The following is a 143462-nucleotide window of genomic DNA, read 5'->3' as shown; positions in this document are numbered from 1 at the left end:
ATACAAAGCTGTTTCATAGTGTGAAAAAGGTAAAGAACAGTTTCTAAGTAAAGATTCTTCTTATAATGCATTCCCTTTTAGTCTAAAACACAATCTCTTGCCCTGCAACAGTGTTTAAGGTGAATACAAAGCTGTTCCATAGTGTGAAAAAGGTAAAGAACAGAGTTTCAAAGAAAAGATTCTTCTTATAATGCATTCCCTTTTAGTCTAAAACACAATCTCTTGCCCTGAAACAGTGTTTAAGGTGAATACAAAGCTGTTTCATAGTGTGAAAAAGGTAAAGAACAGAGTTTCTAAGAAAAGATTCTTCTTATAATGCATTCCCTTTTAGTCTAAACACGATCTCTTGCCCTGCAACAGTGTTTAAGGTGAATACAAAGCTGTTTCATAGTGTGAAAAAGGTAAAGAACAAAGTTTCTAAGTAAATAGTCTTCTTATAATGCATTCCCTTTTAGTCTAAAACACAATCTCTTGCCCTGAAACAGTGTTTAAGGTGAATACAAAGCTGTTTCATAGTGTGAAAAAGGTAAAGAACAGAGTTTCTAAATAAAGATTCTTCTTATAATGCATCCCCTTTTAGTCTAAAACACAATATCTTGCCCTGAAACAGTGTTTAAGGTGTATACAAAGCTGTTTCATAGTGTGAAAAAGGTAAAGAACAGAGTTTCTAATTAAAGATTCTTCTTATAATGCATTCCCTTTTAGTCTAAAACACAATTTCTTGCCCTGCAACAGTGTTTAAGGTCAATACAAAGCTGTTTCATAGTGTGAAAAAGGTAAAGAACAAAGTTTCTAAGTAAAGAGTCTTCTTATAATGCATTCCCTTTTAGTCTAAAACACAATCTCTTGCCCTGAAACAGTGTTTAAGGTGAATACAAAGCTGTTTCATAGTGTGAAAAAGGTAAAGAACAGAGTTTCAAAGTAAAGATTCTTCTTATAATACATTCCCTTTTAGTCTAAACACAATCTCTTGCCCTGCAACAGTGTTTAAGGTGAATACAAAGCTGTTTCATAGTGTGAAAATGGTAAAGAACAGAGTTTCTAAGTAAAGATTCTTCTTATAATGCATTCCCTTTTCATGTAAAACGCAATCTCTTGCCCTGAAACGGTGTTTAAGGTGAATACAAAGCTGTTTCATAGTGTGAAAAAGGTAAAGAACAGAGTTTCTAAGTAAAGATTCTTCTTATAATGCATTGCCTATTAGTCTAAAACACAATCTCTTACCCTGAAACGGTGTTTAAGGTGAATACAAAGCTGTTTCATAGTGTGAAAAAGGTAAAGAACAGAGTTTCAAAGTAAAGATTCTTCTTATAATGCATTCCCTTTTAGTCTAAAACACAATCTCTTGCTCTGAAAAAGTGTTTAATTTGAAAATAAAGCTGTTTCATAGTGTGAAAAAGGTAAAGAACAGAGTTTCTAAGTAAAGATTCTTCTTATAATGCATTCCCTTTTAGTCTAAAACACAATTTCTTGCCCTGCAACAGTGTTTACGGTGAATACAAAGCTGTTTCATAGTGTGAAAAAGGTAAAGAACAGAGTTTCTAAGTAAAGAGTCTTCTTATAATGCATTCCCTTTTAGTCTAAACACGATCTCTTGCCCTGCAACAGTGTTTAAGGTGAATACAAAGCTGTTTCATAGTGTGAGAAAGGTAAAGAACAGAGTTTCAAAGTAGATTCTTCTTATAATACATTCCCTTTTAGTCTAAACACAATCTCTTGCCCTGCAACAGTGTTTAAGGTGAATACAAAGCTGTTTCATAGTGTGAAAAAGGTAAAGAACAAAGTTTCTAAGTAAAGAGTCTTCTTATAATGCATTCCCTTTTAGTCTAAAACACAATCTCTTGCCCTGAAACAGTGTTTAAGGTGAATACAAAGCTGTTTCATAGTGTGAAAAAGGTAAAGAACAGAGTTTCAAAGTAAAGATTCTTCTTATAATACATTCCCTTTTAGTCTAAACACAATCTCTTGCCCTGCAACAGTGTTTAAGGTGAATACAAAGCTGTTTCATAGTGTGAAAATGGTAAAGAACAGAGTTTCTAAGTAAAGATTCTTCTTATAATGCATTCCCTTTTCGTGTAAAACGCAATCTCTTGCCCTGAAACGGTGTTTAAGGTGAATACAAAGCTGTTTCATAGTGTGAAAAAGGTAAAGAACAGTTTCAAAGTAAAGATTCTTCTTATAATACATTCCCTTTTAGTCTAAAACACAATCTCTTGCTCTGAAAAAGTGTTTAATTTGAAAATAAAGCTGTTTCATAGTGTGAAAAAGGTAAAGAACAGAGTTTCTAAGTAAAGATTCTTCTTATAATGCATTCCCTTTTAGTCTAAAACACAATTTCTTGCCCTGCAACAGTGTTTAATGTGAATACAAAGCTGTTTCATAGTGTGAAAAAGGTAAAGAACAGAGTTTCTAAGTAAAGAGTCTTCTTATAATACATTCCCTTTTAGTCTAAACACGATCTCTTGCCCTGCAACAGTGTTTAAGGTGAATACAAAGCTGTTTCATAGTGTGAAAAAGGTAAAGAACAGAGTTTCAAAGTAAAGATTCTTCTTATAATTCATTCCCTTTTAGTCGAAAACACAATCTCTTGCCCTGAAACAGTGTTTAAGGTGAATACAAAGCTGTTTCATAGTGTGAAAAAGGTAAAGAACAGTTTCTAAGTAAAGATTCTTCTTATAATGCATTCCCTTTTAGTCTAAAACACAATCTCTTGCCCTGCAACAGTGTTTAAGGTGAATACAAAGCTGTTCCATAGTGTGAAAAAGGTAAAGAACAGAGTTTCAAAGAAAAGATTCTTCTTATAATGCATTCCCTTTTAGTCTAAAACACAATCTCTTGCCCTGAAACAGTGTTTAAGGTGAATACAAAGCTGTTTCATAGTGTGAAAAAGGTAAAGAATAGAGTTTCTAAGAAAAGATTCTTCTTATAATGCATTCCCTTTTAGTCTAAACACGATCTCTTGCCCTGCAACAGTGTTTAAGGTGAATACAAAGCTGTTTCATAGTGTGAAAAAGGTAAAGAACAAAGTTTCTAAGTAAAGAGTCTTCTTATAATGCATTCCCTTTTAGTCTAAAACACAATCTCTTGCCCTGAAACAGTGTTTAAGGTGAATACAAAGCTGTTTCATAGTGTGAAAAAGGTAAAGAACAGAGTTTCTAAATAAAGATTCTTCTTATAATGCATCCCCTTTTAGTCTAAAACACAATATCTTGCCCTGAAACAGTGTTTAAGGTGAATACAAAGCTGTTTCATAGTGTGAAAAAGGTAAAGAACAGAGTTTCTAAGTAAAGATTCTTCTTATAATGCATTCCCTTTTAGTCTAAAACACAATTTCTTGCCCTGCAACAGTGTTTAAGGTCAATACAAAGCTGTTTCATAGTGTGAAAAAGGTAAAGAACAAAGTTTCTAAGTAAAGAGTCTTCTTATAATGCATTCCCTTTTAGTCTAAAACACAATCTCTTGCTCTGAAAAAGTGTTTAATTTGAAAATAAAGCTGTTTCATAGTGTGAAAAAGGTAAAGAACAAAGTTTCTAAGTAAAGAGTCTTCTTATAATGCATTCCCTTTTAGTCTAAAACACAATCTCTTGCCCTGAAACAGTGTTTAAGGTGAATACAAAGCTGTTTCATAGTGTGAAAAAGGTAAAGAACAGAGTTTCAAAGTAAAGATTCTTCTTATAATACATTCCCTTTTAGTCTAAACACAATCTCTTGCCCTGCAACAGTGTTTAAGGTGAATACAAAGCTGTTTCATAGTGTGAAAATGGTAAAGAACAGAGTTTCTAAGTAAAGATTCTTCTTATAATGCATTCCCTTTTCGTGTAAAACGCAATCTCTTGCCCTGAAACGGTGTTTAAGGTGAATACAAAGCTGTTTCATAGTGTGAAAAAGGTAAAGAACAGTTTCAAAGTAAAGATTCTTCTTATAATACATTCCCTTTTAGTCTAAAACACAATCTCTTGCTCTGAAAAAGTGTTTAATTTGAAAATAAAGCTGTTTCATAGTGTGAAAAAGGTAAAGAACAGAGTTTCTAAGTAAAGATTCTTCTTATAATGCATTCCCTTTTAGTCTAAAACACAATTTCTTGCCCTGCAACAGTGTTTAATGTGAATACAAAGCTGTTTCATAGTGTGAAAAAGGTAAAGAACAGAGTTTCTAAGTAAAGAGTCTTCTTATAATGCATTCCCTTTTAGTCTAAACACGATCTCTTGCCCTGCAACAGTGTTTAAGGTGAATACAAAGCTGTTTCATAGTGTGAAAAAGGTAAAGAACAGAGTTTCTAAGTAAAGATTCTTCTTATAATTCATTCCCTTTTAGTCGAAAACACAATCTCTTGCCCTGAAACAGTGTTTAAGGTGAATACAAAGCTGTTTCATAGTGTGAAAAAGGTAAAGAACAGTTTCTAAGTAAAGATTCTTCTTATAATGCATTCCCTTTTAGTCTAAAACACAATCTCTTGCCCTGCAACAGTGTTTAAGGTGAATACAAAGCTGTTCCATAGTGTGAAAAAGGTAAAGAACAGAGTTTCAAAGAAAAGATTCTTCTTATAATGCATTCCCTTTTAGTCTAAAACACAATCTCTTGCCCCGAAACAGTGTTTAAGGTGAATACAAAGCTGTTTCATAGTGTGAAAAAGGTAAAGAATAGAGTTTCTAAGAAAAGATTCTTCTTATAATGCATTCCCTTTTAGTCTAAACACGATCTCTTGCCCTGCAACAGTGTTTAAGGTGAATACAAAGCTGTTTCATAGTGTGAAAAAGGTAAAGAACAAAGTTTCTAAGTAAAGAGTCTTCTTATAATGCATTCCCTTTTAGTCTAAAACACAATCTCTTGCCCTGAAACAGTGTTTAAGGTGAATACAAAGCTGTTTCATAGTGTGAAAAAGGTAAAGAACAGAGTTTCAAAGTAAAGATTCTTCTTATAATACATTCCCTTTTAGTCTAAACACAATCTCTTGCCCTGCAACAGTGTTTAAGGTGAATACAAAGCTGTTTCATAGTGTGAAAAAGGTAAAGAACAGAGTTTCTAAGTAAAGATTCTTCTTATAATGCATTGCCTATTAGTCTAAAACACAATCTCTTACCCTGACACGGTGTTTAAGGTGAATACAAAGCTGTTTCATAGTGTGAAAAAGGTAAAGAACAGAGTTTCAAAGTAAAGATTCTTCTTATAATGCATTCCCTTTTAGTCTAAAACACAATCTCTTGCTCTGAAAAAGTGTTTAATTTGAAAATAAAGCTGTTTCATAGTGTGAAAAAGGTAAAGAACAGAGTTTCTAAGTAAAGATTCTTCTTATAATGCATTCCCTTTTAGTCTAAAACACAATTTCTTGCCCTGCAACAGTGTTTACGGTGAATTCAAAGCTGTTTCATAGTGTGAAAAAGGTAAAGAACAGAGTTTCTAAGTAAAGAGTCTTCTTATAATGCATTCCCTTTTAGTCTAAACACGATCTCTTGCCCTGCAACAGTGTTTAAGGTGAATACAAAGCTGTTTCATAGTGTGAAAAAGGTAAAGAACAGAGTTTCTAAGTAAAGATTCTTCTTATAATTCATTCCCTTTTAGTCGAAAACACAATCTCTTGCCCTGAAACAGTGTTTAAGGTGAATACAAAGCTGTTTCATAGTGTGAAAAAGGTAAAGAACAGTTTCTAAGTAAAGATTCTTCTTATAATGCATTCCCTTTTAGTCTAAAACACAATCTCTTGCCCTGCAACAGTGTTTAAGGTGAATACAAAGCTGTTTCATAGTGTGAAAAAGGTAAAGAACAGAGTTTCAAAGAAAAGATTCTTCTTATAATGCATTCCCTTTTAGTCTAAAACACAATCTCTTGCCCTGAAACAGTGTTTAAGGTGAATACAAAGCTGTTTCATAGTGTGAAAAAGGTAAAGAACAGAGTTTCAAAGTAAAGATTCTTCTTATAATACATTCCCTTTTAGTCTAAACACAATCTCTTGCCCTGCAACAGTGTTTAAGGTGAATACAAAGCTGTTTCATAGTGTGAAAATGGTAAAGAACAGAGTTTCTAAGTAAAGATTCTTCTTATAATGCATTCCCTTTTCGTGTAAAACGCAATCTCTTGCCCTGAAACGGTGTTTAAGGTGAATACAAAGCTGTTTCATAGTGTGAAAAAGGTAAAGAACAGTTTCAAAGTAAAGATTCTTCTTATAATACATTCCCTTTTAGTCTAAAACACAATCTCTTGCTCTGAAAAAGTGTTTAATTTGAAAATAAAGCTGTTTCATAGTGTGAAAAAGGTAAAGAACAGAGTTTCTAAGTAAAGATTCTTCTTATAATGCATTCCCTTTTAGTCTAAAACACAATTTCTTGCCCTGCAACAGTGTTTAATGTGAATACAAAGCTGTTTCATAGTGTGAAAAAGGTAAAGAACAGAGTTTCTAAGTAAAGAGTCTTCTTATAATGCATTCCCTTTTAGTCTAAACACGATCTCTTGCCCTGCAACAGTGTTTAAGGTGAATACAAAGCTGTTTCATAGTGTGAAAAAGGTAAAGAACAGAGTTTCTAAGTAAAGATTCTTCTTATAATTCATTCCCTTTTAGTCGAAAACACAATCTCTTGCCCTGAAACAGTGTTTAAGGTGAATACAAAGCTGTTTCATAGTGTGAAAAAGGTAAAGAACAGTTTCTAAGTAAAGATTCTTCTTATAATGCATTCCCTTTTAGTCTAAAACACAATCTCTTGCCCTGCAACAGTGTTTAAGGTGAATACAAAGCTGTTCCATAGTGTGAAAAAGGTAAAGAACAGAGTTTCAAAGAAAAGATTCTTCTTATAATGCATTCCCTTTTAGTCTAAAACACAATCTCTTGCCCCGAAACAGTGTTTAAGGTGAATACAAAGCTGTTTCATAGTGTGAAAAAGGTAAAGAATAGAGTTTCTAAGAAAAGATTCTTCTTATAATGCATTCCCTTTTAGTCTAAACACGATCTCTTGCCCTGCAACAGTGTTTAAGGTGAATACAAAGCTGTTTCATAGTGTGAAAAAGGTAAAGAACAAAGTTTCTAAGTAAAGAGTCTTCTTATAATGCATTCCCTTTTAGTCTAAAACACAATCTCTTGCCCTGAAACAGTGTTTAAGGTGAATACAAAGCTGTTTCATAGTGTGAAAAAGGTAAAGAACAGAGTTTCAAAGTAAAGATTCTTCTTATAATACATTCCCTTTTAGTCTAAACACAATCTCTTGCCCTGCAACAGTGTTTAAGGTGAATACAAAGCTGTTTCATAGTGTGAAAAAGGTAAAGAACAGAGTTTCTAAGTAAAGATTCTTCTTATAATGCATTGCCTATTAGTCTAAAACACAATCTCTTACCCTGACACGGTGTTTAAGGTGAATACAAAGCTGTTTCATAGTGTGAAAAAGGTAAAGAACAGAGTTTCAAAGTAAAGATTCTTCTTATAATGCATTCCCTTTTAGTCTAAAACACAATCTCTTGCTCTGAAAAAGTGTTTAATTTGAAAATAAAGCTGTTTCATAGTGTGAAAAAGGTAAAGAACAGAGTTTCTAAGTAAAGATTCTTCTTATAATGCATTCCCTTTTAGTCTAAAACACAATTTCTTGCCCTGCAACAGTGTTTACGGTGAATTCAAAGCTGTTTCATAGTGTGAAAAAGGTAAAGAACAGAGTTTCTAAGTAAAGAGTCTTCTTATAATGCATTCCCTTTTAGTCTAAACACGATCTCTTGCCCTGCAACAGTGTTTAAGGTGAATACAAAGCTGTTTCATAGTGTGAAAAAGGTAAAGAACAGAGTTTCTAAGTAAAGATTCTTCTTATAATTCATTCCCTTTTAGTCGAAAACACAATCTCTTGCCCTGAAACAGTGTTTAAGGTGAATACAAAGCTGTTTCATAGTGTGAAAAAGGTAAAGAACAGTTTCTAAGTAAAGATTCTTCTTATAATGCATTCCCTTTTAGTCTAAAACACAATCTCTTGCCCTGCAACAGTGTTTAAGGTGAATACAAAGCTGTTTCATAGTGTGAAAAAGGTAAAGAACAGAGTTTCAAAGAAAAGATTCTTCTTATAATGCATTCCCTTTTAGTCTAAAACACAATCTCTTGCCCTGAAACAGTGTTTAAGGTGAATACAAAGCTGTTTCATAGTGTGAAAAAGGTAAAGAACAGAGTTTCAAAGTAAAGATTCTTCTTATAATACATTCCCTTTTAGTCTAAACACAATCTCTTGCCCTGCAACAGTGTTTAAGGTGAATACAAAGCTGTTTCATAGTGTGAAAAAGGTAAAGAACAGAGTTTCTAAGTAAAGATTCTTCTTATAATGCATTGCCTATTAGTCTAAAACACAATCTCTTACCCTGAAACGGTGTTTAAGGTGAATACAAAGCTGTTTCATAGTGTGAAAAAGGTAAAGAACAGAGTTTCAAAGTAAAGATTCTTCTTATAATGCATTCCCTTTTAGTCTAAAACACAATCTCTTGCTCTGAAAAAGTGTTTAATTTGAAAATAAAGCTGTTTCATAGTGTGAAAAAGGTAAAGAACAGAGTTTCTAAGTAAAGATTCTTCTTATAATGCATTCCCTTTTAGTCTAAAACACAATTTCTTGCCCTGCAACAGTGTTTACGGTGAATTCAAAGCTGTTTCATAGTGTGAAAAAGGTAAAGAACAGAGTTTCTAAGTAAAGAGTCTTCTTATAATGCATTCCCTTTTAGTCTAAACACGATCTCTTGCCCTGCAACAGTGTTTAAGGTGAATACAAAGCTGTTTCATAGTGTGAAAAAGGTAAAGAACAGAGTTTCTAAGTAAAGATTCTTCTTATAATTCATTCCCTTTTAGTCGAAAACACAATCTCTTGCCCTGAAACAGTGTTTAAGGTGAATACAAAGCTGTTTCATAGTGTGAAAAAGGTAAAGAACAGTTTCTAAGTAAAGATTCTTCTTATAATGCATTCCCTTTTAGTCTAAAACACAATCTCTTGCCCTGCAACAGTGTTTAAGGTGAATACAAAGCTGTTTCATAGTGTGAAAAAGGTAAAGAACAGAGTTTCAAAGAAAAGATTCTTCTTATAATGCATTCCCTTTTAGTCTAAAACACAATCTCTTGCCCTGAAACAGTGTTTAAGGTGAATACAAAGCTGTTTCATAGTGTGAAAAAGGTAAAGAACAGAGTTTCAAAGTAAAGATTCTTCTTATAATGCATTCCCTTTTAGTCTAAAACACAATCTCTTGCCCTGAAACAGTGTTTAAGGTGAATACAAAGCTGTTTCATAGTGTGAAAAAGGTAAAGAACAGAGTTTCTAAGAAAAGATTCTTCTTATAATGCATTCCCTTTTAGTCTAAACATGATCTCTTGCCCTGCAACAGTGTTTAAGGTGAATACAAAGCTGTTTCATTGTGTGAAAAAGGTAAAGAACAGTTTCTAAGTAAAGATACTTCTTATAATGCATTCCCTGTTAGTCTAAAACACAAACTCTTGCCCTGCAACAGTGTTTAAGGTGAATACAAAGCTGTTTCATAGTGTGAAAAAAGGTAAAGAACAGAGTTTCTAAGTAAAGATTCTTCAAATAATGCATTCCCTTTTAGTCTAAAATACAATCTCTTGCCCTGAAACAGTGTTTAAGGTGAATACAAAGCTGTTTCATAGTGTGAAAAAGGTAAAGAACAGAGTTTCTAAGTAAAGATTCTTCTAATAATGCATTCCCTTTTAGTCTAAACACGATCTCTTGCCCTGCAACAGTGTTTAAGGTGAATACAAAGCTGTTTCATTGTGTGAAAAAGGTAAAGAACAGAGTTTCAAAGTAAAGATTCTTCTTATAATGCATTCCCTTTTAGTCTAAATCACAATCTCTTGCCCTGAAACAGTGTTTAAGGTGAATACAAAGCTGTTTCATAGTGTGAAAAAGGTAAAGAACAGTTTCAAAGTAAAGATTCTTCTTATAATGCATTCCCTTTTAGTCTAAAACACAATCTCTTGCCCTGCAACAGTGTTTAAGGTGATTACAAAGCTGTTTCATAGTGTGAAAAAGGTAAAGAACAGAGTTTCAAAGTAAAGATTCTTCTTATAATGCATTCCCTTTTAGTCTAAACACGATCTCTTGCCCTGAAACAGTGTTTAAGGTGAATACAAAGCTGTTTCATAGTGTGAAAATGGTAAATAACAGTTTCTAAGTAAAGATTATTCCTATAATGCATTCCCTTTTAGTCTAAAATACAATCTCTTGCCCTGAAACAGTGTTTAAGGTGAATACAAAGCTGTTTCATAGTGTGAAAAAGGTAAAGAAAAGAGTTTCTAAGAAAAGATTCTTCTTATAATGCATTCCCTTTTAGTGTAAACACGATCTCTTGCCCTGCAACAGTGTTTAAGGTGAATACAAAGTTTTTCATTGTGTAAAAAAGGTAAAGAACAGAGTTTCTAAGAAAAAATTCTTCTTATAATGCATTCCCTTTTAGTCTAAAACACAATCTCTTGCCCTGCAACAGTGTTTAAGTTGAATACAAAGCTGTTTCATAGTGTGAAAAAGGTAAAGAACAGTTTCTAAGTAAAGATTCTTCTTATAATGCATTCCCTTTTAGTCTAAAACACAATCTCTTGCCCTGAAACAGTGTTTAAGGTGAATAAAAAGCTGTTTCATAGTGTGAAAAAGGTAAAGAACAGAGTTTCAAAGTAAAGATTCTTCTTATAATGTATTCCCTTTTAGTCTAAAACACAATCTCTTGCCCTGAAACAGTGTTTAAGGTGAATACAAAGCTGTTTCATAGTGAGAAAAAGGTAAAGAACAGAGTTTCTAAGTAAAGATTCTTCTAATAATGCATTCCCTTTTAGTCTAAACACGATATCTTGCACTGCAACAGTGTTTAAGGTGAATACAAAGCTGTTTCATAGTGTGAAAAAGGTAAAGAACAGAGTTTCTAAGTAAAGATTCTTCTTATAATGCATTCCCTTTTAGTCTAAAACACAATCTCTTGCTCTGAAACAGTGTTTAAGGTGAATACAAAGCTGTTTCATAGTGTGAAAAAGGTAAAGAACAGAGTTTCAAAGTAAAGATTCTTCTTATAATGCATTCCCTTTTAGTCTAAAACACAATCTCTTGCCCTGAAACAGTGTTTAAGGTGAATACAAAGCTGTTTCATAGTGTGAAAAAGGTAAAGAACAGAGTTTCTAAGTAAAGATTCTTCTAATAATGCATTCCCTTTTAGTCTAAACACGATATCTTGCCCTGCAACAGTGTTTAAGGTGAATACAAAGCTGTTTCATTGTGTGAAAAAGGTAAAGAACAGAGTTTCAAAGTAAAGATTCTTCTTATAATGCATTCCCTTTTAGTCTAAAACACAATCTCTTGCCCTGAAACAGTGTTTAAGGTGAATACAAAGCTGTTTCATAGTGTGAAAAAGGTAAAGAACAGAGTTTCAAAGTAAAGATTCTTCTTATAATGCATTCCCTTTTAGTCTAAAACACAATCTCTTGCCATGAAACAGTGTTTAAGGTGAATACAAAGCTGTTTCATAGTGTGAAAAAGGTAAAGAACAGAGTTTCAAAGTAAAGATTCTTCTTATAATGCATTCCCTTTTAGTCTAAACACGATCTCTTGCCCTGAAACAGTGTTTAAGGTGAATACAAAGCTGTTTCATAGTGTGAAAAAGGTAAATAACAGTTTCTAAGTAAAGATTATTCCTATAATGCATTCCCTTTTAGTCTAAAATACAATCTCTTGCCCTGAAACAGTGTTTAAGGTGAATACAAAGCTGTTTCATAGTGTGAAAAAGGTAAAGAAAAGAGTTTCTAAGTAAAGATTCTTCTTATAATGCATTCCCTTTTAGTCTAAAACACAATCTCTTGCCCTGAAACAGTGTTTAAGTTGAATATAAAGCTGTTTCATTGTTTGAAAAAGGTAAAGAACAGAGTTTCTAAGAAAAGATTCTTCTTATAATGCATTCCCTTTTAGTGTAAACACGATCTCTTGCCCTGCAACAGTGTTTAAGGTGAATACAAAGTTTTTCATTGTGTAAAAAAGGTAAAGAACAGAGTTTCTAAGAAAAAATTCTTCTTATAATGCATTCCCTTTTAGTCTAAAACACAATCTCTTGCCCTGCAACAGTGTTTAAGTTGAATACAAAGCTGTTTCATAGTGTGAAAAAGGTAAAGAACAGTTTCTAAGTAAAGATTCTTCTTATAATGCATTCCCTTTTAGTCTAAAACACAATCTCTTGCCCTGAAACAGTGTTTAAGGTGAATAAAAAGCTGTTTCATAGTGTGAAAAAGGTAAAGAACAGAGTTTGAAAGTAAAGATTCTTCTTATAATGCATTCCCTTTTAGTCTAAACACGATCTCTTGCCCTGAAACAGTGTTTAAGGTGAATACAAAGCTGTTTCATAGTGTGAAAAAGGTAAAGAACAGTTTCTAAGTAAAGATTCTTCTTATAATGCATTCCCTTTTAGTCTAAAACACAATCTCTTGCCCTGAAAAAGTGTTTAAGGTGAATACAAAGCTGTTTCATAGTCTGAAAAAGGTAAAGAACAGTTTCTAAGTAAAGATTATTCCTATAATGCATTCCCTTTTAGTCTAAAATACAATCTCTTGCCCTGAAACAGTGTTTAAGGTGAATACAAAGCTGTTTCATAGTGTGAAAAAGGTAAAGAAAAGAGTTTCTAAGTAAAGATTCTTCTTATAATGCATTCCCTTTTAGTCTAAAACACAATCTCTTGCCCTGAAACAGTGTTTAAGTTGAATATAAAGCTGTTTCATTGTTTGAAAAAGGTAAAGAACAGAGTTTCTAAGAAAAGATTCTTCTTATAATGCATTCCCTTTTAGTGTAAACACGATCTCTTGCCCTGCAACAGTGTTTAAGGTGAATACAAAGTTTTTCATTGTGTAAAAAAGGTAAAGAACAGAGTTTCTATGAAAAAATTCTTCTTATAATGCATTCCCTTTTAGTCTAAAACACAATCTCTTGCCCTGCAACAGTGTTTAAGTTGAATACAAAGCTGTTTCATAGTGTGAAAAAGGTAAAGAACAGAGTTTCAAAGTAAAGATTCTTCTTATAATGCATTCCCTTTTAGTCTAAACATGATCTCTAGCCCTGAAACAGTGTTTAAGGTGAATACAAAGCTGTTTCATAGTGTGAAAAAGGTAAAGAACAGAGTTTCAAAGTAAAGATTCTTCTTATAATGCATTCCCTTTTAGTCTAAACATGATCTCTTGCCCTGAAACAGTGTTTAAGGTGAATACAAAGCTGTTTCATAGTGTGAAAAAGGTAAAGAACAGAGTTTCAAAGTAAAGATTCTTCTTATAATGCATTCCCTTTTAGTCTAAAACACAATCTCTTGCCATGAAACAGTGTTTAAGGTGAATACAAAGCTGTTTCATAGTGTGAAAAAGGTAAAGAACAGAGTTTCTAAGTAAAGATTCTTCTAATAATGCATTCCCTTTTAGTCTAAACACGATATCTTGCTCTGCAACAGTGTTTAAGGTGAATACATAGCTGTTTCATTGTGTGAAAAAGGTAAAGAACAGAGTTTCAAAGTAAAGATTCTTCTTATAATGCATTCCCTTTTAGTCTAAATCACAATCTCTTGCCCTGAAACAGTGTTTAAGGTGAATACAAAGCTGTTTCATAGTGTGAAAAAGGTAAAGAACAGTTTCAAAGTAAAGATTCTTCTTATAATGCATTCCCTTTTAGTCTAAAACACAATCTCTTGCCCTGCAACAGTGTTTAAGGTGATTACAAAGCTGTTTCATAGTGTGAAAAAGGTAAAGAACAGAGTTTCAAAGTAAAGATTCTTCTTATAATGCATTCCCTTTTAGTCTAAACACGATCTCTTGCCCTGAAACAGTGTTTAAGGTGAATACAAAGCTGTTTCATAGTGTGAAAAAGGTAAAGAACAGTTTCTAAGTAAAGATTCTTCTTATAATGCATTCCCTTTTAGTCTAAAACACAATCTCTTGCCCTGAAAAAGTGTTTAAGGTGAATACAAAGCTGTTTCATAGTCTGAAAAAGGTAAAGAACAGTTTCTAAGTAAAGATTATTCCTATAATGCATTCCCTTTTAGTCTAAAATACAATCTCTTGCCCTGAAACAGTGTTTAAGGTGAATACAAAGCTGTTTCATAGTGTGAAAAAGGTAAAGAAAAGAGTTTCTAAGTAAAGATTCTTCTTATAATGCATTCCCTTTTAGTCTAAAACACAATCTCTTGCCATGAAACAGTGTTTAAGTTGAATATAAAGCTGTTTCATTGTTTGAAAAAGGTAAAGAACAGAGTTTCTAAGAAAAGATTCTTCTTATAATGCATTCCCTTTTAGTGTAAACACGATCTCTTGCCCTGCAACAGTGTTTAAGGTGAATACAAAGTTTTTCATTGTGTAAAAAAGGTAAAGAACAGAGTTTCTAAGAAAAAATTCTTCTTATAATGCATTCCCTTTTAGTCTAAAACACAATCTCTTGCCCTGCAACAGTGTTTAAGTTGAATACAAAGCTGTTTCATAGTGTGAAAAAGGTAAAGAACAGTTTCTAAGTAAAGATTCTTCTTATAATGCATTCCCTGTTAGTCTAAAACACAAACTCTTGCCCTGCAACAGTGTTTAAGGTGAATACAAAGCTGTTTCATAGTGTGAAAAAAGGTAAAGAACAGAGTTTCTAAGTAAAGATTCTTCAAATAATGCATTCCCTTTTAGTCTAAAATACAATCTCTTGCCCTGAAACAGTGTTTAAGGTGAATACAAAGCTGTTTCATAGTGTGAAAAAGGTAAAGAACAGTTTCAAAGTAAAGATTCTTCTTATAATGCATTCCCTTTTAGGCTAAAACACAATCTCTTGCCCTGCAACAGTGTTTAAGGTGATTACAAAGCTGTTTCATAGTGTGAAAAAGGTAAAGAACAGAGTTTCAAAGTAAAGATTCTTCTTATAATGCATTCCCTTTTAGTCTAAACACGATCTCTTGCCCTGAAACAGTGTTTAAGGTGAATACAAAGCTGTTTCATAGTGTGAAAAAGGTAAATAACAGTTTCTAAGTAAAGATTATTCCTATAATGCATTCCCTTTTAGTCTAAAATACAATCTCTTGCCCTGAAACAGTGTTTAAGGTGAATACAAAGCTGTTTCATAGTGTGAAAAAGGTAAAGAAAAGTGTTTCTAAGTAAAGATTCTTCTTATAATGCATTCCCTTTTAGTCTAAAACACAATCTCTTGCCCTGAAACAGTGTTTAAGTTGAATATAAAGCTGTTTCATTGTTTGAAAAAGGTAAAGAACAGAGTTTCTAAGAAAAGATTCTTCTTATAATGCATTCCCTTTTAGTGTAAACACGATCTCTTGCCCTGCAACAGTGTTTAAGGTGAATACAAAGTTTTTCATTGTGTAAAAAAGGTAAAGAACAGAGTTTCTAAGAAAAAATTCTTCTTATAATGCATTCCCTTTTAGTCTAAAACACAATCTCTTGCCCTGCAACAGTGTTTAAGTTGAATACAAAGCTGTTTCATAGTGTGAAAAAGGTAAAGAACAGTTTCTAAGTAAAGATTCTTCTTATAATGCATTCCCTTTTAGTCTAAAACACAATCTCTTGCCCTGAAACAGTGTTTAAGGTGAATAAAAAGCTGTTTCATAGTGTGAAAAAGGTAAAGAACAGAGTTTCAAAGTAAAGATTCTTCTTATAATGTATTCCCTTTTAGTCTAAAACACAATCTCTTGCCCTGAAACAGTGTTTAAGGTGAATACAAAGCTGTTTCATAGTGAGAAAAAGGTAAAGAACAGAGTTTCTAAGTAAAGATTCTTCTAATAATGCATTGCCTTTTAGTCTAAACACGATATCTTGCACTGCAACAGTGTTTAAGGTGAATACAAAGCTGTTTCATAGTGTGAAAAAGGTAAAGAACAGAGTTTCTAAGTAAAGATTCTTCTTATAATGCATTCCCTTTTAGTCTAAAACACAATCTCTTGCCCTGAAACAGTGTTTAAGGTGAATACAAAGCTGTTTCATAGTCTGAAAAAGGTAAAGAACAGAGTTTCAAAGTAAAGATTCTTCTTATAATGCATTCCCTTTTAGTCTAAAACACAATCTCTTGCCCTGAAACAGTGTTTAAGGTGAATACAAAGCTGTTTCATAGTGTGAAAAAGGTAAAGAACAGAGTTTCTAAGTAAAGATTCTTCTAATAATGCATTCCCTTTTAGTCTAAACACGATATCTTGCCCTGCAACAGTGTTTAAGGTGAATACAAAGCTGTTTCATTGTGTGAAAAAGGTAAAGAACAGAGTTTCAAAGTAAAGATTCTTCTTATAATGCATTCCCTTTTAGTCTAAATCACAATCTCTTGCCCTGAAACAGTGTTTAAGGTGAATACAAAGCTGTTTCATAGTGTGAAAAAGGTAAAGAACAGTTTCAAAGTAAAGATTCTTCTTATAATGCATTCCCTTTTAGTCTAAAACACAATCTCTTGCCCTGCAACAGTGTTTAAGGTGATTACAAAGCTGTTTCATAGTGTGAAAAAGGTAAAGAACAGAGTTTCAAAGTAAAGATTCTTCTTATAATGCATTCCCTTTTAGTCTAAACACGATCTCTTGCCCTGAAACAGTGTTTAAGGTGAATACAAAGCTGTTTCATAGTGTGAAAAAGGTAAAGAACAGTTTCTAAGTAAAGATTCTTCTTATAATGCATTCCCTTTTAGTCTAAAACACAATCTCTTGCCCTGAAAAAGTGTTTAAGGTGAATACAAAGCTGTTTCATAGTCTGAAAAAGGTAAAGAACAGTTTCTAAGTAAAGATTATTCCTATAATGCATTCCCTTTTAGTCTAAAATACAATCTCTTGCCCTGAAACAGTGTTTAAGGTGAATACAAAGCTGTTTCATAGTGTGAAAAAGGTAAAGAAAAGAGTTTCTAAGTAAAGATTCTTCTTATAATGCATTCCCTTTTAGTCTAAAACACAATCTCTTGCCCTGAAACAGTGTTTAAGTTGAATATAAAGCTGTTTCATTGTTTGAAAAAGGTAAAGAACAGAGTTTCTAAGAAAAGATTCTTCTTATAATGCATTCCCTTTTAGTGTAAACACGATCTCTTGCCCTGCAACAGTGTTTAAGGTGAATACAAAGTTTTTCATTGTGTAAAAAAGGTAAAGAACAGAGTTTCTATGAAAAAATTCTTCTTATAATGCATTCCCTTTTAGTCTAAAACACAATCTCTTGCCCTGCAACAGTGTTTAAGTTGAATACAAAGCTGTTTCATAGTGTGAAAAAGGTAAAGAACAGAGTTTCAAAGTAAAGATTCTTCTTATAATGCATTCCCTTTTAGTCTAAACATGATCTCTAGCCCTGAAACAGTGTTTAAGGTGAATACAAAGCTGTTTCATAGTGTGAAAAAGATAAAGAACAGAATTTCTAAGTAAAGATTCTTCTTATAATGCATTCCCTTTTAGTCTAAAACACAATCTCTTGCCCTGAAACAGTGTTTAAGGTGAATACAAAGCTGTTTCATAGTGTGAAAAAGGTAAAGAACAGAGTGTCAAAGTAAAGATTCTTCTTATAATGCATTCCCTTTTAGTCTAAAACACAATCTCTTGCCATGAAACAGTGTTTAAGGTGAATACAAAGCTGTTTCATAGTGTGAAAAAGGTAAAGAACAGAGTTTCTAAGTAAAGATTCTTCTAATAATGCATTCCCTTTTAGTCTAAACACGATATCTTGCCCTGCAACAGTGTTTAAGGTGAATACATAGCTGTTTCATTGTGTGAAAAAGGTAAAGAACAGAGTTTCAAAGTAAAGATTCTTCTTATAATGCATTCCCTTTTAGTCTAAATCACAATCTCTTGCCCTGAAACAGTGTTTAAGGTGAATACAAAGCTGTTTCATAGTGTGAAAAAGGTAAAGAACAGTTTCAAAGTAAAGATTCTTCTTATAATGCATTCCCTTTTAGTCTAAAACACAATCTCTTGCCCTGCAACAGTGTTTAAGGTGATTACAAAGCTGTTTCATAGTGTGAAAAAGGTAAAGAACAGAGTTTCAAAGTAAAGATTCTTCTTATAATGCATTCCCTTTTAGTCTAAACACGATCTCTTGCCCTGAAACAGTGTTTAAGGTGAATACAAAGCTGTTTCATAGTGTGAAAAAGGTAAAGAACAGTTTCTAAGTAAAGATTCTTCTTATAATGCATTCCCTTTTAGTCTAAAACACAATCTCTTGCCCTGAAAAAGTGTTTAAGGTGAATACAAAGCTGTTTCATAGTCTGAAAAAGGTAAAGAACAGTTTCTAAGTAAAGATTATTCCTATAATGCATTCCCTTTTAGTCTAAAATACAATCTCTTGCCCTGAAACAGTGTTTAAGGTGAATACAAAGCTGTTTCATAGTGTGAAAAAGGTAAAGAAAAGAGTTTCTAAGTAAAGATTCTTCTTATAATGCATTCCCTTTTAGTCTAAAACACAATCTCTTGCCCTGAAACAGTGTTTAAGTTGAATATAAAGCTGTTTCATTGTTTGAAAAAGGTAAAGAACAGAGTTTCTAAGAAAAGATTCTTCTTATAATGCATTCCCTTTTAGTGTAAACACAATCTCTTGCCCTGCAACAGTGTTTAAGGTGAATACAAAGTTTTTCATTGTGTAAAAAAGGTAAAGAACAGAGTTTCTAAGAAAAAATTCTTCTTATAATGCATTCCCTTTTAGTCTAAAACACAATCTCTTGCCCTGCAACAGTGTTTAAGTTGAATACAAAGCTGTTTCATAATGTGAAAAAGGTAAAGAACAGTTTCTAAGTAAAGATTCTTCTTATAATGCATTCCCTTTTAGTCTAAAACACAATCTCTTGCCCTGAAACAGTGTTTAAGGTGAATACAAAGCTGTTTCATAGTGTGAAAAAGGTAAATAACAGTTTCTAAGTAAAGATTCTTCTTATAATGCATTCCCTGTTAGTCTAAAACACAAACTCTTGCCCTGCAACAGTGTTTAAGGTGAATACAAAGCTGTTTCATAGTGTGAAAAAAGGTAAAGAACAGAGTTTCTAAGTAAAGATTCTTCTAATAATGCATTCCCTTTTAGTCTAAAATACAATCTCTTGCCCTGAAACAGTGTTTAAGGTGAATACAAAGCTGTTTCATAGTGTGAAAAAGGTAAAGAACAGAGTTTCTAAGTAAAGATTCTTCTAATAATGCATTCCCTTTTAGTCTAAACACGATCTCTTGCCCTGCAACAGTGTTTAAGGTGAATACAAAGCTGTTTCATTGTGTGAAAAAGGTAAAGAACAGAGTTTCAAAGTAAAGATTCTTCTTATAATGCATTCCCTTTTAGTCTAAATCACAATATCTTGCCCTGCAACAGTGTTTAAGGTGAATACAAAGCTGTTTCATTGTGTGAAAAAGGTAAAGAACAGAGTTTCAAAGTAAAGATTCTTCTTACAACGCATTCCCTTTTAGTCTAAATCACAATCTGTTGCCCTGAAACAGTGTTTAAGGTGAATACAAAGCTGTTTCATAGTGTGAAAAAGGTAAAGAACAGAGTTTCAAAGTAAAGATTATTCCTATAATGCATTCCCTTTTAGTCTAAAATAAAATCTCTTGCCCTGAAACAGTGTTTAAGGTGAATACAAAGCTGTTTCATAGTGTGAAAAAGGTAAAGAACAGTTTCTAAGTAAAGATTCTTCTTATAATGCATTCCCTTTTAGTCTAAGACACAATCTCTTGCGCTCAAACTGTTTAATTTGAAAATAAAGCTGTTTCATAATGTGAAAAAGGTAAAGAACAGAGTTTCTAAGTAAAGATTCTTCTTATAATGCATTCCCTTTTAGTCTAAAACACAATCTCTTGCCCTGAAACAGTGTTTAAGGCGAATACAAAGCTGTTTCATAGTGTGAAAAAGGTAAAGAAAAGAGTTTCTAAGTAAAGATTCTTCTTATAATGCATTCCCTTTTAGTCTAAAACACAATCTCTTGCCCTGAAACAGTGTTTAAGTTGAATATAAAGCTGTTTCATTGTTTGAAAAAGGTAAAGAACAGAGTTTCTAAGAAAAGATTCTTCTTATAATGCATTCCCTTTTAGTCTAAACACGATCTCTTGCCCTGCAACAGTGTTTAAGGTGAATACAAAGTTTTTCATTGTGTAAAAAAGGTAAAGAACAGAGTTTCTAAGAAAAAATTCTTCTTATAATGCATTCCCTTTTAGTCTAAAACACAATCTCTTGCCCTGCAACAGTGTTTAAGTTGAATACAAAGCTGTTTCATAGTGTGAAAAAGGTAAAGAACAGTTTCTAAGTAAAGATTCTTCTTATAATGCATTCCCTTTTAGTCTAAAACACAATCTCTTGCCCTGAAACAGTGTTTAAGGTGAATACAAAGCTGTTTCATAGTGTGAAAAAAGTAAATAACAGTTTCTAAGTAAAGATTCTTCTTATAATGCATTCCCTTTAAGTCTAAAACACAATTTCTTGCCCTGCAACAGTGTTTAAGGTCAATACAAAGCTGTTTCATAGTGTGAAAAAGGTAAAGAACAAAGGTTCTAAGTAAAGAGTCTTCTTATAATGCATTCCCTTTTAGTCTAAAACACAATCTCTTGCCCTGAAACAGTGTTTAAGGTGAATACAAAGCTGTTTCATAGTGTGAAAAAGGTAAAGAACAGAGTTTCAAAGTAAAGATTCTTCTTATAATTCATTCCCTTTTAGTCGAAAACACAATCTCTTGCCCTGAAACAGTGTTTAAGGTGAATACAAAGCTGTTTCATAGTGTGAAAAAGGTAAAGAACAGTTTCTAAGTAAAGATTCTTCTTATAATGCATTCCCTTTTAGTCTAAAACACAATCTCTTGCCCTGCAACAGTGTTTAAGGTGAATACAAAGCTGTTCCATAGTGTGAAAAAGGTAAAGAACAGAGTTTCAAAGAAAAGATTCTTCTTATAATGCATTCCCTTTTAGTCTAAAACACAATCTCTTGCCCTGAAACAGTGTTTAAGGTGAATACAAAGCTGTTTCATAGTGTGAAAAAGGTAAAGAACAGAGTTTCTAAGAAAAGATTCTTCTTATAATGCATTCCCTTTTAGTCTAAACACGATCTCTTGCCCTGCAACAGTGTTTAAGGTGAATACAAAGCTGTTTCATAGTGTGAAAAAGGTAAAGAACAAAGTTTCTAAGTAAATAGTCTTCTTATAATGCATTCCCTTTTAGTCTAAAACACAATCTCTTGCCCTGAAACAGTGTTTAAGGTGAATACAAAGCTGTTTCATAGTGTGAAAAAGGTAAAGAACAGAGTTTCAAAGTAAAGATTATTCCTATAATGCATTCCCTTTTAGTCTAAAATAAAATCTCTTGCCCTGAAACAGTGTTTAAGGTGAATACAAAGCTGTTTCATAGTGTGAAAAAGGTAAAGAACAGTTTCTAAGTAAAGATTCTTCTTATAATGCATTCCCTTTTAGTCTAAGACACAATCTCTTGCGCTCAAACTGTTTAATTTGAAAATAAAGCTGTTTCATAATGTGAAAAAGGTAAAGAACAGAGTTTCTAAGTAAAGATTCTTCTTATAATGCATTCCCTTTTAGTCTAAAACACAATCTCTTGCCCTGAAACAGTGTTTAAGGCGAATACAAAGCTGTTTCATAGTGTGAAAAAGGTAAAGAAAAGAGTTTCTAAGTAAAGATTCTTCTTATAATGCATTCCCTTTTAGTCTAAAACACAATCTCTTGCCCTGAAACAGTGTTTAAGTTGAATATAAAGCTGTTTCATTGTTTGAAAAAGGTAAAGAACAGAGTTTCTAAGAAAAGATTCTTCTTATAATGCATTCCCTTTTAGTCTAAACACGATCTCTTGCCCTGCAACAGTGTTTAAGGTGAATACAAAGTTTTTCATTGTGTAAAAAAGGTAAAGAACAGAGTTTCTAAGAAAAAATTCTTCTTATAATGCATTCCCTTTTAGTCTAAAACACAATCTCTTGCCCTGCAACAGTGTTTAAGTTGAATACAAAGCTGTTTCATAGTGTGAAAAAGGTAAAGAACAGTTTCTAAGTAAAGATTCTTCTTATAATGCATTCCCTTTTAGTCTAAAACACAATCTCTTGCCCTGAAACAGTGTTTAAGGTGAATACAAAGCTGTTTCATAGTGTGAAAAAAGTAAATAACAGTTTCTAAGTAAAGATTCTTCTTATAATGCATTCCCTTTAAGTCTAAAACACAATTTCTTGCCCTGCAACAGTGTTTAAGGTCAATACAAAGCTGTTTCATAGTGTGAAAAAGGTAAAGAACAAAGGTTCTAAGTAAAGAGTCTTCTTATAATGCATTCCCTTTTAGTCTAAAACACAATCTCTTGCCCTGAAACAGTGTTTAAGGTGAATACAAAGCTGTTTCATAGTGTGAAAAAGGTAAAGAACAGAGTTTCAAAGTAAAGATTCTTCTTATAATTCATTCCCTTTTAGTCGAAAACACAATCTCTTGCCCTGAAACAGTGTTTAAGGTGAATACAAAGCTGTTTCATAGTGTGAAAAAGGTAAAGAACAGTTTCTAAGTAAAGATTCTTCTTATAATGCATTCTCTTTTAGTCTAAAACACAATCTCTTGCCCTGCAACAGTGTTTAAGGTGAATACAAAGCTGTTCCATAGTGTGAAAAAGGTAAAGAACAGAGTTTCAAAGAAAAGATTCTTCTTATAATGCATTCCCTTTTAGTCTAAAACACAATCTCTTGCCCTGAAACAGTGTTTAAGGTGAATACAAAGCTGTTTCATAGTGTGAAAAAGGTAAAGAACAGAGTTTCTAAGAAAAGATTCTTCTTATAATGCATTCCCTTTTAGTCTAAACACGATCTCTTGCCCTGCAACAGTGTTTAAGGTGAATACAAAGCTGTTTCATAGTGTGAAAAAGGTAAAGAACAAAGTTTCTAAGTAAATAGTCTTCTTATAATGCATTCCCTTTTAGTCTAAAACACAATCTCTTGCCCTGAAACAGTGTTTAAGGTGAATACAAAGCTGTTTCATAGTGTGAAAAAGGTAAAGAACAGAGTTTCAAAGTAAAGATTATTCCTATAATGCATTCCCTTTTAGTCTAAAATAAAATCTCTTGCCCTGAAACAGTGTTTAAGGTGAATACAAAGCTGTTTCATAGTGTGAAAAAGGTAAAGAACAGTTTCTAAGTAAAGATTCTTCTTATAATGCATTCCCTTTTAGTCTAAGACACAATCTCTTGCGCTCAAACTGTTTAATTTGAAAATAAAGCTGTTTCATAATGTGAAAAAGGTAAAGAACAGAGTTTCTAAGTAAAGATTCTTCTTATAATGCATTCCCTTTTAGTCTAAAACACAATCTCTTGCCCTGAAACAGTGTTTAAGGCGAATACAAAGCTGTTTCATAGTGTGAAAAAGGTAAAGAAAAGAGTTTCTAAGTAAAGATTCTTCTTATAATGCATTCCCTTTTAGTCTAAAACACAATCTCTTGCCCTGAAACAGTGTTTAAGTTGAATATAAAGCTGTTTCATTGTTTGAAAAAGGTAAAGAACAGAGTTTCTAAGAAAAGATTCTTCTTATAATGCATTCCCTTTTAGTCTAAACACGATCTCTTGCCCTGCAACAGTGTTTAAGGTGAATACAAAGTTTTTCATTGTGTAAAAAAGGTAAAGAACAGAGTTTCTAAGAAAAAATTCTTCTTATAATGCATTCCCTTTTAGTCTAAAACACAATCTCTTGCCCTGCAACAGTGTTTAAGTTGAATACAAAGCTGTTTCATAGTGTGAAAAAGGTAAAGAACAGTTTCTAAGTAAAGATTCTTCTTATAATGCATTCCCTTTTAGTCTAAAACACAATCTCTTGCCCTGAAACAGTGTTTAAGGTGAATACAAAGCTGTTTCATAGTGTGAAAAAAGTAAATAACAGTTTCTAAGTAAAGATTCTTCTTATAATGCATTCCCTTTAAGTCTAAAACACAATTTCTTGCCCTGCAACAGTGTTTAAGGTCAATACAAAGCTGTTTCATAGTGTGAAAAAGGTAAAGAACAAAGGTTCTAAGTAAAGAGTCTTCTTATAATGCATTCCCTTTTAGTCTAAAACACAATCTCTTGCCCTGAAACAGTGTTTAAGGTGAATACAAAGCTGTTTCATAGTGTGAAAAAGGTAAAGAACAGAGTTTCAAAGTAAAGATTCTTCTTATAATTCATTCCCTTTTAGTCGAAAACACAATCTCTTGCCCTGAAACAGTGTTTAAGGTGAATACAAAGCTGTTTCATAGTGTGAAAAAGGTAAAGAACAGTTTCTAAGTAAAGATTCTTCTTATAATGCATTCCCTTTTAGTCTAAAACACAATCTCTTGCCCTGCAACAGTGTTTAAGGTGAATACAAAGCTGTTCCATAGTGTGAAAAAGGTAAAGAACAGAGTTTCAAAGAAAAGATTCTTCTTATAATGCATTCCCTTTTAGTCTAAAACACAATCTCTTGCCCTGAAACAGTGTTTAAGGTGAATACAAAGCTGTTTCATAGTGTGAAAAAGGTAAAGAACAGAGTTTCTAAGAAAAGATTCTTCTTATAATGCATTCCCTTTTAGTCTAAACACGATCTCTTGCCCTGCAACAGTGTTTAAGGTGAATACAAAGCTGTTTCATAGTGTGAAAAAGGTAAAGAACAAAGTTTCTAAGTAAATAGTCTTCTTATAATGCATTCCCTTTTAGTCTAAAACACAATCTCTTGCCCTGAAACAGTGTTTAAGGTGAATACAAAGCTGTTTCATAGTGTGAAAAAGGTAAAGAACAGAGTTTCAAAGTAAAGATTATTCCTATAATGCATTCCCTTTTAGTCTAAAATAAAATCTCTTGCCCTGAAACAGTGTTTAAGGTGAATACAAAGCTGTTTCATAGTGTGAAAAAGGTAAAGAACAGTTTCTAAGTAAAGATTCTTCTTATAATGCATTCCCTTTTAGTCTAAGACACAATCTCTTGCGCTCAAACTGTTTAATTTGAAAATAAAGCTGTTTCATAATGTGAAAAAGGTAAAGAACAGAGTTTCTAAGTAAAGATTCTTCTTATAATGCATTCCCTTTTAGTCTAAAACACAATCTCTTGCCCTGAAACAGTGTTTAAGGCGAATACAAAGCTGTTTCATAGTGTGAAAAAGGTAAAGAAAAGAGTTTCTAAGTAAAGATTCTTCTTATAATGCATTCCCTTTTAGTCTAAAACACAATCTCTTGCCCTGAAACAGTGTTTAAGTTGAATATAAAGCTGTTTCATTGTTTGAAAAAGGTAAAGAACAGAGTTTCTAAGAAAAGATTCTTCTTATAATGCATTCCCTTTTAGTCTAAACACGATCTCTTGCCCTGCAACAGTGTTTAAGGTGAATACAAAGTTTTTCATTGTGTAAAAAAGGTAAAGAACAGAGTTTCTAAGAAAAAATTCTTCTTATAATGCATTCCCTTTTAGTCTAAAACACAATCTCTTGCCCTGCAACAGTGTTTAAGTTGAATACAAAGCTGTTTCATAGTGTGAAAAAGGTAAAGAACAGTTTCTAAGTAAAGATTCTTCTTATAATGCATTCCCTTTTAGTCTAAAACACAATCTCTTGCCCTGAAACAGTGTTTAAGGTGAATACAAAGCTGTTTCATAGTGTGAAAAAAGTAAATAACAGTTTCTAAGTAAAGATTCTTCTTATAATGCATTCCCTTTAAGTCTAAAACACAATTTCTTGCCCTGCAACAGTGTTTAAGGTCAATACAAAGCTGTTTCATAGTGTGAAAAAGGTAAAGAACAAAGGTTCTAAGTAAAGAGTCTTCTTATAATGCATTCCCTTTTAGTCTAAAACACAATCTCTTGCCCTGAAACAGTGTTTAAGGTGAATACAAAGCTGTTTCATAGTGTGAAAAAGGTAAAGAACAGAGTTTCAAAGTAAAGATTCTTCTTATAATTCATTCCCTTTTAGTCGAAAACACAATCTCTTGCCCTGAAACAGTGTTTAAGGTGAATACAAAGCTGTTTCATAGTGTGAAAAAGGTAAAGAACAGTTTCTAAGTAAAGATTCTTCTTATAATGCATTCTCTTTTAGTCTAAAACACAATCTCTTGCCCTGCAACAGTGTTTAAGGTGAATACAAAGCTGTTCCATAGTGTGAAAAAGGTAAAGAACAGAGTTTCAAAGAAAAGATTCTTCTTATAATGCATTCCCTTTTAGTCTAAAACACAATCTCTTGCCCTGAAACAGTGTTTAAGGTGAATACAAAGCTGTTTCATAGTGTGAAAAAGGTAAAGAACAGAGTTTCTAAGAAAAGATTCTTCTTATAATGCATTCCCTTTTAGTCTAAACACGATCTCTTGCCCTGCAACAGTGTTTAAGGTGAATACAAAGCTGTTTCATAGTGTGAAAAAGGTAAAGAACAAAGTTTCTAAGTAAATAGTCTTCTTATAATGCATTCCCTTTTAGTCTAAAACACAATCTCTTGCCCTGAAACAGTGTTTAAGGTGAATACAAAGCTGTTTCATAGTGTGAAAAAGGTAAAGAACAGAGTTTCTAAATAAAGATTCTTCTTATAATGCATCCCCTTTTAGTCTAAAACACAATATCTTGCCCTGAAACAGTGTTTAAGGTGAATACAAAGCTGTTTCATAGTGTGAAAAAGGTAAAGAACAGAGTTTCTAAGTAAAGATTCTTCTTATAATGCATTCCCTTTTAGTCTAAAACACAATTTCTTGCCCTGCAACAGTGTTTAAGGTCAATACAAAGCTGTTTCATAGTGTGAAAAAGGTAAAGAACAAAGTTTCTAAGTAAAGAGTCTTCTTATAATGCATTCCCTTTTAGTCTAAAACACAATCTCTTGCCCTGAAACAGTGTTTAAGGTGAATACAAAGCTGTTTCATAGTGTGAAAAAGGTAAAGAACAGAGTTTCAAAGTAAAGATTCTTCTTATAATACATTCCCTTTTAGTCTAAACACAATCTCTTGCCCTGCAACAGTGTTTAAGGTGAATACAAAGCTGTTTCATAGTGTGAAAATGGTAAAGAACAGAGTTTCTAAGTAAAGATTCTTCTTATAATGCATTCCCTTTTCGTGTAAAACGCAATCTCTTGCCCTGAAACAGTGTTTAAGGTGAATACAAAGCTGTTTCATAGTGTGAAAAAGGTAAAGAACAGAGTTTCTAAGTAAAGATTCTTCTTATAATGCATTGCCTATTAGTCTAAAACACAATCTCTTACCCTGAAACGGTGTTTAAGGTGAATACAAAGCTGTTTCATAGTGTGAAAAAGGTAAAGAACAGAGTTTCAAAGTAAAGATTCTTCTTATAATGCATTCCCTTTTAGTCTAAAACACAATCTCTTGCTCTGAAAAAGTGTTTAATTTGAAAATAAAGCTGTTTCATAGTGTGAAAAAGGTAAAGAACAGAGTTTCTAAGTAAAGATTCTTCTTATAATGCATTCCCTTTTAGTCTAAAACACAATTTCTTGCCCTGCAACAGTGTTTACGGTGAATACAAAGCTGTTTCATAGTGTGAAAAAGGTAAAGAACAGAGTTTCTAAGTAAAGAGTCTTCTTATAATGCATTCCCTTTTAGTCTAAACACGATCTCTTGCCCTGCAACAGTGTTTAAGGTGAATACAAAGCTGTTTCATAGTGTGAGAAAGGTAAAGAACAGAGTTTCAAAGTAGATTCTTCTTATAATACATTCCCTTTTAGTCTAAACACAATCTCTTGCCCTGCAACAGTGTTTAAGGTGAATACAAAGCTGTTTCATAGTGTGAAAATGGTAAAGAACAGAGTTTCTAAGTAAAGATTCTTCTTATAATGCATTCCCTTTTAGTCTAAAACACAATATCTTGCCCTGAAACAGTGTTTAAGGTGAATACAAAGCTGTTTCATAGTGTGAAAAAGGTAAAGAACAGAGTTTCTAAGTAAAGATTCTTCTTATAATGCATTCCCTTTTAGTCTAAAACACAATTTCTTGCCCTGCAACAGTGTTTAAGGTCAATACAAAGCTGTTTCATAGTGTGAAAAAGGTAAAGAACAAAGTTTCTAAGTAAAGAGTCTTCTTATAATGCATTCCCTTTTAGTCTAAAACACAATCTCTTGCCCTGAAACAGTGTTTAAGGTGAATACAAAGCTGTTTCATTGTGTGAAAAAGGTAAAGAACAGAGTTTCAAAGTAAAGATTCTTCTTATAATGCATTCCCTTTTAGTCTAAATCACAATATCTTGCCCTGCAACAGTGTTTAAGGTGAATACAAAGCTGTTTCATTGTGTGAAAAAGGTAAAGAACAGAGTTTCAAAGTAAAGATTCTTCTTACAACGCATTCCCTTTTAGTCTAAATCACAATCTGTTGCCCTGAAACAGTGTTTAAGGTGAATACAAAGCTGTTTCATAGTGTGAAAAAGGTAAAGAACAGAGTTTCAAAGTAAAGATTATTCCTATAATGCATTCCCTTTTAGTCTAAAATAAAATCTCTTGCCCTGAAACAGTGTTTAAGGTGAATACAAAGCTGTTTCATAGTGTGAAAAAGGTAAAGAACAGTTTCTAAGTAAAGATTCTTCTTATAATGCATTCCCTTTTAGTCTAAGACACAATCTCTTGCGCTCAAACTGTTTAATTTGAAAATAAAGCTGTTTCATAATGTGAAAAAGGTAAAGAACAGAGTTTCTAAGTAAAGATTCTTCTTATAATGCATTCCCTTTTAGTCTAAAACACAATCTCTTGCCCTGAAACAGTGTTTAAGGCGAATACAAAGCTGTTTCATAGTGTGAAAAAGGTAAAGAAAAGAGTTTCTAAGTAAAGATTCTTCTTATAATGCATTCCCTTTTAGTCTAAAACACAATCTCTTGCCCTGAAACAGTGTTTAAGTTGAATATAAAGCTGTTTCATTGTTTGAAAAAGGTAAAGAACAGAGTTTCTAAGAAAAGATTCTTCTTATAATGCATTCCCTTTTAGTCTAAACACGATCTCTTGCCCTGCAACAGTGTTTAAGGTGAATACAAAGTTTTTCATTGTGTAAAAAAGGTAAAGAACAGAGTTTCTAAGAAAAAATTCTTCTTATAATGCATTCCCTTTTAGTCTAAAACACAATCTCTTGCCCTGCAACAGTGTTTAAGTTGAATACAAAGCTGTTTCATAGTGTGAAAAAGGTAAAGAACAGTTTCTAAGTAAAGATTCTTCTTATAATGCATTCCCTTTTAGTCTAAAACACAATCTCTTGCCCTGAAACAGTGTTTAAGGTGAATACAAAGCTGTTTCATAGTGTGAAAAAAGTAAATAACAGTTTCTAAGTAAAGATTCTTCTTATAATGCATTCCCTTTAAGTCTAAAACACAATTTCTTGCCCTGCAACAGTGTTTAAGGTCAATACAAAGCTGTTTCATAGTGTGAAAAAGGTAAAGAACAAAGTTTCTAAGTAAAGAGTCTTCTTATAATGCATTCCCTTTTAGTCTAAAACACAATCTCTTGCCCTGAAACAGTGTTTAAGGTGAATACAAAGCTGTTTCATAGTGTGAAAAAGGTAAAGAACAGAGTTTCAAAGTAAAGATTCTTCTTATAATTCATTCCCTTTTAGTCGAAAACACAATCTCTTGCCCTGAAACAGTGTTTAAGGTGAATACAAAGCTGTTTCATAGTGTGAAAAAGGTAAAGAACAGTTTCTAAGTAAAGATTCTTCTTATAATGCATTCCCTTTTAGTCTAAAACACAATCTCTTGCCCTGCAACAGTGTTTAAGGTGAATACAAAGCTGTTCCATAGTGTGAAAAAGGTAAAGAACAGAGTTTCAAAGAAAAGATTCTTCTTATAATGCATTCCCTTTTAGTCTAAAACACAATCTCTTGCCCTGAAACAGTGTTTAAGGTGAATACAAAGCTGTTTCATAGTGTGAAAAAGGTAAAGAACAGAGTTTCTAAGAAAAGATTCTTCTTATAATGCATTCCCTTTTAGTCTAAACACGATCTCTTGCCCTGCAACAGTGTTTAAGGTGAATACAAAGCTGTTTCATAGTGTGAAAAAGGTAAAGAACAAAGTTTCTAAGTAAATAGTCTTCTTATAATGCATTCCCTTTTAGTCTAAAACACAATCTCTTGCCCTGAAACAGTGTTTAAGGTGAATACAAAGCTGTTTCATAGTGTGAAAAAGGTAAAGAACAGAGTTTCTAAATAAAGATTCTTCTTATAATGCATCCCCTTTTAGTCTAAAACACAATATCTTGCCCTGAAACAGTGTTTAAGGTGAATACAAAGCTGTTTCATAGTGTGAAAAAGGTAAAGAACAGAGTTTCTAAGTAAAGATTCTTCTTATAATGCATTCCCTTTTAGTCTAAAACACAATTTCTTGCCCTGCAACAGTGTTTAAGGTCAATACAAAGCTGTTTCATAGTGTGAAAAAGGTAAAGAACAAAGTTTCTAAGTAAAGAGTCTTCTTATAATGCATTCCCTTTTAGTCTAAAACACAATCTCTTGCCCTGAAACAGTGTTTAAGGTGAATACAAAGCTGTTTCATAGTGTGAAAAAGGTAAAGAACAGAGTTTCAAAGTAAAGATTCTTCTTATAATACATTCCCTTTTAGTCTAAACACAATCTCTTGCCCTGCAACAGTGTTTAAGGTGAATACAAAGCTGTTTCATAGTGTGAAAATGGTAAAGAACAGAGTTTCTAAGTAAAGATTCTTCTTATAATGCATTCCCTTTTCGTGTAAAACGCAATCTCTTGCCCTGAAACGGTGTTTAAGGTGAATACAAAGCTGTTTCATAGTGTGAAAAAGGTAAAGAACAGAGTTTCTAAGTAAAGATTCTTCTTATAATGCATTGCCTATTAGTCTAAAACACAATCTCTTACCCTGAAACGGTGTTTAAGGTGAATACAAAGCTGTTTCATAGTGTGAAAAAGGTAAAGAACAGAGTTTCAAAGTAAAGATTCTTCTTATAATGCATTCCCTTTTAGTCTAAAACACAATCTCTTGCTCTGAAAAAGTGTTTAATTTGAAAATAAAGCTGTTTCATAGTGTGAAAAAGGTAAAGAACAGAGTTTCTAAGTAAAGATTCTTCTTATAATGCATTCCCTTTTAGTCTAAAACACAATTTCTTGCCCTGCAACAGTGTTTACGGTGAATACAAAGCTGTTTCATAGTGTGAAAAAGGTAAAGAACAGAGTTTCTAAGTAAAGAGTCTTCTTATAATGCATTCCCTTTTAGTCTAAACACGATCTCTTGCCCTGCAACAGTGTTTAAGGTGAATACAAAGCTGTTTCATAGTGTGAGAAAGGTAAAGAACAGAGTTTCAAAGTAGATTCTTCTTATAATACATTCCCTTTTAGTCTAAACACAATCTCTTGCCCTGCAACAGTGTTTAAGGTGAATACAAAGCTGTTTCATAGTGTGAAAATGGTAAAGAACAGAGTTTCTAAGTAAAGATTCTTCTTATAATGCATTCCCTTTTAGTCTAAAACACAATATCTTGCCCTGAAACAGTGTTTAAGGTGAATACAAAGCTGTTTCATAGTGTGAAAAAGGTAAAGAACAGAGTTTCTAAGTAAAGATTCTTCTTATAATGCATTCCCTTTTAGTCTAAAACACAATTTCTTGCCCTGCAACAGTGTTTAAGGTCAATACAAAGCTGTTTCATAGTGTGAAAAAGGTAAAGAACAAAGTTTCTAAGTAAAGAGTCTTCTTATAATGCATTCCCTTTTAGTCTAAAACACAATCTCTTGCCCTGAAACAGTGTTTAAGGTGAATACAAAGCTGTTTCATAGTGTGAAAAAGGTAAAGAACAGAGTTTCAAAGTAAAGATTCTTCTTATAATACATTCCCTTTTAGTCTAAACACAATCTCTTGCCCTGCAACAGTGTTTAAGGTGAATACAAAGCTGTTTCATAGTGTGAAAATGGTAAAGAACAGAGTTTCTAAGTAAAGATTCTTCTTATAATGCATTCCCTTTTCGTGTAAAACGCAATCTCTTGCCCTGAAACGGTGTTTAAGGTGAATACAAAGCTGTTTCATAGTGCGAAAAAGGTAAAGAACAGAGTTTCTAAGTAAAGATTCTTCTAATAATGCATTCCCTTTTAGTCTAAACACGATCTCTTGCCCTGCAACAGTGTTTAAGGTGAATACAAAGCTGTTTCATTGTGTGAAAAAGGTAAAGAACAGAGTTTCAAAGTAAAGATTCTTCTTATAATGCATTCCCTTTTAGTCTAAATCACAATATCTTGCCCTGCAACAGTGTTTAAGGTGAATACAAAGCTGTTTCATTGTGTGAAAAAGGTAAAGAACAGAGTTTCAAAGTAAAGATTCTTCTTACAACGCATTCCCTTTTAGTCTAAATCACAATCTGTTGCCCTGAAACAGTGTTTAAGGTGAATACAAAGCTGTTTCATAGTGTGAAAAAGGTAAAGAACAGAGTTTCAAAGTAAAGATTATTCCTATAATGCATTCCCTTTTAGTCTAAAATAAAATCTCTTGCCCTGAAACAGTGTTTAAGGTGAATACAAAGCTGTTTCATAGTGTGAAAAAGGTAAAGAACAGTTTCTAAGTAAAGATTCTTCTTATAATGCATTCCCTTTTAGTCTAAGACACAATCTCTTGCGCTCAAACTGTTTAATTTGAAAATAAAGCTGTTTCATAATGTGAAAAAGGTAAAGAACAGAGTTTCTAAGTAAAGATTCTTCTTATAATGCATTCCCTTTTAGTCTAAAACACAATCTCTTGCCCTGAAACAGTGTTTAAGTTGAATATAAAGCTGTTTCATTGTTTGAAAAAGGTAAAGAACAGAGTTTCTAAGAAAAGATTCTTCTTATAATGCATTCCCTTTTAGTCTAAACACGATCTCTTGCCCTGCAACAGTGTTTAAGGTGAATACAAAGCTGTTTCATAGTGTGAAAAAGGTAAAGAACAGAGTTTCTAAGTAAAGATTCTTCTTATAATGCATTGCCTATTAGTCTAAAACACAATCTCTTACCCTGAAACGGTGTTTAAGGTGAATACAAAGCTGTTTCATAGTGTGAAAAAGGTAAAGAACAGAGTTTCAAAGTAAAGATTCTTCTTATAATGCATTCCCTTTTAGTCTAAAACACAATCTCTTGCTCTGAAAAAGTGTTTAATTTGAAAATAAAGCTGTTTCATAGTGTGAAAAAGGTAAAGAACAGAGTTTCTAAGTAAAGATTCTTCTTATAATGCATTCCCTTTTAGTCTAAAACACAATTTCTTGCCCTGCAACAGTGTTTACGGTGAATTCAAAGCTGTTTCATAGTGTGAAAAAGGTAAAGAACAGAGTTTCTAAGTAAAGAGTCTTCTTATAATGCATTCCCTTTTAGTCTAAACACGATCTCTTGCCCTGCAACAGTGTTTAAGGTGAATACAAAGCTGTTTCATAGTGTGAAAAAGGTAAAGAACAGAGTTTCTAAGTAAAGATTCTTCTTATAATTCATTCCCTTTTAGTCGAAAACACAATCTCTTGCCCTGAAACAGTGTTTAAGGTGAATACAAAGCTGTTTCATAGTGTGAAAAAGGTAAAGAACAGTTTCTAAGTAAAGATTCTTCTTATAATGCATTCCCTTTTAGTCTAAAACACAATCTCTTGCCCTGCAACAGTGTTTAAGGTGAATACAAAGCTGTTTCATAGTGTGAAAAAGGTAAAGAACAGAGTTTCAAAGAAAAGATTCTTCTTATAATGCATTCCCTTTTAGTCTAAAACACAATCTCTTGCCCTGAAACAGTGTTTAAGGTGAATACAAAGCTGTTTCATAGTGTGAAAAAGGTAAAGAACAGAGTTTCAAAGTAAAGATTCTTCTTATAATGCATTCCCTTTTAGTCTAAAACACAATCTCTTGCCCTGAAACAGTGTTTAAGGTGAATACAAAGCTGTTTCATAGTGTGAAAAAGGTAAAGAACAGAGTTTCTAAGAAAAGATTCTTCTTATAATGCATTCCCTTTTAGTCTAAACATGATCTCTTGCCCTGCAACAGTGTTTAAGGTGAATACAAAGCTGTTTCATTGTGTGAAAAAGGTAAAGAACAGTTTCTAAGTAAAGATTCTTCTTATAATGCATTCCCTGTTAGTCTAAAACACAAACTCTTGCCCTGCAACAGTGTTTAAGGTGAATACAAAGCTGTTTCATAGTGTGAAAAAAGGTAAAGAACAGAGTTTCTAAGTAAAGATTCTTCAAATAATGCATTCCCTTTTAGTCTAAAATACAATCTCTTGCCCTGAAACAGTGTTTAAGGTGAATACAAAGCTGTTTCATAGTGTGAAAAAGGTAAAGAACAGAGTTTCTAAGTAAAGATTCTTCTAATAATGCATTCCCTTTTAGTCTAAACACGATCTCTTGCCCTGCAACAGTGTTTAAGGTGAATACAAAGCTGTTTCATTGTGTGAAAAAGGTAAAGAACAGAGTTTCAAAGTAAAGATTCTTCTTATAATGCATTCCCTTTTAGTCTAAATCACAATCTCTTGCCCTGAAACAGTGTTTAAGGTGAATACAAAGCTGTTTCATAGTGTGAAAAAGGTAAAGAACAGTTTCAAAGTAAAGATTCTTCTTATAATGCATTCCCTTTTAGTCTAAAACACAATCTCTTGCCCTGCAACAGTGTTTAAGGTGATTACAAAGCTGTTTCATAGTGTGAAAAAGGTAAAGAACAGAGTTTCAAAGTAAAGATTCTTCTTATAATGCATTCCCTTTTAGTCTAAACACGATCTCTTGCCCTGAAACAGTGTTTAAGGTGAATACAAAGCTGTTTCATAGTGTGAAAAAGGTAAATAACAGTTTCTAAGTAAAGATTATTCCTATAATGCATTCCCTTTTAGTCTAAAATACAATCTCTTGCCCTGAAACAGTGTTTAAGGTGAATACAAAGCTGTTTCATAGTGTGAAAAAGGTAAAGAAAAGAGTTTCTAAGTAAAGATTCTTCTTATAATGCATTCCCTTTTAGTCTAAAACACAATCTCTTGCCCTGAAACAGTGTTTAAGTTGAATATAAAGCTGTTTCATTGTTTGAAAAAGGTAAAGAACAGAGTTTCTAAGAAAAGATTCTTCTTATAATGCATTCCCTTTTAGTGTAAACACGATCTCTTGCCCTGCAACAGTGTTTAAGGTGAATACAAAGTTTTTCATTGTGTAAAAAAGGTAAAGAACAGAGTTTCTAAGAAAAAATTCTTCTTATAATGCATTCCCTTTTAGTCTAAAACACAATCTCTTGCCCTGCAACAGTGTTTAAGTTGAATACAAAGCTGTTTCATAGTGTGAAAAAGGTAAAGAACAGTTTCTAAGTAAAGATTCTTCTTATAATGCATTCCCTTTTAGTCTAAAACACAATCTCTTGCCCTGAAACAGTGTTTAAGGTGAATAAAAAGCTGTTTCATAGTGTGAAAAAGGTAAAGAACAGAGTTTCAAAGTAAAGATTCTTCTTATAATGTATTCCCTTTTAGTCTAAAACACAATCTCTTGCCCTGAAACAGTGTTTAAGGTGAATACAAAGCTGTTTCATAGTGAGAAAAAGGTAAAGAACAGAGTTTCTAAGTAAAGATTCTTCTAATAATGCATTCCCTTTTAGTCTAAACACGATATCTTGCACTGCAACAGTGTTTAAGGTGAATACAAAGCTGTTTCATAGTGTGAAAAAGGTAAAGAACAGAGTTTCTAAGTAAAGATTCTTCTTATAATGCATTCCCTTTTAGTCTAAAACACAATCTCTTGCCCTGAAACAGTGTTTAAGGTGAATACAAAGCTGTTTCATAGTGTGAAAAAGGTAAAGAACAGAGTTTCAAAGTAAAGATTCTTCTTATAATGCATTCCCTTTTAGTCTAAAACACAATCTCTTGCCCTGAAACAGTGTTTAAGGTGAATACAAAGCTGTTTCATAGTGTGAAAAAGGTAAAGAACAGAGTTTCTAAGTAAAGATTCTTCTAATAATGCATTCCCTTTTAGTCTAAACACGATATCTTGCCCTGCAACAGTGTTTAAGGTGAATACAAAGCTGTTTCATTGTGTGAAAAAGGTAAAGAACAGAGTTTCAAAGTAAAGATTCTTCTTATAATGCATTCCCTTTTAGTCTAAAACACAATCTCTTGCCCTGCAACAGTGTTTAAGGTGAATACAAAGCTGTTTCATAGTGTGAAAAAGGTAAAGAACAGTTTCTAAGTAAAGATTCTTCTTATAATGCATTCCCTTTTAGTCTAAAACACAATCTCTTGCCCTGAAAAAGTGTTTAAGGTGAATACAAAGCTGTTTCATAGTCTGAAAAAGGTAAAGAACAGTTTCTAAGTAAAGATTATTCCTATAATGCATTCCCTTTTAGTCTAAAATACAATCTCTTGCCCTGAAACAGTGTTTAAGGTGAATACAAAGCTGTTTCATAGTGTGAAAAAGGTAAAGAAAAGAGTTTCTAAGTAAAGATTCTTCTTATAATGCATTCCCTTTTAGTCTAAAACACAATCTCTTGCCCTGAAACAGTGTTTAAGTTGAATATAAAGCTGTTTCATTGTTTGAAAAAGGTAAAGAACAGAGTTTCTAAGAAAAGATTCTTCTTATAATGCATTCCCTTTTAGTGTAAACACGATCTCTTGCCCTGCAACAGTGTTTAAGGTGAATACAAAGTTTTTCATTGTGTAAAAAAGGTAAAGAACAGAGTTTCTATGAAAAAATTCTTCTTATAATGCATTCCCTTTTAGTCTAAAACACAATCTCTTGCCCTGCAACAGTGTTTAAGTTGAATACAAAGCTGTTTCATAGTGTGAAAAAGGTAAAGAACAGAGTTTCAAAGTAAAGATTCTTCTTATAATGCATTCCCTTTTAGTCTAAACATGATCTCTAGCCCTGAAACAGTGTTTAAGGTGAATACAAAGCTGTTTCATTGTGTGAAAAAGGTAAAGAACAGAGTTTCAAAGTAAAGATTCTTCTTACAACGCATTCCCTTTTAGTCTAAATCACAATCTGTTGCCCTGAAACAGTGTTTAAGGTGAATACAAAGCTGTTTCATAGTGTGAAAAAGGTAAAGAACAGAGTTTCAAAGTAAAGATTATTCCTATAATGCATTCCCTTTTAGTCTAAAATAAAATCTCTTGCCCTGAAACAGTGTTTAAGGTGAATACAAAGCTGTTTCATAGTGTGAAAAAGGTAAAGAACAGTTTCTAAGTAAAGATTCTTCTTATAATGCATTCCCTTTTAGTCTAAGACACAATCTCTTGCGCTCAAACTGTTTAATTTGAAAATAAAGCTGTTTCATAATGTGAAAAAGGTAAAGAACAGAGTTTCTAAGTAAAGATTCTTCTTATAATGCATTCCCTTTTAGTCTAAAACACAATCTCTTGCCCTGAAACAGTGTTTAAGTTGAATATAAAGCTGTTTCATTGTTTGAAAAAGGTAAAGAACAGAGTTTCTAAGAAAAGATTCTTCTTATAATGCATTCCCTTTTAGTCTAAACACGATCTCTTGCCCTGCAACAGTGTTTAAGGTGAATACAAAGCTGTTTCATAGTGTGAAAAAGGTAAAGAACAGAGTTTCTAAGTAAAGATTCTTCTTATAATGCATTGCCTATTAGTCTAAAACACAATCTCTTACCCTGAAACGGTGTTTAAGGTGAATACAAAGCTGTTTCATAGTGTGAAAAAGGTAAAGAACAGAGTTTCAAAGTAAAGATTCTTCTTATAATGCATTCCCTTTTAGTCTAAAACACAATCTCTTGCTCTGAAAAAGTGTTTAATTTGAAAATAAAGCTGTTTCATAGTGTGAAAAAGGTAAAGAACAGAGTTTCTAAGTAAAGATTCTTCTTATAATGCATTCCCTTTTAGTCTAAAACACAATTTCTTGCCCTGCAACAGTGTTTACGGTGAATTCAAAGCTGTTTCATAGTGTGAAAAAGGTAAAGAACAGAGTTTCTAAGTAAAGAGTCTTCTTATAATGCATTCCCTTTTAGTCTAAACACGATCTCTTGCCCTGCAACAGTGTTTAAGGTGAATACAAAGCTGTTTCATAGTGTGAAAAAGGTAAAGAACAGAGTTTCTAAGTAAAGATTCTTCTTATAATTCATTCCCTTTTAGTCGAAAACACAATCTCTTGCCCTGAAACAGTGTTTAAGGTGAATACAAAGCTGTTTCATAGTGTGAAAAAGGTAAAGAACAGTTTCTAAGTAAAGATTCTTCTTATAATGCATTCCCTTTTAGTCTAAAACACAATCTCTTGCCCTGCAACAGTGTTTAAGGTGAATACAAAGCTGTTTCATAGTGTGAAAAAGGTAAAGAACAGAGTTTCAAAGAAAAGATTCTTCTTATAATGCATTCCCTTTTAGTCTAAAACACAATCTCTTGCCCTGAAACAGTGTTTAAGGTGAATACAAAGCTGTTTCATAGTGTGAAAAAGGTAAAGAACAGAGTTTCAAAGTAAAGATTCTTCTTATAATGCATTCCCTTTTAGTCTAAAACACAATCTCTTGCCCTGAAACAGTGTTTAAGGTGAATACAAAGCTGTTTCATAGTGTGAAAAAGGTAAAGAACAGAGTTTCTAAGAAAAGATTCTTCTTATAATGCATTCCCTTTTAGTCTAAACATGATCTCTTGCCCTGCAACAGTGTTTAAGGTGAATACAAAGCTGTTTCATTGTGTGAAAAAGGTAAAGAACAGTTTCTAAGTAAAGATTCTTCTTATAATGCATTCCCTGTTAGTCTAAAACACAAACTCTTGCCCTGCAACAGTGTTTAAGGTGAATACAAAGCTGTTTCATAGTGTGAAAAAAGGTAAAGAACAGAGTTTCTAAGTAAAGATTCTTCAAATAATGCATTCCCTTTTAGTCTAAAATACAATCTCTTGCCCTGAAACAGTGTTTAAGGTGAATACAAAGCTGTTTCATAGTGTGAAAAAGGTAAAGAACAGAGTTTCTAAGTAAAGATTCTTCTAATAATGCATTCCCTTTTAGTCTAAACACGATCTCTTGCCCTGCAACAGTGTTTAAGGTGAATACAAAGCTGTTTCATTGTGTGAAAAAGGTAAAGAACAGAGTTTCAAAGTAAAGATTCTTCTTATAATGCATTCCCTTTTAGTCTAAATCACAATCTCTTGCCCTGAAACAGTGTTTAAGGTGAATACAAAGCTGTTTCATAGTGTGAAAAAGGTAAAGAACAGTTTCAAAGTAAAGATTCTTCTTATAATGCATTCCCTTTTAGTCTAAAACACAATCTCTTGCCCTGCAACAGTGTTTAAGGTGATTACAAAGCTGTTTCATAGTGTGAAAAAGGTAAAGAACAGAGTTTCAAAGTAAAGATTCTTCTTATAATGCATTCCCTTTTAGTCTAAACACGATCTCTTGCCCTGAAACAGTGTTTAAGGTGAATACAAAGCTGTTTCATAGTGTGAAAAAGGTAAATAACAGTTTCTAAGTAAAGATTATTCCTATAATGCATTCCCTTTTAGTCTAAAATACAATCTCTTGCCCTGAAACAGTGTTTAAGGTGAATACAAAGCTGTTTCATAGTGTGAAAAAGGTAAAGAAAAGAGTTTCTAAGTAAAGATTCTTCTTATAATGCATTCCCTTTTAGTCTAAAACACAATCTCTTGCCCTGAAACAGTGTTTAAGTTGAATATAAAGCTGTTTCATTGTTTGAAAAAGGTAAAGAACAGAGTTTCTAAGAAAAGATTCTTCTTATAATGCATTCCCTTTTAGTGTAAACACGATCTCTTGCCCTGCAACAGTGTTTAAGGTGAATACAAAGTTTTTCATTGTGTAAAAAAGGTAAAGAACAGAGTTTCTAAGAAAAAATTCTTCTTATAATGCATTCCCTTTTAGTCTAAAACACAATCTCTTGCCCTGCAACAGTGTTTAAGTTGAATACAAAGCTGTTTCATAGTGTGAAAAAGGTAAAGAACAGTTTCTAAGTAAAGATTCTTCTTATAATGCATTCCCTTTTAGTCTAAAACACAATCTCTTGCCCTGAAACAGTGTTTAAGGTGAATAAAAAGCTGTTTCATAGTGTGAAAAAGGTAAAGAACAGAGTTTCAAAGTAAAGATTCTTCTTATAATGTATTCCCTTTTAGTCTAAAACACAATCTCTTGCCCTGAAACAGTGTTTAAGGTGAATACAAAGCTGTTTCATAGTGAGAAAAAGGTAAAGAACAGAGTTTCTAAGTAAAGATTCTTCTAATAATGCATTCCCTTTTAGTCTAAACACGATATCTTGCACTGCAACAGTGTTTAAGGTGAATACAAAGCTGTTTCATAGTGTGAAAAAGGTAAAGAACAGAGTTTCTAAGTAAAGATTCTTCTTATAATGCATTCCCTTTTAGTCTAAAACACAATCTCTTGCCCTGAAACAGTGTTTAAGGTGAATACAAAGCTGTTTCATAGTGTGAAAAAGGTAAAGAACAGAGTTTCAAAGTAAAGATTCTTCTTATAATGCATTCCCTTTTAGTCTAAAACACAATCTCTTGCCCTGAAACAGTGTTTAAGGTGAATACAAAGCTGTTTCATAGTGTGAAAAAGGTAAAGAACAGAGTTTCTAAGTAAAGATTCTTCTAATAATGCATTCCCTTTTAGTCTAAACACGATATCTTGCCCTGCAACAGTGTTTAAGGTGAATACAAAGCTGTTTCATTGTGTGAAAAAGGTAAAGAACAGAGTTTCAAAGTAAAGATTCTTCTTATAATGCATTCCCTTTTAGTCTAAAACACAATCTCTTGCCCTGCAACAGTGTTTAAGGTGAATACAAAGCTGTTTCATAGTGTGAAAAAGGTAAAGAACAGTTTCTAAGTAAAGATTCTTCTTATAATGCATTCCCTTTTAGTCTAAAACACAATCTCTTGCCCTGAAAAAGTGTTTAAGGTGAATACAAAGCTGTTTCATAGTCTGAAAAAGGTAAAGAACAGTTTCTAAGTAAAGATTATTCCTATAATGCATTCCCTTTTAGTCTAAAATACAATCTCTTGCCCTGAAACAGTGTTTAAGGTGAATACAAAGCTGTTTCATAGTGTGAAAAAGGTAAAGAAAAGAGTTTCTAAGTAAAGATTCTTCTTATAATGCATTCCCTTTTAGTCTAAAACACAATCTCTTGCCCTGAAACAGTGTTTAAGTTGAATATAAAGCTGTTTCATTGTTTGAAAAAGGTAAAGAACAGAGTTTCTAAGAAAAGATTCTTCTTATAATGCATTCCCTTTTAGTGTAAACACGATCTCTTGCCCTGCAACAGTGTTTAAGGTGAATACAAAGTTTTTCATTGTGTAAAAAAGGTAAAGAACAGAGTTTCTATGAAAAAATTCTTCTTATAATGCATTCCCTTTTAGTCTAAAACACAATCTCTTGCCCTGCAACAGTGTTTAAGTTGAATACAAAGCTGTTTCATAGTGTGAAAAAGGTAAAGAACAGAGTTTCAAAGTAAAGATTCTTCTTATAATGCATTCCCTTTTAGTCTAAACATGATCTCTAGCCCTGAAACAGTGTTTAAGGTGAATACAAAGCTGTTTCATAGTGTGAAAAAGATAAAGAACAGAATTTCTAAGAAAAGATTCTTCTTATAATGCATTCCCTTTTAGTCTAAAACACAATCTCTTGCCCTGAAACAGTGTTTAAGGTGAATACAAAGCTGTTTCATAGTGTGAAAAAGGTAAAGAACAGAGTTTCAAAGTAAAGATTCTTCTTATAATGCATTCCCTTTTAGTCTAAAACACAATCTCTTGCCATGAAACAGTGTTTAAGGTGAATACAAAGCTGTTTCATAGTGTGAAAAAGGTAAAGAACAGAGTTTCTAAGTAAAGATTCTTCTAATAATGCATTCCCTTTTAGTCTAAACACGATATCTTGCCCTGCAACAGTGTTTAAGGTGAATACATAGCTGTTTCATTGTGTGAAAAAGGTAAAGAACAGAGTTTCAAAGTAAAGATTCTTCTTATAATGCATTCCCTTTTAGTCTAAATCACAATCTCTTGCCCTGAAACAGTGTTTAAGGTGAATACAAAGCTGTTTCATAGTGTGAAAAAGGTAAAGAACAGTTTCAAAGTAAAGATTCTTCTTATAATGCATTCCCTTTTAGTCTAAAACACAATCTCTTGCCCTGCAACAGTGTTTAAGGTGATTACAAAGCTGTTTCATAGTGTGAAAAAGGTAAAGAACAGAGTTTCAAAGTAAAGATTCTTCTTATAATGCATTCCCTTTTAGTCTAAAACACGATCTCTTGCCCTGAAACAGTGTTTAAGGTGAATACAAAGCTGTTTCATAGTGTGAAAAAGGTAAAGAACAGTTTCTAAGTAAAGATTCTTCTTATAATGCATTCCCTTTTAGTCTAAAACACAATCTCTTGCCCTGAAAAAGTGTTTAAGGTGAATACAAAGCTGTTTCATAGTCTGAAAAAGGTAAAGAACAGTTTCTAAGTAAAGATTATTCCTATAATGCATTCCCTTTTAGTCTAAAATACAATCTCTTGCCCTGAAACAGTGTTTAAGGTGAATACAAAGCTGTTTCATAGTGTGAAAAAGGTAAAGAAAAGAGTTTCTAAGTAAAGATTCTTCTTATAATGCATTCCCTTTTAGTCTAAAACACAATCTCTTGCCATGAAACAGTGTTTAAGTTGAATATAAAGCTGTTTCATTGTTTGAAAAAGGTAAAGAACAGAGTTTCTAAGAAAAGATTCTTCTTATAATGCATTCCCTTTTAGTGTAAACACGATCTCTTGCCCTGCAACAGTGTTTAAGGTGAATACAAAGTTTTTCATTGTGTAAAAAAGGTAAAGAACAGAGTTTCTAAGAAAAAATTCTTCTTATAATGCATTCCCTTTTAGTCTAAAACACAATCTCTTGCCCTGCAACAGTGTTTAAGTTGAATACAAAGCTGTTTCATAGTGTGAAAAAGGTAAAGAACAGTTTCTAAGTAAAGATTCTTCTTATAATGCATTCCCTGTTAGTCTAAAACACAAACTCTTGCCCTGCAACAGTGTTTAAGGTGAATACAAAGCTGTTTCATAGTGTGAAAAAAGGTAAAGAACAGAGTTTCTAAGTAAAGATTCTTCAAATAATGCATTCCCTTTTAGTATAAAATACAATCTCTTGCCCTGAAACAGTGTTTAAGGTGAATACAAAGCTGTTTCATAGTGTGAAAAAGGTAAAGAACAGAGTTTCTAAGTAAAGATTCTTCTAATAATGCATTCCCTTTTAGTCTAAACACGATCTCTTGCCCTGCAACAGTGTTTAAGGTGAATACAAAGCTGTTTCATTGTGTGAAAAAGGTAAAGAACAGAGTTTCAAAGTAAAGATTCTTCTTAGAATGCATTCCCTTTTAGTCTAAATCACAATCTCTTGCCCTGAAACAGTGTTTAAGGTGAATACAAAGCTGTTTCATAGTGTGAAAAAGGTAAAGAACAGTTTCAAAGTAAAGATTCTTCTTATAATGCATTCCCTTTTAGTCTAAAACACAATCTCTTGCCCTGCAACAGTGTTTAAGGTGATTACAAAGCTGTTTCATAGTGTGAAAAAGGTAAAGAACAGAGTTTCAAAGTAAAGATTCTTCTTATAATGCATTCCCTTTTAGTCTAAACACGATCTCTTGCCCTGAAACAGTGTTTAAGGTGAATACAAAGCTGTTTCATAGTGTGAAAAAGGTAAATAACAGTTTCTAAGTAAAGATTATTCCTATAATGCATTCCCTTTTAGTCTAAAATACAATCTCTTGCCCTGAAACAGTGTTTAAGGTGAATACAAAGCTGTTTCATAGTGTGAAAAAGGTAAAGAAAAGAGTTTCTAAGTAAAGATTCTTCTTATAATGCATTCCCTTTTAGTCTAAAACACAATCTCTTGCCCTGAAACAGTGTTTAAGTTGAATATAAAGCTGTTTCATTGTTTGAAAAAGGTAAAGAACAGAGTTTCTAAGAAAAGATTCTTCTTATAATGCATTCCCTTTTAGTGTAAACACGATCTCTTGCCCTGCAACAGTGTTTAAGGTGAATACAAAGTTTTTCATTGTGTAAAAAAGGTAAAGAACAGAGTTTCTAAGAAAAAATTCTTCTTATAATGCATTCCCTTTTAGTCTAAAACACAATCTCTTGCCCTGCAACAGTGTTTAAGTTGAATACAAAGCTGTTTCATAGTGTGAAAAAGGTAAAGAACAGTTTCTAAGTAAAGATTCTTCTTATAATGCATTCCCTTTTAGTCTAAAACACAATCTCTTGCCCTGAAACAGTGTTTAAGGTGAATAAAAAGCTGTTTCATAGTGTGAAAAAGGTAAAGAACAGAGTTTCAAAGTAAATATTCTTCTTATAATGTATTCCCTTTTAGTCTAAAACACAATCTCTTGCCCTGAAACAGTGTTTAAGGTGAATACAAAGCTGTTTCATAGTGAGAAAAAGGTAAAGAACAGAGTTTCTAAGTAAAGATTCTTCTAATAATGCATTCCCTTTTAGTCTAAACACGATATCTTGCACTGCAACAGTGTTTAAGGTGAATACAAAGCTGTTTCATAGTGTGAAAAAGGTAAAGAACAGAGTTTCTAAGTAAAGATTCTTCTTATAATGCATTCCCTTTTAGTCTAAAACACAATCTCTTGCCCTGAAACAGTGTTTAAGGTGAATACAAAGCTGTTTCATAGTGTGAAAAAGGTAAAGAACAGAGTTTCAAAGTAAAGATTCTTCTTATAATGCATTCCCTTTTAGTCTAAAACACAATCTCTTGCCCTGAAACAGTGTTTAAGGTGAATACAAAGCTGTTTCATAGTGTGAAAAAGGTAAAGAACAGAGTTTCTAAGTAAAGATTCTTCTAATAATGCATTCCCTTTTAGTCTAAACACGATATCTTGCCCTGCAACAGTGTTTAAGGTGAATACAAAGCTGTTTCATTGTGTGAAAAAGGTAAAGAACAGAGTTTCAAAGTAAAGATTCTTCTTATAATGCATTCCCTTTTAGTCTAAATCACAATCTCTTGCCCTGAAACAGTGTTTAAGGTGAATACAAAGCTGTTTCATAGTGTGAAAAAGGTAAAGAACAGTTTCTAAGTAAAGATTCTTCTTATAATGCATTCCCTTTTAGTCTAAAACACAATCTCTTGCCCTGAAAAAGTGTTTAAGGTGTATACAAAGCTGTTTCATAGTCTGAAAAAGGTAAAGAACAGTTTCTAAGTAAAGATTATTCCTATAATGCATTCCCTTTTAGTCTAAAATACAATCTCTTGCCCTGAAACAGTGTTTAAGGTGAATACAAAGCTGTTTCATAGTGTGAAAAAGGTAAAGAAAAGAGTTTCTAAGTAAAGATTCTTCTTATAATGCATTCCCTTTTAGTCTAAAACACAATCTCTTGCCCTGAAACAGTGTTTAAGTTGAATATAAAGCTGTTTCATTGTTTGAAAAAGGTAAAGAACAGAGTTTCTAAGAAAAGATTCTTCTTATAATGCATTCCCTTTTAGTGTAAACACGATCTCTTGCCCTGCAACAGTGTTTAAGGTGAATACAAAGTTTTTCATTGTGTAAAAAAGGTAAAGAACAGAGTTTCTATGAAAAAATTCTTCTTATAATGCATTCCCTTTTAGTCTAAAACACAATCTCTTGCCCTGCAACAGTGTTTAAGTTGAATACAAAGCTGTTTCATAGTGTGAAAAAGGTAAAGAACAGAGTTTCAAAGTAAAGATTCTTCTTATAATGCATTCCCTTTTAGTCTAAACATGATCTCTAGCCCTGAAACAGTGTTTAAGGTGAATACAAAGCTGTTTCATAGTGTGAAAAAGATAAAGAACAGAATTTCTAAGTAAAGATTCTTCTTATAATGCATTCCCTTTTAGTCTAAAACACAATCTCTTGCCCTGAAACAGTGTTTAAGGTGAATACAAAGCTGTTTCATAGTGTGAAAAAGGTAAAGAACAGAGTTTCAAAGTAAAGATTCTTCTTATAATGCATTCCCTTTTAGTCTAAAACACAATCTCTTGCCATGAAACAGTGTTTAAGGTGAATACAAAGCTGTTTCATAGTGTGAAAAAGGTAAAGAACAGAGTTTCTAAGTAAAGATTCTTCTAATAATGCATTCCCTTTTAGTCTAAACACGATATCTTGCCCTGCAACAGTGTTTAAGGTGAATACATAGCTGTTTCATTGTGTGAAAAAGGTAAAGAACAGAGTTTCAAAGTAAAGATTCTTCTTATAATGCATTCCCTTTTAGTCTAAATCACAATCTCTTGCCCTGAAACAGTGTTTAAGGTGAATACAAAGCTGTTTCATAGTGTGAAAAAGGTAAAGAACAGTTTCAAAGTAAAGATTCTTCTTATAATGCATTCCCTTTTAGTCTAAACACGATCTCTTGCCCTGAAACAGTGTTTAAGGTGAATACAAAGCTGTTTCATAGTGTGAAAAAGGTAAAGAACAGTTTCTAAGTAAAGATTCTTCTTATAATGCATTCCCTTTTAGTCTAAAACACAATCTCTTGCCCTGAAAAAGTGTTTAAGGTGAATACAAAGCTGTTTCATAGTGTGAAAAAGGTAAAGAACAGTTTCTAAGTAAAGATTCTTCTCATAATGCATTCCCTTTTAATCTAAAATACAATCTCTTGCCCTGAAACAGTGTTTAAGGTGAATACAAAGCTGTTTCATAGTGTGAAAAAGGTAAAGAAAAGAGTTTCTAAGTAAAGATTCTTCTTATAATGCATTCCCTTTTAGTCTAAAACACAATCTCTTGCCCTGAAACAGTGTTTAAGTTGAATATAAAGCTGTTTCATTGTTTGAAAAAGGTAAAGAACAGAGTTTCTAAGAAAAGATTCTTCTTATAATGCATTCCCTTTTAGTGTAAACACGATCTCTTGCCCTGCAACAGTGTTTAAGGTGAATACAAAGTTTTTCATTGTGTAAAAAAGGTAAAGAACAGAGTTTCTAAGAAAAAATTCTTCTTATAATGCATTCCCTTTTAGTCTAAAACACAATCTCTTGCCCTGCAACAGTGTTTAAGTTGAATACAAAGCTGTTTCATAGTGTGAAAAAGGTAAAGAACAGTTTCTAAGTAAAGATTCTTCTTATAATGCATTCCCTTTTAGTCTAAAACACAATCTCTTGCCCTGAAACAGTGTTTAAGGTGAATACAAAGCTGTTTCATAGTGTGAAAAAGGTAAATAACAGTTTCTAAGTAAAGATTCTTCTTATAATGCATTCCCTGTTAGTCTAAAACACAAACTCTTGCCCTGCAACAGTGTTTAAGGTGAATACAAAGCTGTTTCATAGTGTGAAAAAAGGTAAAGAACAGAGTTTCTAAGTAAAGATTCTTCTAATAATGCATTCCCTTTTAGTCTAAAATACAATCTCTTGCCCTGAAACAGTGTTTAAGGTGAATACAAAGCTGTTTCATAGTGTGAAAAAGGTAAAGAACAGAGTTTCTAAGTAAAGATTCTTCTAATAATGCATTCCCTTTTAGTCTAAACACGATCTCTTGCCCTGCAACAGTGTTTAAGGTGAATACAAAGCTGTTTCATTGTGTGAAAAAGGTAAAGAACAGAGTTTCAAAGTAAAGATTCTTCTTATAATGCATTCCCTTTTAGTCTAAATCACAATATCTTGCCCTGCAACAGTGTTTAAGGTGAATACAAAGCTGTTTCATTGTGTGAAAAAGGTAAAGAACAGAGTTTCAAAGTAAAGATTCTTCTTACAACGCATTCCCTTTTAGTCTAAATCACAATCTGTTGCCCTGAAACAGTGTTTAAGGTGAATACAAAGCTGTTTCATAGTGTGAAAAAGGTAAAGAACAGAGTTTCAAAGTAAAGATTATTCCTATAATGCATTCCCTTTTAGTCTAAAATAAAATCTCTTGCCCTGAAACAGTGTTTAAGGTGAATACAAAGCTGTTTCATAGTGTGAAAAAGGTAAAGAACAGTTTCTAAGTAAAGATTCTTCTTATAATGCATTCCCTTTTAGTCTAAGACACAATCTCTTGCGCTCAAACTGTTTAATTTGAAAATAAAGCTGTTTCATAATGTGAAAAAGGTAAAGAACAGAGTTTCTAAGTAAAGATTCTTCTTATAATGCATTCCCTTTTAGTCTAAAACACAATCTCTTGCCCTGAAACAGTGTTTAAGGCGAATACAAAGCTGTTTCATAGTGTGAAAAAGGTAAAGAAAAGAGTTTCTAAGTAAAGATTCTTCTTATAATGCATTCCCTTTTAGTCTAAAACACAATCTCTTGCCCTGAAACAGTGTTTAAGTTGAATATAAAGCTGTTTCATTGTTTGAAAAAGGTAAAGAACAGAGTTTCTAAGAAAAGATTCTTCTTATAATGCATTCCCTTTTAGTCTAAACACGATCTCTTGCCCTGCAACAGTGTTTAAGGTGAATACAAAGTTTTTCATTGTGTAAAAAAGGTAAAGAACAGAGTTTCTAAGAAAAAATTCTTCTTATAATGCATTCCCTTTTAGTCTAAAACACAATCTCTTGCCCTGCAACAGTGTTTAAGTTGAATACAAAGCTGTTTCATAGTGTGAAAAAGGTAAAGAACAGTTTCTAAGTAAAGATTCTTCTTATAATGCATTCCCTTTTAGTGTAAAACACAATCTCTTGCCCTGAAACAGTGTTTAAGGTGAATACAAAGCTGTTTCATAGTGTGAAAAAAGTAAATAACAGTTTCTAAGTAAAGATTCTTCTTATAATGCATTCCCTTTAAGTCTAAAACACAATTTCTTGCCCTGCAACAGTGTTTAAGGTCAATACAAAGCTGTTTCATAGTGTGAAAAAGGTAAAGAACAAAGTTTCTAAGTAAAGAGTCTTCTTATAATGCATTCCCTTTTAGTCGAAAACACAATCTCTTGCCCTGAAACAGTGTTTAAGGTGAATACAAAGCTGTTTCATAGTGTGAAAAAGGTAAAGAACAGTTTCTAAGTAAAGATTCTTCTTATAATGCATTCCCTTTTAGTCTAAAACACAATCTCTTGCCCTGCAACAGTGTTTAAGGTGAATACAAAGCTGTTCCATAGTGTGAAAAAGGTAAAGAACAGAGTTTCAAAGAAAAGATTCTTCTTATAATGCATTCCCTTTAAGTCTAAAACACAATTTCTTGCCCTGCAACAGTGTTTAAGGTCAATACAAAGCTGTTTCATAGTGTGAAAAAGGTAAAGAACAAAGTTTCTAAGTAAAGAGTCTTCTTATAATGCATTCCCTTTTAGTCGAAAACACAATCTCTTGCCCTGAAACAGTGTTTAAGGTGAATACAAAGCTGTTTCATAGTGTGAAAAAGGTAAAGAACAGTTTCTAAGTAAAGATTCTTCTTATAATGCATTCCCTTTTAGTCTAAAACACAATCTCTTGCCCTGCAACAGTGTTTAAGGTGAATACAAAGCTGTTCCATAGTGTGAAAAAGGTAAAGAACAGAGTTTCAAAGAAAAGATTCTTCTTATAATGCATTCCCTTTTAGTCTAAAACACAATCTCTTGCCCTGAAACAGTGTTTAAGGTGAATACAAAGCTGTTTCATAGTGTGAAAAAGGTAAAGAACAGAGTTTCTAAGAAAAGATTCTTCTTATAATGCATTCCCTTTTAGTCTAAACACGATCTCTTGCCCTGCAACAGTGTTTAAGGTGAATACAAAGCTGTTTCATAGTGTGAAAAAGGTAAAGAACAAAGTTTCTAAGTAAATAGTCTTCTTATATTGCATTCCCTTTTAGTCTAAAACACAATCTCTTGCCCTGAAACAGTGTTTAAGGTGAATACAAAGCTGTTTCATAGTGTGAAAAAGGTAAAGAACAGAGTTTCTAAATAAAGATTCTTCTTATAATGCATCCCCTTTTAGTCTAAAACACAATATCTTGCCCTGAAACAGTGTTTAAGGTGAATACAAAGCTGTTTCATAGTGTGAAAAAGGTAAAGAACAGAGTTTCTAAGTAAAGATTCTTCTTATAATGCATTCCCTTTTAGTCTAAAACACAATTTCTTGCCCTGCAACAGTGTTTAAGGTCAATACAAAGCTGTTTCATAGTGTGAAAAAGGTAAAGAACAAAGTTTCTAAGTAAAGAGTCTTCTTATAATGCATTCCCTTTTAGTCTAAAACACAATCTCTTGCCCTGAAACAGTGTTTAAGGTGAATACAAAGCTGTTTCATAGTGTGAAAAAGGTAAAGAACAGAGTTTCAAAGTAAAGATTCTTCTTATAATACATTCCCTTTTAGTCTAAACACAATCTCTTGCCCTGCAACAGTGTTTAAGGTGAATACAAAGCTGTTTCATAGTGTGAAAATGGTAAAGAACAGAGTTTCTAAGTAAAGATTCTTCTTATAATGCATTCCCTTTTCGTGTAAAACGCAATCTCTTGCCCTGAAACGGTGTTTAAGGTGAATACAAAGCTGTTTCATAGTGTGAAAAAGGTAAAGAACAGAGTTTCTAAGTAAAGATTCTTCTTATAATGCATTGCCTATTAGTCTAAAACACAATCTCTTACCCTGAAACGGTGTTTAAGGTGAATACAAAGCTGTTTCATAGTGTGAAAAAGGTAAAGAACAGAGTTTCAAAGTAAAGATTCTTCTTATAATGCATTCCCTTTTAGTCTAAAACACAATCTCTTGCTCTGAAAAAGTGTTTAATTTGAAAATAAAGCTGTTTCATAGTGTGAAAAAGGTAAAGAACAGAGTTTCTAAGTAAAGATTCTTCTTATAATGCATTCCCTTTTAGTCTAAAACACAATATCTTGCCCTGAAACAGTGTTTAAGGTGAATACAAAGCTGTTTCATAGTGTGAAAAAGGTAAAGAACAGAGTTTCTAAGTAAAGATTCTTCTTATAATGCATTCCCTTTTAGTCTAAAACACAATTTCTTGCCCTGCAACAGTGTTTAAGGTCAATACAAAGCTGTTTCATAGTGTGAAAAAGGTAAAGAACAAAGTTTCTAAGTAAAGAGTCTTCTTATAATGCATTCCCTTTTAGTCTAAAACACAATCTCTTGCCCTGAAACAGTGTTTAAGGTGAATACAAAGCTGTTTCATTGTGTGAAAAAGGTAAAGAACAGAGTTTCAAAGTAAAGATTCTTCTTATAATGCATTCCCTTTTAGTCTAAATCACAATATCTTGCCCTGCAACAGTGTTTAAGGTGAATACAAAGCTGTTTCATTGTGTGAAAAAGGTAAAGAACAGAGTTTCAAAGTAAAGATTCTTCTTACAACGCATTCCCTTTTAGTCTAAATCACAATCTGTTGCCCTGAAACAGTGTTTAAGGTGAATACAAAGCTGTTTCATAGTGTGAAAAAGGTAAAGAACAGAGTTTCAAAGTAAAGATTATTCCTATAATGCATTCCCTTTTAGTCTAAAATAAAATCTCTTGCCCTGAAACAGTGTTTAAGGTGAATACAAAGCTGTTTCATAGTGTGAAAAAGGTAAAGAACAGTTTCTAAGTAAAGATTCTTCTTATAATGCATTCCCTTTTAGTCTAAGACACAATCTCTTGCGCTCAAACTGTTTAATTTGAAAATAAAGCTGTTTCATAATGTGAAAAAGGTAAAGAACAGAGTTTCTAAGTAAAGATTCTTCTTATAATGCATTCCCTTTTAGTCTAAAACACAATCTCTTGCCCTGAAACAGTGTTTAAGGCGAATACAAAGCTGTTTCATAGTGTGAAAAAGGTAAAGAAAAGAGTTTCTAAGTAAAGATTCTTCTTATAATGCATTCCCTTTTAGTCTAAAACACAATCTCTTGCCCTGAAACAGTGTTTAAGTTGAATATAAAGCTGTTTCATTGTTTGAAAAAGGTAAAGAACAGAGTTTCTAAGAAAAGATTCTTCTTATAATGCATTCCCTTTTAGTCTAAACACGATCTCTTGCCCTGCAACAGTGTTTAAGGTGAATACAAAGTTTTTCATTGTGTAAAAAAGGTAAAGAACAGAGTTTCTAAGAAAAAATTCTTCTTATAATGCATTCCCTTTTAGTCTAAAACACAATCTCTTGCCCTGCAACAGTGTTTAAGTTGAATACAAAGCTGTTTCATAGTGTGAAAAAGGTAAAGAACAGTTTCTAAGTAAAGATTCTTCTTATAATGCATTCCCTTTTAGTGTAAAACACAATCTCTTGCCCTGAAACAGTGTTTAAGGTGAATACAAAGCTGTTTCATAGTGTGAAAAAAGTAAATAACAGTTTCTAAGTAAAGATTCTTCTTATAATGCATTCCCTTTAAGTCTAAAACACAATTTCTTGCCCTGCAACAGTGTTTAAGGTCAATACAAAGCTGTTTCATAGTGTGAAAAAGGTAAAGAACAAAGTTTCTAAGTAAAGAGTCTTCTTATAATGCATTCCCTTTTAGTCGAAAACACAATCTCTTGCCCTGAAACAGTGTTTAAGGTGAATACAAAGCTGTTTCATAGTGTGAAAAAGGTAAAGAACAGTTTCTAAGTAAAGATTCTTCTTATAATGCATTCCCTTTTAGTCTAAAACACAATCTCTTGCCCTGCAACAGTGTTTAAGGTGAATACAAAGCTGTTCCATAGTGTGAAAAAGGTAAAGAACAGAGTTTCAAAGAAAAGATTCTTCTTATAATGCATTCCCTTTAAGTCTAAAACACAATTTCTTGCCCTGCAACAGTGTTTAAGGTCAATACAAAGCTGTTTCATAGTGTGAAAAAGGTAAAGAACAAAGTTTCTAAGTAAAGAGTCTTCTTATAATGCATTCCCTTTTAGTCGAAAACACAATCTCTTGCCCTGAAACAGTGTTTAAGGTGAATACAAAGCTGTTTCATAGTGTGAAAAAGGTAAAGAACAGTTTCTAAGTAAAGATTCTTCTTATAATGCATTCCCTTTTAGTCTAAAACACAATCTCTTGCCCTGCAACAGTGTTTAAGGTGAATACAAAGCTGTTCCATAGTGTGAAAAAGGTAAAGAACAGAGTTTCAAAGAAAAGATTCTTCTTATAATGCATTCCCTTTTAGTCTAAAACACAATCTCTTGCCCTGAAACAGTGTTTAAGGTGAATACAAAGCTGTTTCATAGTGTGAAAAAGGTAAAGAACAGAGTTTCTAAGAAAAGATTCTTCTTATAATGCATTCCCTTTTAGTCTAAACACGATCTCTTGCCCTGCAACAGTGTTTAAGGTGAATACAAAGCTGTTTCATAGTGTGAAAAAGGTAAAGAACAAAGTTTCTAAGTAAATAGTCTTCTTATATTGCATTCCCTTTTAGTCTAAAACACAATCTCTTGCCCTGAAACAGTGTTTAAGGTGAATACAAAGCTGTTTCATAGTGTGAAAAAGGTAAAGAACAGAGTTTCTAAATAAAGATTCTTCTTATAATGCATCCCCTTTTAGTCTAAAACACAATATCTTGCCCTGAAACAGTGTTTAAGGTGAATACAAAGCTGTTTCATAGTGTGAAAAAGGTAAAGAACAGAGTTTCTAAGTAAAGATTCTTCTTATAATGCATTCCCTTTTAGTCTAAAACACAATTTCTTGCCCTGCAACAGTGTTTAAGGTCAATACAAAGCTGTTTCATAGTGTGAAAAAGGTAAAGAACAAAGTTTCTAAGTAAAGAGTCTTCTTATAATGCATTCCCTTTTAGTCTAAAACACAATCTCTTGCCCTGAAACAGTGTTTAAGGTGAATACAAAGCTGTTTCATAGTGTGAAAAAGGTAAAGAACAGAGTTTCAAAGTAAAGATTCTTCTTATAATACATTCCCTTTTAGTCTAAACACAATCTCTTGCCCTGCAACAGTGTTTAAGGTGAATACAAAGCTGTTTCATAGTGTGAAAATGGTAAAGAACAGAGTTTCTAAGTAAAGATTCTTCTTATAATGCATTCCCTTTTCGTGTAAAACGCAATCTCTTGCCCTGAAACGGTGTTTAAGGTGAATACAAAGCTGTTTCATAGTGTGAAAAAGGTAAAGAACAGAGTTTCTAAGTAAAGATTCTTCTTATAATGCATTGCCTATTAGTCTAAAACACAATCTCTTACCCTGAAACGGTGTTTAAGGTGAATACAAAGCTGTTTCATAGTGTGAAAAAGGTAAAGAACAGAGTTTCAAAGTAAAGATTCTTCTTATAATGCATTCCCTTTTAGTCTAAAACACAATCTCTTGCTCTGAAAAAGTGTTTAATTTGAAAATAAAGCTGTTTCATAGTGTGAAAAAGGTAAAGAACAGAGTTTCTAAGTAAAGATTCTTCTTATAATGCATTCCCTTTTAGTCTAAAACACAATATCTTGCCCTGAAACAGTGTTTAAGGTGAATACAAAGCTGTTTCATAGTGTGAAAAAGGTAAAGAACAGAGTTTCTAAGTAAAGATTCTTCTTATAATGCATTCCCTTTTAGTCTAAAACACAATTTCTTGCCCTGCAACAGTGTTTAAGGTCAATACAAAGCTGTTTCATAGTGTGAAAAAGGTAAAGAACAAAGTTTCTAAGTAAAGAGTCTTCTTATAATGCATTCCCTTTTAGTCTAAAACACAATCTCTTGCCCTGAAACAGTGTTTAAGGTGAATACAAAGCTGTTTCATTGTGTGAAAAAGGTAAAGAACAGAGTTTCAAAGTAAAGATTCTTCTTATAATGCATTCCCTTTTAGTCTAAATCACAATATCTTGCCCTGCAACAGTGTTTAAGGTGAATACAAAGCTGTTTCATTGTGTGAAAAAGGTAAAGAACAGAGTTTCAAAGTAAAGATTCTTCTTACAACGCATTCCCTTTTAGTCTAAATCACAATCTGTTGCCCTGAAACAGTGTTTAAGGTGAATACAAAGCTGTTTCATAGTGTGAAAAAGGTAAAGAACAGAGTTTCAAAGTAAAGATTATTCCTATAATGCATTCCCTTTTAGTCTAAAATAAAATCTCTTGCCCTGAAACAGTGTTTAAGGTGAATACAAAGCTGTTTCATAGTGTGAAAAAGGTAAAGAACAGTTTCTAAGTAAAGATTCTTCTTATAATGCATTCCCTTTTAGTCTAAGACACAATCTCTTGCGCTCAAACTGTTTAATTTGAAAATAAAGCTGTTTCATAATGTGAAAAAGGTAAAGAACAGAGTTTCTAAGTAAAGATTCTTCTTATAATGCATTCCCTTTTAGTCTAAAACACAATCTCTTGCCCTGAAACAGTGTTTAAGTTGAATATAAAGCTGTTTCATTGTTTGAAAAAGGTAAAGAACAGAGTTTCTAAGAAAAGATTCTTCTTATAATGCATTCCCTTTTAGTCTAAACACGATCTCTTGCCCTGCAACAGTGTTTAAGGTGAATACAAAGTTTTTCATTGTGTAAAAAAGGTAAAGAACAGAGTTTCTAAGAAAAAATTCTTCTTATAATGCATTCCCTTTTAGTCTAAAACACAATCTCTTGCCCTGCAACAGTGTTTAAGTTGAATACAAAGCTGTTTCATAGTGTGAAAAAGGTAAAGAACAGTTTCTAAGTAAAGATTCTTCTTATAATGCATTCCCTTTTAGTCTAAAACACAATCTCTTGCCCTGAAACAGTGTTTAAGGTGAATACAAAGCTGTTTCATAGTGTGAAAAAAGTAAATAACAGTTTCTAAGTAAAGATTCTTCTTATAATGCATTCCCTTTAAGTCTAAAACACAATTTCTTGCCCTGCAACAGTGTTTAAGGTCAATACAAAGCTGTTTCATAGTGTGAAAAAGGTAAAGAACAAAGTTTCTAAGTAAAGAGTCTTCTTATAATGCATTCCCTTTTAGTCTAAAACACAATCTCTTGCCCTGCAACAGTGTTTAAGGTGAATACAAAGCTGTTTCATAGTGTGAAAAAGGTAAAGAACAGAGTTTCAAAGTAAAGATTCTTCTTATAATTCATTCCCTTTTAGTCGAAAACACAATCTCTTGCCCTGAAACAGTGTTTAAGGTGAATACAAAGCTGTTTCATAGTGTGAAAAAGGTAAAGAACAGTTTCTAAGTAAAGATTCTTCATATAATGCATTCCCTTTTAGTCTAAAACACAATCTCTTGCCCTGCAACAGTGTTTAAGGTGAATACAAAGCTGTTCCATAGTGTGAAAAAGGTAAAGAACAGAGTTTCAAAGAAAAGATTCTTCTTATAATGCATTCCCTTTTAGTCTAAAACACAATCTCTTGCCCTGAAACAGTGTTTAAGGTGAATACAAAGCTGTTTCATAGTGTGAAAAAGGTAAAGAACAGAGTTTCTAAGAAAAGATTCTTCTTATAATGCATTCCCTTTTAGTCTAAACACGATCTCTTGCCCTGCAACAGTGTTTAAGGTGAATACAAAGCTGTTTCATAGTGTGAAAAAGGTAAAGAACAAAGTTTCTAAGTAAATAGTCTTCTTATAATGCATTCCCTTTTAGTCGAAAACACAATCTCTTGCCCTGAAACAGTGTTTAAGGTGAATACAAAGCTGTTTCATAGTGTGAAAAAGGTAAAGAACAGAGTTTCTAAATAAAGATTCTTCTTATAATGCATCCCCTTTTAGTCTAAAACACAATATCTTGCCCTGAAACAGTGTTTAAGGTGAATACAAAGCTGTTTCATAGTGTGAAAAAGGTAAAGAACAGAGTTTCTAAGTAAAGATTCTTCTTATAATGCATTCCCTTTTAGTCTAAAACACAATTTCTTGCCCTGCAACAGTGTTTAAGGTCAATACAAAGCTGTTTCATAGTGTGAAAAAGGTAAAGAACAAAGTTTCTAAGTAAAGAGTCTTCTTATAATGCATTCCCTTTTAGTCTAAAACACAATCTCTTGCCCTGAAACAGTGTTTAAGGTGAATACAAAGCTGTTTCATAGTGTGAAAAAGGTAAAGAACAGAGTTTCAAAGTAAAGATTCTTCTTATAATACATTCCCTTTTAGTCTAAACACAATCTCTTGCCCTGCAACAGTGTTTAAGGTGAATACAAAGCTGTTTCATAGTGTGAAAATGGTAAAGAACAGAGTTTCTAAGTAAAGATTCTTCTTATAATGCATTCCCTTTTCGTGTAAAACGCAATCTCTTGCCCTGAAACGGTGTTTAAGGTGAATACAAAGCTGTTTCATAGTGTGAAAAAGGTAAAGAACAGAGTTTCTAAGTAAAGATTCTTCTTATAATGCATTGCCTATTAGTCTAAAACACAATCTCTTACCCTGAAACGGTGTTTAAGGTGAATACAAAGCTGTTTCATAGTGTGAAAAAGGTAAAGAACAGAGTTTCAAAGTAAAGATTCTTCTTATAATGCATTCCCTTTTAGTCTAAAACACAATCTCTTGCTCTGAAAAAGTGTTTAATTTGAAAATAAAGCTGTTTCATAGTGTGAAAAAGGTAAAGAACAGAGTTTCTAAGTAAAGATTCTTCTTATAATGCATTCCCTTTTAGTCTAAAACACAATTTCTTGCCCTGCAACAGTGTTTACGGTGAATACAAAGCTGTTTCATAGTGTGAAAAAGGTAAAGAACAGAGTTTCTAAGTAAAGAGTCTTCTTATAATGCATTCCCTTTTAGTCTAAACACGATCTCTTGCCCTGCAACAGTGTTTAAGGTGAATACAAAGCTGTTTCATAGTGTGAGAAAGGTAAAGAACAGAGTTTCAAAGTAGATTCTTCTTATAATACATTCCCTTTTAGTCTAAACACAATCTCTTGCCCTGCAACAGTGTTTAAGGTGAATACAAAGCTGTTTCATAGTGTGAAAATGGTAAAGAACAGAGTTTCTAAGTAAAGATTCTTCTTATAATGCATTCCCTTTTAGTCTAAAACACAATATCTTGCCCTGAAACAGTGTTTAAGGTGAATACAAAGCTGTTTCATAGTGTGAAAAAGGTAAAGAACAGAGTTTCTAAGTAAAGATTCTTCTTATAATGCATTCCCTTTTAGTCTAAAACACAATTTCTTGCCCTGCAACAGTGTTTAAGGTCAATACAAAGCTGTTTCATAGTGTGAAAAAGGTAAAGAACAAAGTTTCTAAGTAAAGAGTCTTCTTATAATGCATTCCCTTTTAGTCTAAAACACAATCTCTTGCCCTGAAACAGTGTTTAAGGTGAATACAAAGCTGTTTCATAGTGTGAAAAAGGTAAAGAACAGAGTTTCAAAGTAAAGATTCTTCTTATAATACATTCCCTTTTAGTCTAAACACAATCTCTTGCCCTGCAACAGTGTTTAAGGTGAATACAAAGCTGTTTCATAGTGTGAAAATGGTAAAGAACAGAGTTTCTAAGTAAAGATTCTTCTTATAATGCATTCCCTTTTCGTGTAAAACGCAATCTCTTGCCCTGAAACGGTGTTTAAGGTGAATACAAAGCTGTTTCATAGTGTGAAAAAGGTAAAGAACAGTTTCAAAGTAAAGATTCTTCTTATAATACATTCCCTTTTAGTCTAAAACACAATCTCTTGCTCTGAAAAAGTGTTTAATTTGAAAATAAAGCTGTTTCATAGTGTGAAAAAGGTAAAGAACAGAGTTTCTAAGTAAAGATTCTTCTAATAATGCATTCCCTTTTAGTCTAAACACGATCTCTTGCCCTGCAACAGTGTTTAAGGTGAATACAAAGCTGTTTCATTGTGTGAAAAAGGTAAAGAACAGAGTTTCAAAGTAAAGATTCTTCTTATAATGCATTCCCTTTTAGTCTAAATCACAATATCTTGCCCTGCAACAGTGTTTAAGGTGAATACAAAGCTGTTTCATTGTGTGAAAAAGGTAAAGAACAGAGTTTCAAAGTAAAGATTCTTCTTACAACGCATTCCCTTTTAGTCTAAATCACAATCTGTTGCCCTGAAACAGTGTTTAAGGTGAATACAAAGCTGTTTCATAGTGTGAAAAAGGTAAAGAACAGAGTTTCAAAGTAAAGATTATTCCTATAATGCATTCCCTTTTAGTCTAAAATAAAATCTCTTGCCCTGAAACAGTGTTTAAGGTGAATACAAAGCTGTTTCATAGTGTGAAAAAGGTAAAGAACAGTTTCTAAGTAAAGATTCTTCTTATAATGCATTCCCTTTTAGTCTAAGACACAATCTCTTGCGCTCAAACTGTTTAATTTGAAAATAAAGCTGTTTCATAATGTGAAAAAGGTAAAGAACAGAGTTTCTAAGTAAAGATTCTTCTTATAATGCATTCCCTTTTAGTCTAAAACACAATCTCTTGCCCTGAAACAGTGTTTAAGTTGAATATAAAGCTGTTTCATTGTTTGAAAAAGGTAAAGAACAGAGTTTCTAAGAAAAGATTCTTCTTATAATGCATTCCCTTTTAGTCTAAACACGATCTCTTGCCCTGCAACAGTGTTTAAGGTGAATACAAAGTTTTTCATTGTGTAAAAAAGGTAAAGAACAGAGTTTCTAAGAAAAAATTCTTCTTATAATGCATTCCCTTTTAGTCTAAAACACAATCTCTTGCCCTGCAACAGTGTTTAAGTTGAATACAAAGCTGTTTCATAGTGTGAAAAAGGTAAAGAACAGTTTCTAAGTAAAGATTCTTCTTATAATGCATTCCCTTTTAGTCTAAAACACAATCTCTTGCCCTGAAACAGTGTTTAAGGTGAATACAAAGCTGTTTCATAGTGTGAAAAAGGTAAAGAACAGTTTCTAAGTAAAGATTCTTCTTATAATGCATTCCCTTTTAGTCTAAAACACAATTTCTTGCCCTGCAACAGTGTTTAAGGTCAATACAAAGCTGTTTCATAGTGTGAAAAAGGTAAAGAACAGAGTTTCAAAGAAAAGATTCTTCTTATAATGCATTCCCTTTTAGTCTAAAACACAATCTCTTGCCCTGAAACAGTGTTTAAGGTGAATACAAAGCTGTTTCATAGTGTGAAAAAGGTAAAGAACAGAGTTTCTAAGAAAAGATTCTTCTTATAATGCATTCCCTTTTAGTCTAAACACGATCTCTTGCCCTGCAACAGTGTTTAAGGTGAATACAAAGCTGTTTCATAGTGTGAAAAAGGTAAAGAACAAAGTTTCTAAGTAAATAGTCTTCTTATAATGCATTCCCTTTTAGTCTAAAACACAATCTCTTGCCCTGAAACAGTGTTTAAGGTGAATACAAAGCTGTTTCATAGTGTGAAAAAGGTAAAGAACAGAGTTTCTAAATAAAGATTCTTCTTATAATGCATCCCCTTTTAGTCTAAAACACAATATCTTGCCCTGAAACAGTGTTTAAGGTGTATACAAAGCTGTTTCATAGTGTGAAAAAGGTAAAGAACAGAGTTTCTAAGTAAAGATTCTTCTTATAATGCATTCCCTTTTAGTCTAAAACACAATTTCTTGCCCTGCAACAGTGTTTAAGGTCAATACAAAGCTGTTTCATAGTGTGAAAAAGGTAAAGAACAAAGTTTCTAAGTAAAGAGTCTTCTTATAATGCATTCCCTTTTAGTCTAAAACACAATCTCTTGCCCTGAAACAGTGTTTAAGGTGAATACAAAGCTGTTTCATAGTGTGAAAAAGGTAAAGAACAGAGTTTCAAAGTAAAGATTCTTCTTATAATTCATTCCCTTTTAGTCGAAAACACAATCTCTTGCCCTGAAACAGTGTTTAAGGTGAATACAAAGCTGTTTCATAGTGTGAAAAAGGTAAAGAACAGTTTCTAAGTAAAGATTCTTCTTATAATGCATTCCCTTTTAGTCTAAAACACAATCTCTTGCCCTGCAACAGTGTTTAAGGTGAATACAAAGCTGTTCCATAGTGTGAAAAAGGTAAAGAACAGAGTTTCAAAGAAAAGATTCTTCTTATAATGCATTCCCTTTTAGTCTAAAACACAATCTCTTGCCCTGAAACAGTGTTTAAGGTGAATACAAAGCTGTTTCATAGTGTGAAAAAGGTAAAGAACAGAGTTTCTAAGAAAAGATTCTTCTTATAATGCATTCCCTTTTAGTCTAAACACGATCTCTTGCCCTGCAACAGTGTTTAAGGTGAATACAAAGCTGTTTCATAGTGTGAAAAAGGTAAAGAACAAAGTTTCTAAGTAAATAGTCTTCTTATAATGCATTCCCTTTTAGTCTAAAACACAATCTCTTGCCCTGAAACAGTGTTTAAGGTGAATACAAAGCTGTTTCATAGTGTGAAAAAGGTAAAGAACAGAGTTTCTAAATAAAGATTCTTCTTATAATGCATCCCCTTTTAGTCTAAAACACAATATCTTGCCCTGAAACAGTGTTTAAGGTGTATACAAAGCTGTTTCATAGTGTGAAAAAGGTAAAGAACAGAGTTTCTAAGTAAAGATTCTTCTTATAATGCATTCCCTTTTAGTCTAAAACACAATTTCTTGCCCTGCAACAGTGTTTAAGGTCAATACAAAGCTGTTTCATAGTGTGAAAAAGGTAAAGAACAAAGTTTCTAAGTAAAGAGTCTTCTTATAATGCATTCCCTTTTAGTCTAAAACACAATCTCTTGCCCTGAAACAGTGTTTAAGGTGAATACAAAGCTGTTTCATAGTGTGAAAAAGGTAAAGAACAGAGTTTCAAAGTAAAGATTCTTCTTATAATACATTCCCTTTTAGTCTAAACACAATCTCTTGCCCTGCAACAGTGTTTAAGGTGAATACAAAGCTGTTTCATAGTGTGAAAATGGTAAAGAACAGAGTTTCTAAGTAAAGATTCTTCTTATAATGCATTCCCTTTTCATGTAAAACGCAATCTCTTGCCCTGAAACGGTGTTTAAGGTGAATACAAAGCTGTTTCATAGTGTGAAAAAGGTAAAGAACAGAGTTTCTAAGTAAAGATTCTTCTTATAATGCATTGCCTATTAGTCTAAAACACAATCTCTTACCCTGAAACGGTGTTTAAGGTGAATACAAAGCTGTTTCATAGTGTGAAAAAGGTAAAGAACAGAGTTTCAAAGTAAAGATTCTTCTTATAATGCATTCCCTTTTAGTCTAAAACACAATCTCTTGCTCTGAAAAAGTGTTTAATTTGAAAATAAAGCTGTTTCATAGTGTGAAAAAGGTAAAGAACAGAGTTTCTAAGTAAAGATTCTTCTTATAATGCATTCCCTTTTAGTCTAAAACACAATTTCTTGCCCTGCAACAGTGTTTACGGTGAATACAAAGCTGTTTCATAGTGTGAAAAAGGTAAAGAACAGAGTTTCTAAGTAAAGAGTCTTCTTATAATGCATTCCCTTTTAGTCTAAACACGATCTCTTGCCCTGCAACAGTGTTTAAGGTGAATACAAAGCTGTTTCATAGTGTGAGAAAGGTAAAGAACAGAGTTTCAAAGTAGATTCTTCTTATAATACATTCCCTTTTAGTCTAAACACAATCTCTTGCCCTGCAACAGTGTTTAAGGTGAATACAAAGCTGTTTCATAGTGTGAAAAAGGTAAAGAACAAAGTTTCTAAGTAAAGAGTCTTCTTATAATGCATTCCCTTTTAGTCTAAAACACAATCTCTTGCCCTGAAACAGTGTTTAAGGTGAAAACAAAGCTGTTTCATAGTGTGAAAAAGGTAAAGAACAGAGTTTCAAAGTAAAGATTCTTCTTATAATACATTCCCTTTTAGTCTAAACACAATCTCTTGCCCTGCAACAGTGTTTAAGGTGAATACAAAGCTGTTTCATAGTGTGAAAATGGTAAAGAACAGAGTTTCTAAGTAAAGATTCTTCTTATAATGCATTCCCTTTTCGTGTAAAACGCAATCTCTTGCCCTGAAACGGTGTTTAAGGTGAATACAAAGCTGTTTCATAGTGTGAAAAAGGTAAAGAACAGTTTCAAAGTAAAGATTCTTCTTATAATACATTCCCTTTTAGTCTAAGACACAATCTCTTGCGCTCAAACTGTTTAATTTGAAAATAAAGCTGTTTCATAATGTGAAAAAGGTAAAGAACAGAGTTTCTAAGTAAAGATTCTTCTTATAATGCATTCCCTTTTAGTCTAAAACACAATCTCTTGCCCTGAAACAGTGTTTAAGTTGAATATAAAGCTGTTTCATTGTTTGAAAAAGGTAAAGAACAGAGTTTCTAAGAAAAGATTCTTCTTATAATGCATTCCCTTTTAGTCTAAACACGATCTCTTGCCCTGCAACAGTGTTTAAGGTGAATACAAAGTTTTTCATTGTGTAAAAAAGGTAAAGAACAGAGTTTCTAAGAAAAAATTCTTCTTATAATGCATTCCCTTTTAGTCTAAAACACAATCTCTTGCCCTGCAACAGTGTTTAAGTTGAATACAAAGCTGTTTCATAGTGTGAAAAAGGTAAAGAACAGTTTCTAAGTAAAGATTCTTCTTATAATGCATTCCCTTTTAGTCTAAAACACAATCTCTTGCCCTGAAACAGTGTTTAAGGTGAATACAAAGCTGTTTCATAGTGTGAAAAAAGTAAATAACAGTTTCTAAGTAAAGATTCTTCTTATAATGCATTCCCTTTTAGTCTAAAACACAATTTCTTGCCCTGCAACAGTGTTTAAGGTCAATACAAAGCTGTTTCATAGTGTGAAAAAGGTAAAGAACAAAGTTTCTAAGTAAAGAGTCTTCTTATAATGCATTCCCTTTTAGTCTAAAACACAATCTCTTGCCCTGAAACAGTGTTTAAGGTGAATACAAAGCTGTTTCATAGTGTGAAAAAGGTAAAGAACAGAGTTTCAAAGTAAAGATTCTTCTTATAATTCATTCCCTTTTAGTCGAAAACACAATCTCTTGCCCTGAAACAGTGTTTAAGGTGAATACAAAGCTGTTTCATAGTGTGAAAAAGGTAAAGAACAGTTTCTAAGTAAAGATTCTTCTTATAATGCATTCCCTTTTAGTCTAAAACACAATCTCTTGCCCTGCAACAGTGTTTAAGGTGAATACAAAGCTGTTCCATAGTGTGAAAAAGGTAAAGAACAGAGTTTCAAAGAAAAGATTCTTCTTATAATGCATTCCCTTTTAGTCTAAAACACAATCTCTTGCCCTGAAACAGTGTTTAAGGTGAATACAAAGCTGTTTCATAGTGTGAAAAAGGTAAAGAACAGAGTTTCTAAGAAAAGATTCTTCTTATAATGCATTCCCTTTTAGTCTAAACACGATCCCTTGCCCTGCAACAGTGTTTAAGGTGAATACAAAGCTGTTTCATAGTGTGAAAAAGGTAAAGAACAAAGTTTCTATGTAAATAGTCTTCTTATAATGCATTCCCTTTTAGTCTAAAACACAATCTCTTGCCCTGAAACAGTGTTTAAGGTGAATACAAAGCTGTTTCATAGTGTGAAAAAGGTAAAGAACAGAGTTTCTAAATAAAGATTCTTCTTATAATGCATCCCCTTTTAGTCTAAAACACAATATCTTGCCCTGAAACAGTGTTTAAGGTGTATACAAAGCTGTTTCATAGTGTGAAAAAGGTAAAGAACAGAGTTTCTAAGTAAAGATTCTTCTTATAATGCATTCCCTTTTAGTCTAAAACACAATTTCTTGCCCTGCAACAGTGTTTAAGGTCAATACAAAGCTGTTTCATAGTGTGAAAAAGGTAAAGAACAAAGTTTCTAAGTAAAGAGTCTTCTTATAATGCATTCCCTTTTAGTCTAAAACACAATCTCTTGCCCTGAAACAGTGTTTAAGGTGAATACAAAGCTGTTTCATAGTGTGAAAAAGGTAAAGAACAGAGTTTCAAAGTAAAGATTCTTCTTATAATACATTCCCTTTTAGTCTAAACACAATCTCTTGCCCTGCAACAGTGTTTAAGGTGAATACAAAGCTGTTTCATAGTGTGAAAATGGTAAAGAACAGAGTTTCTAAGTAAAGATTCTTCTTATAATGCATTCCCTTTTCATGTAAAACGCAATCTCTTGCCCTGAAACGGTGTTTAAGGTGAATACAAAGCTGTTTCATAGTGTGAAAAAGGTAAAGAACAGAGTTTCTAAGTAAAGATTCTTCTTATAATGCATTGCCTATTAGTCTAAAACACAATCTCTTACCCTGAAACGGTGTTTAAGGTGAATAAAAAGCTGTTTCATAGTGTGAAAAAGGTAAAGAACAGAGTTTCAAAGTAAAGATTCTTCTTATAATGCATTCCCTTTTAGTCTAAAACACAATCTCTTGCTCTGAAAAAGTGTTTAATTTGAAAATAAAGCTGTTTCATAGTGTGAAAAAGGTAAAGAACAGAGTTTCTAAGTAAAGATTCTTCTTATAATGCATTCCCTTTTAGTCTAAAACACAATTTCTTGCCCTGCAACAGTGTTTACGGTGAATACAAAGCTGTTTCATAGTGTGAAAAAGGTAAAGAACAGAGTTTCTAAGTAAAGAGTCTTCTTATAATGCATTCCCTTTTAGTCTAAACACGATCTCTTGCCCTGCAACAGTGTTTAAGGTGAATACAAAGCTGTTTCATAGTGTGAGAAAGGTAAAGAACAGAGTTTCAAAGTAGATTCTTCTTATAATACATTCCCTTTTAGTCTAAACACAATCTCTTGCCCTGCAACAGTGTTTAAGGTGAATACAAAGCTGTTTCATAGTGTGAAAAAGGTAAAGAACAAAGTTTCTAAGTAAAGAGTCTTCTTATAATGCATTCCCTTTTAGTCTAAAACACAATCTCTTGCCCTGAAACAGTGTTTAAGGTGAATACAAAGCTGTTTCATAGTGTGAAAAAGGTAAAGAACAGAGTTTCAAAGTAAAGATTCTTCTTATAATACATTCCCTTTTAGTCTAAACACAATCTCTTGCCCTGCAACAGTGTTTAAGGTGAATACAAAGCTGTTTCATAGTGTGAAAATGGTAAAGAACAGAGTTTCTAAGTAAAGATTCTTCTTATAATGCATTCCCTTTTCGTGTAAAACGCAATCTCTTGCCCTGAAACGGTGTTTAAGGTGAATACAAAGCTGTTTCATAGTGTGAAAAAGGTAAAGAACAGAGTTTCTAAATAAAGATTCTTCTTATAATGCATCCCCTTTTAGTCTAAAACACAATATCTTGCCCTGAAACAGTGTTTAAGGTGAATACAAAGCTGTTTCATAGTGTGAAAAAGGTAAAGAACAGAGTTTCTAAGTAAAGATTCTTCTTATAATGCATTCCCTTTTAGTCTAAAACACAATTTCTTGCCCTGCAACAGTGTTTAAGGTCAATACAAAGCTGTTTCATAGTGTGAAAAAGGTAAAGAACAAAGTTTCTAAGTAAAGAGTCTTCTTATAATGCATTCCCTTTTAGTCTAAAACACAATCTCTTGCTCTGAAAAAGTGTTTAATTTGAAAATAAAGCTGTTTCATAGTGTGAAAAAGGTAAAGAACAGAGTTTCTAAGTAAAGATTCTTCTTATAATGCATTCCCTTTTAGTCTAAAACACAATTTCTTGCCCTGCAACAGTGTTTACGGTGAATACAAAGCTGTTTCATAGTGTGAAAAAGGTAAAGAACAGAGTTTCTAAGTAAAGAGTCTTCTTATAATGCATTCCCTTTTAGTCTAAACACGATCTCTTGCCCTGCAACAGTGTTTAAGGTGAATACAAAGCTGTTTCATAGTGTGAGAAAGGTAAAGAACAGAGTTTCAAAGTAGATTCTTCTTATAATACATTCCCTTTTAGTCTAAACACAATCTCTTGCCCTGCAACAGTGTTTAAGGTGAATACAAAGCTGTTTCATAGTGTGAAAAAGGTAAAGAACAAAGTTTCTAAGTAAAGAGTCTTCTTATAATGCATTCCCTTTTAGTCTAAAACACAATCTCTTGCCCTGAAACAGTGTTTAAGGTGAATACAAAGCTGTTTCATAGTGTGAAAAAGGTAAAGAACAGAGTTTCAAAGTAAAGATTCTTCTTATAATACATTCCCTTTTAGTCTAAACACAATCTCTTGCCCTGCAACAGTGTTTAAGGTGAATACAAAGCTGTTTCATAGTGTGAAAAAGGTAAAGAACAGTTTCAAAGTAAAGATTCTTCTTATAATACATTCCCTTTTAGTCTAAGACACAATCTCTTGCGCTCAAACTGTTTAATTTGAAAATAAAGCTGTTTCATAATGTGAAAAAGGTAAAGAACAGAGTTTCTAAGTAAAGATTCTTCTTATAATGCATTCCCTTTTAGTCTAAAACACAATCTCTTGCCCTGAAACAGTGTTTAAGTTGAATATAAAGCTGTTTCATTGTTTGAAAAAGGTAAAGAACAGAGTTTCTAAGAAAAGATTCTTCTTATAATGCATTCCCTTTTAGTCTAAACACGATCTCTTGCCCTGCAACAGTGTTTAAGGTGAATACAAAGTTTTTCATTGTGTAAAAAAGGTAAAGAACAGAGTTTCTAAGAAAAAATTCTTCTTATAATGCATTCCCTTTTAGTCTAAAACACAATCTCTTGCCCTGCAACAGTGTTTAAGTTGAATACAAAGCTGTTTCATAGTGTGAAAAAGGTAAAGAACAGTTTCTAAGTAAAGATTCTTCTTATAATGCATTCCCTTTTAGTCTAAAACACAATCTCTTGCCCTGAAACAGTGTTTAAGGTGAATACAAAGCTGTTTCATAGTGTGAAAAAAGTAAATAACAGTTTCTAAGTAAAGATTCTTCTTATAATGCATTCCCTTTTAGTCTAAAACACAATTTCTTGCCCTGCAACAGTGTTTAAGGTCAATACAAAGCTGTTTCATAGTGTGAAAAAGGTAAAGAACAAAGTTTCTAAGTAAAGAGTCTTCTTATAATGCATTCCCTTTTAGTCTAAAACACAATCTCTTGCCCTGAAACAGTGTTTAAGGTGAATACAAAGCTGTTTCATAGTGTGAAAAAGGTAAAGAACAGAGTTTCAAAGTAAAGATTCTTCTTATAATTCATTCCCTTTTAGTCGAAAACACAATCTCTTGCCCTGAAACAGTGTTTAAGGTGAATACAAAGCTGTTTCATAGTGTGAAAAAGGTAAAGAACAGTTTCTAAGTAAAGATTCTTCTTATAATGCATTCCCTTTTAGTCTAAAACACAATCTCTTGCCCTGCAACAGTGTTTAAGGTGAATACAAAGCTGTTCCATAGTGTGAAAAAGGTAAAGAACAGAGTTTCAAAGAAAAGATTCTTCTTATAATGCATTCCCTTTTAGTCTAAAACACAATCTCTTGCCCTGAAACAGTGTTTAAGGTGAATACAAAGCTGTTTCATAGTGTGAAAAAGGTAAAGAACAGAGTTTCTAAGAAAAGATTCTTCTTATAATGCATTCCCTTTTAGTCTAAACACGATCCCTTGCCCTGCAACAGTGTTTAAGGTGAATACAAAGCTGTTTCATAGTGTGAAAAAGGTAAAGAACAAAGTTTCTAAGTAAATAGTCTTCTTATAATGCATTCCCTTTTAGTCTAAAACACAATCTCTTGCCCTGAAACAGTGTTTAAGGTGAATACAAAGCTGTTTCATAGTGTGAAAAAGGTAAAGAACAGAGTTTCTAAGTAAAGATTCTTCTTATAATGCATTCCCTTTTAGTCTAAAACACAATTTCTTGCCCTGCAACAGTGTTTAAGGTCAATACAAAGCTGTTTCATAGTGTGAAAAAGGTAAAGAACAAAGTTTCTAAGTAAAGAGTCTTCTTATAATGCATTCCCTTTTAGTCTAAAACACAATCTCTTGCCCTGAAACAGTGTTTAAGGTGAATACAAAGCTGTTTCATAGTGTGAAAAAGGTAAAGAACAGAGTTTCAAAGTAAAGATTCTTCTTATAATACATTCCCTTTTAGTCTAAACACAATCTCTTGCCCTGCAACAGTGTTTAAGGTGAATACAAAGCTGTTTCATAGTGTGAAAATGGTAAAGAACAGAGTTTCTAAGTAAAGATTCTTCTTATAATGCATTCCCTTTTCATGTAAAACGCAATCTCTTGCCCTGAAACGGTGTTTAAGGTGAATACAAAGCTGTTTCATAGTGTGAAAAAGGTAAAGAACAGAGTTTCTAAGTAAAGATTCTTCTTATAATGCATTGCCTATTAGTCTAAAACACAATCTCTTACCCTGAAACGGTGTTTAAGGTGAATAAAAAGCTGTTTCATAGTGTGAAAAAGGTAAAGAACAGAGTTTCTAAGTAAAGAGTCTTCTTATAATGCATTCCCTTTTAGTCTAAACACGATCTCTTGCCCTGCAACAGTGTTTAAGGTGAATACAAAGCTGTTTCATAGTGTGAGAAAGGTAAAGAACAGAGTTTCAAAGTAGATTCTTCTTATAATACATTCCCTTTTAGTCTAAACACAATCTCTTGCCCTGCAACAGTGTTTAAGGTGAATACAAAGCTGTTTCATAGTGTGAAAAAGGTAAAGAACAAAGTTTCTAAGTAAAGAGTCTTCTTATAATGCATTCCCTTTTAGTCTAAAACACAATCTCTTGCCCTGAAACAGTGTTTAAGGTGAATACAAAGCTGTTTCATAGTGTGAAAAAGGTAAAGAACAGAGTTTCAAAGTAAAGATTCTTCTTATAATACATTCCCTTTTAGTCTAAACACAATCTCTTGCCCTGCAACAGTGTTTAAGGTGAATACAAAGCTGTTTCATAGTGTGAAAATGGTAAAGAACAGAGTTTCTAAGTAAAGATTCTTCTTATAATGCATTCCCTTTTCGTGTAAAACGCAATCTCTTGCCCTGAAACGGTGTTTAAGGTGAATACAAAGCTGTTTCATAGTGTGAAAAAGGTAAAGAACAGTTTCAAAGTAAAGATTCTTCTTATAATACATTCCCTTTTAGTCTAAAACACAATCTCTTGCTCTGAAAAAGTGTTTAATTTGAAAATAAAGCTGTTTCATAGTGTGAAAAAGGTAAAGAACAGAGTTTCTAAGTAAAGATTCTTCTTATAATGCATTCCCTTTTAGTCTAAAACACAATTTCTTGCCCTGCAACAGTGTTTAATGTGAATACAAAGCTGTTTCATAGTGTGAAAAAGGTAAAGAACAGAGTTTCTAAGTAAAGAGTCTTCTTATAATGCATTCCCTTTTAGTCTAAACACGATCTCTTGCCCTGCAACAGTGTTTAAGGTGAATACAAAGCTGTTTCATAGTGTGAAAAAGGTAAAGAACAGAGTTTCTAAGTAAAGATTCTTCTTATAATTCATTCCCTTTTAGTCGAAAACACAATCTCTTGCCCTGAAACAGTGTTTAAGGTGAATACAAAGCTGTTTCATAGTGTGAAAAAGGTAAAGAACAGTTTCTAAGTAAAGATTCTTCTTATAATGCATTCCCTTTTAGTCTAAAACACAATCTCTTGCCCTGCAACAGTGTTTAAGGTGAATACAAAGCTGTTCCATAGTGTGAAAAAGGTAAAGAACAGAGTTTCAAAGAAAAGATTCTTCTTATAATGCATTCCCTTTTAGTCTAAAACACAATCTCTTGCCCTGAAACAGTGTTTAAGGTGAATACAAAGCTGTTTCATAGTGTGAAAAAGGTAAAGAATAGAGTTTCTAAGAAAAGATTCTTCTTATAATGCATTCCCTTTTAGTCTAAACACGATCTCTTGCCCTGCAACAGTGTTTAAGGTGAATACAAAGCTGTTTCATAGTGTGAAAAAGGTAAAGAACAAAGTTTCTAAGTAAAGAGTCTTCTTATAATGCATTCCCTTTTAGTCTAAAACACAATCTCTTGCCCTGAAACAGTGTTTAAGGTGAATACAAAGCTGTTTCATAGTGTGAAAAAGGTAAAGAACAGAGTTTCTAAATAAAGATTCTTCTTATAATGCATCCCCTTTTAGTCTAAAACACAATATCTTGCCCTGAAACAGTGTTTAAGGTGAATACAAAGCTGTTTCATAGTGTGAAAAACGTAAAGAACAGAGTTTCTAAGTAAAGATTCTTCTTATAATGCATTCCCTTTTAGTCTAAAACACAATTTCTTGCCCTGCAACAGTGTTTAAGGTCAATACAAAGCTGTTTCATAGTGTGAAAAAGGTAAAGAACAAAGTTTCTAAGTAAAGAGTCTTCTTATAATGCATTCCCTTTTAGTCTAAAACACAATCTCTTGCTCTGAAAAAGTGTTTAATTTGAAAATAAAGCTGTTTCATAGTGTGAAAAAGGTAAAGAACAGAGTTTCTAAGTAAAGATTCTTCTTATAATGCATTCCCTTTTAGTCTAAAACACAATTTCTTGCCCTGCAACAGTGTTTACGGTGAATACAAAGCTGTTTCATAGTGTGAAAAAGGTAAAGAACAGAGTTTCTAATTAAAGAGTCTTCTTATAATGCATTCCCTTTTAGTCTAAACACGATCTCTTGCCCTGCAACAGTGTTTAAGGTGAATACAAAGCTGTTTCATAGTGTGAAAATGGTAAAGAACAGAGTTTCTAAGTAAAGATTCTTCTTATAATGCATTCCCTTTTCATGTAAAACGCAATCTCTTGCCCTGAAACGGTGTTTAAGGTGAATACAAAGCTGTTTCATAGTGTGAAAAAGGTAAAGAACAGAGTTTCTAAGTAAAGATTCTTCTTATAATGCATTGCCTATTAGTCTAAAACACAATCTCTTACCCTGAAACGGTGTTTAAGGTGAATAAAAAGCTGTTTCATAGTGTGAAAAAGGTAAAGAACAGAGTTTCTAAGTAAAGAGTCTTCTTATAATGCATTCCCTTTTAGTCTAAACACGATCTCTTGCCCTGCAACAGTGTTTAAGGTGAATACAAAGCTGTTTCATAGTGTGAGAAAGGTAAAGAACAGAGTTTCAAAGTAGATTCTTCTTATAATACATTCCCTTTTAGTCTAAACACAATCTCTTGCCCTGCAACAGTGTTTAAGGTGAATACAAAGCTGTTTCATAGTGTGAAAAAGGTAAAGAACAAAGTTTCTAAGTAAAGAGTCTTCTTATAATGCATTCCCTTTTAGTCTAAAACACAATCTCTTGCCCTGAAACAGTGTTTAAGGTGAATACAAAGCTGTTTCATAGTGTGAAAAAGGTAAAGAACAGAGTTTCAAAGTAAAGATTCTTCTTATAATACATTCCCTTTTAGTCTAAACACAATCTCTTGCCCTGCAACAGTGTTTAAGGTGAATACAAAGCTGTTTCATAGTGTGAAAATGGTAAAGAACAGAGTTTCTAAGTAAAGATTCTTCTTATAATGCATTCCCTTTTCGTGTAAAACGCAATCTCTTGCCCTGAAACGGTGTTTAAGGTGAATACAAAGCTGTTTCATAGTGTGAAAAAGGTAAAGAACAGTTTCAAAGTAAAGATTCTTCTTATAATACATTCCCTTTTAGTCTAAAACACAATCTCTTGCTCTGAAAAAGTGTTTAATTTGAAAATAAAGCTGTTTCATAGTGTGAAAAAGGTAAAGAACAGAGTTTCTAAGTAAAGATTCTTCTTATAATGCATTCCCTTTTAGTCTAAAACACAATTTCTTGCCCTGCAACAGTGTTTAATGTGAATACAAAGCTGTTTCATAGTGTGAAAAAGGTAAAGAACAGAGTTTCTAAGTAAAGAGTCTTCTTATAATGCATTCCCTTTTAGTCTAAACACGATCTCTTGCCCTGCAACAGTGTTTAAGGTGAATACAAAGCTGTTTCATAGTGTGAAAAAGGTAAAGAACAGAGTTTCTAAGTAAAGATTCTTCTTATAATTCATTCCCTTTTAGTCGAAAACACAATCTCTTGCCCTGAAACAGTGTTTAAGGTGAATACAAAGCTGTTTCATAGTGTGAAAAAGGTAAAGAACAGTTTCTAAGTAAAGATTCTTCTTATAATGCATTCCCTTTTAGTCTAAAACACAATCTCTTGCCCTGCAACAGTGTTTAAGGTGAATACAAAGCTGTTCCATAGTGTGAAAAAGGTAAAGAACAGAGTTTCAAAGAAAAGATTCTTCTTATAATGCATTCCCTTTTAGTCTAAAACACAATCTCTTGCCCTGAAACAGTGTTTAAGGTGAATACAAAGCTGTTTCATAGTGTGAAAAAGGTAAAGAATAGAGTTTCTAAGAAAAGATTCTTCTTATAATGCATTCCCTTTTAGTCTAAACACGATCTCTTGCCCTGCAACAGTGTTTAAGGTGAATACAAAGCTGTTTCATAGTGTGAAAAAGGTAAAGAACAAAGTTTCTAAGTAAAGAGTCTTCTTATAATGCATTCCCTTTTAGTCTAAAACACAATCTCTTGCCCTGAAACAGTGTTTAAGGTGAATACAAAGCTGTTTCATAGTGTGAAAAAGGTAAAGAACAGAGTTTCTAAATAAAGATTCTTCTTATAATGCATCCCCTTTTAGTCTAAAACACAATATCTTGCCCTGAAACAGTGTTTAAGGTGAATACAAAGCTGTTTCATAGTGTGAAAAACGTAAAGAACAGAGTTTCTAAGTAAAGATTCTTCTTATAATGCATTCCCTTTTAGTCTAAAACACAATTTCTTGCCCTGCAACAGTGTTTAAGGTCAATACAAAGCTGTTTCATAGTGTGAAAAAGGTAAAGAACAAAGTTTCTAAGTAAAGAGTCTTCTTATAATGCATTCCCTTTTAGTCTAAAACACAATCTCTTGCTCTGAAAAAGTGTTTAATTTGAAAATAAAGCTGTTTCATAGTGTGAAAAAGGTAAAGAACAGAGTTTCTAAGTAAAGATTCTTCTTATAATGCATTCCCTTTTAGTCTAAAACACAATTTCTTGCCCTGCAACAGTGTTTACGGTGAATACAAAGCTGTTTCATAGTGTGAAAAAGGTAAAGAACAGAGTTTCTAATTAAAGAGTCTTCTTATAATGCATTCCCTTTTAGTCTAAACACGATCTCTTGCCCTGCAACAGTGTTTAAGGTGAATACAAAGCTGTTTCATAGTGTGAGAAAGGTAAAGAACAGAGTTTCAAAGTAGATTCTTCTTATAATACATTCCCTTTTAGTCTAAACACAATCTCTTGCCCTGCAACAGTGTTTAAGGTGAATACAAAGCTGTTTCATAGTGTGAAAAAGGTAAAGAACAAAGTTTCTAAGTAAAGAGTCTTCTTATAATGCATTCCCTTTTAGTCTAAAACACAATCTCTTGCCCTGAAACAGTGTTTAAGGTGAATACAAAGCTGTTTCATAGTGTGAAAAAGGTAAAGAACAGAGTTTCAAAGTAAAGATTCTTCTTATAATACATTCCCTTTTAGTCTAAACACAATCTCTTGCCCTGCAACAGTGTTTAAGGTGAATACAAAGCTGTTTCATAGTGTGAAAATGGTAAAGAACAGAGTTTCTAAGTAAAGATTCTTCTTATAATGCATTCCCTTTTCGTGTAAAACGCAATCTCTTGCCCTGAAACGGTGTTTAAGGTGAATACAAAGCTGTTTCATAGTGTGAAAAAGGTAAAGAACAGTTTCAAAGTAAAGATTCTTCTTATAATACATTCCCTTTTAGTCTAAAACACAATCTCTTGCTCTGAAAAAGTGTTTAATTTGAAAATAAAGCTGTTTCATAGTGTGAAAAAGGTAAAGAACAGAGTTTCTAAGTAAAGATTCTTCTTATAATGCATTCCCTTTTAGTCTAAAACACAATTTCTTGCCCTGCAAAAGTGTTTAATGTGAATACAAAGCTGTTTCATAGTGTGAAAAAGGTAAAGAACAGAGTTTCTAAGTAAAGAGTCTTCTTATAATGCATTCCCTTTTAGTCTAAACACGATCTCTTGCCCTGCAACAGTGTTTAAGGTGAATACAAAGCTGTTTCATAGTGTGAAAAAGGTAAAGAACAGAGTTTCTAAGTAAAGATTCTTCTTATAATTCATTCCCTTTTAGTCGAAAACACAATCTCTTGCCCTGAAACAGTGTTTAAGGTGAATACAAAGCTGTTTCATAGTGTGAAAAAGGTAAAGAACAGTTTCTAAGTAAAGATTCTTCTTATAATGCATTCCCTTTTAGTCTAAAACACAATCTCTTGCCCTGCAACAGTGTTTAAGGTGAATACAAAGCTGTTCCATAGTGTGAAAAAGGTAAAGAACAGAGTTTCAAAGAAAAGATTCTTCTTATAATGCATTCCCTTTTAGTCTAAAACACAATCTCTTGCCCTGAAACAGTGTTTAAGGTGAATACAAAGCTGTTTCATAGTGTGAAAAAGGTAAAGAATAGAGTTTCTAAGAAAAGATTCTTCTTATAATGCATTCCCTTTTAGTCTAAACACGATCTCTTGCCCTGCAACAGTGTTTAAGGTGAATACAAAGCTGTTTCATAGTGTGAAAAAGGTAAAGAACAAAGTTTCTAAGTAAAGAGTCTTCTTATAATGCATTCCCTTTTAGTCTAAAACACAATCTCTTGCCCTGAAACAGTGTTTAAGGTGAATACAAAGCTGTTTCATAGTGTGAAAAAGGTAAAGAACAGAGTTTCAAAGTAAAGATTCTTCTTATAATACATTCCCTTTTAGTCTAAACACAATCTCTTGCCCTGCAACAGTGTTTAAGGTGAATACAAAGCTGTTTCATAGTGTGAAAAAGGTAAAGAACAGAGTTTCTAAGTAAAGATTCTTCTTATAATGCATTGCCTATTAGTCTAAAACACAATCTCTTACCCTGAAACGGTGTTTAAGGTGAATACAAAGCTGTTTCATAGTGTGAAAAAGGTAAAGAACAGAGTTTCAAAGTAAAGATTCTTCTTATAATGCATTCCCTTTTAGTCTAAAACACAATCTCTTGCTCTGAAAAAGTGTTTAATTTGAAAATAAAGCTGTTTCATAGTGTGAAAAAGGTAAAGAACAGAGTTTCTAAGTAAAGATTCTTCTTATAATGCATTCCCTTTTAGTCTAAAACACAATTTCTTGCCCTGCAACAGTGTTTACGGTGAATTCAAAGCTGTTTCATAGTGTGAAAAAGGTAAAGAACAGAGTTTCTAAGTAAAGAGTCTTCTTATAATGCATTCCCTTTTAGTCTAAACACAATCTCTTGCCCTGCAACAGTGTTTAAGGTGAATACAAAGCTGTTTCATAGTGTGAAAAAGGTAAAGAACAGTTTCTAAGTAAAGATTCTTCTTATAATGCATTCCCTTTTAGTCTAAAACACAATCTCTTGCCCTGCAACAGTGTTTAAGGTGAATACAAAGCTGTTTCATAGTGTGAAAAAGGTAAAGAACAGAGTTTCAAAGAAAAGATTCTTCTTATAATGCATTCCCTTTTAGTCTAAAACACAATCTCTTGCCCTGAAACAGTGTTTAAGGTGAATACAAAGCTGTTTCATAGTGTGAAAAAGGTAAAGAACAGAGTTTCTAAGAAAAGATTCTTCTTATAATGCATTCCCTTTTAGTCTAAACACGATCTCTTGCCCTGCAACAGTGTTTAAGGTGAATACAAAGCTGTTTCATAGTGTGAAAAAGGTAAAGAACAGAGTTTCTAAGTAAAGATTCTTCTTATAATTCATTCCCTTTTAGTCGAAAACACAATCTCTTGCCCTGAAACAGTGTTTAAGGTGAATACAAAGCTGTTTCATAGTGTGAAAAAGGTAAAGAACAGAGTTTCTAAGAAAAGATTCTTCTTATAATGCATTCCCTTTTAGTCTAAATCACAATATCTTGCCCTGCAACAGTGTTTAAGGTGAATACAAAGCTGTTTCATTGTGTGAAAAAGGTAAAGAACAGAGTTTCAAAGTAAAGATTCTTCTTACAACGCATTCCCTTTTAGTCTAAATCACAATCTGTTGCCCTGAAACAGTGTTTAAGGTGAATACAAAGCTGTTTCATAGTGTGAAAAAGGTAAAGAACAGAGTTTCAAAGTAAAGATTATTCCTATAATGCATTCCCTTTTAGTCTAAAATAAAATCTCTTGCCCTGAAACAGTGTTTAAGGTGAATACAAAGCTGTTTCATAGTGTGAAAAAGGTAAAGAACAGAGTTTCTAAGTAAAGATTCTTCTTATAATGCATTCCCTTTTAGTCTAAAACACAATCTCTTGCCCTGAAACAGTGTTTAAGTTGAATATAAAGCTGTTTCATTGTTTGAAAAAGGTAAAGAACAGAGTTTCTAAGAAAAGATTCTTCTTATAATGCATTCCCTTTTAGTCTAAGCACGATCTCTTGCCCTGCAACAGTGTTTAAGGTGAATACAAAGTTTTTCATTGTGTAAAAAAGGTAAAGAACAGAGTTTCTAAGAAAAAATTCTTCTTATAATGCATTCCCTTTTAGTCTAAAACACAATCTCTTGCCCTGCAACAGTGTTTAAGTTGAATACAAAGCTGTTTCATAGTGTGAAAAAGGTAAAGAACAGTTTCTAAGTAAAGATTCTTCTTATAATGCATTCCCTTTTAGTCTAAAACACAATCTCTTGCCCTGAAACAGTGTTTAAGGTGAATACAAAGCTGTTTCATAGTGTGAAAAAAGTAAATAACAGTTTCTAAGTAAAGATTCTTCTTATAATGCATTCCCTTTTAGTCTAAAACACAATTTCTTGCCCTGCAACAGTGTTTAAGGTCAATACAAAGCTGTTTCATAGTGTGAAAAAGGTAAAGAACAAAGTTTCTAAGTAAAGAGTCTTCTTATAATGCATTCCCTTTTAGTCTAAAACACAATCTCTTGCCCTGAAACAGTGTTTAAGGTGAATACAAAGCTGTTTCTTAGTGTGAAAAAGGTAAAGAACAGAGTTTCAAAGTAAAGATTCTTCTTATAATTCATTCCCTTTTAGTCGAAAACACAATCTCTTGCCCTGAAACAGTGTTTAAGGTGAATACAAAGCTGTTTCATAGTGTGAAAAAGGTAAAGAACAGTTTCTAAGTAAAGATTCTTCTTATAATGCATTCCCTTTTAGTCTAAAACACAATCTCTTGCCCTGCAACAGTGTTTAAGGTGAATACAAAGCTGTTCCATAGTGTGAAAAAGGTAAAGAACAGAGTTTCAAAGAAAAGATTCTTCTTATAATGCATTCCCTTTTAGTCTAAAACACAATCTCTTGCCCTGAAACAGTGTTTAAGGTGAATACAAAGCTGTTTCATAGTGTGAAAAAGGTAAAGAACAGAGTTTCTAAGAAAAGATTCTTCTTATAATGCATTCCCTTTTAGTCTAAACACGATCTCTTGCCCTGCAACAGTGTTTAAGGTGAATACAAAGCTGTTTCATAGTGTGAAAAAGGTAAAGAAAAAAGTTTCTAAGTAAATAGTCTTCTTATAATGCATTCCCTTTTAGTCTAAAACACAATCTCTTGCCCTGAAACAGTGTTTAAGGTGAATACAAAGCTGTTTCATAGTGTGAAAAAGGTAAAGAACAGAGTTTCTAAATAAAGATTCTTCTTATAATGCATCCCCTTTTAGTCTAAAACACAATATCTTGCCCTGAAACAGTGTTTAAGGTGAATACAAAGCTGTTTCATAGTGTGAAAAAGGTAAAGAACAGAGTTTCTAAGTAAAGATTCTTCTTATAATGCATTCCCTTTTAGTCTAAAACACAATTTCTTGCCCTGCAACAGTGTTTAAGGTCAATACAAAGCTGTTTCATAGTGTGAAAAAGGTAAAGAACAAAGTTTCTAAGTAAAGAGTCTTCTTATAATGCATTCCCTTTTAGTCTAAAACACAATCTCTTGCCCTGAAACAGTGTTTAAGGTGAATACAAAGCTGTTTCATAGTGTGAAAAAGGTAAAGAACAGAGTTTCAAAGTAAAGATTCTTCTTATAATACATTCCCTTTTAGTCTAAACACAATCTCTTGCCCTGCAACAGTGTTTAAGGTGAATACAAAGCTGTTTCATAGTGTGAAAATGGTAAAGAACAGAGTTTCTAAGTAAAGATTCTTCTTATAATGCATTCCCTTTTCATGTAAAACGCAATCTCTTGCCCTGAAACGGTGTTTAAGGTGAATACAAAGCTGTTTCATAGTGTGAAAAAGGTAAAGAACAGAGTTTCTAAGTAAAGATTCTTCTTATAATGCATTGCCTATTAGTCTAAAACACAATCTCTTACCCTGAAACGGTGTTTAAGGTGAATACAAAGCTGTTTCATAGTGTGAAAAAGGTAAAGAACAGAGTTTCAAAGTAAAGATTCTTCTTATAATGCATTCCCTTTTAGTCTAAAACACAATCTCTTGCTCTGAAAAAGTGTTTAATTTGAAAATAAAGCTGTTTCATAGTGTGAAAAAGGTAAAGAACAGAGTTTCTAAGTAAAGATTCTTCTTATAATGCATTCCCTTTTAGTCTAAAACACAATTTCTTGCCCTGCAACAGTGTTTACGGTGAATACAAAGCTGTTTCATAGTGTGAAAAAGGTAAAGAACAGAGTTTCTAAGTAAAGAGTCTTCTTATAATGCATTCCCTTTTAGTCTAAACACGATCTCTTGCCCTGCAACAGTGTTTAAGGTGAATACAAAGCTGTTTCATAGTGTGAGAAAGGTAAAGAACAGAGTTTCAAAGTAGATTCTTCTTATAATACATTCCCTTTTAGTCTAAACACAATCTCTTGCCCTGCAACAGTGTTTAAGGTGAATACAAAGCTGTTTCATAGTGTGAAAAAGGTAAAGAACAAAGTTTCTAAGTAAAGAGTCTTCTTATAATGCATTCCCTTTTAGTCTAAAACACAATCTCTTGCCCTGAAACAGTGTTTAAGGTGAATACAAAGCTGTTTCATAGTGTGAAAAAGGTAAAGAACAGAGTTTCTAAGTAAAGATTCTTCTTATAATGCATTCCCTTTTAGTCTAAAACACAATTTCTTGCCCTGCAACAGTGTTTAATGTGAATACAAAGCTGTTTCATAGTGTGAAAAAGGTAAAGAACAGAGTTTCTAAGTAAAGAGTCTTCTTATAATGCATTCCCTTTTAGTCTAAACACGATCTCTTGCCCTGCAACAGTGTTTAAGGTGAATACAAAGCTGTTTCATAGTGTGAAAAAGGTAAAGAACAGAGTTTCTAAGTAAAGATTCTTCTTATAATGCATTCCCTTTTAGTCTAAAACACAATCTCTTGCCCTGCAACAGTGTTTAAGGTGAATACAAAGCTGTTCCATAGTGTGAAAAAGGTAAAGAACAGAGTTTCAAAGAAAAGATTCTTCTTATAATGCATTCCCTTTTAGTCTAAAACACAATCTCTTGCCCTGAAACAGTGTTTAAGGTGAATACAAAGCTGTTTCATAGTGTGAAAAAGGTAAAGAATAGAGTTTCTAAGAAAAAATTCTTCTTATAATGCATTCCCTTTTAGTCTAAACACGATCTCTTGCCCTGCAACAGTGTTTAAGGTGAATACAAAGCTGTTTCATAGTGTGAAAAAGGTAAAGAACAAAGTTTCTAAGTAAAGAGTCTTCTTATAATGCATTCCCTTTTAGTCTAAAACACAATCTCTTGCCCTGAAACAGTGTTTAAGGTGAATACAAAGCTGTTTCATAGTGTGAAAAAGGTAAAGAACAGAGTTTCTAAATAAAGATTCTTCTTATAATGCATCCCCTTTTAGTCTAAAACACAATCTCTTGCCCTGAAACAGTGTTTAAGGTGAATACAAAGCTGTTTCTTAGTGTGAAAAAGGTAAAGAACAGAGTTTCAAAGTAAAGATTCTTCTTATAATTCATTCCCTTTTAGTCGAAAACACAATCTCTTGCCCTGAAACAGTGTTTAAGGTGAATACAAAGCTGTTTCATAGTGTGAAAAAGGTAAAGAACAGTTTCTAAGTAAAGATTCTTCTTATAATGCATTCCCTTTTAGTCTAAAACACAATCTCTTGCCCTGCAACAGTGTTTAAGGTGAATACAAAGCTGTTCCATAGTGTGAAAAAGGTAAAGAACAGAGTTTCAAAGAAAAGATTCTTCTTATAATGCATTCCCTTTTAGTCTAAAACACAATCTCTTGCCCTGAAACAGTGTTTAAGGTGAATACAAAGCTGTTTCATAGTGTGAAAAAGGTAAAGAACAGAGTTTCTAAGAAAAGATTCTTCTTATAATGCATTCCCTTTTAGTCTAAACACGATCTCTTGCCCTGCAACAGTGTTTAAGGTGAATACAAAGCTGTTTCATAGTGTGAAAAAGGTAAAGAACAAAGTTTCTAAGTAAATAGTCTTCTTATAATGCATTCCCTTTTAGTCTAAAACACAATCTCTTGCCCTGAAACAGTGTTTAAGGTGAATACAAAGCTGTTTCATAGTGTGAAAAAGGTAAAGAACAGAGTTTCTAAATAAAGATTCTTCTTATAATGCATCCCCTTTTAGTCTAAAACACAATATCTTGCCCTGAAACAGTGTTTAAGGTGAATACAAAGCTGTTTCATAGTGTGAAAAAGGTAAAGAACAGAGTTTCTAAGTAAAGATTCTTCTTATAATGCATTCCCTTTTAGTCTAAAACACAATTTCTTGCCCTGCAACAGTGTTTAAGGTCAATACAAAGCTGTTTCATAGTGTGAAAAAGGTAAAGAACAAAGTTTCTAAGTAAAGAGTCTTCTTATAATGCATTCCCTTTTAGTCTAAAACACAATCTCTTGCCCTGAAACAGTGTTTAAGGTGAATACAAAGCTGTTTCATAGTGTGAAAAAGGTAAAGAACAGAGTTTCAAAGTAAAGATTCTTCTTATAATACATTCCCTTTTAGTCTAAACACAATCTCTTGCCCTGCAACAGTGTTTAAGGTGAATACAAAGCTGTTTCATAGTGTGAAAATGGTAAAGAACAGAGTTTCTAAGTAAAGATTCTTCTTATAATGCATTCCCTTTTCATGTAAAACGCAATCTCTTGCCCTGAAACGGTGTTTAAGGTGAATACAAAGCTGTTTCATAGTGTGAAAAAGGTAAAGAACAGAGTTTCTAAGTAAAGATTCTTCTTATAATGCATTGCCTATTAGTCTAAAACACAATCTCTTACCCTGAAACGGTGTTTAAGGTGAATACAAAGCTGTTTCATAGTGTGAAAAAGGTAAAGAACAGAGTTTCAAAGTAAAGATTCTTCTTATAATGCATTCCCTTTTAGTCTAAAACACAATCTCTTGCTCTGAAAAAGTGTTTAATTTGAAAATAAAGCTGTTTCATAGTGTGAAAAAGGTAAAGAACAGAGTTTCTAAGTAAAGATTCTTCTTATAATGCATTCCCTTTTAGTCTAAAACACAATTTCTTGCCCTGCAACAGTGTTTACGGTGAATACAAAGCTGTTTCATAGTGTGAAAAAGGTAAAGAACAGAGTTTCTAAGTAAAGAGTCTTCTTATAATGCATTCCCTTTTAGTCTAAACACGATCTCTTGCCCTGCAACAGTGTTTAAGGTGAATACAAAGCTGTTTCATAGTGTGAGAAAGGTAAAGAACAGAGTTTCAAAGTAAAGATTCTTCTTATAATACATTCCCTTTTAGTCTAAACACAATCTCTTGCCCTGCAACAGTGTTTAAGGTGAATACAAAGCTGTTTCATAGTGTGAAAATGGTAAAGAACAGAGTTTCTAAGTAAAGATTCTTCTTATAATGCATTCCCTTTTCGTGTAAAACGCAATCTCTTGCCCTGAAACGGTGTTTAAGGTGAATACAAAGCTGTTTCATAGTGTGAAAAAGGTAAAGAACAGTTTCAAAGTAAAGATTCTTCTTATAATACATTCCCTTTTAGTCTAAAACACAATCTCTTGCTCTGAAAAAGTGTTTAATTTGAAAATAAAGCTGTTTCATAGTGTGAAAAAGGTAAAGAACAGAGTTTCTAAGTAAAGATTCTTCTTATAATGCATTCCCTTTTAGTCTAAAACACAATTTCTTGCCCTGCAACAGTGTTTAATGTGAATACAAAGCTGTTTCATAGTGTGAAAAAGGTAAAGAACAGAGTTTCTAAGTAAAGAGTCTTCTTATAATGCATTCCCTTTTAGTCTAAACACGATCTCTTGCCCTGCAACAGTGTTTAAGGTGAATACAAAGCTGTTTCATAGTGTGAAAAAGGTAAAGAACAGAGTTTCTAAGTAAAGATTCTTCTTATAATTCATTCCCTTTTAGTCGAAAACACAATCTCTTGCCCTGAAACAGTGTTTAAGGTGAATACAAAGCTGTTTCATAGTGTGAAAAAGGTAAAGAACAGTTTCTAAGTAAAGATTCTTCTTATAATGCATTCCCTTTTAGTCTAAAACACAATCTCTTGCCCTGCAACAGTGTTTAAGGTGAATACAAAGCTGTTCCATAGTGTGAAAAAGGTAAAGAACAGAGTTTCAAAGAAAAGATTCTTCTTATAATGCATTCCCTTTTAGTCTAAAACACAATCTCTTGCCCTGAAACAGTGTTTAAGGTGAATACAAAGCTGTTTCATAGTGTGAAAAAGGTAAAGAATAGAGTTTCTAAGAAAAGATTCTTCTTATAATGCATTCCCTTTTAGTCTAAACACGATCTCTTGCCCTGCAACAGTGTTTAAGGTGAATACAAAGCTGTTTCATAGTGTGAAAAAGGTAAGGAAACAAAGTTTCTAAGTAAAGAGTCTTCTTATAATGCATTCCCTTTTAGTCTAAAACACAATCTCTTGCCCTGAAACAGTGTTTAAGGTGAATACAAAGCTGTTTCATAGTGTGAAAAAGGTAAAGAACAGAGTTTCTAAATAAAGATTCTTCTTATAATGCATCCCCTTTTAGTCTAAAACACAATATCTTGCCCTGAAACAGTGTTTAAGGTGAATACAAAGCTGTTTCATAGTGTGAAAAAGGTAAAGAACAGAGTTTCTAAGTAAAGATTCTTCTTATAATGCATTCCCTTTTAGTCTAAAACACAATTTCTTGCCCTGCAACAGTGTTTAAGGTCAATACAAAGCTGTTTCATAGTGTGAAAAAGGTAAAGAACAAAGTTTCTAAGTAAAGAGTCTTCTTATAATGCATTCCCTTTTAGTCTAAAACACAATCTCTTGCCCTGAAACAGTGTTTAAGGTGAATACAAAGCTGTTTCATAGTGTGAAAAAGGTAAAGAACAGAGTTTCAAAGTAAAGATTCTTCTTATAATACATTCCCTTTTAGTCTAAACACAATCTCTTGCCCTGCAACAGTGTTTAAGGTGAATACAAAGCTGTTTCATAGTGTGAAAATGGTAAAGAACAGAGTTTCTAAGTAAAGATTCTTCTTATAATGCATTCCCTTTTCGTGTAAAACGCAATCTCTTGCCCTGAAACGGTGTTTAAGGTGAATACAAAGCTGTTTCATAGTGTGAAAAAGGTAAAGAACAGAGTTTCTAAGTAAAGATTCTTCTTATAATGCATTGCCTATTAGTCTAAAACACAATCTCTTACCCTGAAACGGTGTTTAAGGTGAATACAAAGCTGTTTCATAGTGTGAAAAAGGTAAAGAACAGAGTTTCAAAGTAAAGATTCTTCTTATAATGCATTCCCTTTTAGTCTAAAACACAATCTCTTGCTCTGAAAAAGTGTTTAATTTGAAAATAAAGCTGTTTCATAGTGTGAAAAAGGTAAAGAACAGAGTTTCTAAGTAAAGATTCTTCTTATAATGCATTCTCTTTTAGTCTAAAACACAATTTCTTGCCCTGCAACAGTGTTTACGGTGAATACAAAGCTGTTTCATAGTGTGAAAAAGGTAAAGAACAGAGTTTCTAAGTAAAGAGTCTTCTTATAATGCATTCCCTTTTAGTCTAAACACGATATCTTGCCCTGCAACAGTGTTTAAGGTGAATACAAAGCTGTTTCATAGTGTGAAAAAGGTAAAGAACAGAGTTTCTAAGTAAAGATTCTTCTTATAATTCATTCCCTTTTAGTCGAAAACACAATCTCTTGCCCTGAAACAGTGTTTAAGGTGAATACAAAGCTGTTTCATAGTGTGAAAAAGGTAAAGAACAGTTTCTAAGTAAAGATTCTTCTTATAATGCATTCCCTTTTAGTCTAAAACACAATCTCTTGCCCTGCAACAGTGTTTAAGGTGAATACAAAGCTGTTTCATAGTGTGAAAAAGGTAAAGAACAGAGTTTCAAAGAAAAGATTCTTCTTATAATGCATTCCCTTTTAGTCTAAAACACAATCTCTTGCCCTGAAACAGTGTTTAAGGTGAATACAAAGCTGTTTCATAGTGTGAAAAAGGTAAAGAACAGAGTTTCAAAGTAAAGATTCTTCTTATAATGCATTCCCTTTTAGTCTAAAACACAATCTCTTGCTCTGAAAAAGTGTTTAATTTGAAAATAAAGCTGTTTCATAGTGTGAAAAAGGTAAAGAACAGAGTTTCTAAGTAAAGATTCTTCTTATAATGCATTCCCTTTTAGTCTAAAACACAATTTCTTGCCCTGCAACAGTGTTTACGGTGAATACAAAGCTGTTTCATAGTGTGAAAAAGGTAAAGAACAGAGTTTCTAAGTAAAGAGTCTTCTTATAATGCATTCCCTTTTAGTCTAAACACGATCTCTTGCCCTGCAACAGTGTTTAAGGTGAATACAAAGCTGTTTCATAGTGTGAGAAAGGTAAAGAACAGAGTTTCAAAGTAGATTCTTCTTATAATACATTCCCTTTTAGTCTAAACACAATCTCTTGCCCTGCAACAGTGTTTAAGGTGAATACAAAGCTGTTTCATAGTGTGAAAAAGGTAAAGAACAAAGTTTCTAAGTAAAGAGTCTTCTTATAATGCATTCCCTTTTAGTCTAAAACACAATCTCTTGCCCTGAAACAGTGTTTAAGGTGAATACAAAGCTGTTTCATAGTGTGAAAAAGGTAAAGAACAGAGTTTCTAAGTAAAGATTCTTCTTATAATGCATTCCCTTTTAGTCTAAAACACAATTTCTTGCCCTGCAACAGTGTTTAATGTGAATACAAAGCTGTTTCATAGTGTGAAAAAGGTAAAGAACAGAGTTTCTAAGTAAAGAGTCTTCTTATAATGCATTCCCTTTTAGTCTAAACACGATCTCTTGCCCTGCAACAGTGTTTAAGGTGAATACAAAGCTGTTTCATAGTGTGAAAAAGGTAAAGAACAGAGTTTCTAAGTAAAGATTCTTCTTATAATTCATTCCCTTTTAGTCGAAAACACAATCTCTTGCCCTGAAACAGTGTTTAAGGTGAATACAAAGCTGTTTCATAGTGTGAAAAAGGTAAAGAACAGTTTCTAAGTAAAGATTCTTCTTATAATGCATTCCCTTTTAGTCTAAAACACAATCTCTTGCCCTGCAACAGTGTTTAAGGTGAATACAAAGCTGTTCCATAGTGTGAAAAAGGTAAAGAACAGAGTTTCAAAGAAAAGATTCTTCTTATAATGCATTCCCTTTTAGTCTAAAACACAATCTCTTGCCCTGAAACAGTGTTTAAGGTGAATACAAAGCTGTTTCATAGTGTGAAAAGGTAAAGAATAGAGTTTCTAAGAAAAGATTCTTCTTATAATGCATTCCCTTTTAGTCTAAACACGATCTCTTGCCCTGCAACAGTGTTTAAGGTGAATACAAAGCTGTTTCATAGTGTGAAAAAGGTAAAGAACAAAGTTTCTAAGTAAAGAGTCTTCTTATAATGCATTCCCTTTTAGTCTAAAACACAATCTCTTGCCCTGAAACAGTGTTTAAGGTGAATACAAAGCTGTTTCATAGTGTGAAAAAGGTAAAGAACAGAGTTTCTAAATAAAGATTCTTCTTATAATGCATCCCCTTTTAGTCTAAAACACAATATCTTGCCCTGAAACAGTGTTTAAGGTGAATACAAAGCTGTTTCATAGTGTGAAAAAGGTAAAGAACAGAGTTTCTAAGTAAAGATTCTTCTTATAATGCATTCCCTTTTAGTCTAAAACACAATTTCTTGCCCTGCAACAGTGTTTAAGGTCAATACAAAGCTGTTTCATAGTGTGAAAAAGGTAAAGAACAAAGTTTCTAAGTAAAGAGTCTTCTTATAATGCATTCCCTTTTAGTCTAAAACACAATCTCTTGCCCTGAAACAGTGTTTAAGGTGAATACAAAGCTGTTTCATAGTGTGAAAAAGGTAAAGAACAGAGTTTCAAAGTAAAGATTCTTCTTATAATACATTCCCTTTTAGTCTAAACACAATCTCTTGCCCTGCAACAGTGTTTAAGGTGAATACAAAGCTGTTTCATAGTGTGAAAATGGTAAAGAACAGAGTTTCTAAGTAAAGATTCTTCTTATAATGCATTCCCTTTTCGTGTAAAACGCAATCTCTTGCCCTGAAACGGTGTTTAAGGTGAATACAAAGCTGTTTCATAGTGTGAAAAAGGTAAAGAACAGAGTTTCTAAGTAAAGATTCTTCTTATAATGCATTGCCTATTAGTCTAAAACACAATCTCTTACCCTGAAACGGTGTTTAAGGTGAATACAAAGCTGTTTCATAGTGTGAAAAAGGTAAAGAACAGAGTTTCAAAGTAAAGATTCTTCTTATAATGCATTCCCTTTTAGTCTAAAACACAATCTCTTGCTCTGAAAAAGTGTTTAATTTGAAAATAAAGCTGTTTCATAGTGTGAAAAAGGTAAAGAACAGAGTTTCTAAGTAAAGATTCTTCTTATAATGCATTCCCTTTTAGTCTAAAACACAATTTCTTGCCCTGCAACAGTGTTTACGGTGAATACAAAGCTGTTTCATAGTGTGAAAAAGGTAAAGAACAGAGTTTCTAAGTAAAGAGTCTTCTTATAATGCATTCCCTTTTAGTCTAAAACACAATCTCTTGCCCTGAAACAGTGTTTAAGGTGAATACAAAGCTGTTTCATAGTGTGAAAAAGGTAAAGAACAGAGTTTCAAAGTAAAGATTCTTCTTATAATACATTCCCTTTTAGTCTAAACACAATCTCTTGCCCTGCAACAGTGTTTAAGGTGAATACAAAGATGTTTCATAGTGTGAAAATGGTAAAGAACAGAGTTTCTAATTAAAGATTCTTCTTATAATGCATTCCCTTTTCGTGTAAAACGCAATCTCTTGCCCTGAAACGGTGTTTAAGGTGAATACAAAGCTGTTTCATAGTGTGAAAAAGGTAAAGAACAGTTTCAAAGTAAAGATTCTTCTTATAATACATTCCCTTTTAGTCTAAACACAATCTCTTGCCCTGCAACAGTGTTTAAGGTGAATACAAAGCTGTTTCATAGTGTGAAAAAGGTAAAGAACAGAGTTTCTAAGTAAAGATTCTTCTTATAATGCATCCCCTTTTAGTCTAAAACACAATCTATTGCCCTGAAACGGTGTTTAAGGTGAATACAAAGCTGTTTCATAGTGTGAAAAAGGTAAAGAACAGTTTCAAAGTAAAGATTCTTCTTATAATGCATTCCCTTTTAGTCTAAAACACAATCTCTTGCCCTGAAACGGTGTTTAAGGTGAATACAAAGCTGTTTCATAGTGTGAAAAAGGTAAAGAACAGTTTCAAAGTAAAGATTCTTCTTATAATACATTCCCTTTTAGTCTAAACACAATCTCTTGCCCTGCAACAGTGTTTAAGGTGAATACAAATCTATTTCATTGTGTGAAAAAGGTAAAGAACAGTTTCAAAGTAAAGATTCTTCTTATAATGCATTCCCTTTTAGTCTAAATCACAATCTCTTGCCCTGAAACAGTGTTTAAGGTGAATACAAAGCTGTTTCATAGTGTGAAAAAGGTAAAGAACAGAGTTTCTAAGTAAAGATTATTCCTATAATGCATTCCCTTTTAGTCTAAAATACAATCTCTTGCCCTGAAACAGTGTTTAAGGTGAATACAAAGCTGTTTCATAGTGTGAAAAAGGTAAAGAACAGAGTTTCTAAGAAAATATTCTTCTTATAATGCATTCCCTTTTAGTCTAAACACGATCTCTTGCCCTGAAACAGTGTTTAAGGTGAATACAAAACTTTCATTGTGTAAAAAAGGTAAAGAACAGAGTTTCTAAGAAAAGATTCTTCTTATAATGCATTCCCTTTTAGTCTAAACACGATCTCTTGCCCTGCAACAGTGTTTAAGGTGAATACAAAGCTGTTTCATAGTGTGAAAAAGGTAAAGAACAGAGTTTCTAAGTAAAGATTCTTCTTATAATGCATTCCCTTTTAGTCTAAAACACAATTTCTTGCCCTGCAACAGTGTTTAAGGTGAATACAAAGCTGTTTCATAGTGTGAAAAAGGTAAAGAACAGAGTTTCTAAATAAAGATTCTTCTTATAATGCATCCCCTTTTAGTCTAAAACATAATCTCTTGCCCTGAAACAGTGTTTAAGGTGAATACAAAGCTGTTTCATAGTGTGAGAAAGGTAAAGAACAGAGTTTCAAAGTAGATTCTTCTTATAATACATTCCCTTTTAGTCTAAACACAATCTCTTGCCCTGCAACAGTGTTTAAGGTGAATACAAAGCTGTTTCATAGTGTGAAAATGGTAAAGAACAGAGTTTCTAAGTAAAGATTCTTCTTATAATGCATTCCCTTTTAGTCTAAAACACAATATCTTGCCCTGAAACAGTGTTTAAGGTGAATACAAAGCTGTTTCATAGTGTGAAAAAGGTAAAGAACAGAGTTTCTAAGTAAAGATTCTTCTTATAATGCATTCCCTTTTAGTCTACACACGATCTCTTGCCCTGCAACAGTGTTTAAGGTGAATACAAAGCTGTTTCATAGTGTGAAAAAGGTAAAGAACAGAGTTTCTAAGTAAAGATTCTTCTTATAATTCATTCCCTTTTAGTCGAAAACACAATCTCTTGCCCTGAAACAGTGTTTAAGGTCAATACAAAGCTGTTTCATAGTGTGAAAAAGGTAAAGAACAAAGTTTCTAAGTAAAGAGTCTTCTTATAATGCATTCCCTTTTAGTCTAAAACACAATCTCTTGCCCTGAAACAGTGTTTAAGGTGAATACAAAGCTGTTTCATAGTGTGAAAAAGGTAAAGAACAGAGTTTCAAAGTAAAGATTCTTCTTATAATACATTCCCTTTTAGTCTAAACACAATCTCTTGCCCTGCAACAGTGTTTAAGGTGAATACAAAGATGTTTCATAGTGTGAAAATGGTAAAGAACAGAGTTTCTAAGTAAAGATTCTTTTTATAATGCATTCCCTTTTCGTGTAAAACACAATCTCTTGCGCTGAAACGGTGTTTAAGGTGAATACAAAGCTGTTTCATAGTGTGAAAAAGGTAAAGAACAGTTTCAAAGTAAAGATTCTTCTTATAATGCATTCCCTTTTAGTCTAAAACACAATCTCTTGCCCTGAAACAGTGTTTAAGGTGAATACAAAGCTGTTTCACAGTGTGAAAAAGGTAAAGAACAGAGTTTCTAAGTAAAGATTCTTCTTATAATTCATTCCCTTTTAGTCGAAAACACAATATCTTGCCCTGCAACAGTGTTTAAGGTCAATACAAAGCTGTTTCATAGTGTGAAAAAGGTAAAGAACAAAGTTTCTAAGTAAAGAGTCTTCTTATAATGCATTCCCTTTTAGTCTAAAACACAATCTCTTGCACTGAAACAGTGTTTAAGGTGAATACAAAGCTGTTTCATAATGTGAAAAAGGTAAAGAACAGAGTTTCAAAGTAAAGATTCTTCTTATAATACATTCCCTTTTAGTCTAAACACAATCTCTTGCCCTGCAACAGTGTTTAAGGTGAATACAAAGATGTTTCATAGTGTGAAAATGGTAAAGAACAGAGTTTCTAAGTAAAGATTCTTCTTATAATGCATTCCCTTTTCGTGTAAAACGCAATCTCTTGTCCTGAAACGGTGTTTAAGGTGAATACAAAGCTGTTTCATAGTGTGAAAAAGGTAAAGAACAGTTTCAAAGTAAAGATTCTTCTTATAATACATTCCCTTTTAGTCTAAACACAATCTCTTGCCCTGCAACAGTGTTTAAGGTGAATACAAAGCTGTTTCATAGTGTGAAAAAGGTAAAGAACAGAGTTTCTAAGTAAAGATTCTTCTTATAATGCATCCCCTTTTAGTCTAAAACACAATCTATTGCCCTGAAACGGTGTTTAAGGTGAATACAAAGCTGTTTCATAGTGTGAAAAAGGTAAAGAACAGTTTCAAAGTAAAGATTCTTCTTATAATGCATTCCCTTTTAGTCTAAAACACAATCTCTTGCCCTGAAACGGTGTTTAAGGTGAATACAAAGCTGTTTCATAGTGTGAAAAAGGTAAAGAACAGTTTCAAAGTAAAGATTCTTCTTATAATACATTCCCTTTTAGTCTAAACACAATCTCTTGCCCTGCAACAGTGTTTAAGGTGAATACAAATCTATTTCATTGTGTGAAAAAGGTAAAGAACAGTTTCAAAGTAAAGATTCTTCTTATAATGCATTCCCTTTTAGTCTAAATCACAATCTCTTGCCCTGAAACAGTGTTTAAGGTCAATACAAAGCTGTTTCATAGTGTGAAAAAGGTAAAGAACAGAGTTTCTAAGTAAAGATTATTCCTATAATGCATTCCCTTTTAGTCTAAAATACAATCTCTTGCCCTGAAACAGTGTTTAAGGTGAATACAAAGCTGTTTCATAGTGTGAAAAAGGTAAAGAACAGAGTTTCTAAGAAAATATTCTTCTTATAATGCATTCCCTTTTAGTCTAAACACGATCTCTTGCCCTGAAACAGTGTTTAAGGTGAATACAAAACTTTCATTGTGTAAAAAAGGTAAAGAACAGAGTTTCTAAGAAAAGATTCTTCTTATAATGCATTCCCTTTTAGTCTAAACACGATCTCTTGCCCTGCAACAGTGTTTAAGGTGAATACAAAGCTGTTTCATAGTGTGAAAAAGGTAAAGAACAGAGTTTCTAAGAAAAGATTCTTCTTATAATGCATTCCCTTTTAGTCTAAACACGATCTCTTGCCCTGCAACAGTGTTTAAGGTGAATACAAAGCTGTTTCATTGTGTAAAAAAGGTAAAGAACAGAGTTTCTAAGTAAAGATTCTTCTTATAATGCATTCCCTTTTAGTCTAAACACGATCTCTTGCCCTGCAACAGTGTTTAAGGTGAATACAAAGCTGTTTCATAGTGTGAAAAAGGTAAAGAACAGAGTTTCTAAGTAAAGATTCTTCTTATAATGCATTCCCTTTTAGTCTAAAACACAATTTCTTGCCCTGCAACAGTGTTTAAGGTCAATACAAAGCTGTTTCATAGTGTGAAAAAGGTAAAGAACAAAGTTTCTAAGTAAAGAGTCTTCTTATAATGCATTCCCTTTTAGTCTAAAACACAATCTTGCCCTGAAACAGTGTTTAAGGTGAATACAAAGCTGTTTCATAGTGTGAAAAAGGTAAAGAACAGAGTTTCTAAATAAAGATTCTTCTTATAATGCATCCCCTTTTAGTCTAAAACATAATCTCTTGCCCTGAAACAGTGTTTAAGGTGAATACAAAGCTGTTTCATAGTGTGAGAAAGGTAAAGAACAGAGTTTCAAAGTAGATTCTTCTTATAATACATTCCCTTTTAGTCTAAACACAATCTCTTGCCCTGCAACAGTGTTTAAGGTGAATACAAAGCTGTTTCATAGTGTGAAAATGGTAAAGAACAGAGTTTCTAAGTAAAGATTCTTCTTATAATGCATTCCCTTTTAGTCTAAAACACAATATCTTGCCCTGAAACAGTGTTTAAGGTGAATACAAAGCTGTTTCATAGTGTGAAAAAGGTAAAGAACAGAGTTTCTAAGTAAAGATTCTTCTTATAATGCATTCCCTTTTAGTCTAAACACGATCTCTTGCCCTGCAACAGTGTTTAAGGTGAATACAAAGCTGTTTCATAGTGTGAAAAAAGGTAAAGAACAGAGTTTCTAAGTAAAGATTCTTCTTATAATTCATTCCCTTTTAGTCGAAAACACAATCTCTTGCCCTGAAACAGTGTTTAAGGTCAATACAAAGCTGTTTCATAGTGTGAAAAAGGTAAAGAACAAAGTTTCTAAGTAAAGAGTCTTCTTATAATGCATTCCCTTTTAGTCTAAAACACAATCTCTTGCCCTGAAACAGTGTTTAAGGTGAATACAAAGCTGTTTCATAGTGTGAAAAAGGTAAAGAACAGAGTTTCAAAGTAAAGATTCTTCTTATAATACATTCCCTTTTAGTCTAAACACAATCTCTTGCCCTGCAACAGTGTTTAAGGTGAATACAAAGATGTTTCATAGTGTGAAAATGGTAAAGAACAGAGTTTCTAAGTAAAGATTCTTCTTATAATGCATTCCCTTTTCGTGTAAAACGCAATCTCTTGCGCTGAAACGGTGTTTAAGGTGAATACAAAGCTGTTTCATAGTGTGAAAAAGGTAAAGAACAGTTTCAAAGTAAAGATTCTTCTTATAATACATTCCCTTTTAGTCTAAACACAATCTCTTGCCCTGCAACAGTGTTTAAGGTGAATACAAAGCTGTTTCATAGTGTGAAAAAGGTAAAGAACAGAGTTTCTAAGTAAAGATTCTTCTTATAATGCATCCCCTTTTAGTCTAAAACACAATCTATTGCCCTGAAACGGTGTTTAAGTTGAATACAAAGCTGTTTCATAGTGTGAAAAAGGTAAAGAACAGTTTCAAAGTAAAGATTCTTCTTATAATGCATTCCCTTTTAGTCTAAAACACAATCTCTTGCCCTGCAACAGTGTTTAAGGTGAATACAAATCTATTTCTTTGTGTGAAAAAGGTAAAGAACAGAGTTTCAAAGTAAAGATTATTCCTATAATGCATTCCCTTTTAGTCTAAAATACAATCTCTTGCCCTGAAACAGTGTTTAAGGTGAATACAAAGCTGTTTCATAGTGTGAAAAAGGTAAAGAACAGAGTTTCTAAGAAAATATTCTTCTTATAATGCATTCCCTTTTAGTCTAAACACGATCTCTTGCCCTGAAACAGTGTTTAAGGTGAATACAAAACTGTTTCATTGTGTAAAAAAGGTAAAGAACAGAGTTTCTAAGAAAAGATTCTTCTTATAATGCATTCCCTTTTAGTCTAAACACGATCTCTTGCCCTGAAACAGTGTTTAAGGTGAATACAAAGCTGTTTCATTGTGTAAAAAAGGTAAAGAACAGAGTTTCTAAGTAAAGATTCTTCTTATAATGCATTCCCTTTTAGTCTAAACACGATCTCTTGCCCTGCAACAGTGTTTAAGGTGAATACAAAGCTGTTTCATAGTGTGAAAAAGGTAAAGAACAGAGTTTCTAAGTAAAGATTCTTCTTATAATGCATTCCCTTTTAGTCGAAAACACAATTTCTTGCCCTGCAACAGTGTTTAAGGTCAATACAAAGCTGTTTCATAGTGTGAAAAAGGTAAAGAACAAAGTTTCTAAGAGTCTTCTTATAATGCATTCCCTTTTAGTCTAAAACACAATCTCTTGCCCTGCAACAGTGTTTAAGGTGAATTCAAAGATGTTTCATAGTGTGAAAATGGTAAAGAACAGAGTTTCTAAGTAAAGATTCTTCTTATAATGCATTCCCTTTTAGTCTAAACACGATCTCTTGCCCTGCAACAGTGTTTAAGGTGAATACAAAGCTGTTTCATAGTGTGAAAAAGGTAAAGAACAGAGTTTCTAAGTAAAGATTCTTCTTATAATGCATTCCCTTTTAGTCGAAAACACAATTTCTTGCCCTGCAACAGTGTTTAAGGTCAATACAAAGCTGTTTCATAGTGTGAAAAAGGTAAAGAACAAAGTTTCTAAGAGTCTTCTTATAATGCATTCCCTTTTAGTCTAAAACACAATCTCTTGCCCTGCAACAGTGTTTAAGGTGAATTCAAAGATGTTTCATAGTGTGAAAATGGTAAAGAACAGAGTTTCTAAGTAAAGATTCTTCTTATAATGCATTCCCTTTTCGTGTAAAACGCAATCTCTTGCGCTGAAACGGTGTTTAAGGTGAATACAAAGCTGTTTCATAGTGTGAAAAAGGTAAAGAACAGTTTCAAAGTAAAGATTCTTCTTATAATACATTCCCTTTTAGTCTAAACACAATCTCTTGCCCTGCAACAGTGTTTAAGGTGAATACAAAGCTGTTTCATAGTGTGAAAAAGGTAAAGAACAGAGTTTCTAAGTAAAGATTCTTCTTATAATGCATCCCCTTTTAGTCTAAAACACAATCTATTGCCCTGAAACGGTGTTTAAGTTGAATACAAAGCTGTTTCATAGTGTGAAAAAGGTAAAGAACAGTTTCAAAGTAAAGATTCTTCTTATAATGCATTCCCTTTTAGTCTAAAACACAATCTCTTGCCCTGCAACAGTGTTTAAGGTGAATACAAATCTATTTCTTTGTGTGAAAAAGGTAAAGAACAGAGTTTCAAAGTAAAGATTATTCCTATAATGCATTCCCTTTTAGTCTAAAATACAATCTCTTGCCCTGAAACAGTGTTTAAGGTGAATACAAAGCTGTTTCATAGTGTGAAAAAGGTAAAGAACAGAGTTTCTAAGAAAATATTCTTCTTATAATGCATTCCCTTTTAGTCTAAACACGATCTCTTGCCCTGAAACAGTGTTTAAGGTGAATACAAAACTGTTTCATTGTGTAAAAAAGGTAAAGAACAGAGTTTCTAAGAAAAGATTCTTCTTATAATGCATTCCCTTTTAGTCTAAACACGATCTCTTGCCCTGCAACAGTGTTTAAGGTGAATACAAAGCTGTTTCATTGTGTAAAAAAGGTAAAGAACAGAGTTTCTAAGTAAAGATTCTTCTTATAATGCATTCCCTTTTAGTCTAAACACGATCTCTTGCCCTGCAACAGTGTTTAAGGTGAATACAAAGCTGTTTCATAGTGTGAAAAAGGTAAAGAACAGAGTTTCTAAGTAAAGATTCTTCTTATAATGCATTCCCTTTTAGTCGAAAACACAATTTCTTGCCCTGCAACAGTGTTTAAGGTCAATACAAAGCTGTTTCATAGTGTGAAAAAGGTAAAGAACAAAGTTTCTAAGAGTCTTCTTATAATGCATTCCCTTTTAGTCTAAAACACAATCTCTTGCCCTGAAACAGTGTTTAAGGTGAATACAAAGCTGTTTCATAGTGTGAAAAAGGTAAAGAACAGAGTTTCTAAATAAAGATTCTTCTTATAATGCATCCCCTTTTAGTCGAAAACACAATCTCTTGCCCTGAAACAGTGTTTAAGGTGAATACAAAGCTGTTTTATAGTGTGAAAAAGGTAAAGAACAGTTTCTAAGTAAAGATTCTTCTTATAATGCATTCCCTTTTAGTCTAAAACACAATCTCTTGCCCTGCAACAGTGTTTAAGGTGAATACAAAGCTGTTTCATAGTGTGAAAAAGGTAAAGAACAGAGTTTCAAAGAAAAGATTCTTCTTATAATGCATTCCCTTTTAGTCTAAAACACAATCTCTTGCCCTGAAACAGTGTTTAAGGTGAATACAAAGCTGTTTCATAGTGTGAAAAAGGTAAAGAACAGAGTTTCTAAGAAAAGATTCTTCTTATAATGCATTCCCTTTTAGTCTAAACACGATCTCTTGCCCTGCAACAGTGTTTAAGGTGAATACAAAGCTGTTTCATAGTGTGAAAAAGGTAAAGAACAGAGTTTCTAAGTAAAGATTCTTCTTATAATTCATTCCCTTTTAGTCGAAAACACAATCTCTTGCCCTGAAACAGTGTTTAAGGTCAATACAAAGCTGTTTCATAGTGTGAAAAAGGTAAAGAACAAAGTTTCTAAGTAAAGAGTCTTCTTATAATGCATTCCCTTTTAGTCTAAAACACAATCTCTTGCCCTGAAACAGTGTTTAAGGTGAATACAAAGCTGTTTCATAGTGTGAAAAAGGTAAAGAACAGAGTTTCAAAGTAAAGATTCTTCTTATAATACATTCCCTTTTAGTCTAAACACAATCTCTTGCCCTGCAACAGTGTTTAAGGTGAATACAAAGATGTTTCATAGTGTGAAAATGGTAAAGAACAGAGTTTCTAAGTAAAGATTCCTCTTATAATGCATTCCCTTTTCGTGTAAAACGCAATCTCTTGCCCTGAAACGGTGTTTAAGGTGAATACAAAGCTGTTTCATAGTGTGAAAAAGGTAAAGAACAGTTTCAAAGTAAAGATTCTTCTTATAATACATTCCCTTTTAGTCTAAACACAATCTCTTGCCCTGCAACAGTGTTTAAGGTGAATACAAAGCTGTTTCATAGTGTGAAAAAGGTAAAGAACAGAGTTTCTAAGTAAAGATTCTTCTTATAATGCATCCCCTTTTAGTCTAAAACACAATCTATTGCCCTGAAACGGTGTTTAAGGTGAATACAAAGCTGTTTCATAGTGTGAAAAAGGTAAAGAACAGTTTCAAAGTAAAGATTCTTCTTATAATGCATTCCCTTTTAGTCTAAAACACAATCTCTTGCCCTGAAACGGTGTTTAAGGTGAATACAAAGCTGTTTCATAGTGTGAAAAAGGTAAAGAACAGTTTCAAAGTAAAGATTCTTCTTATAATACATTCCCTTTTAGTCTAAACACAATCTCTTGCCCTGCAACAGTGTTTAAGGTGAATACAAATCTATTTCATTGTGTGAAAAAGGTAAAGAACAGTTTCAAAGTAAAGATTCTTCTTATAATGCATTCCCTTTTAGTCTAAATCACAATCTCTTGCCCTGAAACAGTGTTTAAGGTGAATACAAAGCTGTTTCATAGTGTGAAAAAGGTAAAGAACAGTTTCAAAGTAAAGATTCTTCTTATAATGCATTCCCTTTTAGTCTAAAACACAATCTCTTGCCCTGCAACAGTGTTTAAGGTGAATACAAATCTATTTCTTTGTGTGAAAAAGGTAAAGAACAGAGTTTCAAAGTAAAGATTATTCCTATAATGCATTCCCTTTTAGTCTAAAATACAATCTCTTGCCCTGAAACAGTGTTTAAGGTGAATACAAAGCTGTTTCATAGTGTGAAAAAGGTAAAGAACAGAGTTTCTAAGAAAATATTCTTCTTATAATGCATTCCCTTTTAGTCTAAACACGATCTCTTGCCCTGAAACAGTGTTTAAGGTGAATACAAAACTGTTTCATTGTGTAAAAAAGGTAAAGAACAGAGTTTCTAAGAAAAGATTCTTCTTATAATGCATTCCCTTTTAGTCTAAACATGATCTCTTGCCCTGCAACAGTGTTTAAGGTGAATACAAAGCTGTTTCATTGTGTAAAAAAGGTAAAGAACAGAGTTTCTAAGTAAAGATTCTTCTTATAATGCATTCCCTTTTAGTCTAAACACGATCTCTTGCCCTGCAACAGTGTTTAAGGTGAATACAAAGCTGTTTCATAGTGTGAAAAAGGTAAAGAACAGAGTTTCTAAGTAAAGATTCTTCTTATAATGCATTCCCTTTTAGTCTAAACACGATCTCTTGCCCTGCAACAGTGTTTAAGGTGAATACAAAGCTGTTTCATAGTGTGAAAAAGGTAAAGAACAGAGTTTCTAAGTAAAGATTCTTCTTATAATGCATTCCCTTTTAGTCTAAAACACAATTTCTTGCCCTGCAACAGTGTTTAAGGTCAATACAAAGCTGTTTCATAGTGTGAAAAAGGTAAAGAACAAAGTTTCTAAGTAAAGAGTCTTCTTATAATGCATTCCCTTTTAGTCTAAAACACAATCTCTTGCCCTGAAACAGTGTTTAAGGTGAATACAAAGCTGTTTCATAGTGTGAAAAAGGTAAAGAACAGAGTTTCTAAATAAAGATTCTTCTTATAATGCATCCCCTTTTAGTCTAAAACATAATCTCTTGCCCTGAAACAGTGTTTAAGGTGAATACAAAGCTGTTTCATAGTGTGAGAAAGGTAAAGAACAGAGTTTCAAAGTAGATTCTTCTTATAATACATTCCCTTTTAGTCTAAACACAATCTCTTGCCCTGCAACAGTGTTTAAGGTGAATACAAAGCTGTTTCATAGTGTGAAAAAGGTAAAGAACAGAGTTTCTAAGTAAAGATTCTTCTTATAATGCATTCCCTTTTAGTCTAAAACACAATATCTTGCCCTGAAACAGTGTTTAAGGTGAATACAAAGCTGTTTCATAGTGTGAAAAAGGTAAAGAACAGAGTTTCTAAGTAAAGATTCTTCTTATAATGCATTCCCTTTTAGTCTAAACACGATCTCTTGCCCTGCAACAGTGTTTAAGGTGAATACAAAGCTGTTTCATAGTGTGAAAAAGGTAAAGAACAGAGTTTCTAAGTAAAGATTCTTCTTATAATTCATTCCCTTTTAGTCGAAAACACAATCTCTTGCCCTGAAACAGTGTTTAAGGTCAATACAAAGCTGTTTCATAGTGTGAAAAAGGTAAAGAACAGAGTTTCTAAGAAAAGATTCTTCTTATAATGCATTCCCTTTTAGTCTAAACACGATCTCTTGCCCTGCAACAGTGTTTAAGGTGAATACAAAGCTGTTTCATTGTGTAAAAAAGGTAAAGAACAGAGTTTCTAAGTAAAGATTCTTCTTATAATGCATTCCCTTTTAGTCTAAACACGATCTCTTGCCCTGCAACAGTGTTTAAGGTGAATACAAAGCTGTTTCATAGTGTGAAAAAGGTAAAGAACAGAGTTTCTAAGTAAAGATTCTTCTTATAATGCATTCCCTTTTAGTCGAAAACACAATTTCTTGCCCTGCAACAGTGTTTAAGGTCAATACAAAGCTGTTTCATAGTGTGAAAAAGGTAAAGAACAAAGTTTCTAAGAGTCTTCTTATAATGCATTCCCTTTTAGTCTAAAACACAATCTCTTGCCCTGAAACAGTGTTTAAGGTGAATACAAAGCTGTTTCATAGTGTGAAAATGGTAAAGAACAGAGTTTCTAAGTAAAAATTCTTCTTATAATGCATTCCCTTTTCGTGTAAAACGCAATCTCTTGCGCTGAAACGGTGTTTAAGGTGAATACAAAGCTGTTTCATAGTGTGAAAAAGGTAAAGAACAGTTTCAAAGTAAAGATTCTTCTTATAATGCATTCCCTTTTAGTCTAAAACACAATCTCTTGCCCTGCAACAGTGTTTAAGGTGAATACAAATCTATTTCTTTGTGTGAAAAAGGTAAAGAACAGAGTTTCAAAGTAAAGATTATTCCTATAATGCATTCCCTTTTAGTCTAAAATACAATCTCTTGCCCTGAAACAGTGTTTAAGGTGAATACAAAGCTGTTTCATAGTGTGAAAAAGGTAAAGAACAGAGTTTCTAAGAAAATATTCTTCTTATAATGCATTCCCTTTTAGTCTAAACACGATCTCTTGCCCTGAAACAGTGTTTAAGGTGAATACAAAACTGTTTCATTGTGTAAAAAAGGTAAAGAACAGAGTTTCTAAGAAAAGATTCTTCTTATAATGCATTCCCTTTTAGTCTAAACACGATCTCTTGCCCTGCAACAGTGTTTAAGGTGAATACAAAGCTGTTTCATTGTGTAAAAAAGGTAAAGAACAGAGTTTCTAAGTAAAGATTCTTCTTATAATGCATTCCCTTTTAGTCTAAACACGATCTCTTGCCCTGCAACAGTGTTTAAGGTGAATACAAAGCTGTTTCATAGTGTGAAAAAGGTAAAGAACAGAGTTTCTAAGTAAAGATTCTTCTTATAATGCATTCCCTTTTAGTCGAAAACACAATTTCTTGCCCTGCAACAGTGTTTAAGGTCAATACAAAGCTGTTTCATAGTGTGAAAAAGGTAAAGAACAAAGTTTCTAAGAGTCTTCTTATAATGCATTCCCTTTTAGTCTAAAACACAATCTCTTGCCCTGAAACAGTGTTTAAGGTGAATACAAAGCTGTTTCATAGTGTGAAAAAGGTAAAGAACAGAGTTTCTAAATAAAGATTCTTCTTATAATGCATCCCCTTTTAGTCGAAAACACAATCTCTTGCCCTGAAACAGTGTTTAAGGTGAATACAAAGCTGTTTCATAGTGTGAAAAAGGTAAAGAACAGTTTCTAAGTAAAGATTCTTCTTATAATGCATTCCCTTTTAGTCTAAAACACAATCTCTTGCCCTGCAACAGTGTTTAAGGTGAATACAAAGCTGTTTCATAGTGTGAAAAAGGTAAAGAACAGAGTTTCAAAGAAAAGATTCTTCTTATAATGCATTCCCTTTTAGTCTAAAACACAATCTCTTGCCCTGAAACAGTGTTTAAGGTGAATACAAAGCTGTTTCATAGTGTGAAAAAGGTAAAGAACAGAGTTTCTAAGAAAAGATTCTTCTTATAATGCATTCCCTTTTAGTCTAAACACGATCTCTTGCCCTGCAACAGTGTTTAAGGTGAATACAAAGCTGTTTCATAGTGTGAAAAAGGTAAAGAACAGAGTTTCTAAGTAAAGATTCTTCTTATAATTCATTCCCTTTTAGTCGAAAACACAATCTCTTGCCCTGAAACAGTGTTTAAGGTCAATACAAAGCTGTTTCATAGTGTGAAAAAGGTAAAGAACAAAGTTTCTAAGTAAAGAGTCTTCTTATAATGCATTCCCTTTTAGTCTAAAACACAATCTCTTGCCCTGAAACAGTGTTTAAGGTGAATACAAAGCTGTTTCATAGTGTGAAAAAGGTAAAGAACAGAGTTTCAAAGTAAAGATTCTTCTTATAATACATTCCCTTTTAGTCTAAACACAATCTCTTGCCCTGCAACAGTGTTTAAGGTGAATACAAAGATGTTTCATAGTGTGAAAATGGTAAAGAACAGAGTTTCTAAGTAAAGATTCCTCTTATAATGCATTCCCTTTTCGTGTAAAACGCAATCTCTTGCCCTGAAACGGTGTTTAAGGTGAATACAAAGCTGTTTCATAGTGTGAAAAAGGTAAAGAACAGTTTCAAAGTAAAGATTCTTCTTATAATACATTCCCTTTTAGTCTAAACACAATCTCTTGCCCTGCAACAGTGTTTAAGGTGAATACAAAGCTGTTTCATAGTGTGAAAAAGGTAAAGAACAGAGTTTCTAAGCAAAGATTCTTCTTATAATGCATCCCCTTTTAGTCTAAAACACAATCTATTGCCCTGAAACGGTGTTTAAGGTGAATACAAAGCTGTTTCATAGTGTGAAAAAGGTAAAGAACAGTTTCAAAGTAAAGATTCTTCTTATAATGCATTCCCTTTTAGTCTAAAACACAATCTCTTGCCCTGAAACGGTGTTTAAGGTGAATACAAAGCTGTTTCATAGTGTGAAAAAGGTAAAGAACAGTTTCAAAGTAAAGATTCTTCTTATAATACATTCCCTTTTAGTCTAAACACAATCTCTTGCCCTGCAACAGTGTTTAAGGTGAATACAAATCTATTTCATTGTGTGAAAAAGGTAAAGAACAGTTTCAAAGTAAAGATTCTTCTTATAATGCATTCCCTTTTAGTCTAAATCACAATCTCTTGCCCTGAAACAGTGTTTAAGGTGAATACAAAGCTGTTTCATAGTGTGAAAAAGGTAAAGAACAGAGTTTCTAAGTAAAGATTATTCCTATAATGCATTCCCTTTTAGTCTAAAATACAATCTCTTGCCCTGAAACAGTGTTTAAGGTGAATACAAAGCTGTTTCATAGTGTGAAAAAGGTAAAGAACAGTTTCAAAGTAAAGATTCTTCTTATAATGCATTCCCTTTTAGTCTAAAACACAATCTCTTGCCCTGCAACAGTGTTTAAGGTGAATACAAATCTATTTCTTTGTGTGAAAAAGGTAAAGAACAGAGTTTCAAAGTAAAGATTCTTCTTATAATGCATTCCCTTTTAGTCTAAATCACAATCTCTTGCCCTGAAACAGTGTTTAAGGTGAATACAAAGCTGTTTCATAGTGTGAAAAAGGTAAAGAACAGAGTTTCTAAGTAAAGATTATTCCTATAATGCATTCCCTTTTAGTCTAAAACACAATCTCTTGCCCTGAAACAGTGTTTAAGGTGAATACAAAGCTGTTTCATAGTGTGAAAAAGGTAAAGAACAGAGTTTCAAAGTAAAGATTCTTCTTATAATACATTCCCTTTTAGTCTAAACACAATCTCTTGCCCTGCAACAGTGTTTAAGGTGAATACAAAGATGTTTCATAGTGTGAAAATGGTAAAGAACAGAGTTTCTAAGTAAAGATTCCTCTTATAATGCATTCCCTTTTCGTGTAAAACGCAATCTCTTGCCCTGAAACGGTGTTTAAGGTGAATACAAAGCTGTTTCATAGTGTGAAAAAGGTAAAGAACAGTTTCAAAGTAAAGATTCTTCTTATAATACATTCCCTTTTAGTCTAAACACAATCTCTTGCCCTGCAACAGTGTTTAAGGTGAATACAAAGCTGTTTCATAGTGTGAAAAAGGTAAAGAACAGAGTTTCTAAGTAAAGATTCTTCTTATAATGCATCCCCTTTTAGTCTAAAACACAATCTATTGCCCTGAAACGGTGTTTAAGGTGAATACAAAGCTGTTTCATAGTGTGAAAAAGGTAAAGAACAGTTTCAAAGTAAAGATTCTTCTTATAATGCATTCCCTTTTAGTCTAAAACACAATCTCTTGCCCTGAAACGGTGTTTAAGGTGAATACAAAGCTGTTTCATAGTGTGAAAAAGGTAAAGAACAGTTTCAAAGTAAAGATTCTTCTTATAATACATTCCCTTTTAGTCTAAACACAATCTCTTGCCCTGCAACAGTGTTTAAGGTGAATACAAATCTATTTCATTGTGTGAAAAAGGTAAAGAACAGTTTCAAAGTAAAGATTCTTCTTATAATGCATTCCCTTTTAGTCTAAATCACAATCTCTTGCCCTGAAACAGTGTTTAAGGTGAATACAAAGCTGTTTCATAGTGTGAAAAAGGTAAAGAACAGAGTTTCTAAGTAAAGATTATTCCTATAATGCATTCCCTTTTAGTCTAAAATACAATCTCTTGCCCTGAAACAGTGTTTAAGGTGAATACAAAGCTGTTTCATAGTGTGAAAAAGGTAAAGAACAGTTTCAAAGTAAAGATTCTTCTTATAATGCATTCCCTTTTAGTCTAAAACACAATCTCTTGCCCTGCAACAGTGTTTAAGGTGAATACAAATCTATTTCTTTGTGTGAAAAAGGTAAAGAACAGAGTTTCAAAGTAAAGATTATTCCTATAATGCATTCCCTTTTAGTCTAAAATACAATCTCTTGCCCTGAAACAGTGTTTAAGGTGAATACAAAGCTGTTTCATAGTGTGAAAAAGGTAAAGAACAGAGTTTCTAAGAAAATATTCTTCTTATAATGCATTCCCTTTTAGTCTAAACACGATCTCTTGCCCTGAAACAGTGTTTAAGGTGAATACAAAACTGTTTCATTGTGTAAAAAAGGTAAAGAACAGAGTTTCTAAGAAAAGATTCTTCTTATAATGCATTCCCTTTTAGTCTAAACATGATCTCTTGCCCTGCAACAGTGTTTAAGGTGAATACAAAGCTGTTTCATTGTGTAAAAAAGGTAAAGAACAGAGTTTCTAAGTAAAGATTCTTCTTATAATGCATTCCCTTTTAGTCTAAACACGATCTCTTGCCCTGCAACAGTGTTTAAGGTGAATACAAAGCTGTTTCATAGTGTGAAAAAGGTAAAGAACAGAGTTTCTAAGTAAAGATTCTTCTTATAATGCATTCCCTTTTAGTCGAAAACACAATTTCTTGCCCTGCAACAGTGTTTAAGGTCAATACAAAGCTGTTTCATAGTGTGAAAAAGGTAAAGAACAAAGTTTCTAAGAGTCTTCTTATAATGCATTCCCTTTTAGTCTAAAACACAATCTCTTGCCCTGAAACAGTGTTTAAGGTGAATACAAAGCTGTTTCATAGTGTGAAAAAGGTAAAGAACAGAGTTTCTAAATAAAGATTCTTCTTATAATGCATCCCCTTTTAGTCGAAAACACAATCTCTTGCCCTGAAACAGTGTTTAAGGTGAATACAAAGCTGTTTCATAGTGTGAAAAAGGTAAAGAACAGTTTCTAAGTAAAGATTCTTCTTATAATGCATTCCCTTTTAGTCTAAAACACAATCTCTTGCCCTGCAACAGTGTTTAAGGTGAATACAAAGCTGTTTCATAGTGTGAAAAAGGTAAAGAACAGAGTTTCAAAGAAAAGATTCTTCTTATAATGCATTCCCTTTTAGTCTAAAACACAATCTCTTGCCCTGAAACAGTGTTTAAGGTGAATACAAAGGTGTTTCATAGTGTGAAAAAGGTAAAGAACAGAGTTTCTAAGAAAAGATTCTTCTTATAATGCATTCCCTTTTAGTCTAAACACGATCTCTTGCCCTGCAACAGTGTTTAAGGTGAATACAAAGCTGTTTCATAGTGTGAAAAAGGTAAAGAACAGAGTTTCTAAGTAAAGATTCTTCTTATAATTCATTCCCTTTTAGTCGAAAACACAATCTCTTGCCCTGAAACAGTGTTTAAGGTCAATACAAAGCTGTTTCATAGTGTGAAAAAGGTAAAGAACAAAGTTTCTAAGTAAAGAGTGTTCTTATAATGCATTCCCTTTTAGTCTAAAACACAATCTCTTGCCCTGAAACAGTGTTTAAGGTGAATACAAAGCTGTTTCATAGTGTGAAAAAGGTAAAGAACAGAGTTTCAAAGTAAAGATTCTTCTTATAATACATTCCCTTTTAGTCTAAACACAATCTCTTGCCCTGCAACAGTGTTTAAGGTGAATACAAAGATGTTTCATAGTGTGAAAATGGTAAAGAACAGAGTTTCTAAGTAAAGATTCCTCTTATAATGCATTCCCTTTTCGTGTAAAACGCAATCTCTTGCCCTGAAACTGTGTTTAAGGTGAATACAAAGCTGTTTCATAGTGTGAAAAAGGTAAAGAACAGTTTCAAAGTAAAGATTCTTCTTATAATACATTCCCTTTTAGTCTAAACACAATCTCTTGCCCTGCAACAGTGTTTAAGGTGAATACAAAGGTGTTTCATAGTGTGAAAAAGGTAAAGAACAGAGTTTCTAAGAAAAGATTCTTCTTATAATGCATTCCCTTTTAGTCTAAACACGATCTCTTGCCCTGCAACAGTGTTTAAGGTGAATACAAAGCTGTTTCATAGTGTGAAAAAGGTAAAGAACAGAGTTTCTAAGTAAAGATTCTTCTTATAATTCATTCCCTTTTAGTCGAAAACACAATCTCTTGTCCTGAAACAGTGTTTAAGGTCAATACAAAGCTGTTTCATAGTGTGAAAAAGGTAAAGAACAAAGTTTCTAAGTAAAGAGTGTTCTTATAATGCATTCCCTTTTAGTCTAAAACACAATCTCTTGCCCTGAAACAGTGTTTAAGGTGAATACAAAGCTGTTTCATAGTGTGAAAAAGGTAAAGAACAGAGTTTCAAAGTAAAGATTCTTCTTATAATACATTCCCTTTTAGTCTAAACACAATCTCTTGCCCTGCAACAGTGTTTAAGGTGAATACAAAGATGTTTCATAGTGTGAAAATGGTAAAGAACAGAGTTTCTAAGTAAAGATTCCTCTTATAATGCATTCCCTTTTCGTGTAAAACGCAATCTCTTGCCCTGAAACGGTGTTTAAGGTGAATACAAAGCTGTTTCATAGTGTGAAAAAGGTAAAGAACAGTTTCAAAGTAAAGATTCTTCTTATAATACATTCCCTTTTAGTCTAAACACAATCTCTTGCCCTGCAACAGTGTTTAAGGTGAAAACAAAGCTGTTTCATAGTGTGAAAAAGGTAAAGAACAGAGTTTCTAAGTAAAGATTCTTCTTATAATGCATCCCCTTTTAGTCTAAAACACAATCTATTGCCCTGAAACGGTGTTTAAGGTGAATACAAAGCTGTTTCATAGTGTGAAAAAGGTAAAGAACAGTTTCAAAGTAAAGATTCTTCTTATAATGCATTCCCTTTTAGTCTAAAACACAATCTCTTGCCCTGAAACGGTGTTTAAGGTGAATACAAAGCTGTTTCATAGTGTGAAAAAGGTAAAGAACAGTTTCAAAGTAAAGATTCTTCTTATAATACATTCCCTTTTAGTCTAAACACAATCTCTTGCCCTGCAACAGTGTTTAAGGTGAATACAAATCTATTTCATTGTGTGAAAAAGGTAAAGAACAGTTTCAAAGTAAAGATTCTTCTTATAATGCATTCCCTTTTAGTCTAAATCACAATCTCTTGCCCTGAAACAGTGTTTAAGGTGAATACAAAGCTGTTTCATAGTGTGAAAAAGGTAAAGAACAGAGTTTCTAAGTAAAGATTATTCCTATAATGCATTCCCTTTTAGTCTAAAATACAATCTCTTGCCCTGAAACAGTGTTTAAGGTGAATACAAAGCTGTTTCATAGTGTGAAAAAGGTAAAGAACAGAGTTTCTAAGAAAATATTCTTCTTATAATGCATTCCCTTTTAGTCTAAACACGATCTCTTGCCCTGAAACAGTGTTTAAGGTGAATACAAAACTTTCATTGTGTAAAAAAGGTAAAGAACAGAGTTTCTAAGAAAAGATTCTTCTTATAATGCATTCCCTTTTAGTCTAAACACGATCTCTTGCCCTGCAACAGTGTTTAAGGTGAATATAAAGCTGTTTCATTGTGTAAAAAAGGTAAAGAACAGAGTTTCTAAGTAAAGATTCTTCTTATAATGCATTCCCTTTTAGTCTAAACACGATCTCTTGCCCTGCAACAGTGTTTAAGGTGAATACAAAGCTGTTTCATAGTGTGAAAAAGGTAAAGAACAGAGTTTCTAAGTAAAGATTCTTCTTATAATGCATCCCCTTTTAGTCTAAAACACAATCTATTGCCCTGAAACGGTGTTTAAGGTGAATACAAAGCTGTTTCATAGTGTGAAAAAGGTAAAGAACAGTTTCAAAGTAAAGATTCTTCTTATAATGCATTCCCTTTTAGTCTAAAACACAATCTCTTGCCCTGAAACGGTGTTTAAGGTGAATACAAAGCTGTTTCATAGTGTGAAAAAGGTAAAGAACAGTTTCAAAGTAAAGATTCTTCTTATAATACATTCCCTTTTAGTCTAAACACAATCTCTTGCCCTGCAACAGTGTTTAAGGTGAATACAAATCTATTTCATTGTGTGAAAAAGGTAAAGAACAGTTTCAAAGTAAAGATTCTTCTTATAATGCATTCCCTTTTAGTCTAAATCACAATCTCTTGCCCTGAAACAGTGTTTAAGGTGAATACAAAGCTGTTTCATAGTGTGAAAAAGGTAAAGAACAGAGTTTCTAAGTAAAGATTATTCCTATAATGCATTCCCTTTTAGTCTAAAATACAATCTCTTGCCCTGAAACAGTGTTTAAGGTGAATACAAAGCTGTTTCATGGTGTGAAAAAGGTAAAGAACAGAGTTTCTAAGAAAATATTCTTCTTATAATGCATTCCCTTTTAGTCTAAACACGATCTCTTGCCCTGAAACAGTGTTTAAGGTGAATACAAAACTTTCATTGTGTAAAAAAGGTAAAGAACAGAGTTTCTAAGAAAAGATTCTTCTTATAATGCATTCCCTTTTAGTCTAAACACGATCTCTTGCCCTGCAACAGTGTTTAAGGTGAATACAAAGCTGTTTCATTGTGTAAAAAAGGTAAAGAACAGAGTTTCTAAGTAAAGATTCTTCTTATAATGCATTCCCTTTTAGTCTAAACACGATCTCTTGCCCTGCAACAGTGTTTAAGGTGAATACAAAGCTGTTTCATAGTGTGAAAAAGGTAAAGAACAGAGTTTCTAAGTAAAGATTCTTCTTATAATGCATTCCCTTTTAGTCTAAAACACAATTTCTTGCCCTGCAACAGTGTTTAAGGTCAATACAAAGCTGTTTCATAGTGTGAAAAAGGTAAAGAACAAAGTTTCTAAGTAAAGAGTCTTCTTATAATGCATTCCCTTTTAGTCTAAAACACAATCTCTTGCCCTGAAACAGTGTTTAAGGTGAATACAAAGCTGTTTCATAGTGTGAAAAAGGTAAAGAACAGAGTTTCTAAATAAAGATTCTTCTTATAATGCATCCCCTTTTAGTCTAAAACATAATCTCTTGCCCTGAAAAAGTGTTTAAGGTGAATACAAAGCTGTTTCATAGTGTGAAAAAGGTAAAGAACAGAGTTTCTAAGTAAAGATTCTTCTTATAATGCATTCCCTTTTAGTCTAAAACACAATTTCTTGCCCTGCAACAGTGTTTACGGTGAATACAAAGCTGTTTCATAGTGTGAAAAAGGTAAAGAACAGAGTTTCTAAGTAAAGAGTCTTCTTATAATGCATTCCCTTTTAGTCTAAACACGATCTCTTGCCCTGCAACAGTGTTTAAGGTGAATACAAAGCGGTTTCATAGTGTGAGAAAGGTAAAGAACAGAGTTTCAAAGTAGATTCTTCTTATAATACATTCCCTTTTAGTCTAAACACAATCTCTTGCCCTGCAACAGTGTTTAAGGTGAATACAAAGCTGTTTCATAGTGTGAAAAAGGTAAAGAACAAAGTTTCTAAGTAAAGAGTCTTCTTATAATGCATTCCCTTTTAGTCTAAAACACAATCTCTTGCCCTGAAACAGTGTTTAAGGTGAATACAAAGCTGTTTCATAGTGTGAAAAAGGTAAAGAACAGAGTTTCAAAGTAAAGATTCTTCTTATAATACATTCCCTTTTAGTCTAAACACAATCTCTTGCCCTGCAACAGTGTTTAAGGTGAATACAAAGCTGTTTCATAGTGTGAAAATGGTAAAGAACAGAGTTTCTAAGTAAAGATTCTTCTTATAATGCATTCCCTTTTCGTGTAAAACGCAATCTCTTGCCCTGAAACGGTGTTTAAGGTGAATACAAAGCTGTTTCATAGTGTGAAAAAGGTAAAGAACAGTTTCAAAGCTAAAAATTCTTGTTATAATACATTCCCTTTTAGTCTAAAACACAATCTCTTGCTCTGAAAAAGTGTTTAATTTGAAAATAAAGCTGTTTCATAGTGTGAAAAAGGTAAAGAACAGAGTTTCTAAGTAAAGATTCTTCTTATAATGCATTCCCTTTTAGTCTAAAACACAATTTCTTGCCCTGCAACAGTGTTTAATGTGAATACAAAGCTGTTTCATAGTGTGAAAAAGGTAAAGAACAGAGTTTCTAAGTAAAGAGTCTTCTTATAATGCATTCCCTTTTAGTCTAAACACGATCTCTTGCCCTGCAACAGTGTTTAAGGTGAATACAAAGCTGTTTCATAGTGTGAAAAAGGTAAAGAACAGAGTTTCTAAGTAAAGATTCTTCTTATAATTCATTCCCTTTTAGTCGAAAACACAATCTCTTGCCCTGAAACAGTGTTTAAGGTGAATACAAAGCTGTTTCATAGTGTGAAAAAGGTAAAGAACAGTTTCTAAGTAAAGATTCTTCTTATAATGCATTCCCTTTTAGTCTAAAACACAATCTCTTGCCCTGCAACAGTGTTTAAGGTGAATACAAAGCTGTTCCATAGTGTGAAAAAGGTAAAGAACAGAGTTTCAAAGAAAAGATTCTTCTTATAATGCATTCCCTTTTAGTCTAAAACACAATCTCTTGCCCTGAAACAGTGTTTAAGGTGAATACAAAGCTGTTTCATAGTGTGAAAAAGGTAAAGAATAGAGTTTCTAAGAAAAGATTCTTCTTATAATGCATTCCCTTTTAGTCTAAACACGATCTCTTGCCCTGCAACAGTGTTTAAGGTGAATACAAAGCTGTTTCATAGTGTGAAAAAGGTAAAGAACAAAGTTTCTAAGTAAAGAGTCTTCTTATAATGCATTCCCTTTTAGTCTAAAACACAATCTCTTGCCCTGAAACAGTGTTTAAGGTGAATACAAAGCTGTTTCATAGTGTGAAAAAGGTAAAGAACAGAGTTTCAAAGTAAAGATTCTTCTTATAATACATTCCCTTTTAGTCTAAACACAATCTCTTGCCCTGCAACAGTGTTTAAGGTGAATACAAAGCTGTTTCATAGTGTGAAAATGGTAAAGAACAGAGTTTCTAAGTAAAGATTCTTCTTATAATGCATTCCCTTTTCGTGTAAAACGCAATCTCTTGCCCTGAAACGGTGTTTAAGGTGAATACAAAGCTGTTTCATAGTGTGAAAAAGGTAAAGAACAGAGATTCTAAGTAAAGATTCTTCTTATAATGCATTGCCTATTAGTCTAAAACACAATCTCTTACCCTGAAACGGTGTTTAAGGTGAATACAAAGCTGTTTCATAGTGTGAAAAAGGTAAAGAACAGAGTTTCAAAGTAAAGATTCTTCTTATAATGCATTCCCTTTTAGTCTAAAACACAATCTCTTGCTCTGAAAAAGTGTTTAATTTGAAAATAAAGCTGTTTCATAGTGTGAAAAAGGTAAAGAACAGAGTTTCTAAGTAAAGATTCTTCTTATAATGCATTCCCTTTTAGTCTAAAACACAATTTCTTGCCCTGAAACAGTGTTTACGGTGAATACAAAGCTGTTTCATAGTGTGAAAAAGGTAAAGAACAGAGTTTCTAAGTAAAGAGTCTTCTTATAATGCATTCCCTTTTAGTCTAAACACGATCTCTTGCCCTGCAACAGTGTTTAAGGTGAATACAAAGCTGTTTCATAGTGTGAAAAAGGTAAAGAACAGAGTTTCTAAGTAAAGATTCTTCTTATAATTCATTCCCTTTTAGTCGAAAACACAATCTCTTGCCCTGAAACAGTGTTTAAGGTGAATACAAAGCTGTTTCATAGTGTGAAAAAGGTAAAGAACAGTTTCTAAGTAAAGATTCTTCTTATAATGCATTCCCTTTTAGTCTAAAACACAATCTCTTGCCCTGCAACAGTGTTTAAGGTGAATACAAAGCTGTTTCATAGTGTGAAAAAGGTAAAGAACAGAGTTTCAAAGAAAAGATTCTTCTTATAATGCATTCCCTTTTAGTCTAAAACACAATCTCTTGCCCTGAAACAGTGTTTAAGGTGAATACAAAGCTGTTTCATAGTGTGAAAAAGGTAAAGAACAGAGTTTCTAAGAAAAGATTCTTCTTATAATGCATTCCCTTTTAGTCTAAACACGATCTCTTGCCCTGCAACAGTGTTTAAGGTGAATACAAAGCTGTTTCATAGTGTGAAAAAGGTAAAGAACAGAGTTTCTAAGTAAAGATTCTTCTTATAATTCATTCCCTTTTAGTCGAAAACACAATCTCTTGCCCTGAAACAGTGTTTAAGGTCAATACAAAGCTGTTTCATAGTGTGAAAAAGGTAAAGAACAAAGTTTCTAAGTAAAGAGTCTTCTTATAATGCATTCCCTTTTAGTCTAAAACACAATCTCTTGCCCTGAAACAGTGTTTAAGGTGAATACAAAGCTGTTTCATAGTGTGAAAAAGGTAAAGAACAGAGTTTCAAAGTAAAGATTCTTCTTATAATACATTCCCTTTTAGTCTAAACACAATCTCTTGCCCTGCAACAGTGTTTAAGGTGAATACAAAGATGTTTCATAGTGTGAAAATGGTAAAGAACAGAGTTTCTAAGTAAAGATTCTTCTTATAATGCATTCCCTTTTCGTGTAAAACGCAATCTCTTGCCCTGAAACGGTGTTTAAGGTGAATACAAAGCTGTTTCATAGTGTGAAAAAGGTAAAGAACAGTTTCAAAGTAAAGATTCTTCTTATAATACATTCCCTTTTAGTCTAAACACAATCTCTTGCCCTGCAACAGTGTTTAAGGTGAATACAAAGCTGTTTCATAGTGTGAAAAAGGTAAAGAACAGAGTTTCTAAGTAAAGATTCTTCTTATAATGCATCCCCTTTTAGTCTAAAACACAATCTATTGCCCTGAAACGGTGTTTAAGGTGAATACAAAGCTGTTTCATAGTGTGAAAAAGGTAAAGAACAGTTTCAAAGTAAAGATTCTTCTTATAATGCATTCCCTTTTAGTCAAAAACACAATCTCTTGCCCTGAAACGGTGTTTAAGGTGAATACAAAGCTGTTTCATAGTGTGAAAAAGGTAAAGAACAGTTTCAAAGTAAAGATTCTTCTTATAATACATTCCCTTTTAGTCTAAACACAATCTCTTGCCCTGCAACAGTGTTTAAGGTGAATACAAATCTATTTCATTGTGTGAAAAAGGTAAAGAACAGTTTCAAAGTAAAGATTCTTCTTATAATGCATTCCCTTTTAGTCTAAATCACAATCTCTTGCCCTGAAACAGTGTTTAAGGTGAATACAAAGCTGTTTCATAGTGTGAAAAAGGTAAAGAACAGAGTTTCTAAGTAAAGATTATTCCTATAATGCATTCCCTTTTAGTCTAAAATACAATCTCTTGCCCTGAAACAGTGTTTAAGGTGAATACAAAGCTGTTTCATAGTGTGAAAAAGGTAAAGAACAGAGTTTCTAAGAAAATATTCTTCTTATAATGCATTCCCTTTTAGTCTAAACACGATCTCTTGCCCTGAAACAGTGTTTAAGGTGAATACAAAACTTTCATTGTGTAAAAAAGGTAAAGAACAGAGTTTCTAAGAAAAGATTCTTCTTATAATGCATTCCCTTTTAGTCTAAACACGATCTCTTGCCCTGCAACAGTGTTTAAGGTGAATACAAAGCTGTTTCATAGTGTGAAAAAGGTAAAGAACAGAGTTTCTAAGTAAAGATTCTTCTTATAATGCATTCCCTTTTAGTCTAAAACACAATTTCTTGCCCTGCAACAGTGTTTAAGGTGAATACAAAGCTGTTTCATAGTGTGAAAAAGGTAAAGAACAGAGTTTCTAAGTAAAGATTCTTCTTATAATGCATTCCCTTTTCGTGTAAAACGCAATCTCTTGCCCTGAAACGGTGTTTAAGGTGAATACAAAGCTGTTTCATAGTGTGAAAAAGGTAAAGAACAGTTTCAAAGCTAAAAATTCTTCTTATAATACATTCCCTTTTAGTCTAAAACACAATCTCTTGCTCTGAAAAAGTGTTTAATTTGAAAATAAAGCTGTTTCATAGTGTGAAAAAGGTAAAGAACAGAGTTTCTAAGTAAAGATTCTTCTTATAATGCATTCCCTTTTAGTCTAAAACACAATTTCTTGCCCTGCAACAGTGTTTAATGTGAATACAAAGCTGTTTCATAGTGTGAAAAAGGTAAAGAACAGAGTTTCTAAGTAAAGAGTCTTCTTATAATGCATTCCCTTTTAGTCTAAACACGATCTCTTGCCCTGCAACAGTGTTTAAGGTGAATACAAAGCTGTTTCATAGTGTGAAAAAGGTAAAGAACAGAGTTTCTAAGTAAAGATTCTTCTTATAATTCATTCCCTTTTAGTCGAAAACACAATCTCTTGCCCTGAAACAGTGTTTAAGGTGAATACAAAGCTGTTTCATAGTGTGAAAAAGGTAAAGAACAGTTTCTAAGTAAAGATTCTTCTTATAATGCATTCCCTTTTAGTCTAAAACACAATCTCTTGCCCTGCAACAGTGTTTAAGGTGAATACAAAGCTGTTCCATAGTGTGAAAAAGGTAAAGAACAGAGTTTCAAAGAAAAGATTCTTCTTATAATGCATTCCCTTTTAGTCTAAAACACAATCTCTTGCCCTGAAACAGTGTTTAAGGTGAATACAAAGCTGTTTCATAGTGTGAAAAAGGTAAAGAATAGAGTTTCTAAGAAAAGATTCTTCTTATAATGCATTCCCTTTTAGTCTAAACACGATCTCTTGCCCTGCAACAGTGTTTAAGGTGAATACAAAGCTGTTTCATAGTGTGAAAAAGGTAAAGAACAAAGTTTCTAAGTAAAGAGTCTTCTTATAATGCATTCCCTTTTAGTCTAAAACACAATCTCTTGCCCTGAAACAGTGTTTAAGGTGAATACAAAGCTGTTTCATAGTGTGAAAAAGGTAAAGAACAGAGTTTCAAAGTAAAGATTCTTCTTATAATACATTCCCTTTTAGTCTAAACACAATCTCTTGCCCTGCAACAGTGTTTAAGGTGAATACAAAGCTGTTTCATAGTGTGAAAATGGTAAAGAACAGAGTTTCTAAGTAAAGATTCTTCTTATAATGCATTCCCTTTTCGTGTAAAACGCAATCTCTTGCCCTGAAACGGTGTTTAAGGTGAATACAAAGCTGTTTCATAGTGTGAAAAAGGTAAAGAACAGAGATTCTAAGTAAAGATTCTTCTTATAATGCATTGCCTATTAGTCTAAAACACAATCTCTTACCCTGAAACGGTGTTTAAGGTGAATACAAAGCTGTTTCATAGTGTGAAAAAGGTAAAGAACAGAGTTTCAAAGTAAAGATTCTTCTTATAATGCATTCCCTTTTAGTCTAAAACACAATCTCTTGCTCTGAAAAAGTGTTTAATTTGAAAATAAAGCTGTTTCATAGTGTGAAAAAGGTAAAGAACAGAGTTTCTAAGTAAAGATTCTTCTTATAATGCATTCCCTTTTAGTCTAAAACACAATTTCTTGCCCTGCAACAGTGTTTACGGTGAATACAAAGCTGTTTCATAGTGTGAAAAAGGTAAAGAACAGAGTTTCTAAGTAAAGAGTCTTCTTATAATGCATTCCCTTTTAGTCTAAACACGATCTCTTGCCCTGCAACAGTGTTTAAGGTGAATACAAAGCTGTTTCATAGTGTGAAAAAGGTAAAGAACAGAGTTTCTAAGTAAAGATTCTTCTTATAATTCATTCCCTTTTAGTCGAAAACACAATCTCTTGCCCTGAAACAGTGTTTAAGGTGAATACAAAGCTGTTTCATAGTGTGAAAAAGGTAAAGAACAGTTTCTAAGTAAAGATTCTTCTTATAATGCATTCCCTTTTAGTCTAAAACACAATCTCTTGCCCTGCAACAGTGTTTAAGGTGAATACAAAGCTGTTTCATAGTGTGAAAAAGGTAAAGAACAGAGTTACAAAGAAAAGATTATTCTTATAATGCATTCCCTTTTAGTCTAAAACACAATCTCTTGCCCTGAAACAGTGTTTAAGGTGAATACAAAGCTGTTTCATAGTGTGAAAAAGGTAAAGAACAGAGTTTCTAAGAAAAGATTCTTCTTATAATGCATTCCCTTTTAGTCTAAACACGATCTCTTGCCCTGCAACAGTGTTTAAGGTGAATACAAAGCTGTTTCATAGTGTGAAAAAGGTAAAGAACAGAGTTTCTAAGTAAAGATTCTTCTTATAATTCATTCCCTTTTAGTCGAAAACACAATCTCTTGCCCTGAAACAGTGTTTAAGGTCAATACAAAGCTGTTTCATAGTGTGAAAAAGGTAAAGAACAAAGTTTCTAAGTAAAGAGTCTTCTTATAATGCATTCCCTTTTAGTCTAAAACACAATCTCTTGCCCTGAAACAGTGTTTAAGGTGAATACAAAGCTGTTTCATAGTGTGAAAAAGGTAAAGAACAGAGTTTCAAAGTAAAGATTCTTCTTATAATACATTCCCTTTTAGTCTAAACACAATCTCTTGCCCTGCAACAGTGTTTAAGGTGAATACAAAGATGTTTCATAGTGTGAAAATGGTAAAGAACAGAGTTTCTAAGTAAAGATTCTTCTTATAATGCATTCCCTTTTCGTGTAAAACGCAATCTCTTGCCCTGAAACGGTGTTTAAGGTGAATACAAAGCTGTTTCATAGTGTGAAAAAGGTAAAGAACAGTTTCAAAGTAAAGATTCTTCTTATAATACATTCCCTTTTAGTCTAAACACAATCTCTTGCCCTGCAACAGTGTTTAAGGTGAATACAAAGCTGTTTCATAGTGTGAAAAAGGTAAAGAACAGAGTTTCTAAGTAAAGATTCTTCTTATAATGCATCCCCTTTTAGTCTAAAACACAATCTATTGCCCTGAAACGGTGTTTAAGGTGAATACAAAGCTGTTTCATAGTGTGAAAAAGGTAAAGAACAGTTTCAAAGTAAAGATTCTTCTTATAATGCATTCCCTTTTAGTCAAAAACACAATCTCTTGCCCTGAAACGGTGTTTAAGGTGAATACAAAGCTGTTTCATAGTGTGAAAAAGGTAAAGAACAGTTTCAAAGTAAAGATTCTTCTTATAATACATTCCCTTTTAGTCTAAACACAATCTCTTGCCCTGCAACAGTGTTTAAGGTGAATACAAATCTATTTCATTGTGTGAAAAAGGTAAAGAACAGTTTCTAAGTAAAGATTCTTCTTATAATGCATTCCCTTTTAGTCTAAAACACAATCTCTTGCCCTGCAACAGTGTTTAAGGTGAATACAAAGCTGTTTCATAGTGTGAAAAAGGTAAAGAACAGAGTTACAAAGAAAAGATTATTCTTATAATGCATTCCCTTTTAGTCTAAAACACAATCTCTTGCCCTGAAACAGTGTTTAAGGTGAATACAAAGCTGTTTCATAGTGTGAAAAAGGTAAAGAACAGAGTTTCTAAGAAAAGATTCTTCTTATAATGCATTCCCTTTTAGTCTAAACACGATCTCTTGCCCTGCAACAGTGTTTAAGGTGAATACAAAGCTGTTTCATAGTGTGAAAAAGGTAAAGAACAGAGTTTCTAAGTAAAGATTCTTCTTATAATTCATTCCCTTTTAGTCGAAAACACAATCTCTTGCCCTGAAACAGTGTTTAAGGTCAATACAAAGCTGTTTCATAGTGTGAAAAAGGTAAAGAACAAAGTTTCTAAGTAAAGAGTCTTCTTATAATGCATTCCCTTTTAGTCTAAAACACAATCTCTTGCCCTGAAACAGTGTTTAAGGTGAATACAAAGCTGTTTCATAGTGTGAAAAAGGTAAAGAACAGAGTTTCAAAGTAAAGATTCTTCTTATAATACATTCCCTTTTAGTCTAAACACAATCTCTTGCCCTGCAACAGTGTTTAAGGTGAATACAAAGATGTTTCATAGTGTGAAAATGGTAAAGAACAGAGTTTCTAAGTAAAGATTCTTCTTATAATGCATTCCCTTTTCGTGTAAAACGCAATCTCTTGCCCTGAAACGGTGTTTAAGGTGAATACAAAGCTGTTTCATAGTGTGAAAAAGGTAAAGAACAGTTTCAAAGTAAAGATTCTTCTTATAATACATTCCCTTTTAGTCTAAACACAATCTCTTGCCCTGCAACAGTGTTTAAGGTGAATACAAAGCTGTTTCATAGTGTGAAAAAGGTAAAGAACAGAGTTTCTAAGTAAAGATTCTTCTTATAATGCATCCCCTTTTAGTCTAAAACACAATCTATTGCCCTGAAACGGTGTTTAAGGTGAATACAAAGCTGTTTCATAGTGTGAAAAAGGTAAAGAACAGTTTCAAAGTAAAGATTCTTCTTATAATGCATTCCCTTTTAGTCAAAAACACAATCTCTTGCCCTGAAACGGTGTTTAAGGTGAATACAAAGCTGTTTCATAGTGTGAAAAAGGTAAAGAACAGTTTCAAAGTAAAGATTCTTCTTATAATACATTCCCTTTTAGTCTAAACACAATCTCTTGCCCTGCAACAGTGTTTAAGGTGAATACAAATCTATTTCATTGTGTGAAAAAGGTAAAGAACAGTTTCAAAGTAAAGATTCTTCTTATAATGCATTCCCTTTTAGTCTAAATCACAATCTCTTGCCCTGAAACAGTGTTTAAGGTGAATACAAAGCTGTTTCATAGTGTGAAAAAGGTAAAGAACAGAGTTTCTAAGTAAAGATTATTCCTATAATGCATTCCCTTTTAGTCTAAAATACAATCTCTTGCCCTGAAACAGTGTTTAAGGTGAATACAAAGCTGTTTCATAGTGTGAAAAAGGTAAAGAACAGAGTTTCTAAGAAAATATTCTTCTTATAATGCATTCCCTTTTAGTCTAAACACGATCTCTTGCCCTGAAACAGTGTTTAAGGTGAATACAAAACTTTCATTGTGTAAAAAAGGTAAAGAACAGAGTTTCTAAGAAAAGATTCTTCTTATAATGCATTCCCTTTTAGTCTAAACACGATCTCTTGCCCTGCAACAGTGTTTAAGGTGAATACAAAGCTGTTTCATAGTGTGAAAAAGGTAAAGAACAGAGTTTCTAAGTAAAGATTCTTCTTATAATGCATTCCCTTTTAGTCTAAAACACAATTTCTTGCCCTGCAACAGTGTTTAAGGTGAATACAAAGCTGTTTCATAGTGTGAAAAAGGTAAAGAACAGAGTTTCTAAATAAAGATTCTTCTTATAATGCATCCCCTTTTAGTCTAAAACATAATCTCTTGCCCTGAAACAGTGTTTAAGGTGAATACAAAGCTGTTTCATAGTGTGAGAAAGGTAAAGAACAGAGTTTCAAAGTAGATTCTTCTTATAATACATTCCCTTTTAGTCTAAACACAATCTCTTGCCCTGCAACAGTGTTTAAGGTGAATACAAAGCTGTTTCATAGTGTGAAAATGGTAAAGAACAGAGTTTCTAAGTAAAGATTCTTCTTATAATGCATTCCCTTTTAGTCTAAAACACAATATCTTGCCCTGAAACAGTGTTTAAGGTGAATACAAAGCTGTTTCATAGTGTGAAAAAGGTAAAGAACAGAGTTTCTAAGTAAAGATTCTTCTTATAATGCATTCCCTTTTAGTCTACACACGATCTCTTGCCCTGCAACAGTGTTTAAGGTGAATACAAAGCTGTTTCATAGTGTGAAAAAGGTAAAGAACAGAGTTTCTAAGTAAAGATTCTTCTTATAATTCATTCCCTTTTAGTCGAAAACACAATCTCTTGCCCTGAAACAGTGTTTAAGGTCAATACAAAGCTGTTTCATAGTGTGAAAAAGGTAAAGAACAAAATTTCTAAGTAAAGAGTCTTCTTATAATGCATTCCCTTTTAGTCTAAAACACAATCTCTTGCCCTGAAACAGTGTTTAAGGTGAATACAAAGCTGTTTCATAGTGTGAAAAAGGTAAAGAACAGAGTTTCAAAGTAAAGATTCTTCTTATAATACATTCCCTTTTAGTCTAAACACAATCTCTTGCCCTGCAACAGTGTTTAAGGTGAATACAAAGATGTTTCATAGTGTGAAAATGGTAAAGAACAGAGTTTCTAAGTAAAGATTCTTTTTATAATGCATTCCCTTTTCGTGTAAAACACAATCTCTTGCGCTGAAACGGTGTTTAAGGTGAATACAAAGCTGTTTCATAGTGTGAAAAAGGTAAAGAACAGTTTCAAAGTAAAGATTCTTCTTATAATACATTCCCTTTTAGTCTAAACACAATCTCTTGCCCTGCAACAGTGTTTAAGGTGAATACAAAGCTGTTTCATAGTGTGAAAAAGGTAAAGAACAGAGTTTCTAAGTAAAGATTCTTCTTATAATGCATCCCCTTTTAGTCTAAAACACAATCTATTGCCCTGAAACGGTGTTTAAGGTGAATACAAAGCTGTTTCATAGTGTGAAAAAGGTAAAGAACAGTTTCAAAGTAAAGATTCTTCTTATAATGCATTCCCTTTTAGTCTAAAACACAATCTCTTGCCCTGAAACAGTGTTTAAGGTGAATACAAAGCTGTTTCACAGTGTGAAAAAGGTAAAGAACAGAGTTTCTAAGTAAAGATTCTTCTTATAATTCATTCCCTTTTAGTCGAAAACACAATATCTTGCCCTGCAACAGTGTTTAAGGTCAATACAAAGCTGTTTCATAGTGTGAAAAAGGTAAAGAACAAAGTTTCTAAGTAAAGAGTCTTCTTATAATGCATTCCCTTTTAGTCTAAAACACAATCTCTTGCACTGAAACAGTGTTTAAGGTGAATACAAAGCTGTTTCATAGTGTGAAAAAGGTAAAGAACAGAGTTTCAAAGTAAAGATTCTTCTTATAATACATTCCCTTTTAGTCTAAACACAATCTCTTGCCCTGCAACAGTGTTTAAGGTGAATACAAAGATGTTTCATAGTGTGAAAATGGTAAAGAACAGAGTTTCTAAGTAAAGATTCTTCTTATAATGCATTCCCTTTTAGTCTAAACACGATCTCTTGCCCTGCAACAGTGTTTAAGGTGAATACAAAGCTGTTTCATAGTGTGAAAAAGGTAAAGAACAGAGTTTCTAAGTAAAGATTCTTCTTATAATGCATTCCCTTTTAGTCTAAAACACAATTTCTTGCCCTGCAACAGTGTTTAAGGTCAATACAAAGCTGTTTCATAGTGTGAAAAAGGTAAAGAACAAAGTTTCTAAGTAAAGAGTCTTCTTATAATGCATTCCCTTTTAGTCTAAAACACAATCTCTTGCCCTGAAACAGTGTTTAAGGTGAATACAAAGCTGTTTCATAGTGTGAAAAAGGTAAAGAACAGAGTTTCTAAATAAAGATTCTTCTTATAATGCATCCCCTTTTAGTCTAAAACATAATCTCTTGCCCTGAAACAGTGTTTAAGGTGAATACAAAGCGGTTTCATAGTGTGAGAAAGGTAAAGAACAGAGTTTCAAAGTAGATTCTTCTTATAATACATTCCCTTTTAGTCTAAACACAATCTCTTGCCCTGCAACAGTGTTTAAGGTGAATACAAAGCTGTTTCATAGTGTGAAAAAGGTAAAGAACAAAGTTTCTAAGTAAAGAGTCTTCTTATAATGCATTCCCTTTTAGTCTAAAACACAATCTCTTGCCCTGAAACAGTGTTTAAGGTGAATACAAAGCTGTTTCATAGTGTGAAAAAGGTAAAGAACAGAGTTTCAAAGTAAAGATTCTTCTTATAATACATTCCCTTTTAGTCTAAACACAATCTCTTGCCCTGCAACAGTGTTTAAGGTGAATACAAAGCTGTTTCATAGTGTGAAAATGGTAAAGAACAGAGTTTCTAAGTAAAGATTCTTCTTATAATGCATTCCCTTTTCGTGTAAAACGCAATCTCTTGCCCTGAAAAGGTGTTTAAGGTGAATACAAAGCTGTTTCATAGTGTGAAAAAGGTAAAGAACAGTTTCAAAGCTAAAAATTCTTCTTATAATACATTCCCTTTTAGTCTAAAACACAATCTCTTGCTCTGAAAAAGTGTTTAATTTGAAAATAAAGCTGTTTCATAGTGTGAAAAAGGTAAAGAACAGAGTTTCTAAGTAAAGATTCTTCTTATAATGCATTCCCTTTTAGTCTAAAACACAATTTCTTGCCCTGCAACAGTGTTTAATGTGAATACAAAGCTGTTTCATAGTGTGAAAAAGGTAAAGAACAGAGTTTCTAAGTAAAGAGTCTTCTTATAATGCATTCCCTTTTAGTCTAAACACGATCTCTTGCCCTGCAACAGTGTTTAAGGTGAATACAAAGCTGTTTCATAGTGTGAAAAAGGTAAAGAACAGAGTTTCTAAGTAAAGATTCTTCTTATAATTCATTCCCTTTTAGTCGAAAACACAATCTCTTGCCCTGAAACAGTGTTTAAGGTGAATACAAAGCTGTTTCATAGTGTGAAAAAGGTAAAGAACAGTTTCTAAGTAAAGATTCTTCTTATAATGCATTCCCTTTTAGTCTAAAACACAATCTCTTGCCCTGCAACAGTGTTTAAGGTGAATACAAAGCTGTTCCATAGTGTGAAAAAGGTAAAGAACAGAGTTTCAAAGAAAAGATTCTTCTTATAATGCATTCCCTTTTAGTCTAAAACACAATCTCTTGCCCTGAAACAGTGTTTAAGGTGAATACAAAGCTGTTTCATAGTGTGAAAAAGGTAAAGAATAGAGTTTCTAAGAAAAGATTCTTCTTATAATGCATTCCCTTTTAGTCTAAACACGATCTCTTGCCCTGCAACAGTGTTTAAGGTGAATACAAAGCTGTTTCATAGTGTGAAAAAGGTAAAGAACAAAGTTTCTAAGTAAAGATTCTTCTTATAATGCATTCCCTTTTAGTCTAAAACACAATCTCTTGCCCTGAAACAGTGTTTAAGGTGAATACAAAGCTGTTTCATAGTGTGAAAAAGGTAAAGAACAGAGTTTCAAAGTAAAGATTCTTCTTATAATACATTCCCTTTTAGTCTAAACACAATCTCTTGCCCTGCAACAGTGTTTAAGGTGAATACAAAGCTGTTTCATAGTGTGAAAATGGTAAAGAACAGAGTTTCTAAGTAAAGATTCTTCTTATAATGCATTCCCTTTTCGTGTAAAACGCAATCTCTTGCCCTGAAACGGTGTTTAAGGTGAATACAAAGCTGTTTCATAGTGTGAAAAAGGTAAAGAACAGAGATTCTAAGTAAAGATTCTTCTTATAATGCATTGCCTATTAGTCTAAAACACAATCTCTTACCCTGAAACGGTGTTTAAGGTGAATACAAAGATGTTTCATAGTGTGAAAATGGTAAAGAACAGAGTTTCTAAGTAAAGATTCTTCTTATAATGCATTCCCTTTTAGTCTAAAACACAATATCTTGCCCTGAAACAGTGTTTAAGGTGAATACAAAGCTGTTTCATAGTGTGAAAAAGGTAAAGAACAGAGTTTCTAAGTAAAGATTCTTCTTATAATGCATTCCCTTTTAGTCTACACACGATCTCTTGCCCTGCAACAGTGTTTAAGGTGAATACAAAGCTGTTTCATAGTGTGAAAAAGGTAAAGAACAGAGTTTCTAAGTAAAGATTCTTCTTATAATTCATTCCCTTTTAGTCGAAAACACAATCTCTTGCCCTGAAACAGTGTTTAAGGTCAATACAAAGCTGTTTCATAGTGTGAAAAAGGTAAAGAACAAAGTTTCTAAGTAAAGAGTCTTCTTATAATGCATTCCCTTTTAGTCTAAAACACAATCTCTTGCCCTGAAACAGTGTTTAAGGTGAATACAAAGCTGTTTCATAGTGTGAAAAAGGTAAAGAACAGAGTTTCAAAGTAAAGATTCTTCTTATAATACATTCCCTTTTAGTCTAAACACAATCTCTTGCCCTGCAACAGTGTTTAAGGTGAATACAAAGATGTTTCATAGTGTGAAAATGGTAAAGAACAGAGTTTCTAAGTAAAGATTCTTTTTATAATGCATTCCCTTTTCGTGTAAAACACAATCTCTTGCGCTGAAACGGTGTTTAAGGTGAATACAAAGCTGTTTCATAGTGTGAAAAAGGTAAAGAACAGTTTCAAAGTAAAGATTCTTCTTATAATACATTCCCTTTTAGTCTAAACACAATCTCTTGCCCTGCAACAGTGTTTAAGGTGAATACAAAGCTGTTTCATAGTGTGAAAAAGGTAAAGAACAGAGTTTCTAAGTAAAGATTCTTCTTATAATGCATCCCCTTTTAGTCTAAAACACAATCTATTGCCCTGAAACGGTGTTTAAGGTGAATACAAAGCTGTTTCATAGTGTGAAAAAGGTAAAGAACAGTTTCAAAGTAAAGATTCTTCTTATAATGCATTCCCTTTTAGTCTAAAACACAATCTCTTGCCCTGAAACAGTGTTTAAGGTGAATACAAAGCTGTTTCACAGTGTGAAAAAGGTAAAGAACAGAGTTTCTAAGTAAAGATTCTTCTTATAATTCATTCCCTTTTAGTCGAAAACACAATATCTTGCCCTGCAACAGTGTTTAAGGTCAATACAAAGCTGTTTCATAGTGTGAAAAAGGTAAAGAACAAAGTTTCTAAGTAAAGAGTCTTCTTATAATGCATTCCCTTTTAGTCTAAAACACAATCTCTTGCACTGAAACAGTGTTTAAGGTGAATACAAAGCTGTTTCATAGTGTGAAAAAGGTAAAGAACAGAGTTTCAAAGTAAAGATTCTTCTTATAATACATTCCCTTTTAGTCTAAACACAATCTCTTGCCCTGCAACAGTGTTTAAGGTGAATACAAAGATGTTTCATAGTGTGAAAATGGTAAAGAACAGAGTTTCTAAGTAAAGATTCTTCTTATAATGCATTCCCTTTTCGTGTAAAACGCAATCTCTTGCACTGAAACGGTGTTTAAGGTGAATACAAAGCTGTTTCATAGTGTGAAAAAGGTAAAGAACAGTTTCAAAGTAAAGATTCTTCTTATAATACATTCCCTTTTAGTCTAAACACAATCTCTTGCCCTGCAACAGTGTTTAAGGTGAATACAAAGCTGTTTCATAGTGTGAAAAAGGTAAAGAACAGAGTTTCTAAGTAAAGATTCTTCTTATAATGCATCCCCTTTTAGTCTAAAACACAATCTATTGCCCTGAAACGGTGTTTAAGGTGAATACAAAGCTGTTTCATAGTGTGAAAAAGGTAAAGAACAGTTTCAAAGTAAAGATTCTTCTTATAATGCATTCCCTTTTAGTCTAAACACGATCTCTTGCCCTGCAACAGTGTTTAAGGTGAATACAAAGCTGTTTCATTGTGTAAAAAAGGTAAAGAACAGAGTTTCTAAGTAAAGATTCTTCTTATAATGCATTCCCTTTTAGTCTAAACACGATCTCTTGCCCTGCAACAGTGTTTAAGGTGAATACAAAGCTGTTTCATAGTGTGAAAAAGGTAAAGAACAGAGTTTCTAAGTAAAGATTCTTCTTATAATGCATTCCCTTTTAGTCTAAAACACAATTTCTTGCCCTGCAACAGTGTTTAAGGTCAATACAAAGCTGTTTCATAGTGTGAAAAAGGTAAAGAACAAAGTTTCTAAGTAAAGAGTCTTCTTATAATGCATTCCCTTTTAGTCTAAAACACAATCTCTTGCCCTGAAACAGTGTTTAAGGTGAATACAAAGCTGTTTCATAGTGTGAAAAAGGTAAAGAACAGAGTTTCTAAATAAAGATTCTTCTTATAATGCATCCCCTTTTAGTCTAAAACATAATCTCTTGCCCTGAAACAGTGTTTAAGGTGAATACAAAGCTGTTTCATAGTGTGAAAAAGGTAAAGAACAGAGTTTCTAAGTAAAGATTCTTCTTATAATGCATTCCCTTTTAGTCTAAAACACAATTTCTTGCCCTGCAACAGTGTTTACGGTGAATACAAAGCTGTTTCATAGTGTGAAAAAGGTAAAGAACAGAGTTTCTAAGTAAAGAGTCTTCTTATAATGCATTCCCTTTTAGTCTAAACACGATCTCTTGCCCTGCAACAGTGTTTAAGGTGAATACAAAGCGGTTTCATAGTGTGAGAAAGGTAAAGAACAGAGTTTCAAAGTAGATTCTTCTTATAATACATTCCCTTTTAGTCTAAACACAATCTCTTGCCCTGCAACAGTGTTTAAGGTGAATACAAAGCTGTTTCATAGTGTGAAAAAGGTAAAGAACAAAGTTTCTAAGTAAAGAGTCTTCTTATAATGCATTCCCTTTTAGTCTAAAACACAATCTCTTGCCCTGAAACAGTGTTTAAGGTGAATACAAAGCTGTTTCATAGTGTGAAAAAGGTAAAGAACAGAGTTTCAAAGTAAAGATTCTTCTTATAATACATTCCCTTTTAGTCTAAACACAATCTCTTGCCCTGCAACAGTGTTTAAGGTGAATACAAAGCTGTTTCATAGTGTGAAAATGGTAAAGAACAGAGTTTCTAAGTAAAGATTCTTCTTATAATGCATTCCCTTTTCGTGTAAAACGCAATCTCTTGCCCTGAAACGGTGTTTAAGGTGAATACAAAGCTGTTTCATAGTGTGAAAAAGGTAAAGAACAGTTTCAAAGCTAAAAATTCTTCTTATAATACATTCCCTTTTAGTCTAAAACACAATCTCTTGCTCTGAAAAAGTGTTTAATTTGAAAATAAAGCTGTTTCATAGTGTGAAAAAGGTAAAGAACAGAGTTTCTAAGTAAAGATTCTTCTTATAATGCATTCCCTTTTAGTCTAAAACACAATTTCTTGCCCTGCAACAGTGTTTAATGTGAATACAAAGCTGTTTCATAGTGTGAAAAAGGTAAAGAACAGAGTTTCTAAGTAAAGAGTCTTCTTATAATGCATTCCCTTTTAGTCTAAACACGATCTCTTGCCCTGCAACAGTGTTTAAGGTGAATACAAAGCTGTTTCATAGTGTGAAAAAGGTAAAGAACAGAGTTTCTAAGTAAAGATTCTTCTTATAATTCATTCCCTTTTAGTCGAAAACACAATCTCTTGCCCTGAAACAGTGTTTAAGGTGAATACAAAGCTGTTTCATAGTGTGAAAAAGGTAAAGAACAGTTTCTAAGTAAAGATTCTTCTTATAATGCATTCCCTTTTAGTCTAAAACACAATCTCTTGCCCTGCAACAGTGTTTAAGGTGAATACAAAGCTGTTCCATAGTGTGAAAAAGGTAAAGAACAGAGTTTCAAAGAAAAGATTCTTCTTATAATGCATTCCCTTTTAGTCTAAAACACAATCTCTTGCCCTGAAACAGTGTTTAAGGTGAATACAAAGCTGTTTCATAGTGTGAAAAAGGTAAAGAATAGAGTTTCTAAGAAAAGATTCTTCTTATAATGCATTCCCTTTTAGTCTAAACACGATCTCTTGCCCTGCAACAGTGTTTAAGGTGAATACAAAGCTGTTTCATAGTGTGAAAAAGGTAAAGAACAAAGTTTCTAAGTAAAGAGTCTTCTTATAATGCATTCCCTTTTAGTCTAAAACACAATCTCTTGCCCTGAAACAGTGTTTAAGGTGAATACAAAGCTGTTTCATAGTGTGAAAAAGGTAAAGAACAGAGTTTCAAAGTAAAGATTCTTCTTATAATACATTCCCTTTTAGTCTAAACACAATCTCTTGCCCTGCAACAGTGTTTAAGGTGAATACAAAGCTGTTTCATAGTGTGAAAATGGTAAAGAACAGAGTTTCTAAGTAAAGATTCTTCTTATAATGCATTCCCTTTTCGTGTAAAACGCAATCTCTTGCCCTGAAACGGTGTTTAAGGTGAATACAAAGCTGTTTCATAGTGTGAAAAAGGTAAAGAACAGAGATTCTAAGTAAAGATTCTTCTTATAATGCATTGCCTATTAGTCTAAAACACAATCTCTTACCCTGAAACGGTGTTTAAGGTGAATACAAAGCTGTTTCATAGTGTGAAAAAGGTAAAGAACAGAGTTTCAAAGTAAAGATTCTTCTTATAATGCATTCCCTTTTAGTCTAAAACACAATCTCTTGCTCTGAAAAAGTGTTTAATTTGAAAATAAAGCTGTTTCATAGTGTGAAAAAGGTAAAGAACAGAGTTTCTAAGTAAAGATTCTTCTTATAATGCATTCCCTTTTAGTCTAAAACACAATTTCTTGCCCTGCAACAGTGTTTACGGTGAATACAAAGCTGTTTCATAGTGCGAAAAAGGTAAAGAACAGAGTTTCTAAGTAAAGAGTCTTCTTATAATGCATTCCCTTTTAGTCTAAACACGATCTCTTGCCCTGCAACAGTGTTTAAGGTGAATACAAAGCTGTTTCATAGTGTGAAAAAGGTAAAGAACAGAGTTTCTAAGTAAAGATTCTTCTTATAATTCATTCCCTTTTAGTCGAAAACACAATCTCTTGCCCTGAAACAGTGTTTAAGGTGAATACAAAGCTGTTTCATAGTGTGAAAAAGGTAAAGAACAGTTTCTAAGTAAAGATTCTTCTTATAATGCATTCCCTTTTAGTCTAAAACACAATCTCTTGCCCTGCAACAGTGTTTAAGGTGAATACAAAGCTGTTTCATAGTGTGAAAAAGGTAAAGAACAGAGTTTCAAAGAAAAGATTCTTCTTATAATGCATTCCCTTTTAGTCTAAAACACAATCTCTTGCCCTGAAACAGTGTTTAAGGTGAATACAAAGCTGTTTCATAGTGTGAAAAAGGTAAAGAACAGAGTTTCTAAGAAAAGATTCTTCTTATAATGCATTCCCTTTTAGTCTAAACACGATCTCTTGCCCTGCAACAGTGTTTAAGGTGAATACAAAGCTGTTTCATAGTGTGAAAAAGGTAAAGAACAGAGTTTCTAAGTAAAGATTCTTCTTATAATTCATTCCCTTTTAGTCGAAAACACAATCTCTTGCCCTGAAACAGTGTTTAAGGTCAATACAAAGCTGTTTCATAGTGTGAAAAAGGTAAAGAACAAAGTTTCTAAGTAAAGAGTCTTCTTATAATGCATTCCCTTTTAGTCTAAAACACAATCTCTTGCCCTGAAACAGTGTTTAAGGTGAATACAAAGCTGTTTCATAGTGTGAAAAAGGTAAAGAACAGAGTTTCAAAGTAAAGATTCTTCTTATAATACATTCCCTTTTAGTCTAAACACAATCTCTTGCCCTGCAACAGTGTTTAAGGTGAATACAAAGATGTTTCATAGTGTGAAAATGGTAAAGAACAGAGTTTCTAAGTAAAGATTCTTCTTATAATGAATTCCCTTTTCGTGTAAAACGCAATCTCTTGCCCTGAAACGGTGTTTAAGGTGAATACAAAGCTGTTTCATAGTGTGAAAAAGGTAAAGAACAGTTTCAAAGTAAAGATTCTTCTTATAATACATTCCCTTTTAGTCTAAACACAATCTCTTGCCCTGCAACAGTGTTTAAGGTGAATACAAAGCTGTTTCATAGTGTGAAAAAGGTAAAGAACAGAGTTTCTAAGTAAAGATTCTTCTTATAATGCATCCCCTTTTAGTCTAAAACACAATCTATTGCCCTGAAACGGTGTTTAAGGTGAATACAAAGCTGTTTCATAGTGTGAAAAAGGTAAAGAACAGTTTCAAAGTAAAGATTCTTCTTATAATGCATTCCCTTTTAGTCAAAAACACAATCTCTTGCCCTGAAACGGTGTTTAAGGTGAATACAAAGCTGTTTCATAGTGTGAAAAAGGTAAAGAACAGTTTCAAAGTAAAGATTCTTCTTATAATACATTCCCTTTTAGTCTAAACACAATCTCTTGCCCTGCAACAGTGTTTAAGGTGAATACAAATCTATTTCATTGTGTGAAAAAGGTAAAGAACAGTTTCAAAGTAAAGATTCTTCTTATAATGCATTCCCTTTTAGTCTAAATCACAATCTCTTGCCCTGAAACAGTGTTTAAGGTGAATACAAAGCTGTTTCATAGTGTGAAAAAGGTAAAGAACAGAGTTTCTAAGTAAAGATTATTCCTATAATGCATTCCCTTTTAGTCTAAAATACAATCTCTTGCCCTGAAACAGTGTTTAAGGTGAATACAAAGCTGTTTCATAGTGTGAAAAAGGTAAAGAACAGAGTTTCTAAGAAAATATTCTTCTTATAATGCATTCCCTTTTAGTCTAAACACGATCTCTTGCCCTGAAACAGTGTTTAAGGTGAATACAAAACTTTCATTGTGTAAAAAAGGTAAAGAACAGAGTTTCTAAGAAAAGATTCTTCTTATAATGCATTCCCTTTTAGTCTAAACACGATCTCTTGCCCTGCAACAGTGTTTAAGGTGAATACAAAGCTGTTTCATAGTGTGAAAAAGGTAAAGAACAGAGTTTCTAAGTAAAGATTCTTCTTATAATGCATTCCCTTTTAGTCTAAAACACAATTTCTTGCCCTGCAACAGTGTTTAAGGTGAATACAAAGCTGTTTCATAGTGTGAAAAAGGTAAAGAACAGAGTTTCTAAATAAAGATTCTTCTTATAATGCATCCCCTTTTAGTCTAAAACATAATCTCTTGCCCTGAAACAGTGTTTAAGGTGAATACAAAGCTGTTTCATAGTGTGAGAAAGGTAAAGAACAGAGTTTCAAAGTAGATTCTTCTTATAATACATTCCCTTTTAGTCTAAACACAATTTCTTGCCCTGCAACAGTGTTTAAGGTGAATACAAAGCTGTTTCATAGTGTGAAAATGGTAAAGAACAGAGTTTCTAAGTAAAGATTCTTCTTATAATGCATTCCCTTTTAGTCTAAAACACAATATCTTGCCCTGAAACAGTGTTTAAGGTGAATACAAAGCTGTTTCATAGTGTGAAAAAGGTAAAGAACAGAGTTTCTAAGTAAAGATTCTTCTTATAATGCATTCCCTTTTAGTCTACACACGATCTCTTGCCCTGCAACAGTGTTTAAGGTGAATACAAAGCTGTTTCATAGTGTGAAAAAGGTAAAGAACAGAGTTTCTAAGTAAAGATTCTTCTTATAATTCATTCCCTTTTAGTCGAAAACACAATCTCTTGCCCTGAAACAGTGTTTAAGGTCAATACAAAGCTGTTTCATAGTGTGAAAAAGGTAAAGAATAGAGTTTCTAAGAAAAGATTCTTCTTATAATGCATTCCCTTTTAGTCTAAACACGATCTCTTGCCCTGCAACAGTGTTTAAGGTGAATACAAAGCTGTTTCATAGTGTGAAAAAGGTAAAGAACAAAGTTTCTAAGTAAAGAGTCTTCTTATAATGCATTCCCTTTTAGTCTAAAACACAATCTCTTGCCCTGAAACAGTGTTTAAGGTGAATACAAAGCTGTTTCATAGTGTGAAAAAGGTAAAGAACAGAGTTTCAAAGTAAAGATTCTTCTTATAATACATTCCCTTTTAGTCTAAACACAATCTCTTGCCCTGCAACAGTGTTTAAGGTGAATACAAAGCTGTTTCATAGTGTGAAAATGGTAAAGAACAGAGTTTCAAAGAAAAGATTCTTCTTATAATGCATTCCCTTTTAGTCTAAAACACAATCTCTTGCCCTGAAACAGTGTTTAAGGTGAATACAAAGCTGTTTCATAGTGTGAAAAAGGTAAAGAACAGAGTTTCTAAGAAAAGATTCTTCTTATAATGCATTCCCTTTTAGTCTAAACACGATCTCTTGCCCTGCAACAGTGTTTAAGGTGAATACAAAGCTGTTTCATAGTGTGAAAAAGGTAAAGAACAGAGTTTCTAAGTAAAGATTCTTCTTATAATTCATTCCCTTTTAGTCGAAAACACAATCTCTTGCCCTGAAACAGTGTTTAAGGTCAATACAAAGCTGTTTCATAGTGTGAAAAAGGTAAAGAATAGAGTTTCTAAGAAAAGATTCTTCTTATAATGCATTCCCTTTTAGTCTAAACACGATCTCTTGCCCTGCAACAGTGTTTAAGGTGAATACAAAGCTGTTTCATAGTGTGAAAAAGGTAAAGAACAAAGTTTCTAAGTAAAGAGTCTTCTTATAATGCATTCCCTTTTAGTCTAAAACACAATCTCTTGCCCTGAAACAGTGTTTAAGGTGAATACAAAGCTGTTTCATAGTGTGAAAAAGGTAAAGAACAGAGTTTCAAAGTAAAGATTCTTCTTATAATACATTCCCTTTTAGTCTAAACACAATCTCTTGCCCTGCAACAGTGTTTAAGGTGAATACAAAGCTGTTTCATAGTGTGAAAATGGTAAAGAACAGAGTTTCTAAGTAAAGATTCTTCTTATAATGCATTCCCTTTTCGTGTAAAACGCAATCTCTTGCCCTGAAACGGTGTTTAAGGTGAATACAAAGCTGTTTCATAGTGTGAAAAAGGTAAAGAACAGAGATTCTAAGTAAAGATTCTTCTTATAATGCATTGCCTATTAGTCTAAAACACAATCTCTTACCCTGAAACGGTGTTTAAGGTGAATACAAAGCTGTTTCATAGTGTGAAAAAGGTAAAGAACAGAGTTTCAAAGTAAAGATTCTTCTTATAATGCATTCCCTTTTAGTCTAAAACACAATCTCTTGCTCTGAAAAAGTGTTTAATTTGAAAATAAAGCTGTTTCATAGTGTGAAAAAGGTAAAGAACAGAGTTTCTAAGTAAAGATTCTTCTTATAATGCATTCCCTTTTAGTCTAAAACACAATTTCTTGCCCTGCAACAGTGTTTACGGTGAATACAAAGCTGTTTCATAGTGTGAAAAAGGTAAAGAACAGAGTTTCTAAGTAAAGAGTCTTCTTATAATGCATTCCCTTTTAGTCTAAACACGATCTCTTGCCCTGCAACAGTGTTTAAGGTGAATACAAAGCTGTTTCATAGTGTGAAAAAGGTAAAGAACAGAGTTTCTAAGTAAAGATTCTTCTTATAATTCATTCCCTTTTAGTCGAAAACACAATCTCTTGCCCTGAAACAGTGTTTAAGGTGAATACAAAGCTGTTTCATAGTGTGAAAAAGGTAAAGAACAGTTTCTAAGTAAAGATTCTTCTTATAATGCATTCCCTTTTAGTCTAAAACACAATCTCTTGCCCTGCAACAGTGTTTAAGGTGAATACAAAGCTGTTTCATAGTGTGAAAAAGGTAAAGAACAGAGTTTCAAAGAAAAGATTCTTCTTATAATGCATTCCCTTTTAGTCTAAAACACAATCTCTTGCCCTGAAACAGTGTTTAAGGTGAATACAAAGCTGTTTCATAGTGTGAAAAAGGTAAAGAACAGAGTTTCTAAGAAAAGATTCTTCTTATAATGCATTCCCTTTTAGTCTAAACACGATCTCTTGCCCTGCAACAGTGTTTAAGGTGAATACAAAGCTGTTTCATAGTGTGAAAAAGGTAAAGAACAGAGTTTCTAAGTAAAGATTCTTCTTATAATTCATTCCCTTTTAGTCGAAAACACAATCTCTTGCCCTGAAACAGTGTTTAAGGTCAATACAAAGCTGTTTCATAGTGTGAAAAAGGTAAAGAACAAAGTTTCTAAGTAAAGAGTCTTCTTATAATGCATTCCCTTTTAGTCTAAAACACAATCTCTTGCCCTGAAACAGTGTTTAAGGTAAATACAAAGCTGTTTCATAGTGTGAAAAAGGTAAAGAACAGAGTTTCAAAGTAAAGATTCTTCTTATAATACATTCCCTTTTAGTCTAAACACAATCTCTTGCCCTGCAACAGTGTTTAAGGTGAATACAAAGCTGTTTCATAGTGTGAAAAAGGTAAAGAACAGAGTTTCTAAGTAAAGATTCTTCTTATAATGCATCCCCTTTTAGTCTAAAACACAATCTATTGCCCTGAAACGGTGTTTAAGGTGAATACAAAGCTGTTTCATAGTGTGAAAAAGGTAAAGAACAGTTTCAAAGTAAAGATTCTTCTTATAATGCATTCCCTTTTAGTCAAAAACACAATCTCTTGCCCTGAAACGGTGTTTAAGGTGAATACAAAGCTGTTTCATAGTGTGAAAAAGGTAAAGAACAGTTTCAAAGTAAAGATTCTTCTTATAATACATTCCCTTTTAGTCTAAACACAATCTCTTGCCCTGCAACAGTGTTTAAGGTGAATACAAATCTATTTCATTGTGTGAAAAAGGTAAAGAACAGTTTCAAAGTAAAGATTCTTCTTATAATGCATTCCCTTTTAGTCTAAATCACAATCTCTTGCCCTGAAACAGTGTTTAAGGTGAATACAAAGCTGTTTCATAGTGTGAAAAAGGTAAAGAACAGAGTTTCTAAGTAAAGATTATTCCTATAATGCATTCCCTTTTAGTCTAAAATACAATCTCTTGCCCTGAAACAGTGTTTAAGGTGAATACAAAGCTGTTTCATAGTGTGAAAAAGGTAAAGAACAGGGTTTCTAAGAAAATATTCTTCTTATAATGCATTCCCTTTTAGTCTAAACACGATCTCTTGCCCTGAAACAGTGTTTAAGGTGAATACAAAACTTTCATTGTGTAAAAAAGGTAAAGAACAGAGTTTCTAAGAAAAGATTCTTCTTATAATGCATTCCCTTTTAGTCTAAACACGATCTCTTGCCCTGCAACAGTGTTTAAGGTGAATACAAAGCTGTTTCATAGTGTGAAAAAGGTAAAGAACAGAGTTTCTAAGTAAAGATTCTTCTTATAATGCATTCCCTTTTAGTCTAAAACACAATTTCTTGCCCTGCAACAGTGTTTAAGGTGAAAACAAAGCTGTTTCATAGTGTGAAAAAGGTAAAGAACAGAGTTTCTAAATAAAGATTCTTCTTATAATGCATCCCCTTTTAGTCTAAAACATAATCTCTTGCCCTGAAACAGTGTTTAAGGTGAATACAAAGCTGTTTCATAGTGTGAGAAAGGTAAAGAACAGAGTTTCAAAGTAGATTCTTCTTATAATACATTCCCTTTTAGTCTAAACACAATCTCTTGCCCTGCAACAGTGTTTAAGGTGAATACAAAGCTGTTTCATAGTGTGAAAATGGTAAAGAACAGAGTTTCTAAGTAAAGATTCTTCTTATAATGCATTCCCTTTTAGTCTAAAACACAATATCTTGCCCTGAAACAGTGTTTAAGGTGAATACAAAGCTGTTTCATAGTGTGAAAAAGGTAAAGAACAGAGTTTCTAAGTAAAGATTCTTCTTATAATGCATTCCCTTTTAGTCTACACACGATCTCTTGCCCTGCAACAGTGTTTAAGGTGAATACAAAGCTGTTTCATAGTGTGAAAAAGGTAAAGAACAGAGTTTCTAAGTAAAGATTCTTCTTATAATTCATTCCCTTTTAGTCGAAAACACAATCTCTTGCCCTGAAACAGTGTTTAAGGTCAATACAAAGCTGTTTCATAGTGTGAAAAAGGTAAAGAACAAAGTTTCTAAGTAAAGAGTCTTCTTATAATGCATTCCCTTTTAGTCTAAAACACAATCTCTTGCCCTGAAACAGTGTTTAAGGTGAATACAAAGCTGTTTCATAGTGTGAAAAAGGTAAAGAACAGAGTTTCAAAGTAAAGATTCTTCTTATAATACATTCCCTTTTAGTCTAAACACAATCTCTTGCCCTGCAACAGTGTTTAAGGTGAATACAAAGATGTTTCATAGTGTGAAAATGGTAAAGAACAGAGTTTCTAAGTAAAGATTCTTTTTATAATGCATTCCCTTTTCGTGTAAAACACAATCTCTTGCGCTGAAACGGTGTTTAAGGTGAATACAAAGCTGTTTCATAGTGTGAAAAAGGTAAAGAACAGTTTCAAAGTAAAGATTCTTCTTATAATACATTCCCTTTTAGTCTAAACACAATCTCTTGCCCTGCAACAGTGTTTAAGGTGAATACAAAGCTGTTTCATAGTGTGAAAAAGGTAAAGAACAGAGTTTCTAAGTAAAGATTCTTCTTATAATGCATCCCCTTTTAGTCTAAAACACAATCTATTGCCCTGAAACGGTGTTTAAGGTGAATACAAAGCTGTTTCATAGTGTGAAAAAGGTAAAGAACAGTTTCAAAGTAAAGATTCTTCTTATAATGCATTCCCTTTTAGTCTAAAACACAATCTCTTGCCCTGAAACAGTGTTTAAGGTGAATACAAAGCTGTTTCACAGTGTGAAAAAGGTAAAGAACAGAGTTTCTAAGTAAAGATTCTTCTTATAATTCATTCCCTTTTAGTCGAAAACACAATATCTTGCCCTGCAACAGTGTTTAAGGTCAATACAAAGCTGTTTCATAGTGTGAAAAAGGTAAAGAACAAAGTTTCTAAGTAAAGAGTCTTCTTATAATGCATTCCCTTTTAGTCTAAAACACAATCTCTTGCACTGAAACAGTGTTTAAGGTGAATACAAAGCTGTTTCATAGTGTGAAAAAGGTAAAGAACAGAGTTTCAAAGTAAAGATTCTTCTTATAATACATTCCCTTTTAGTCTAAACACAATCTCTTGCCCTGCAACAGTGTTTAAGGTGAATACAAAGATGTTTCATAGTGTGAAAATGGTAAAGAACAGAGTTTCTAAGTAAAGATTCTTCTTATAATGCATTCCCTTTTCGTGTAAAACGCAATCTCTTGCCCTGAAACGGTGTTTAAGGTGAATACAAAGCTGTTTCATAGTGTGAAAAAGGTAAAGAACAGTTTCAAAGTAAAGATTCTTCTTATAATGCATTCCCTTTTAGTCTAAAACACAATCTCTTGCCCTGAAACGGTGTTTAAGGTGAATACAAAGCTGTTTCATAGTGTGAAAAAGGTAAAGAACAGTTTCAAAGTAAAGATTCTTCTTATAATACATTCCCTTTTAGTCTAAACACAATCTCTTGCCCTGCAACAGTGTTTAAGGTGAATACAAATCTATTTCATTGTGTGAAAAAGGTAAAGAACAGTTTCAAAGTAAAGATTCTTCTTATAATGCATTCCCTTTTAGTCTAAATCACAATCTCTTGCCCTGAAACAGTGTTTAAGGTCAATACAAAGCTGTTTCATAGTGTGAAAAAGGTAAAGAACAGAGTTTCTAAGTAAAGATTATTCCTATAATGCATTCCCTTTTAGTCTAAAATACAATCTCTTGCCCTGAAACAGTGTTTAAGGTGAATACAAAGCTGTTTCATAGTGTGAAAAAGGTAAAGAACAGAGTTTCTAAGAAAATATTCTTCTGATAATGCATTCCCTTTTAGTCTAAACACGATCTCTTGCCCTGAAACAGTGTTTAAGGTGAATACAAAACTTTCATTGTGTAAAAAAGGTAAAGAACAGAGTTTCTAAGAAAAGATTCTTCTTATAATGCATTCCCTTTTAGTCTAAACACGATCTCTTGCCCTGCAACAGTGTTTAAGGTGAATACAAAGCTGTTTCATTGTGTAAAAAAGGTAAAGAACAGAGTTTCTAAGTAAAGATTCTTCTTATAATGCATTCCCTTTTAGTCTAAACACGATCTCTTGCCCTGCAACAGTGTTTAAGGTGAATACAAAGCTGTTTCATAGTGTGAAAAAGGTAAAGAACAGAGTTTCTAAGTAAAGATTCTTCTTATAATGCATTCCCTTTTAGTCTAAAACACAATTTCTTGCCCTGCAACAGTGTTTAAGGTCAATACAAAGCTGTTTCATAGTGTGAAAAAGGTAAAGAACAAAGTTTCTAAGTAAAGAGTCTTCTTATAATGCATTCCCTTTTAGTCTAAAACACAATCTCTTGCCCTGAAACAGTGTTTAAGGTGAATACAAAGCTGTTTCATAGTGTGAAAAAGGTAAAGAACAGAGTTTCTAAATAAAGATTCTTCTTATAATGCATCCCCTTTTAGTCTAAAACATAATCTCTTGCCCTGAAACAGTGTTTAAGGTGAATACAAAGCTGTTTCATAGTGTGAGAAAGGTAAAGAACAGAGTTTCAAAGTAGATTCTTCTTATAATACATTCCCTTTTAGTCTAAACACAATCTCTTGCCCTGCAACAGTGTTTAAGGTGAATACAAAGCTGTTTCATAGTGTGAAAATGGTAAAGAACAGAGTTTCTAAGTAAAGATTCTTCTTATAATGCATTCCCTTTTAGTCTAAAACACAATATCTTGCCCTGAAACAGTGTTTAAGGTGAATACAAAGCTGTTTCATAGTGTGAAAAAGGTAAAGAACAAAGTTTCTAAGTAAAGAGTCTTCTTATAATGCATTCCCTTTTAGTCTAAAACACAATCTCTTGCCCTGAAACAGTGTTTAAGGTGAATACAAAGCTGTTTCATAGTGTGAAAAAGGTAAAGAACAGAGTTTCAAAGTAAAGATTCTTCTTATAATACATTCCCTTTTAGTCTAAACACAATCTCTTGCCCTGAAACAGTGTTTAAGGTGAATACAAAGATGTTTCATAGTGTGAAAATGGTAAAGAACAGAGTTTCTAAGTAAAGATTCTTCTTATAATGCATTCCCTTTTCGTGTAAAACGCAATCTCTTGCGCTGAAACGGTGTTTAAGGTGAATACAAAGCTGTTTCATAGTGTGAAAAAGGTAAAGAACAGTTTCAAAGTAAAGATTCTTCTTATAATACATTCCCTTTTAGTCTAAACACAATCTCTTGCCCTGCAACAGTGTTTAAGGTGAATACAAAGCTGTTTCATAGTGTGAAAAAGGTAAAGAACAGAGTTTCTAAGTAAAGATTCTTCTTATAATGCATCCCCTTTTAGTCTAAAACACAATCTATTGCCCTGAAACGGTGTTTAAGTTGAATACAAAGCTGTTTCATAGTGTGAAAAAGGTAAAGAACAGTTTCAAAGTAAAGATTCTTCTTATAATGCATTCCCTTTTAGTCTAAAACACAATCTCTTGCCCTGCAACAGTGTTTAAGGTGAATACAAATCTATTTCTTTGTGTGAAAAAGGTAAAGAACAGAGTTTCAAAGTAAAGATTATTCCTATAATGCATTCCCTTTTAGTCTAAAATACAATCTCTTGCCCTGAAACAGTGTTTAAGGTGAATACAAAGCTGTTTCATAGTGTGAAAAAGGTAAAGAACAGAGTTTCTAAGAAAATATTCTTCTTATAATGCATTCCCTTTTAGTCTAAACACGATCTCTTGCCCTGAAACAGTGTTTAAGGTGAATACAAAACTGTTTCATTGTGTAAAAAAGGTAAAGAACAGAGTTTCTAAGTAAAGATTCTTCTTATAATGCATTCCCTTTTAGTCTAAAACACAATCTCTTGCCCTGAAAAAGTGTTTAAGGTGAATACAAAGCTGTTTCATAGTCTGAAAAAGGTAAAGAACAGTTTCTAAGTAAAGATTATTCCTATAATGCATTCCCTTTTAGTCTAAAATACAATCTCTTGCCCTGAAACAGTGTTTAAGGTGAATACAAAGCTGTTTCATAGTGTGAAAAAGGTAAAGAACAGTTTCTAAGTAAAGATTCTTCTTATAATGCATTCCCTTTTAGTCTAAACACGATCTCTTGCCCTGCAACAGTGTTTAAGGTGAATACAAAGCTGTTTCATTGTGTAAAAAAGGTAAAGAACAGAGTTTCTAAGTAAAGATTCTTCTTATAATGCATTCCCTTTTAGTCTAAACACGATCTCTTGCCCTGAAACAGTGTTTAAGGTGAATACAAAACTGTTTCATTGTGTAAAAAAGGTAAAGAACAGAGTTTCTAAGTAAAGATTCTTCTTATAATGCATTCCCTTTTAGTCTAAAACACAATCTCTTGCCCTGAAAAAGTGTTTAAGGTGAATACAAAGCTGTTTCATAGTCTGAAAAAGGTAAAGAACAGTTTCTAAGTAAAGATTATTCCTATAATGCATTCCCTTTTAGTCTAAAATACAATCTCTTGCCCTGAAACAGTGTTTAAGGTGAATACAAAGCTGTTTCATAGTGTGAAAAAGGTAAAGAACAGTTTCTAAGTAAAGATTCTTCTTATAATGCATTCCCTTTTAGTCTAAACACGATCTCTTGCCCTGCAACAGTGTTTAAGGTGAATACAAAGCTGTTTCATTGTGTAAAAAAGGTAAAGAACAGAGTTTCTAAGTAAAGATTCTTCTTATAATGCATTCCCTTTTAGTCTAAACACGATCTCTTGCCCTGCAACAGTGTTTAAGGTGAATACAAAGCTGTTTCATAGTGTGAAAAAGGTAAAGAACAGAGTTTCTAAGTAAAGATTCTTCTTATAATGCATTCCCTTTTAGTCGAAAACACAATTTCTTGCCCTGCAACAGTGTTTAAGGTCAATACAAAGCTGTTTCATAGTGTGAGAAAGGTAAAGAACAAAGTTTCTAAGAGTCTTCTTATAATGCATTCCCTTTTAGTCTAAAACACAATCTCTTGCCCTGAAACAGTGTTTAAGGTGAATACAAAGCTGTTTCATAGTGTGAAAAAGGTAAAGAACAGAGTTTCTAAATAAAGATTCTTCTTATAATGCATCCCCTTTTAGTCGAAAACACAATCTCTTGCCCTGAAACAGTGTTTAAGGTGAATACAAAGCTGTTTCATAGTGTGAAAAAGGTAAAGAACAGTTTCTAAGTAAAGATTCTTCTTATAATGCATTCCCTTTTAGTCTAAAACACAATCTCTTGCCCTGCAACAGTGTTTAAGGTGAATACAAAGCTGTTTCATAGTGTGAAAAAGGTAAAGAACAGAGTTTCAAAGAAAAGATTCTTCTTATAATGCATTCCCTTTTAGTCTAAAACACAATCTCTTGCCCTGCAACAGTGTTTAAGGTGAATACAAAGCTGTTTCATAGTCTGAAAAAGGTAAAGAACAGTTTCTAAGTAAAGATTATTCCTATAATGCATTCCCTTTTAGTCTAAAATACAATCTCTTGCCCTGAAACAGTGTTTAAGGTGAATACAAAGCTGTTTCATAGTGTGAAAAAGGTAAAGAACAGTTTCTAAGTAAAGATTCTTCTTATAATGCATTCCCTTTTAGTCTAAACACGATCTCTTGCCCTGCAACAGTGTTTAAGGTGAATACAAAGCTGTTTCATTGTGTAAAAAAGGTAAAGAACAGAGTTTCTAAGTAAAGATTCTTCTTATAATGCATTCCCTTTTAGTCTAAACACGATCTCTTGCCCTGCAACAGTGTTTAAGGTGAATACAAAGCTGTTTCATAGTGTGAAAAAGGTAAAGAACAGAGTTTCTAAGTAAAGATTCTTCTTATAATGCATTCCCTTTTAGTCGAAAACACAATTTCTTGCCCTGCAACAGTGTTTAAGGTCAATACAAAGCTGTTTCATAGTGTGAGAAAGGTAAAGAACAAAGTTTCTAAGAGTCTTCTTATAATGCATTCCCTTTTAGTCTAAAACACAATCTCTTGCCCTGAAACAGTGTTTAAGGTGAATACAAAGCTGTTTCATAGTGTGAAAAAGGTAAAGAACAGAGTTTCTAAATAAAGATTCTTCTTATAATGCATCCCCTTTTAGTCGAAAACACAATCTCTTGCCCTGAAACAGTGTTTAAGGTGAATACAAAGCTGTTTCATAGTGTGAAAAAGGTAAAGAACAGTTTCTAAGTAAAGATTCTTCTTATAATGCATTCCCTTTTAGTCTAAAACACAATCTCTTGCCCTGCAACAGTGTTTAAGGTGAATACAAAGCTGTTTCATAGTGTGAAAAAGGTAAAGAACAGAGTTTCAAAGAAAAGATTCTTCTTATAATGCATTCCCTTTTAGTCTAAAACACAATCTCTTGCCCTGAAACAGTGTTTAAGGTGAATACAAAGCTGTTTCATAGTGTGAAAAAGGTAAAGAACAGAGTTTCTAAGAAAAGATTCTTCTTATAATGCATTCCCTTTTAGTCTAAACACGATCTCTTGCCCTGCAACAGTGTTTAAGGTGAATACAAAGCTGTTTCATAGTGTGAAAAAGGTAAAGAACAGAGTTTCTAAGTAAAGATTCTTCTTATAATTCATTCCCTTTTAGTCGAAAACACAATCTCTTGCCCTGAAACAGTGTTTAGGGTCAATACAAAGCTGTTTCATAGTGAGAAAAAGGTAAAGAACAAAGTTTCTAAGTAAAGAGTCTTCTTATAATGCATTCCCTTTTAGTCTAAAACACAATCTCTTGCCCTGAAACAGTGTTTAAGGTGAATACAAAGCTGTTTCATAGTGTGAAAAAGGTAAAGAACAGAGTTTCAAAGTAAAGATTCTTCTTATAATACATTCCCTTTTAGTCTAAACACAATCTCTTGCCCTGCAACAGTGTTTAAGGTGAATACAAAGATGTTTCATAGTGTGAAAATGGTAAAGAACAGAGTTTCTAAGGAAAGATTCCTCTTATAATGCATTCCCTTTTCGTGTAAAACGCAATCTCTTGCCCTGAAACGGTGTTTAAGGTGAATACAAAGCTGTTTCATAGTGTGAAAAAGGTAAAGAACAGTTTCAAAGTAAAGATTCTTCTTATAATACATTCCCTTTTAGTCTAAACACAATCTCTTGCCCTGCAACAGTGTTTAAGGTGAATACAAAGCTGTTTCATAGTGTGAAAAAGGTAAAGAACAGAGTTTCTAAGTAAAGATTCTTCTTATAATGCATCCCCTTTTAGTCTAAAACACAATCTATTGCCCTGAAACGGTGTTTAAGGTGAATACAAAGCTGTTTCATAGTGTGAAAAAGGTAAAGAACAGTTTCAAAGTAAAGATTCTTCTTATAATGCATTCCCTTTTAGTCTAAAACACAATCTCTTGCCCTGAAACGGTGTTTAAGGTGAATACAAAGCTGTTTCATAGTGTGAAAAAGGTAAAGAACAGTTTCAAAGTAAAGATTCTTCTTATAATACATTCCCTTTTAGTCTAAACACAATCTCTTGCCCTGCAACAGTGTTTAAGGTGAATACAAATCTATTTCATTGTGTGAAAAAGGTAAAGAACAGTTTCAAAGTAAAGATTCTTCTTATAATGCATTCCCTTTTAGTCTAAATCACAATCTCTTGCCCTGAAACAGTGTTTAAGGTGAATACAAAGCTGTTTCATAGTGTGAAAAAGGTAAAGAACAGAGTTTCTAAGTAAAGATTATTCCTATAATGCATTCCCTTTTAGTCTAAAATACAATCTCTTGCCCTGAAACAGTGTTTAAGGTGAATACAAAGCTGTTTCATAGTGTGAAAAAGGTAAAGAACAGTTTCAAAGTAAAGATTCTTCTTATAATGCATTCCCTTTTAGTCTAAAACACAATCTCTTGCCCTGCAACAGTGTTTAAGGTGAATACAAATCTATTTCTTTGTGTGAAAAAGGTAAAGAACAGAGTTTCAAAGTAAAGATTATTCCTATAATGCATTCCCTTTTAGTCTAAAATAAAATCTCTTGCCCTGAAACAGTGTTTAAGGTGAATACAAAGCTGTTTCATAGTGTGAAAAAGGTAAAGAACAGAGTTTCTAAGAAAATATTCTTCTTATAATGCATTCCCTTTTAGTCTAAACACGATCTCTTGCCCTGAAACAGTGTTTAAGGTGAATACAAAACTGTTTCATTGTGTAAAAAAGGTAAAGAACAGAGTTTCTAAGAAAAGATTCTTCTTATAATGCATTCCCTTTTAGTCTAAACATGATCTCTTGCCCTGCAACAGTGTTTAAGGTGAATACAAAGCTGTTTCATTGTGTAAAAAAGGTAAAGAACAGAGTTTCTAAGTAAAGATTCTTCTTATAATGCATTCCCTTTTAGTCTAAACACGATCTCTTGCCCTGCAACAGTGTTTAAGGTGAATACAAAGCTGTTTCATAGTGTGAAAAAGGTAAAGAACAGAGTTTCTAAGTAAAGATTCTTCTTATAATGCATTCCCTTTTAGTCTAAACACGATCTCTTGCCCTGCAACAGTGTTTAAGTTGAATACAAAGCTGTTTCATAGTGTGAAAAAGGTAAAGAACAGTTTCAAAGTAAAGATTCTTCTTATAATGCATTCCCTTTTAGTCTAAACACAATCTCTTGCCCTGCAACAGTGTTTAAGGTGAATACAAAGCTGTTTCATAGTGTGAAAAAGGTAAAGAACAGAGTTTCTAAGTAAAGATTCTTCTTATAATGCATCCCCTTTTAGTCTAAAACACAATCTATTGCCCTGAAACGGTGTTTAAGTTGAATACAAAGCTGTTTCATAGTGTGAAAAAGGTAAAGAACAGTTTCAAAGTAAAGATTATTCCTATAATGCATTCCCTTTGAGTCTAAAACACAATCTCTTGCCCTGCAACAGTGTTTAAGGTGAATACAAAGCTGTTTCATAGTGTGAAAAAGGTAAAGAACAGAGTTTCTAAGAAAATATTCTTCTTATAATGCATTCCCTTTTAGTCTAAACACGATCTCTTGCCCTGAAACAGTGTTTAAGGTGAATACAAAACTGTTTCATTGTGTAAAAAAGGTAAAGAACAGAGTTTCTAAGTAAAGATTCTTCTTATAATGCATTCCCTTTTAGTCTAAAACACAATCTCTTGCCCTGAAAAAGTGTTTAAGGTGAATACAAAGCTGTTTCATAGTCTGAAAAAGGTAAAGAACAGTTTCTAAGTAAAGATTATTCCTATAATGCATTCCCTTTTAGTCTAAAATACAATCTCTTGCCCTGAAACAGTGTTTAAGGTGAATACAAAGCTGTTTCATAGTGTGAAAAAGGTAAAGAACAGTTTCTAAGTAAAGATTCTTCTTATAATGCATTCCCTTTTAGTCTAAACACGATCTCTTGCCCTGCAACAGTGTTTAAGGTGAATACAAAGCTGTTTCATTGTGTAAAAAAGGTAAAGAACAGAGTTTCTAAGTAAAGATTCTTCTTATAATGCATTCCCTTTTAGTCTAAACACGATCTCTTGCCCTGCAACAGTGTTTAAGGTGAATACAAAGCTGTTTCATAGTGTGAAAAAGGTAAAGAACAGAGTTTCTAAGTAAAGATTCTTCTTATAATGCATTCCCTTTTAGTCGAAAACACAATTTCTTGCCCTGCAACAGTGTTTAAGGTCAATACAAAGCTGTTTCATAG

Source organism: Electrophorus electricus, chromosome 12 (genome assembly GCF_041902795.1).
Source record: "Electrophorus electricus isolate QZ-2024a chromosome 12, ASM4190279v1, whole genome shotgun sequence".
Taxonomy (NCBI): domain Eukaryota; kingdom Metazoa; phylum Chordata; class Actinopteri; order Gymnotiformes; family Gymnotidae; genus Electrophorus; species Electrophorus electricus.
This window is presented reverse-complemented; position numbering follows the sequence as displayed.